This window comes from Ranitomeya imitator, chromosome 3 (genome assembly GCF_032444005.1).
Source record: "Ranitomeya imitator isolate aRanImi1 chromosome 3, aRanImi1.pri, whole genome shotgun sequence".
NCBI classification, from domain to species: domain Eukaryota; kingdom Metazoa; phylum Chordata; class Amphibia; order Anura; family Dendrobatidae; genus Ranitomeya; species Ranitomeya imitator.
This window is the reverse complement of record NC_091284.1, coordinates 783,517,322-783,661,500: the sequence shown is the minus strand read 5'-3', so window position 1 is coordinate 783,661,500 and position 144,179 is coordinate 783,517,322.

Here is a 144,179-nt window from a genome sequence, read left to right as displayed (position 1 = left end):
AAGTTCATTCTCTGTCCTCCGTAGTACATGCCTGCACAAGACAAGATTGCACTGTGCAGGCGTGTACTATGGAGGACAGAGAATGAACTTCAATCCAATATTGCAGCCAGCATGCAGCCAGCGGGTAAGGAAAGGGTGAATCAAAAACCCCCAAACCCCGCCTCCATGGCTGAAGATTGTTCCCTCCAAATCCAGGTGACAGTGTCCCTTTAAAAAAAAAAATGTTTTCTCCAAATTCAGCACAAAATGTCACTTTTACTGATCAGTCTCACAATAATTCAACCTCTTCATAACAAGCATTTTAGTACTTAGTACCTTGGAGACTTTGAGTTATGGTTGGGGGTCATTGTCTTGTTGGAAGGTTCAATTACCCCCACGTTTTAGCTTCCTTTCAGAAGGCAAAACATTTCCTCCTAGGATGCAAGGTTACTTGATTGGATCCGATTTGCCCTTGGGGCAATCAGGGTTCCAGTGCCAGAGGAAGGAAAACAGCTCCTGAGCATCACCAAGTCACCACCGTGATTCTCTGTAGGCAGGGCCGAGACAAGGTATTTTGGTGCCCTGGGCAGATGAAGCCACCCCACCCCAAAGCAAAGGAATGGGTCAAACACTAAGGCAACAGGACCCCTAATGAACTTCACCCCTTCCCCTCCAATGAGTTAGACAACAAGCTCTGATGACCTCTTCTACTAGAATTGTTACATTTTTTACAAAAAATGTCAGCAAAAGTAAAAAAGCGGTGTACTTTAGGCATGTGGTTTAGCAGGGAGTCCAATTTCAAAGTTAGATACAGAATCAATAATTTTTTGTCTATCATTTACACAATACAGAGGATTAAATAGTGATATCGCCCTCCCTATCCCTCTGTTAGCTTTATGTCATCTACCCACCATTTCATTTTTTGTCATTTTTGTGACGGGATTAAATCTTGTTGAAAGAATTTAAAAAAAATGAAAAATGTACGCTTATTTTTAATTTAATGACGTTTATTTATTCAAACATAAGATGTAGATGCATAAACACAAAAAAGATAATACAATTATCATTAGAGATGAGCGGATCTGACAAAATATGGATCTGTCAAATCACACAGATTTTTTTCAGGGAAATTCGATTTGTAGAGAGGTCATTCTTTGCTAATTGAATGTTCCCTATTGTGCTCAGGGGTCTCTTCAGACCTCAGAGCACAATAAATGTCAGATATATACATATATATAAAAAAATCATACTTCCCTCACTGTTCACCTTTCCGGCCGTCCCCTCTGCTTTGTGCCTGCTGCCCAGTCATCCGCCCCTGTGCCATGCCACATCTTCTTACCGTTGTGCAGCCTATGCACTTCTGGTCGCGGGCAGGTCCCAGTGTTCATTTTGCACGTTCAGTGAACTTGGGGTCTTGCATGCCTAATCTCGAGTGAACACTGTGCCAGAGATTTTGGGAGGCTGAGAACTAGGTATGGAACAGCTGGGACCTGAAAAAGTTTAAGAAGAATAAACATACCCATCTTACTGCTAGGGATAAGAGAACCTGAACTGTAAAATTCGGGGCTCGTACCAGACACCTAGTGTCCGGTACCGAACCCTAAACACGGACTTTTAATTGGAAGTCCGGTTTACTGTTCGTATTCGAATGCCTATTAAAGTTTGTTGAGAGGCTGCTGCGCAGCCAATCAACAAGCTTTTAGGCTGTGACTAGAGATGGACAAACCCAAATGTTAAAGTCCGAGGTCCGTACTTGACACTTAGTGTCCGCTCACAGACACTGAACATGGACTTTTCCCAGATGTCCAAGTTACTGTTCGGGTTCGACAGCATGAACAAAGCTTGTTGAAGACATGGGGTCCCGTCTATTTTTGATAAGCAGTGCAGGCTAAAGCCCCAGCTGTCAGCTTTATATTGTCTGGTTACCAAAATAAAGGGGTCCACAAGCCTTTTTTTTAAAAATGTTTAAATAATTTAGAAAAACAGTGTGGGTTTTCCCCTATTTTTGATAACCAGCCATGCTAGAGCTGACAGCTGGGGGCTGATATTCTAAGACTGGGAAGAGGCCATGGCTATTGGCCCTATCCAGCTTAAAATTAGCATCCAACAGCAGCCCCAGAAAAGGCTCATCCATTAGATCCACACATGGCTTGGAGGGTGTGTTATTTTAGCAATAGTGGATAGGTACACGTGTCCAGCCAGGGGACAATTTTGGAGGAGGAGGAACAGCCATGGTCACCGTAAGGTAGCTCTCAGAGCAGCTCATCGTCATCACTGGAGCATTCACTAACAGTATGTCTGGTACCATGAGCCCCCCTCGATCGCTGTAAGCCACCCTCTCATAGCACCTGCCTGTGCGACGATAGTCCAGAAATTTGAGATATTATTATCCCTTTTGCATCCTCCTCTGTTTCCACCTCTTCCCCTGGGGCCTTCACCTCCTCATCTCCTCATGCAGACTATTCAAAGTTTGCTCCAGTATGTAGATGACCTGAATAGTGATGCTGATGACAGCCTCGTCTGTGCCAACCATCTCAGGAGCGTTTTGAAAACTGTGCAGAAGGGTGCAGCATTCATTCATGTGTTCCCTCTCATGTGTGCCCACTCCGCAAGTGTGATTTTTACCACATCCATACTGTGTTGGCCCAGGCTATGCAAAAGAATATACTGCACCAAGGCTTGTCGCTGCTGCCACAGTGGCAGCAACATGTACAGAGTGGAATTCCACCATGTTGGTACATCACAAAGCAAACAGTTAATTGGTAGGCAGAAAGACCACTGTAGAGATCTGTCGATGACCTGTGGGGTGCGATCAGTGGAAGTGAGCACACAGCGACCATGCTTTCTACAGCAGCGCATCTAGGCCAGGATAGTGGTGGAGAAATTGCTGTACCACAAGGTTGAGGATGTGAGCCACACAAGGCACGTGTGTTAGGTTGCCTTGCTTGTAGGGTCGCCACCAGGTTTGCACCGCTATCGCACAAGACCTTTCTTGGCTCAAGGTTCAGTGGAAACAGCTATTGCTCCAACTCAGCCTGGATCCCCAAGGTATATTAATTAATTAATTAATTTGAACACTGCGCAGTATGGAGGTGGAGGTGATTCTATCTGCACTGTTGGAATGCATGTTGGCTTAAGGGACAGGTTGAGGGAACAGGTGGAGGCCCTAGAGGAGGTGGAGGAGACAGAAGCAGTGGAGGAAGTGTTAGATAAATAGGTTCGTCCCTCAAGTCTTGGGGATTCAAAGACTTGTAGAGCAGCCCCTTAACCACCTGCCCCCATTGCCACCAGAGTCACAGAGTGCACAGTCAGTGAGATGTAACGCCCCTGCCCATGTTTGCTCGTCCAGGTGTCAGTGGTGAAATGCACCCTGGTAGACATAGATTTTATCAGGGAACAGGTGATGTTGTCAGTGACATGCTGGTGTAGTGCTGGCACAGCTTTCTTATAGAAGTAATGGCGACTGGACAACTGGTACTGGAGGTCTGCGATGGCCATCAACTTTCTGAAACCATCTGTATCCACCAGGCAGAAATGCAGCATTTCCATGGCCAAAAGATTGGAGATGGTGGAGTTCAAGCTCTTAGCTTTGGCATGTGTAAGAGGAAACATTATTTTACTTGACAACAACTGCGGGACCGAGGGCTGGCTACTATGCTGAGAGAGATGGAGTACAGAGAACAGGACTGTGAGTGAGGTGCAGGTGGAGATGTTATGGTGGATTAAGAAAGATGTGTTATACTAGGTGAAAAAGAAGCAGTCATGTCCACTTCCATAACAGCTTATGGGCTCTCACTCACCCCGACTGTAAGGGATATACAGTGGGGCAAAAAAGTATTTAGTCAGTCAGCAATAGTGCAAGTTCCACCACTTAAAAAGATGAGAGGCGTCTGTAATTTACATCATAGGTAGACCTCAACTATGGGAGACAAACTGAGAAAAAAAAATCCAGAAAATCACATTGTCTGTTTTTTTATCATTTTTTTTGCATATTATGGTGGAAAATAAATATTTGGTCAGAAAGAAACAATCAAGATTTCTGGCTCTCACAGACCTGTAACTTCTTCTTTAAGAGTCTCCTCTTTCCTCCACTCATTACCTGTAGTAATGGCACCTGTTTAAACTTGTTATCAGTATAAAAACACACCTGTGCACACCCTCAAACAGTCTGACTCCAAACTCCACTATGGTGAAGACCAAAGAGCTGTCAAAGGACACCAGAAACAAAATTGTAGCCCTGCACCAGGCTGGGAAGACTGAATCTGCAATAGCCAACCAGCTTGGAGTGAAGAAATCAACAGTGGGAGCAATAATTAGAAAATGGAAGACATACAAGTCCACTGATAATCTCCCTCGATCTGGAGCTCCACGCAAAATCCCACCCCGTGGGGTCAGAATGATCACAAGAACGGTGAGCAAAAATCCCAGAACCACGCGGGGGGACCTAGTGAATGAACTGCAGAGAGCTGGGACCAATGTAACAAGGCCTACCATGAGTAACACACTACGCCACCATGGACTCAGATCCTGCAGTGCCAGACGTGTCCCACTGCTTAAGCCAGTACATGTCCGGGCCCGTCTGAAGTTTGCTAGAGAGCATTTGGATGATCCAGAGGAGTTTTGGGAGAATGTCCTATGGTCTGATGAAACCAAACTGGAACTGTTTGGTAGAAACACAACTTGTCGTGTTTGGAGGAAAAAGAATACTGAGTTGCATCCATCAAACACCATACCTACTGTAAAGCATGGTGGTGGAAACATCATGCTTTGGGGCTGTTTCTCTGCAATGGGGCCAGGACGACTGATCTGGGTACATGAAAGAATGAATGGGGCCATGTATCGTGAGATTTTGAGTGCAAACCTCCTTCCATCAGCAAGGGCATTGAAGATGAAACGTGGCTGGGTCTTTCAACATGACAATGATCCAAAGCACACCGCCAGGGCAACGAAGGAGTGGCTTCGTAAGAAGCATTTCAAGGTCCTGGAGTGGCCTAGCCAGTCTCCAGATCTCAACCCTATAGAAAACCTTTGGAGGGAGTTGAAAGTCCGTGTTGCCAAGCGAAAAGCCAAAAACATCACTGCTCTAGAGGAGATCTGCATGGAGGAATGGGCCAACATACCAACAACAGTGTGTGGCAACCTTGTGAAGACTTACAGAAAACGTTTGACCTCTGTCATTGCCAACAAAGGATATATTACAAAGTATTGAGATGAAATTTTGTTTCTGACCAAATACTTATTTTCCACCATAATATGCAAATAAAATGTTAAAAAAACAGACAATGTGATTTTCTGGATTTTTTTTTCTCAGTTTGTCTCCCATAGTTGAGGTCTACCTATGATGTAAATTACAGACGCCTCTCATCTTTTTAAGTGGTGGAACTTGCACTATTGCTGACTGACTAAATACTTTTTTGCCCCACTGTACAAGTGGAGTTTTTGCGGCCGGAGACCTGTATAAGAAGACTTGGCATAGTGATGGAGTAGGAAGAAGTAGCAGATGGGGTTGATGGGACGGCCGGTGGTTTACAAGGCCCACTAGTCCGCATTTTAGCGCAGTGAGATCGCCACACTAGGGCATGTTGATCGCACATGTGCCGATTCATGTATGTAGTTGTCAAATTATTGCAATTTTTGCCTCTACTGAGTTTTTTTGGGCAAATTTGATAGTTAACATGTGTTGGGTCATCCTTTGTGTTTTCACACTCCTCACCCTGAGAGTCATCCTCCTCCTCTTCCTGCCCTGAATACACAGTACAGTCAATGTGCACCTCTGATATCTGAGTCTCATCAGGATCGTCTTCACCCTTGGTGGTTAACGTCTGGTGACAAGGGTCTGGATTCTGCTCTGACCCTATTTCATCCAAACCCGGATCCAACATGAAAAAAATTTGAGCATCGGTGCAGATGCTTTCCTCCTCTAGACTCTGTGATTCTTTGGAGCAGACCTCTGATGCTCATGGAATACAATGTGTGAACAACTCTGCACAATGGCCCACCTGTGGTTCCCCACAATCAATTGGGCATTTGGAAATTTGTGATGCAGAGAGAAATAAAGATGATTAGGGTGCCACCTCTGAGAATTGTACTGTGTGTGATGTTAACATGGTTGGAAGAGGATATTTGATGCAGCGCTTGCCATCCACTGGAGCACATTCTCTTTCTGAACCTCATCCACAAGGTGTACCTCTGTGAGGCTGCCAAAGAAAGGGAGTGGAGTAGCCCATCCAGTAACAGATGTCAGCAGTCTCTGGGTAGGACGAGACGGAGTTTGCTCAGTTGAGCTTTCATTAACATTAACACCTAACCCACGTACACGTCGAACACCAAGCCTATTCGCCCTTCCACCACGACTCGCTTTTTCCCACTCATGTTGTAAGTAATCTTCCCCTCTTGTAACCTGCTGTTTCACAACTTTAGGCCCACAGCTGTCAGTCACCTGTCACTAAATAAACAAACACTATTTATTTTCTTATATAGTGTGCATAAACAACACTGTTATACCTTATGATTTTTAAGTGGAAATATGACCTTCTGATCTGTCACTGAAACATACCTTTATCACAAATGATTTGGATTAGCTAATTGGGCCTCCAGGCTGCACGCCAATATTGGGCCTAACGATTTTTAAGTAGAAATCTGGCCTTCTGATTTGCCACTGAAACAGTTTTATAACAAACGATTTGGAGTCGTACATGGGGCCTCAGGAGGCTGCCACACAGTTTTTGGACGATCTAGTTAGATTCTGGAAGATAAATTTCACACAGGACAATATCCTAACTAGTTCACTGACAAGTTCACTTTCAGCACCAGTACTAGCGCAGGAGTGACCTCTCTGCACTGTGACACAGACAATGGTGCCAGCAAAACAAGATATCCGCTTTTAATATGACCAGGGACATGTGACTTCGGAGGCCAATCACAGAAGGCCTTGTGTCATGACGTTGTGGATGGTTTCTGCGCCCTGATTGGCTGCTGGAGTCAACACACATAAAGTTAAGGGGAAAAAAATAAGAGCGCGCCGCTCCTCTATCCCCTCCACACGCTCATCGAACCTCTCCACACCCCCTCCACTCATCAAACACGTCCCCCCATTCCCCCTCTCATCATACAGTACCACTATACTAGCCAAACTAATAACAAAAGCATTAGTGGAAACACGGTGATTTACCGAACTGTTACTGAATTTTAAGAACTTTGAGTAAAAATGTTTGTGAAAGCGAACACGAATCCGAATGTGCTACGTTTGTGCTGAATTTGAGATTGGTGAACGTTTTCCAAACATGTTCGCTCATCTCTACACCTGATGTACTCACAATAATAAGTGGGTGAAATGTGTCGAGGTGTCGGGCATAGCTATATCGATGCAGGGGATTCATCATCAGGTCCCAGTTTGTCGTAAGCAGCTATGAGTTAATGTTGGGATTCTAGACAGGCAGCTTTTAATCAATTATCAGCTGCTTTGCGACCTAGTTACTGTTCTGATTGGGAGCGAATGTGAGAGCAGTTCCATACTGACTGACCTACTAAGTGACAAATAATATGATGGTGTTATATGCATTGAGTTTTTCTGGTATCATGGGGCATAGTGCAATATAGATGATACAGTAGGCAAAGTGCAATACATTTCTAGTGATAGCTATAGGCTGGATAATGATACTTGGTAGCCTTATAGCATTAGGAATGCAAGCAATATTATACAAGAAACATGTTTGTATGCATGGTCAGATTTTATTGAAATTTGCTTAATGTCGGTATCCGTCTCTGATCTATTAGTAGAATTTTCAATAATAATGAATGATGAATAGTATGACACATATATCTACCGGTACTTTTTCTGATTCTCCAACTGCTACTGAACAATCACCTGAGAGCATAAGGGTATCACAGAAAGCCATACATATTTAGGATTTGAATTTCCACTCCTCCTTTTTGCCGGTCTAATCATTGAATAAGCAAACAGTCTCCATTTACAATCCAAAATTTTCAAAAGATGAACGAGACTATTTGTATTCGCATAATCCCTATGAACGAGAGTTTTTGGGGCACATCGTTCAGTCACTCTACTCCTTGACGTTACACATTTATGATAAACTAGACTGTGGCCCGATTCTAACGCATCGGGTATTCTAGAATATGCATGTCCCCGTAGTATATGGACAATGATGATTCCAGAATTCGCGGCACACTGTGCCCGTCGCTGATTGGTCGAGGCAACCTTTATGACATCATCGTCGCCATGGCAACCATTATGACATCTACGTCGATACTGTGCCCGTCGCCCAATCAGACGCGGGATTTCTACGTCCTTTATGACATCATCGTCGCTGTGCCCGTTGCTGATTGGTCGAGGCCTGGCGGCCTGGACCAATCAGAGAGCCGGGATTTCCAGGACAGACAGACAGACAGAAAGACAGACAGACAGAGACGGAAAAACCCTTAGACAATTATATATATAGATGATGGGTGGTTAGCGTTAGAACCTGGATGATTATTGGCCAGTCTAAATGGGTCTTAAGTGACCACTTGATATAAGATTGTTGATGATTTCTGTACATCATCACTTTCTGAGGACCCTTATATATTTGTTTTTGCAGAGACCGGTGTGCAAGTAATCTAGAACTTTTCTTACTAAACTGACATTGAGTTGATTTATTAAGCTTGTCATGTTAAACTAATCAGGTTGTTAGCTTTAGATGGTAGGGTGTAAATTGCTTCGGCTTATTATATGACTGAGTTGAGCTAAGTACGGTTTCAAGTGTCTTCTAGAAGCTGAGTCAACATGCCTCATAGTCTACTGTACAAGCTACTGTATATGAGCATGAGCATAAAGGTACCGTCACACTAGACGATATCGCTAGCGATCCGTGACGTTGCAGCGTCCTCGCTAGCGATATCGTCCAGTGTGACAGGCAGCAGCGATCAGGCCCCTGCTGTGCTGTCGCTGGTCGGGGAAGAAAGTCCAGAACTTTATTTGGTCGCTGGACTCCCCGTAGACATCGCTGAATCGGCGTGTGTGACACCAATTCAGCGATGTCTTCGCTGGTAACCAGGGTAAACATCGGGTAACTAAGCGCAGGGCCGCGCTTAGTAACCCGATGTTTACCCTGGTTACCATCGTTAAAGTAAAAAAAACAACCGCTACATACTTACCTACCGCTGTCTGTCCTCGGCGCTCTGCTTCTCTGGTGTGGCTGTGAGCACATCGGCCGGAAAGCAGAGCGGTGACGTCACCGCTCTGCTTTCCGGCTGCCCGGCGCTCACAGCCAGACCAGAGAAGCAGAGCGCCGAGGACAGACAGCGGTAGGTAAGTATGTAGCGTTTGTTTTTTTACTTTTTAGGATGGTAACCAGGGTAAACATCGGGTTACTAAGCGCGGCCCTGCGCTTAGTTACCCGATGTTTACCCTGGTTACCAGCATCGTTGGTCGCTGGAGAGCGGTCTGTGTGACAGCTCTCCAGCGACCAAACAGCGACGCTGCAGCGATCCGGATCGTTGTCGGTATCGCTGCAGCGTCGCTTAGTGTGACGGTACCTTTAGGAGATAGAATAAAGGTACCGTCACACTCAGCGACGCTGCAGCGATACCGACAACGATCCGGATCGCTGCAGCGTCGCTGTTTGGTCGCTGGAGAGCTGTCACACAGACAGCTCTCCAGCGACCAACGATGCTGGTAACCAGGGTGTACTGGCTGTGCGCTGACCGACGCTCACAGCCAGTACAGGAGGAGTGCAGAGCACAGCGCTGGAGGACAGACGGCTGTAGGTAAGTATGTAGTGTTTGTTTTTTTTTACTTTTAGGATGGTAACCAGGGTAAACATCGGGTTACTAAGCGCGGCCCTGCGCTTAGTTACCCGATGTTTACCCTGGTTACCAGTGAAGACATCGCTGAATCGGTGTCACACACGCCGATTCAGCGATGTCTGCGGGGAGTCCAGCGACCAAATAAAGTTCTGGACTTTCTTCCCCGACCAGCGACAGCACAGCAGGGGCCTGATTGCTGCTGCCTGTCACACTGGACGATATCGCTAGCAAGGACGCTGCAACGTCACGGATCGCTAGCGATATCGTCTAGTGTGACGGTACCTTAAGGCTGAAGTCTGGAGGATTAAATTGGCCATGCATGTCAAGAAACTGTTAGCTAAATGATAGCTATTCCTCCCGACACCTCTGCTGGCGGCTTATCTCCTCTGAGGATGAAAGGATTGGGCATTGAAAATCAATATTCCGGAATTTGCCTTGCTCCGGCTTCTTCTGTCATAGAGTCAGGAGGCCATTGACACTAAAAAAACCACAGTACAGAACGTGTGTCTGGGACCAAATTTCATGCCCTCCCCGTTTATATATAGTACATGCTTATACACATTAGGTACACATATGCACATTACAGATATATTGTACATAAAATTCACACATACATTACACATATTTACAGGTCACACGCATGTACAAGTGAATATAAAATACACATATACGTATTATGCTTTCATACACACATTACTCACACGTGCACATTGTGCATGCATGTACACAAGGCTCCGACAAAGTGTAGGAGTACAGTTGTGTGAAAAGTGTTTACCCCCTTCCTGATTTCCTATTCTTTTGCATGTTTGTCACACTTAAATCTATCAGATCACCAAACAAATGTAAATATTAGATACAGATAACAGAAGTAATCACAAAATGCAGTTTTTAATTGAAGATCTTTATTATTAAGGGAAAAAGAAATCCAAACCTACAGGGCACTGTGTGAAAAAGTGATTGCCCCTAAACCTAATAACTGGCTGGGTCACCCTTATCAGCAACAACTGAAATGAAGTGTTTGATTGTGATAACTGGCAATGAGACAATCCCAGTCATGGGGAAGAATCATGCCCAGTTTCCCGAATGACGTACAGTCACAGCGTGACATCAACTGTGCAACTCGTTTAGCTCCATAGGGGCTCAAAAAAGGAAGGGAGCCCAAATAGAGAGCTGATCCATTAAAATCTTATTATTTTTTTCTATACTTTGTGATGTGGATCATCTAACACGTTGTTAGGGTTGGCGGATTGCACTAAATAAAATAAATAATAAGGGCAATCAAAACCCGGGGTGCACCATGCAGAGATGATAAACTGCTACTAGTGAGCAATAACGAAACAGACAGCGAGCGATTGCCTGGACACGCTGTGTTAACGCCACTCAGTGTGAACGGAACACTAAGCAGCAAACTCCGTTACTCCACAGAGAGGTACTGAACAAATGTACACTGTGTGCTGTGCCCTGTTAAACGTCACATGGAAAACACATGGTAAGAGCTTGCAACTGAGCTGTGTCAGTCGCACACAGAGATGAAAGAGATGACCCCTGACTAGGGTTTGTTTGCTCTGAAACTCTACTGTGCTATCCGCACACATGCAGGTAACAGATGCTAAGCAAAGCGGCTAATTGCCCCCACTGACGCTAGCTGCCTGCCTACAAGTACAGTCCCAAGGCTAGACAGACACAACACACATGCAGACAGAGTGGTAGAGTCTTCACTCGCATAGCCACACATAAATGATACTAGCGCCCACGCGTGGGCCACTGAGAGCTTTTTAAACCCTAGCCTCCACCCCGAACACTCACGCCCCCAGCCAGCCGTGACATCGCCTGCGGGCCTATCCGGAGCCACCAAATCACCAGAGAAGTGAACGTCTGACCACAAATAGGAAGACGCCACCTCACGGACATGCTCAGTAAGGTGACTTCTAGACTTAGACGCCAGAGCATCAGGTCACCGCAGCCTATCGCTGGTTACCAAAGACTTGGCTGGAGAACCAGCAGTAACCAAACAAACACCACGAGCCTAAGCAAGATGCTGGGACTGACGTCAATGCTCAGCAGCATCCGCAGCAGCTGAACCTGAATGGGAGACCACAGAGGCAGATAAGGCTTGGGATCTATCCCGTGCAGCGGGAGATTCCCGACGCCTAACACACGTGTCTCTATATATTTCATTCTCAAGACTTTTTGTAGCTTCATGTCTTTGTCAGAGGGCAAACTTACAAAATCAGCAAGGAATCAAATACTTATTTCCCCGACTGTATGTATATGAATAATTCAAATACTGTAAGTGTGTGCAATGTGCATATGCTTGGTTAGGATGAGGTATTCCAGGAGTAGTCTCAGAAGATTGGAGAAGGGCAAATGTTGCCCCTATCTTCAAAAAAGGAAAGAAGATGGAGCCAGGAAATTTCAGGACAGTGAGCCTTACTTCCATACCAGGAAAGATCTTTGAACATTTATTAAACAGCGGGTATGTAATTGGAGCTATTTTACACTGGACTTTGTCTGTCGGCTGTTCAGCGGTGTCCTTTCAGAAGTGCACAAAACTGTGTTTGACTGCACCTTTATACACGCCTAAAAAGATGGACACCACTGGATTATAGGTCAGACGGCATCCACAGTGCTGCCTCATTATATGGAATTTTCCGCTGGTTGTTCCGTCTGAATCACATATTTCAGAGATCTGCAATCTGCGCATAAATCCTTAGAACAACACCTTTGCCTGCTACTGGCAATAGCTCAGACACTAAAATGCTGCCCAGTGAGATTCTGAATAAGGGATTTTTTTACATACAGTTGTGGCCAAAATTATTGACACCCCTGCAATTCTGTCAGATAATACTCAGTTTCTTCCTGAAAATGATTGCAAACACAAATTCTTTGGTATTATTATCTTTATTTAATTTGTCTTAAATGAAAAAGCACAAAAGAGAATGAAGCAAAAAGCAAAACATTGATCATTTCACACAAAACTCCAAAAATGGGCCAGACAAAAGTATTGGCACCCTCAGCCTAATACTTGGTTGCACAACCTTTAGCCAAAATAACTGCGACCAACCGCTTCCGGTAACCATCAGTGAGTTTCTTACAATGCTCTGCTGGAATTTTAGATCATTCTTCTTTGGCAAACTGCTCCAGGTCCCTGATATTTGAAGGGTGCCTTCTCCAAACTGCCATTTTTAGACCTCTCCACAGGTGTTCTATAGGATTCAGGTCTGGACTCATTGCTGGCCACCTTAGAAGTCTCCAGTGCTTTCTCTCAAACCATTTTCTAGTGCTTTTTGAAGTGTGTTTTGGGTCATTGTCCTGCTGGAAGACCCATGACCTCTGAGGGAGACTCAGCTTTCTCACACTGGGCCCTACATTATGCTGCAAAATTTGTTGCTAGTCTTCAGACTTCATAATGCCATGCACACAGTCAAGCAGTCCAGTGCCAGAGGCAGCAAAGCAACCCCAAAACATCAGGGAACCTCCGCCATGTTTGACTGTAGGGACCGTGTTCTTTTCTTTGAATGCCTCTTTTTTTCTCCTTTAAACTCTATGTTGATGCCTTTGCCCAAAAAGCTCTACTATTGTCTCATCTGACCAGAGAACATTCTTCCAAAACATTTTAGGCTTTTTCCGGTAAGTTTTGGCAAACTCCAGCCTGGCTTTTTTATGTCTCAGGGTAAGAAGTGGGGTCTTCCTGGGTCTCCTACCTTACAGTCCCTTTTCATTCAGACGCCGACGGATAGTACGGGTTGACACTGTTGTACCCTCGGACTGCAGGGCAGCTTGAACTTGTTTGGATGTTAGTCAAGGTTCTTTATCCAACATCCGCACAATCATGCGTTGAAATCTCTTGTCAAGTTTTTTTTTCTGTCCACATCTAGGAAGGTTAGCCACAGCGCCATGGGCTTTAAACTTCTTGATGACACTGTGCACGGTAGACACAGGAACATTCAGGTCTTTGGAGATGGACTTGTAGCCTTGAGATTGCTCATGCTTCCTCACAATTTGGTTTCTCAAGTCCTCAGACAGTTCTTTGGTCTTCTTTCTTTTCTCCATGCTCAATGTGGTACACACAAGGACACAGGACAGAGGTCGAGTCAACTTTAATCCATGTCAACTGGCTGCAAGTGTGATTTAGTTATTGCCAACACCTGTTAGGTGCCACAGGTAAGTTACAGGTGTTGTTAATTACACAAATTAGAGAAGCATCACATGATTTTTCGAACAGTGCCAATACTTTTGTCCACCCCTTTTTTATGTTTGGTGTGGAATTATATCCAATATGGCTTTAGGACAATTCTTTTTGTGTTTTTTCATTTAAGACAAATTAAATGAAGATAATAATCCCAAAGAATGTGTGTTTTCAATCATTTTCAGGAAGAAACTGAGTATTATCTGACAGAATTGCAGGGGTGTCAATACTTTTGGCCGCAACTGTAGGGTGTATCTCCTATGCTATGACTATCATGTGGTGTAACATACACTCAGCATTAATCTGTTGAAATTCAGAACTTTGTAAATGGTGTTAAACATAGACTGGTATGTGACCTAGCAATAACTCTGCAAATAGCACTCATCCCATTTATCATAATATAATCGTACATAATGATATGATGCTACATAATAACCATCAGGAAACAGGGTATACCGTGAAGATTGGTAGAGCAGCTTAGTATACATTTTTTGTAAAAAACGTATCAACCAAATACCCTGTTTTTTACATCTTTTACTAGCACTTGCGGATTACTGCAACATTTTTTCAAACTGAGTGTTTTTGGTTTTACTATTCTCTTTTGTGTCTTCAGGTTTCTTGGTGGTGTGTGAACATGATCATACAGACTTGTTCACTGTGCAAGTAGCCCATGTGTTCCTGTTTCCATAATTGTTCTCTTGTGTCTACAAGACTGGGGAGTTCCACCACTCCTCTTGGGCTATCTGCACAAAAGCTGTTCTACCATGTATGCACACATGGATTTTTCCTCTCTGAACCCTGTTCACACAGGTTATATACAGATGATCAGGTTTTTAAATACATCAGATAGGGATTGCATACATTAGTTAGGACTGCTCTGATAAGGGTATACCGTGAAGATTGGTAGAGCAGCTTAGTATACATTTTTTGCAAAAAACGTATCAACCAAATACCCTGTTTTTTACATCTTTTACTAGCACTTGCGGATTACTGCAACATTTTTTCAAACTGAGTGTTTTTGGTTTTACCATTCTCTTTTGTGTCTTCAGGTTTCTTGGTGGTGTGTGAACATGTTCCTACAGACTTGTTCACTGTGCAAGTAGCCCATGTGTTCCTGTTTCCATAATTGTTCTCTTGTGTCTACAAGACTGGGGAGTTCCACCACTCCTCTTGGGCTATCTGCACAAAAGCTGTTCTACCCTGTATGCACACATGGATTTTTCCTCTCTGAACCCTGTTCACACAAGTTATATACAGATGATCAGGTTTTTAAATACATCAGATAGGGATTGCATACATTAGTTAGGACTGCTCTGATAAGGGTATACCGTGAAGATTGGTAGAGCAGCTTAGTATACATTTTTTGCAAAAAACTTATCAACCAAATACCCTGTTTTTTACATCTTTTACTAGCACTTGCGGATTACTGCAACATTTTTTCAAACTGAGTGTTTTTGGTTTTACTATTCTCTTTTGTGTCTTCAGGTTTCTTGGTGGTGTGTGAACATGATCATACAGACTTGTTCACTGTGCAAGTAGCCCATGTGTTCCTGTTTGCATAATTGTTCTCTTGTGTCTACAAGACTGGGGAGTTCCACCACTCCTCTTGGGCTATCTGCACAAAAGCTGTTCTACCATGTATGCACACATGGATTTTTCCTCTCTGAACCCTGTTCACACAGGTTATATACAGATGATCAGGTTTTTAAATACATCAGATAGGGATTGCATACATTAGTTAGGACTGCTCTGATAAGGGTATACCGTGAAGATTGGTAGAGCAGCTTAGTATACATTTTTTGCAAAAAACGTATCAACCAAATACCCTGTTTTTTACATCTTTTACTAGCACTTGCGGATTACTGCAACATTTTTTCAAACTGAGTGTTTTTGGTTTTACTATTCTCTTTTGTGTCTTCATAATAACCATCAGTATAATCTTTGTGTCAGGAGATGGACGTATTGCCCTCCTTTCCCCCTTTAAAGGGATCCTGTCAGCTGTTTTTGCAGATATTAGCTGCGGTCACTGCCTTTCAGGGCTTATCTACTGCACTCTATAATGCTGCAGATAAGCCCCATCTGACCTGCAAGAGAATAAAAATAAGTTTTATTACACTCACCTGGGGGGTGCAGCCCGGTCCGATGGATGTCTTAGGTCTGGGACCGGCGCCTCCCATCTTTTTGCTCTGCCGCTCTCCTGCTTTTTCATTGCTAACTGGCATTACACTACTGCGCAGGCATACTTATCTGCCCTGTTGAGGGCAGAGCAAAGTACTGCAGTGTGCAGGCGCCGGGAAAGGTCAAAGAGGCCCAGCGCCTGCGCACTGCAGTACTTTGCTCTGCCCTCAACAGGGCAGATAAGTATGCCTGCGCAGGAGTGCAACTGACGGATAGCGATGCAGAAGCAGGAGGGCGACGTCGCAAGAAGATAGGAGGCACCGGACCCAGACCATCGACACCCATCGGACCGGACCGCCCCCTGGGTGAGTATAATAAAACTTATTTTTGTTATTTTTCAGGTTGGACTGGGGGCTTATCTACAGCATTATAGAATGCTGTAGATAAGCCCTAAAAGGGAGTGGCCACATCTTATAGCGGCCAAAACTGCTGTCAGGTTCCCTTTAAGAAAAGGTGTGTTGTTATATTGTGTAATGTCAATTGTGCTATGCATTAATGGTGTTGATAATGCGTGTTATTTAAAAGTAGGGGAAGAGAAAGAGATAGTTTCCTGTCAGAGACCCAAAAAGGGCCCAGAACGCATAGAAGGAAGACCAATGGTCTGATGTGAGCAATGCCGCATGACATAGGTGCCCCTAACTAGAAGGGAGACCGGGATGGAGGATAGAGAGATCCTAGCGGACAGTAAGAGAGAAGTGACCAAAAGAACTGAATGATCAATCGGAGACAAGTCATGGGTCAGAATTCCTATCAGTTTGGCAAAGAGTTTATAACTCAGAGTGGTAACAAGCCAAAGCTGGACAGAGTGCGTAAGACGAAGAGAGTGCCCCAGGTGGGAGTTCCGGAGCGTCAGAGACAGAAAAAATAAGTACTAGCCATACTGGCAGTATAATTCCCTAGAGGGGAAAGAACAGGTGGAACCATGGGTTGAGTATAGGACTCTTACAAACTGGACTATAGTACCTAGGTGGGCTGCGGTGAAGTAGAAAAGAACGTTGAACATAGAGGATAAGCGAGTAAAGAGGATGGAATTAAAATAGTGTGTGGAAAATGCTGTGTATTGTAAAGGAAATGTTCATCAAGTTGTGCCCGCTATCTACTGTATATAAGGCCCCTCAAGTTATTGTTGAGTAAAAAGTTTATTTTTGACTGGTGTTATCCCTCATTGAAGTGTTCAACATCTGATCCTGGTCAACCAACATCATCGGTTACAAGTGGCCTGCAAGGGCGTAGCGCCCCCACATCACAAGTTCACACACCCAGCCACAACCCCCATCTTCATGTAACATGCCAAGGCTACCACCCCGTGCCTCTTCATTGCAACAGGGTCAATGGTAAACCAGACCAAACAATAAAGTACATATATAAGGGTCTGTTACAAACCCCCAAATATAACAGAAAGCATGGAAAGTCTACTTCTAAAGCAGATAGATGAAGCTGCAACCCATAATGAGGTCCTGGTTATGGGGGACTTTAACTACCCGGATATTAACTGGGAAACAGAAACCTGTGAAACCCATAAAGGCAACAGGTTTCTGCTAATAACCAAGAAAAATTATCTTTCACAATTGGTGCAGAATCCAACCAGAGGAGCAGCACTTTTAGACCTAATACTATCTAATAGACCTGACAGAATAACAAATCTGCAGGTGGTCGGGCATTTAGGAAATAGCGACCACAATATTGTGCAGTTTCACCTGTCTTTCACTAAGGGGACTTGTCAGGGAGTCACAAAAACATTGAACTTTAGGAAGGCAAAGTTTGAACAGCTTAGAGATGCCCTTAATCTGGTAGACTGGGACAATATCCTCAGAAATAAGAATACAGATAATAAATGGGAAATGTTTAAGAACATCCTAAATAGGCAGTGTAAGCGGTTTATACCTTGTGGGAATAAAAGGACTAGAAATAGGAAAAACCCAATGTGGCTAAACAAAGAAGTAAGACAGGCAATTAACAGTAAAAAGAAAGCATTTGCACTACTAAAGCAGGATGGCACCATTGAAGCTCTAAAAAACTATAGGGAGAAAAATACTTTATCTAAAAAACTAATTAAAGCTGCCAAAAAGGAAACAGAGAAGCACATTGCTAAGGAGAGTAAAACTAATCCCAAACTGTTCTTCAACTATATCAATAGTAAAAGAATAAAAACTGAAAATGTAGGCCCCTTAAAAAATAGTGAGGAAAGAATGGTTGTAGATGACGAGGAAAAAGCTAACATATTAAACACCTTCTTCTCCACGGTATTCACGGTGGAAAATGAAATGCTAGGTGAAATCCCAAGAAACAATGAAAACCCTATATTAAGGGTCACCAATCTAACCCAAGAAGAGGTGCGAAACCGGCTAAATAAGATTAAAATAGATAAATCTCCGGGTCCGGATGGCATACACCCACGAGTACTAAGAGAACTAAGTAATGTAATAGATAAACCATTATTTCTTATTTTTAGTGACTCTATAGCGACAGGGTCTGTTCCGCAGGACTGGCGCATAGCAAATGTGGTGCCAATATTCAAAAAGGGCTCTAAAAGTGAACCTGGAAATTATAGGCCAGTAAGTCTAACCTCTATTGTTGGTAAAATATTTGAAGGGTTTCTGAGGGATGTTATTCTGGATTATCTCAATGAGAATAACTGTTTAACTCCATATCAGCATGGGTTTATGAGAAATCGCTCCTGTCAAACCAATCTAATCAGTTTTTATGAAGAGGTAAGCTATAGGCTGGACCAAGGTGAGTCATTGGACGTGGTATATCTCGATTTTTCCAAAGCGTTTGATACCGTGCCGCACAAGAGGTTGGTACACAAAATGAGAATGCTTGGTCTGGGGGAAAATGTGTGTAAATGGGTTAGTACCTGGCTTAGTGATAGAAAGCAGAGGGTGGTTATAAATGGTATAGTCTCTAACTGGGTCGCTGTGACCAGTGGGGTACCGCAGGGGTCAGTATTGGGACCTGTTCTCTTCAACATATTCATTAATGATCTGGTAGAAGGTTTACACAGTAAAATATCGATATTTGCAGATGATACAAAACTATGTAAAGCAGTTAATACAAGAGAAGATAGTATTCTGCTACAGATGGATCTGGATAAGTTGGAAACTTGGGCTGAAAGGTGGCAGATGAGGTTTAACAATGATAAATGTAAGGTTATACACATGGGAAGAGGGAATCAATATCACCATTACACACTGAACGGAAAACCACTGGGTAAATCTGACAGGGAGAAGGACTTGGGGATCCTAGTTAATGATAAACTTACCTGGAGCAGCCAGTGCCAGGCAGCAGCTGCCAAGGCAAACAGGATCATGGGGTGCATTAAAAGAGGTCTGGATACACATGATGAGAGCATTATACTGCCTCTGTACAAATCCCTAGTTAGACCGCACATGGAGTACTGTGTCCAGTTTTGGGCACCGGTGCTCAGGAAGGATATAATGGAACTAGAGAGAGTACAAAGGAGGGCAACAAAATTAATAAAGGGGATGGGAGAACTACAATACCCAGATAGATTAGCGAAATTAGGATTATTTAGTCTAGAAAAAAGACGACTGAGGGGCGATCTAATAACCATGTATAAGTATATAAGGGGACAATACAAATATCTCGCTGAGGATCTGTTTATACCAAGGAAGGTGACGGGCACAAGGGGTCATTCTTTGCGTCTGGAGGAGAGAAGGTTTTTCCACCAACATAGAAGAGGATTCTTTACTGTTAGGGCAGTGAGAATCTGGAATTGCTTGCCTGAGGAGGTGGTGATGGCGAACTCAGTCGAGGGGTTCAAGAGAGGCCTGGATGTCTTCCTGGAGCAGAACAATATTGTATCATACAATTATTAGGTTCTGTAGAAGGACGTAGATCTGGGTATTTATTATGATGGAATATAGGCTGAACTGGATGGACAAATGTCTTTTTTCGGCCTTACTAACTATGTTACTATGTTACTATGTTACTATGTAAGTTCAAGACAACAGTGGGGTCAATTGTTGAGATGGCAGACTACTTTTTAACCCCCTTACATGTGCACTGGAACATTAAAAAAGGTGGTTGTAATGGGAAATATAGCCTTTAAAGACCAAGAAATGCCCTTTTAACAGGTAAAATCATTATCCCACCAAGTGTAATTAGATTTAGGGTATATCCTCTTGGCGATATCCAGCGTACATTTATGCCGGATGTCCACACTTACTGTATGAAGTGGTCATAGGCGATATATAGCTAGCACTAAAGAGTGATTGCTTTAATTAGAGTAGTTTAACCTCTTAGATGTCACTGTAAATCGTGACAGCGGCATTTAGAAGGCCCCCTATATGCCATGCTAATAATGTTATGATGGCAGTGGCTGTGGATCGCTCCCAGACACAGGGCCACAGGTTACTCGGTACCAGTCCTTTCTGTCTCAGTTCTGGGGCTGTCATGGTGGCTGGACCCGGTCCGTGACCCTGCTAAGGGGCGTCCGATAAAAGGTGATAGGAGTCTGTCAAGGTTTCGTGACGCCACCTGTGATGTTCGGTCAGGATGACCGATGCTGCTTTGGGCCCGCTGGGGGTGATGGAATGGCAGCTAGATGGTATACCTTCCCACAGGTGAAGTATGTCCCCAGGGCTTCCCAGTGATGTAGATGGCGATGGTGTGAGGTGCAGACAATAACGAGGACACAAGGTTGCAGTCTCTTTACCTCTTTACTGGAGACTTCAGGACCCGCAATCCAGAACACAGTTAACAGGGCTGTCTGAGACCAGCCGGTCCGATGGCACATCCAGAGTTCCCCTCACAGGTGGAAATCGTTGCCTACCAATAGCGCCTGTGTGTTGTAGTGCTACCCAAGGATTCGGATTCCTGGACCACGGTGTGAATTACTTGTACGATGGACTCCTCGCCAGAGACGGACTACACCTCAACAAACCTGGGAAACACACATTCGCCAGAAGACTCGCTACACTCATCAGGAGGGCGTTAAACTAGAAGAAGAGGGGACGGGAAGAAAAACATTAGACTCGAACAAAGACGACCCAGGAAAACATACTCAGAAGGGAGGTAAGAACATTTCTAAAACAATCCACAGTGAGGAGATTGGAACAAAACAAAATCCTCTAAACTGCATGCTCGCAAACGCCAGAAGCCTGACAAACAAGATGGAAGAACTAGAAGCAGAAATATCTACAGGTAACTTTGACATAGTGGGAATAACCGAGACATGGTTAGATGAAAGCTATGACTGGGCAGTTAACTTACAGGGTTACAGTCTGTTTAGAAAGGATCGTAAAAATCGGAGAGGAGGAGGGGTTTGTCTCTATGTAAAGTCTTGTCTAAAGTCCACTTTAAGGGAGGATATTAGCGAAGGGAATGAGGATGTCGAGTCCATATGGGTTGAAATTCATGGAGGGAAAAATGGTAACAAAATTCTCATTGGGGTCTGTTACAAACCCCCAAATATAACAGAAACCATGGAAAGTCTACTTCTAAAGCAGATAGATGAAGCTGCAACCCATAATGAGGTCCTGGTTATGGGGGACTTTAACTACCCGGATATTAACTGGGAAACAGAAACCTGTGAAACCCATAAAGGCAACAGGTTTCTGCTAATAACCAAGAAAAATTATCTTTCACAATTGGTGCAGAATCCAACCAGAGGAGCAGCACTTTTAGACCTAATACTATCTAATAGACCTGACAGAATAACAAATCTGCAGGTGGTTGGGCATTTAGGAAATAGCGACCACAATATTGTGCAGTTTCACCTGTCTTTCACTAGGGGGACTTGTCAGGGAGTCACAAAAACATTGAACTTTAGGAAGGCAAAGTTTGAACAGCTTAGAGATGCCCTTAATCTGGTAGACTGGGACAATATCCTCAGAAATGAGAATACAGATAATAAATGGGAAATGTTTAAGAACATCCTAAATAGGCAGTGTAAGCGGTTTATACCTTGTGGGAATAAAAGGACTAGAAATAGGAAAAACCCAATGTGGCTAAACAAAGAAGTAAGGCAGGCAATTAACAGTAAAAAGAAAGCATTTGCACTACTAAAGCAGGATGGCACCACTGAAGCTCTAAAAAACTATAGGGAGAAAAATACTTTATCTAAAAAACTAATTAAAGCTGCCAAAAAGGAAACAGAGAAGCACATTGCTAAGGAGAGTAAAACTAATCCCAAACTGTTCTTCAACTATATCAATAGTAAAAGAATAAAAACTGAAAATGTAGGCCCCTTAAAAAATAGTGAGGAAAGAATGGTTGTAGATGACGAGGAAAAAGCTAACATATTAAACACCTTCTTCTCCACGGTATTCACGGTGGAAAATGAAATGCTAGGTGAAATCCCAAGAAACAATGAAAACCCTATATTAAGAGTCACCAATCTAAACCAAGAAGAGGTGCGAAACCGGCTAAATAAGATTAAAATAGATAAATCTCCAGGTCCGGATGGCATACACCCACGAGTACTAAGAGAACTAAGTAATGTAATAGATAAACCATTATTTCTTATTTTTAGTGACTCTATAGCGACAGGGTCTGTTCCGCAGGACTGGCGCATAGCAAATGTGGTGCCAATATTCAAAAAGGGCTCTAAAAGTGAACCTGGAAATTATAGGCCAGTAAGTCTAACCTCCATTGTTGGTAAAATATTTGAAGGGTTTCTGAGGGATGTTATTCTGGATTATCTCAATGAGAATAACTGTTTAACTCCATATCAGCATGGGTTTATGAGAAATCGCTCCTGTCAAACCAATCTAATCAGTTTTTATGAAGAGGTAAGCTATAGACTGGACCACGGTGAGTCATTGGACGTGGTATATCTCGATTTTTCCAAAGCGTTTGATACCGTGCCGCACAAGAGGTTGGTACACAAAATGAGAATGCTTGGTCTGGGGGAAAATGTGTGTAAATGGGTTAGTAACTGGCTTAGTGATAGAAAGCAGAGGGTGGTTATAAATGGTATAGTCTCTAACTGGGTCGCTGTGACCAGTGGGGTACCGCAGGGGTCAGTATTGGGACCTGTTCTCTTCAACATATTCATTAATGATCTGGTAGAAGGTTTACACAGTAAAATATCGATATTTGCAGATGATACAAAACTATGTAAAGCAGTTAATACAAGAGAAGATAGTATTCTGCTACAGATGGATCTGGATAAGTTGGAAACTTGGGCTGAAAGGTGGCAGATGAGGTTTAACAATGATAAATGTAAGGTTATACACATGGGAAGAGGGAATCAATATCACCATTACACACTGAACGGGAAACCACTGGGTAAATCTGACAGGGAGAAGGACTTGGGGATCCTAGTTAATGATAAACTTACCTGGAGCAGCCAGTGCCAGGCAGCAGCTGCCAAGGCAAACAGGATCATGGGGTGCATTAAAAGAGGTCTGGATACACATGATGAGAGCATTATACTGCCTCTGTACAAATCCCTAGTTAGACCGCACATGGAGTACTGTGTCCAGTTTTGGGCACCGGTGCTCAGGAAGGATATAATGGAACTAGAGAGAGTACAAAGGAGGGCAACAAAATTAATAAAGGGGATGGGAGAACTACAATACCCAGATAGATTAGCGAAATTAGGATTATTTAGTCTAGAAAAAAGACGACTGAGGGGCGATCTAATAACCATGTATAAGTATATAAGGGGACAATACAAATATCTCGCTGAGGATCTGTTTATACCAAGGAAGGTGACGGGCACAAGGGGGCATTCTTTGCGTCTGGAGGAGAGAAGGTTTTTCCACCAACATAGAAGAGGATTCTTTACTGTTAGGGCAGTGAGAATCTGGAATTGCTTGCCTGAGGAGGTGGTGATGGCGAACTCAGTCGAGGGGTTCAAGAGAGGCCTGGATGTCTTCCTGGAGCAGAACAATATTGTATCATACAATTATTAGGTTCTGTAGAAGGACGTAGATCTGGGGATTTATTATGATGGAATATAGGCTGAACTGGATGGACAAATGTCTTTTTTCGGCCTTACTAACTATGTTACTATGTTACTATGTTACCCTGCTGAGCATTCGGTATAGTCCTCACAACTTCTGTTCTAGTTCATTCGTTCGTTCTTTTTAGTTCTTTCTCTTTCTTTCTATTTCGTTCCAGATGTTACTAGTTTCTCATCCCCCAGGTATGTTATGGCTAGGACGCACCCGTATGACGGGAAAGCTCGGAGCTCTTCCGGGACCCTAGAGACGCCCCTCTCCACATGTTGTCCACTATAACAGAAAGCATGGAAAGTCTACTTCTAAAGCAGATAGATGAAGCTGCAACCCATAATGAGGTCCTGGTTATGGGGGACTTTAACTACCCGGATATTAACTGGGAAACAGAAACCTGTGAAACCCATAAAGGCAACAGGTTTCTGCTAATAACCAAGAAAAATTATCTTTCACAATTGGTGCAGAATCCAACCAGAGGAGCAGCACTTTTAGACCTAATACTATCTAATAGACCTGACAGAATAACAAATCTGCAGGTGGTTGGGCATTTAGGAAATAGCGACCACAATATTGTGCAGTTTCACTTGTCTTTCACTAGGGGGACTTGTCAGGGAGTCACAAAAACATTGAACTTTAGGAAGGCAAAGTTTGAACAGCTTAGAGATGCCCTTAATCTGGTAGACTGGGACAATATCCTCAGAAATGAGAATACAGATAATAAATGGGAAATGTTTAAGAACATCCTAAATAGGCACTGTAAGCGGTTTATACCTTGTGGGAATAAAAGGACTAGAAATAGGAAAAACCCAATGTGGCTAAACAAAGAAGTAAGACAGGCAATTAACAGTAAAAAGAAAGCATTTGCACTACTAAAGCAGGATGGCACCATTGAAGCTCTAAAAAACTATAGGGAGAAAAATACTTTATCTAAAAAACTAATTAAAGCTGCCAAAAAGGAAACAGAGAAGCACATTGCTAAGGAGAGTAAAACTAATCCCAAACTGTTCTTCAACTATATCAATAGTAAAAGAATAAAAACTGAAAATGTAGGCCCCTTAAAAAATAGTGAGGAAAGAATGGTTGTAGATGACGAGGAAAAAGCTAACATATTAAACACCTTCTTCTCCACGGTATTCACGGTGGAAAATGAAATGCTAGGTGAAATCCCAAGAAACAATGAAAACCCTATATTAAGGGTCACCAATCTAACCCAAGAAGAGGTGCGAAACCGGCTAAATAAGATTAAAATAGATAAATCTCCGGGTCCGGATGGCATACACCCACCAGTACTAAGAGAACTAAGTAATGTAATAGATAAACCATTATTTCTTATTTTTAGTGACTCTATAGCGACAGGGTCTGTTCCGCAGGACTGGCGCATAGCAAATGTGGTGCCAATATTCAAAAAGGGCTCTAAAAGTGAACCTGGAAATTATAGGCCAGTAAGTCTAACCTCTATTGTTGGTAAAATATTTGAAGGGTTTCTGAGGGATGTTATTCTGGATTATCTCAATGAGAATAACTGTTTAACTCCATATCAGCATGGGTTTATGAGAAATCGCTCCTGTCAAACCAATCTAATCAGTTTTTATGAAGAGGTAAGCTATAGACTGGACCAAGGTGAGTCATTGGACGTGGTATATCTCGATTTTTCCAAAGCGTTTGATACCGTGCCGCACAAGAGGTTGGTACACAAAATGAGAATGCTTGGTCTGGGGGAAAATGTGTGTAAATGGGTTAGTAACTGGCTTAGTGATAGAAAGCAGAGGGTGGTTATAAATGGTATAGTCTCTAACTGGGTCGCTGTGACCAGTGGGGTACCGCAGGGGTCAGTATTGGGACCTGTTCTCTTCAACATATTCATTAATGATCTGGTAGAAGGTTTACACAGTAAAATATCGATATTTGCAGATGATACAAAACTATGTAAAGCAGTTAATACAAGAGAAGATAGTATTCTGCTACAGATGGATCTGGATAAGTTGGAAACTTGGGCTGAAAGGTGGCAGATGAGGTTTAACAATGATAAATGTAAGGTTATACACATGGGAAGAGGGAATCAATATCACCATTACACACTGAACGGGAAACCACTGGGTAAATCTGACAGGGAGAAGGACTTGGGGATCCTAGTTAATGATAAACTTACCTGGAGCAGCCAGTGCCAGGCAGCAGCTGCCAAGGCAAACAGGATCATGGGGTGCATTAAAAGAGGTCTGGATACACATGATGAGAGCATTATACTGCCTCTGTACAAATCCCTAGTTAGACCGCACATGGAGTACTGTGTCCAGTTTTGGGCACCGGTGCTCAGGAAGGATATAATGGAACTAGAGAGAGTACAAAGGAGGGCAACAAAATTAATAAAGGGGATGGGAGAACTACAATACCCAGATAGATTAGCGAAATTAGGATTATTTAGTCTAGAAAAAAGACGACTGAGGGGCGATCTAATAACCATGTATAAGTATATAAGGGGACAATACAAATATCTCGCTGAGGATCTGTTTATACCAAGGAAGGTGACGGGCACAAGGGGGCATTCTTTGCGTCTGGAGGAGAGAAGGTTTTTCCACCAACATAGAAGAGGATTCTTTACTGTTAGGGCAGTGAGAATCTGGAATTGCTTGCCTGAGGAGGTGGTGATGGCGAACTCAGTCGAGGGGTTCAAGAGAGGCCTGGATGTCTTCCTGGAGCAGAACAATATTGTATCATACAATTATTAGGTTCTGTAGAAGGACGTAGATCTGGGTATTTATTATGATGGAATATAGGCTGAACTGGATGGACAAATGTCTTTTTTCGGCCTTACTAACTATGTTACTATGTTACTATGTCTTCGTAGGAAATTTAAGGTAGACAGCCAACCTATAATTAACTGTCCTGCGGAGTTTGAAGTAAGGCATAGAGTCAGTTACTTCCTTGGTGTTCCGGCCACCGGCTACGCGCCTCAGTAGGATGTTGCCGTTCTCGGGGCACGACTCCTACTGGCTCTCCTTTGTGCTTGATCTCGTTTCTCACTGTTCCACAATATCCTTCGCTTCATGTCTCTTTCTTAGGATACCGCCGCAAGGTAGTGCAGGCGCGATTCCGTAACGTTCTGTTCTGTTCGCTAGGTACCTGCCAGGTTCCCACGCCTGACAGGCACCCCCCTGAATCTTCTCCCTGCAACACCCCCTGCCACGGGATGTTGCCTGAATCCAACCCAGTCAGCTTCTGACTAACTTCCTATCCAAACCCTAGTTTTACCAGTGGGAGGAGTGGCCCAATAAATAAAGCCTTTTTCTCCCCCTAGTGGCCGGAGTGTGAAGTGTAATGTGTGCTGGTGATACCTGGTCAGTAGAATTCCTTCAGTGCCATCAGACGTACCATCACTCCCCTTAGCGGCAGAGTGTCATACTGTAATGACCAGATCTCTGGGGCGCTGCACTCCCCCCCGGCTAAATCCAGTACTCCTGGACTGGGAAGAAGAACAACAATACAGGTCAGCAAAAGACATACAAAATTTTGGAATGCTTGGAACAAGTAAATATAACAAGGCTTCCCTTTATGGGAGGTGAGGACACTTGAACGTTACAAACAAAACAAGGTTAAATATTTTTAAATAACATTTTGACTATAAATAACTTCTGGTACCCTGCCGGGTATTCTACTAAGGGCAAATTCTGAACAATAATTTACCTTTTCCTTTAAGGGCGTATAAGCTGAACCCACTAAAGGCCTACTATAAAGTACTATAAGACAAACTCAACTTTTTCTTTTCTTTCTAGCTTCACCAATGCAGGACCGCCTAGCTCCTTGGCTGGGCCTACTGTCATTGTCTTTCTATCAGCAACCAACTATCGTTCTACGGTTCTCAGGAGGACTCTCTCTCTAACCCCTACGGGTTCACTTCCAATCTTTCCTGTCCTCAATCTCTAGTAACATTACCAAACTTTTCTGAATCACAACATTATTTACATTTCAACTTTTCTTAAGGCAACATTATAACTTAGTGCAACATGTGAACATTCCCTTTAAGAGGGAACCAAGTCTCTCTGAGGTAGTGCAGATTCTCTCTGTCTGCAAGTCTAATGAAAGTAAGAACTTCTGCGTCATGTCCAAAAGGATTAACCCTAGATGGGTTCAAGTAGCAAAATAGCAGGAAACAGTTAACTATGTACATGTTCGGGGTTTCGAGGTTTAGTGCTGTAACTCAGGGGGTAGAACCGGTCGAGGTAGCCCAGTCGGATACTGGCGGCTACCAGGTGCCACATAGGGGGCTCCCTCACTCCAGAGGGGGGTCTGATGGCTTTGCATATCTCTTTTCTCATCCGATGCGGTATCAATGTCACTAATCGGTTTTTCAGGTATAATCTGGGTTCGAATGTCAATTTTGGTAGTAGGTTCAATAGCGGCAATAATGCCCACTGTGGTAGTAGTATTAGGATTTGTCAGTTCAGAGTTAGTCTTAGTCATGGCGGCAGGTGGCGCTGCTACGGGGCCTACCATTAGGTCTCATGTCACTGGGGCAGGGTCGTTCTTCATACCTGCTTCAGATGCGGTCCCTCCGGTGCCGGCCTGCCCCGTCTCCGCTGGGATCTGGAACGCTGACTGCGGGGCCTTGCGCTGTGGCGTTGTCATCTCTGTTTGCAGTATCTCGCTTTCCGGCAGGGCCTTGCTTTCTGGCTTCGGAGCGCTGGAACTTCTTTCTTGCTCCGGACCAGACGAGGCTGCCGACAGACGTCTGGTGAGGCCCCCGATGACGATCTTCTTCCACCCGGCCTCAGTGCTCAGCTGCGTCCGCCGGAGTGGATCGCTGAGCTCGTCCACTCCAGCCTGCAGGAAGTCGGGGCCAACAGGTGACGCCTGGCCGCGGCATCTCTCTGGGTAGCTGGGGGAGTCCTCGGCTCCGACCCCACGCTCTGATCCCGGGCGGCTGGCCATGGCGTCCTCCACGTGGGTCACTTCCTGGTCCCCTTCCCGCTCTCTCCTTCATGGGCGGTTCCGTTTTCTCTGTCCCTGCCCTCCATTGAGAATCAGGAGGCGGATCTCGGCCGCTGACGGACACAACCTCAAAGTACAGAAATATTAAGACTCGGCGGCCATTATCTTTCGCGCTCTTCAGCTTGCTCACGCCCACTTCCATGACCTTCTTCTTCTCCTGCGCTCCTCGTGGCGCTGTAATGGCGGTGGTTTTGGTGGGAATCTTGCGGCAGATAGCGATACACAGTCTTTGCAATAAGTCACAGTTCAAACACGTTTTAATCACAGTTCCAAGGCACACATGACCTGATCCTTCTGGCTTAAGTACAATCCTGTTTGTGACGCCAAGTTAGATCGCCCCAGACACAGGGCCACAGGTTACTCGGTACCGGTCCTTTCTGTCTCAGTTCTGGGGTTGTCACGGTGGCTGGACCCGGTCCGTGACCCTGCTAAGGGGCGTCCGATAAAAGGTGATAGGAGTCTGTCAAGGTTTCGTGATGCCACCTGTGGTGTTCGGTCAGGATGACCGACGCTGCTTTGGGCCCGCTGGGGGTGATGGAATGGCAGCTAGATGGCATACCTTCCCACAGGTGAAGTATGTCCCCAGGGCTTCCCAGTGATGTAGATGGCGATGGTGTGAGGTGCAGACAATAACGAGGACACAAGGTTGCAGTCTCTTTACCTCTTTACTGAAATCTTCAGGATCCACAATCCAGAGCACAGTTAACAGGGCTGTCTGAGACCGGCCGGTCCGATGGCACATCCAGAGTTCCCCTCACAGATGGAAATCATTGCCTACCAATAGCGCCTGTGTGTTGTAGTGCTACCCTGCTGAGCATTCGGTATAGTCCTCACAACTTCTGTTCTAGTTCGATCGTTCGTTCTTTCTAGTTCTTTCTCTTTCTTTCTATTTCGTTCCAGATGTTACTAGTTTCTTGTCCCCCAGGTATGTTATGGCTAGGATGCACCCGTATGACGGGAAGGCTCGGAGCTCTTTCGGGACCCTAGAGACGCCCCTCTCCACGCGTTGCCCCCTATGTCTTCGTAGGAAATTTAAGGTAGACAGCCAACCTATAATTAACTGTCCTGCGGAGTTTGAAGTAAGGCATAGAGTCAGTTACTTCCTCGGTGTTCCGGCCGCCGGCTATGCGCCTCAGTAGGATGTTGCCGTTCTCGGGGCACGACTCCTACTGGCTCTCCTTTGTGCTTGATCTCGTTTCTCGCTGTTCCACAATATCCTTCGCTTCGTGTCTCTTTCTTAGGATACCGCCGCAAGGTAGTGCAGGCGCAGTTCTGTAACATTCTGTTCTGTTCGCTAGGTACCTGCCAGGTTCCCACCCCTGACAGGCACCCCCCTGAATCTTCTCCCTGCAACACCCCCTGCCACGGGATGTTGCCTGAATCCAACCCAGTCAGCTTCTGACTAACTTCCTATCCAAACCCTAGTTTTACCAGTGGGAGGAGTGGCCCAATAAATAAAGCCTTTTTCTCCCCCTAGTGGCTGGAGTGTGAAGTGTAATGTGTGCTGGTTATACCTGGTCAGTAGAATTCCTTCAGTGCCATCAGACGTACCATCACTCCCCTTAGCGGCAGAGTGTCATACTGCAACGACCAGATCTCTGGGGCGCTGCAGCTGCACTTTGTAGGAGACCTGTAAATATACAACCCCTGGCAAAAATTATGGAGTCACCGGCCTTGGAGGATGTTCATTCAGTTGTTTAATTTTGTTTGTTTGTTTTTCATGATTCCATAATTTTTTTCACACATAATTGAGTCAGTCCATAATTTTTTCCCTCTTTTTGTTCTAAAAAAGTAACAAATACTGACTACAACATTTTTTGTTCTTGATTTCTTTTAGTGTTTATTAAAGCCAGAAAGTTGTCATTTGAAATGACTTTAGTTTTGTGCCATGTCTGTGATCTGCTTTTTTGTACAAAATTAAACAACTGAATGAGCATCCTCCAAGGCCGGTGATTCCATAATTTTTGCCAGGGGTTGTAGAACACACCGCAATACTGCATGAGCGATCAAGCAATCATAGATTCAAGTCCCATATTCAGGATAATAATAAATGTAAAACACATAAAAAATGTTTTAAAAATATAAAACCATCCTCAAACACATTTTTTAACATTGAAATTGAAACACGAAGGAAAAGGAAAGGAAAATGATGAAATTATGCAAATCCACAGACTGATAGACATGTTAATCATACGCAAATGCTGAAAAAATAGAAACAACATTTTTAAAACACCTTTATTTATGAGTATGAGTATTTACATGTTAACATGTGGTTGTATCCTGAGGAAGAAGTGGGTCAATTTCGAAACACGTTGATCAATAATCCGCAATCTATACAGTCTGTGCAGGTACGGACTGGGGCTGAAATTCAGCCCTGGCATTTGAAATCACACAGGCCCATGGGGTCCCCGTCCCCATGTACCAGATGGAATATATTACTAATATTACCATGGATGAAGGAAAGCAAGATTTACCAAGAAAAATTATCTTTCACAATTGGTGCAGAATCCAACCAGAGGAGCAGCACTTTTAGACCTAATACTATCTAATAGACCTGACAGAATAACAAATCTGCAGGTGGTTGGGCATTTAGGAAATAGCGACCACAATATTGTGCAGTTTCACCTGTCTTTCACTAGGGGGACTTGTCAGGGAGTCACAAAAACATTGAACTTTAGGAAGGCAAAGTTTGAACAGCTTAGAGATGCCCTTAATCTGGTAGACTGGGACAATATCCTCAGAAATGAGAATACAGATAATAAATGGGAAATGTTTAAGAACATCCTAAATAGGCAGTGTAAGCGGTTTATACCTTGTGGGAATAAAAGGACTAGAAATAGGAAAAACCCAATGTGGCTAAACAAAGAAGTAAGACAGGCAATTAACAGTAAAAAGAAAGCATTTGCACTACTAAAGCAGGATGGCACCATTGAAGCTCTAAAAAACTATAGGGAGAAAAATACTTTATCTAAAAAACTAATTAAAGCTGCCAAAAAGGAAACAGAGAAGCACATTGCTAAGGAGAGTAAAACTAATCCCAAACTGTTCTTCAACTATATCAATAGTAAAAGAATAAAAACTGAAAATGTAGGCCCCTTAAAAAATAGTGAGGAAAGAATGGTTGTAGATGACGAGGAAAAAGCTAACATATTAAACACCTTCTTCTCCACGGTATTCACGGTGGAAAATGAAATGCTAGGTGAAATCCCAAGAAACAATGAAAACCCTATATTAAGGGTCACCAATCTAACCCAAGAAGAGGTGCGAAACCGGCTAAATAAGATTAAAATAGATAAATCTCCGGGTCCGGATGGCATACACCCACGAGTACTAAGAGAACTAAGTAATGTAATAGATAAACCATTATTTCTTATTTTTAGTGACTCTATAGCGACAGGGTCTGTTCCGCAGGACTGGCGCATAGCAAATGTGGTGCCAATATTCAAAAAGGGCTCTAAAAGTGAACCTGGAAATTATAGGCCAGTAAGTCTAACCTCTATTGTTGGTAAAATATTTGAAGGGTTTCTGAGGGATGTTATTCTGGATTATCTCAATGAGAATAACTGTTTAACTCCATATCAGCATGGGTTTATGAGAAATCGCTCCTGTCAAACCAATCTAATCAGTTTTTATGAAGAGGTAAGCTATAGACTGGACCACGGTGAGTCATTGGACGTGGTATATCTCGATTTTTCCAAAGCGTTTGATACCGTGCCGCACAAGAGGTTGGTACACAAAATGAGAATGCTTGGTCTGGGGGAAAATGTGTGTAAATGGGTTAGTAACTGGCTTAGTGATAGAAAGCAGAGGGTGGTTATAAATGGTATAGTCTCTAACTGGGTCGCTGTGACCAGTGGGGTACCGCAGGGGTCAGTATTGGGACCTGTTCTCTTCAACATATTCATTAATGATCTGGTAGAAGGTTTACACAGTAAAATATCGATATTTGCAGATGATACAAAACTATGTAAAGCAGTTAATACAAGAGAAGATAGTATTCTGCTACAGATGGATCTGGATAAGTTGGAAACTTGGGCTGAAAGGTGGCAGATGAGGTTTAACAATGATAAATGTAAGGTTATACACATGGGAAGAGGGAATCAATATCACCATTACACACTGAACGGGAAACCACTGGGTAAATCTGACAGGGAGAAGGACTTGGGGATCCTAGTTAATGATAAACTTACCTGGAGCAGCCAGTGCCAGGCAGCAGCTGCCAAGGCAAACAGGATCATGGGGTGCATTAAAAGAGGTCTGGATACACATGATGAGAGCATTATACTGCCTCTGTACAAATCCCTAGTTAGACCGCACATGGAGTACTGTGTCCAGTTTTGGGCACCGGTGCTCAGGAAGGATATAATGGAACTAGAGAGAGTACAAAGGAGGGCAACAAAATTAATAAAGGGGATGGGAGAACTACAATACCCAGATAGATTAGCGAAATTAGGATTATTTAGTCTAGAAAAAAGACGACTGAGGGGCGATCTAATAACCATGTATAAGTATATAAGGGGACAATACAAATATCTCGCTGAGGATCTGTTTATACCAAGGAAGGTGACGGGCACAAGGGGGCATTCTTTGCGTCTGGAGGAGAGAAGGTTTTTCCACCAACATAGAAGAGGATTCTTTACTGTTAGGGCAGTGAGAATCTGGAATTGCTTGCCTGAGGAGGTGGTGATGGCGAACTCAGTCGAGGGGTTCAAGAGAGGCCTGGATGTCTTCCTGGAGCAGAACAATATTGTATCATACAATTATTAGGTTCTGTAGAAGGACGTAGATCTGGGTATTTATTATGATGGAATATAGGCTGAACTGGATGGACAAATGTCTTTTTTCGGCCTTACTAACTATGTTACTATGTTACTATGTTACTACCAGACCAATATTTCTATTGATAACTGTGGCCTGCTGGTGTAAGTCAGCAACTTTGTTCTCCGTCACAACTCTTAACAGTATGGGTGTCTTGAGGACACCTATTCTGTTAACAATGTAGCAGACAAGGCAGCCCACAGCCAGACAGGCCCTTCTGGCATTTGCCAGAATTGCCAGATGGCCAGTCCGGCCCTGAGTCTGTGTATACTCGACATAAGGGTATACGTGACTCCTGTGAGTTAAAGGCTGTGCGCAAACGTTGCAGATTTTATTGCGGATCCGCAGCGTTTTTTTCCACGCGGAATTGCATCAAATCCGCAATGTAGTGCACAACCAATGTAAGTCTATGGGAACCGCACACTTGATGTGCACATACTGCGGAAAAATCCGCACAGAAACGCAGCATTTTATTTTCCGTAGCATGTCACTTCTTTTGTGCGGATAAGCAGCGTTTCTGCACCCATTGATTTCCATTGTGTCAGGCCAATCTGCAGCAAAACCGCAGGTGTAAAAACCATATGAAGATTTGCTGTGGATTTGGTGCAGTTTTGGGTGTCAAAAACGCTGCAGAGGGAAGTGATGTCATGAGTCAGGAGGAAGTGTGTGGGCGGAGTGTAGAGAAAATGGAGTCGTACCGTCGCATGGGGATGGATGTCTGGCATCTGGTTGAGTTGGTAAATATTGTGTCTGTCTGTGTGTCAGTCTGTGTGTCTGTTGTGACTGATTGTAGTCATTCATCGGATGGTACCATTGCTCCCATCCAGATATGATGATGGGAGAGTTGTCCCATCATCAGGCGAATGACTACAATGGGTTAAAAACACAAACACATTACATACATTAACATACAGTACATACAACATAGAATATGTAGTACATACTCACCAGATACGCCTTATCCCCGAAGCCCTCCCTTGATCATCTGTAAAAATTAAAATAAAAATCCGGGTCCGCCGTAATCCAACATAGACTGTCCCACGACGTCCTCCGGTGATACACTGCAAGAGTTAGTCGCTCCTGCAGTGTATCGCAGCTGTCCGGTACTTTCCCGGAATTCAATGAACTCTGGGATCTCACTTTACGGCACTTGACCTGCGTGAGAAAATTTCTCACCCAGCAGTGCCCTAAAGTGAGAATCCCGGAGTTCATTGAACTCCGGTAAACTCTTGCACATGTGCAGTCACACTGCAGGAGCTTTAGCTCCTGTCAGTGTGTTTTGGAAGCCGTGGAGAGCAGTCACATCTCCTGATGTGACTGTTCTCCATGGCAGATATTTATTGTACTGCGTCAGAAAAGGTGGTATACTGTTGGTTTATTATTTTATGTATGGAATGGTAAAATTCATAATATTAAAATAATTCGCTCTGTGTCTGTGTTTTTTTTCTACTATAGGATTTATAATGGATAGGTGTCTTATTGATGCCTCTCCATTATTAACCCGGCTTAATGTCACTTTACAATAGCAAGGTGACATTAACCCCTTATTACCCCATATCCCACTGCTACAGAGGAGTGGGAAGAAAGAGGCTAAGCACCAGATTTGGCCCATCTTACAGATGCGCCAAATCTGGGGCGGCTGTTGTGAGTTCGGTTTTTGGGCTCCCTCTGGTGGTTACTGATGGTACTGGTTGACTTGTGTTCTTTGCGGTCTCTGGTCTCCACCTGTTCCATCAGGTTATGGGAGTTTCCTATTTAACCTGGCTTTTTTGTCATTTCCTCGCCGGCTATCAATGTAATCAGCGTGTCTTTTTACCTCTGCTCCCTGCGTCTGTTATCTTCAGGACAAGCTAAGTTTTGATTTTCCTGTTCCACGTTTTGCTTAATTTTTGTCTTGTCCAGCTTGCAGATATGTGATTCCTTGCTGCTGGTTGCTCTAGTGGGCTGAAATTACTCCTCATGTTCCATGAGTTGGCACATGAGTTCAAGTAATTTCAGGATGGTTTTTTGAAGGGTTTTTCGCTGACCGCGCAGTTCACTTTTGTATCCTCTGCTATCTAGCTTTAGCGGGCCTCATTTTTGCTGATTCTATTTTCATAACTACGTATGTGCTTTCCTCTCATTTCACCGTTATTACATGTGGGGGGCTGCTATTTCTGTGGGGTGTTTCTCTGGAGGCAAGTGAGGTCTGTGTTTCTTCTGATAGGGGAAGTTAATCCTTCGGCTGGCGCGATACGTCTAGGAATCATCGTAGGCACGTTCCCCGGCTACTGCTAGTTGTGTGTTTAGGTTCAGGATCGCGGTCAGCTCAGGTTCCATCTCCCTAGAGCTTGTTTTGTTTTTGTGCTTGTCCTTTTGTGATCCCTTGCCATTGGGATCATGACAGTATAGCCGGCCTAAAGAAAAAAAATTGGTCATCGTTTTGGCTGAAGTAGGAGGAAAAGTAGTCTGAGGAAGTTTTTTTTTTTTTTCCCTCCTCAGTGTTTGCTGCCTAGCCTTAATTGCAGCTTGGCTGCTTTTTTCCTCCTCTTAATCCTTGAATGGCTCTGACCTCAGCTGTTTATCATGGACGTCCAGAGTTTGGCTTCCAGCCTGAATAATCTTGCTGCTAAGGTTCAAAATATACAAGATTTTGTTGTACATACGCCTATGTCTGAACCTAGAATTCCTATCCCAGAGTTTTTTTCTGGAGATAGATCTAGTTTTCTGAATTTTAGGAACAATTGCAAGTTGTTTCTTTCCTTGAAATCTTGCTCCTCTGGAGACCCTGCTCAGCAGGTCAAGATTGTTATATCTTTCCTGCGGGGTGACCCTCAGAATTGGGCATTTGCATTGGCACCAGGGGATCCTGCGTTGCTCAATGTGGATGCGTTTTTTCTGGCATTGGGTTTGCTCTATGAGGAACCTAACCTAGAGATTCAGGCTGAAAAAGCTTTATTGCACTCTCTCAGGGGCAAGATGAAGCAGAAATATATTGTCAGAAATTTCGGAAATGGTCGGTGCTTACTCAGTGGAATGAGTGCGCTCTGGCTGCAAAATTCAGAGATGGCCTTTCTGAGGCCATTAAAGATGTTATGGTGGGGTTCCCGGCGCCTACAGGTCTGAATGAGTCCATGACTATGGCTATTCAGATCGATCGGCGTTTACGGGAGCGCAAACCTGTGCACCATTTGGCGGTGTCTTCTGAACAGGCACCTGAGATAATGCAATGTGATAGAATTCAGTCCAGAAGTGAACGGCAAAATTATAGGCGGAAAAATGGATTGTGTTTTTATTGTGGTGATTCAGCTCATGTTATATCAGCATGCTCTAAACGCACAAAAAAGGTTGATAAGTCTGTTGCCATTGGTACTTTACAGTCTAAGTTCATTCTGTCTGTGACGCTGATTTGTTCATTATCATCCATTTCCGTCGATGCCTATGTGGATTCAGGTGCTGCCCTGAGTCTTATGGATTGGTCATTTGCCAATCGCTGTGGGTTTAGTCTGGAATCTCTGGAAGTTCCTATTCCTTTGAAAGGAATTGACTCTACACCTTTGGCTATGAATAAACCTCAGTACTGGACACAAGTGACCATGCGTATGACTCCCGTTCATCAGGAGGTGATTCGCTTCCTGGTACTGTATAATTTACATGATGTCTTAGTGCTTGGTCTGCCATGGTTACAAACTCATAACCCAGTTCTGGACTGGAAAACAATGTCTGTGTTAAGCTGGGGATGTCAGGGGGTTCATGATGATGCATCTCCGATTTCTATCGCTTCATCTACTCCTTCTGAGGTTCCGGTATTTCTGTCTGATTATCGGGAGGTTTTTGAGGAGCCTAAGCTCAGTTCGCTTCCTCCTCACAGGGATTGCGATTGTGCTATAGATTTGATTCCTGGCAGTAAATTCCCTAAAGGTCGTTTGTTCAATCTGTCAGTGCCAGAGCATACTGCTATGCGGAATTATGTTAAGGAGTCCTTGGAAAAGGGACATATCCGTCCATCTTCGTCCCCTTTGGGAGCAGGTTTTTTTTTTGTGGCCAAAAAAGATGGTTCCTTGAGGCCTTGCATAGATTATCGTCTTTTGAATAAGATTACAGTCAAATATCAGTATCCTTTGCCATTGTTGACTGATTTGTTCGCTCGCATTAAGGGGGCTAAATGGTTCACTAAGATTGATCTTCGGGGTGCGTATAATCTTGTGCGGATAAGGCAGGGTGATGAGTGGAAAACCGCATTTAATACGCCTGAGGGCCATTTCGAGTATTTGGTGATGCCTTTTGGACTTTCTAATGCTCCTTCTGTCTTCCAGTCTTTTATGCACGATATTTTCCGTGAATATCTGGATAAATTTATTATCGTGTATTTGGATGATGTTTTGGTTTTTTCTGATGACTGGGAGTCTCATGTTCAGCAAGTCAGGAAGGTGTTTCAGGTTCTGCGGGCCAATTCTTTGTTTGTAAAAGGTTCTAAATGTCTCTTTGGAGTCCAGAAGATTTCTTTTTTGGGGTATATTTTTTCCCCTTCTACTATTGAGATGGATCCCGTCAAGGTTCAGGCTATTTGTGACTGGACGCAGCCTACATCTCTTAAGAGTCTACAGAAGTTCTTAGGCTTTGCTAATTTTTATCATCGCTTCATAACTAATTTTTCTAGTGTTGTTAAGCCTTTGACGGATTTGACTAAAAAGGGTGCTGATGTTACTGATTGGTCTCCTGCGGCTGTGGAGGCCTTTCAGGAACTTAAGCGCCGGTTTTCTTCGGCTCCTGTGTTGCGTCAGCCAGATACGTCGTTTCCTTTTCAGGTTGAGGTTGATGCTTCCGAGATCGGAGCGGGGGCGGTTTTGTCACAGAGAAGCTCCGATGGCTCAGTGATGAAGCCATGTGCGTTCTTTTCTAGAAAATTTTCGCCCGCTGAACGGAATTATGATGTTGGTAATCGGGAGCTTTTGGCCATGAAGTGGGCATTTGAGGAGTGGCGTCATTGGCTTGAGGGTGCTAGACATCGTGTGGTGGTCTTGACTGATCACAAAAATCTGATGTACCTTGAGTCTGCCAAGCGTCTGAATCCTAGACAGGCTCGTTGGTCACTGTTTTTCTCCCGTTTCAATTTTGTGGTTTCGTACCTGCCAGGTTCAAAGAATGTGAAGGCGGATGCTCTTTCTAGGAGTTTTGTGCCTGACTCCCCTGGAAATTCGGAGCCCACTGGTATCCTTAGGGATGGGGTGATTTTGTCGGCTGTCTCCCCAGACTTGCGACGTGCTTTGCAGGAGTTTCAGGCGGATAAACCTGATCGTTGTCCGCCGGAAAGACTGTTTGTTCCGGATAATTGGACCAGTAGAGTCATCTCCGAGGTCCATTCTTCTGTGTTGGCAGGTCATCCTGGAATATTTGGTACTAGAGACTTGGTGGCCAGGTCTTTTTGGTGGCCTTCCTTGTCGAGGGATGTGCGTTCTTTCGTGCAGTCTTGTGGAGTTTGCGCTCGGGCTAAGCCTTGCTGTTCTCGGGCCAGTGGATTGTTGTCTCCTTTGCCTATCCCGAAGAGACCTTGGACGCACATTTCCATGGACTTTATTTCGGATCTCCCTGTCTCTCAAAAAATGTCCGTCATATGGGTTGTGTGTGACCGCTTTTCTAAGATGGTTCATCTGGTACCCTTGCCTAAGTTACCTTCCTCCTCTGAGTTGGTCCCTTTGTTTTTTCAAAACGTGGTCCGTTTGCATGGCATTCCGGAGAACATCGTTTCTGACAGGGGATCCCAGTTTGTGTCTAGATTTTGGCGGACGTTCTGTGCTAAGATGGGCATTGATTTGTCCTTTTCGTCTGCATTCCATCCCCAGACGAATGGCCAGACGGAACGAACTAATCAGACTTTAGAAACTTATTTAAGGTGTTTTGTTTCTGCTGATCAAGATGACTTGGTTTCCTTTTTGCCGCTTGCCCAGTTTGCCCTTAATAATCGGGCTAGTTCTGCTACCTTGGTTTCTCCTTTCTTTTGTAATTCGGGGTTTCATCCTCGTTTTTCCTCTGGTCAGGTGGAGCCTTCTGATTGTCCTGGAGTGGACATGGTGGTGGATAGGTTGCATCGGATTTGGAGTCATGTGGTGGACAATTTGAAGTTGTCCCAGGAGAGGGCTCAGCAGTTTGCTAATCGCCGTCGCCGCGTGGGTCCTCGACTTCTTGTTGGGGACTTGGTGTGGTTGTCTTCTCGTTTTGTTCCTATGAAGGTCTCTTCTCCTAAGTTCAAGCCTCGGTTCATCGGTCCCTATAGGATCTTGGAAATTCTTAACCCTGTGTCGTTTCGTTTGGATGTCCCGGCATCGTTTGCTATTCATAATGTGTTCCATCGGTCGTTGTTGCGGAAGTATGAGGTACCTGTTGTTCCTTCGCTTGAGCCTCCTGCTCCGGTGCTGGTGGAGGGTGAATTGGAGTATGTTGTGGAGAAGATCTTGGATTCTCGTGTTTCCAGACGGAAACTCCAGTATTTGGTCAAGTGGAAGGGTTATGGTCAGGAGGATAATTCTTGGGTGATTGCCAAATGCCGATTTGGTTCGTGCTTTTCATAGGGCTCATCCTGGTCGCCCTGGTGGTTCTCGTGAGGGTTCGGTGACCCCTCCTCAAGGGGGGAGTACTGTTGTGAGTTCGGTTTTTGGGCTCCCTCTGGTGGTTACTGATGGTACTGGGTGACTTGTGTTCTCTGCGGTCTCTGGTCTCCACCTGTTCCATCAGGTTATGGGAGTTTCCTATTTAACCTGGCTTTTTTGTCATTTCCTCGCCGGCTATCAATGTAATCAGCGTGTCTTTTTACCTCTGCTCCCTGCGTCTGTTATCTTCAGGACAAGCTAAGTTTTGATTTTCCTGTTCCACGTTTTGCTTAATTTTTGTCTTGTCCAGCTTGCAGATATGTGATTCCTTGCTGCTGGTTGCTCTAGTGGGCTGAAATTACTCCTCATGTTCCATGAGTTGGCACATGAGTTCAAGTAATTTCAGGATGGTTTTTTGAAGGGTTTTTCGCTGACCGCGCAGTTCACTTTTGTATCCTCTGCTATCTAGCTTTAGCGGGCCTCATTTTTGCTGATTCTATTTTCATAACTACGTATGTGCTTTCCTCTCATTTCACCGTTATTACATGTGGGGGGCTGCTATTTCTGTGGGGTGTTTCTCTGGAGGCAAGTGAGGTCTGTGTTTCTTCTGATAGGGGAAGTTAATCCTTCGGCTGGCGCGAGACGTCTAGGAATCATCGTAGGCACGTTCCCCGGCTACTGCTAGTTGTGTGTTTAGGTTCAGGATCGCGGTCAGCTCAGGTTCCATCTCCCTAGAGCTTGTTTTGTTTTTGTGCTTGTCCTTTTGTGATCCCTTGCCATTGGGATCATGACAGGCGGCTGTGTGCTGGTATTTGTAGCCAGGGGGGCCAATATCCATGGCCCCTCTCTAGGCTAGGGATCCCACATCATTTTTTAGGGGGTCCCCATATTTTAATAGCCATAAAAGGCTACACAGACAGCTGCAGGCTGATATTCATAGCCTGGGAAGATTAACCCCTTTCCAGGCTACAAAATATGAGCACGCAGTCGCTGGCTTTTCCTTTCTGGACGTGAAAATTGGGCGTGAGCCCACGCCATTTTTTTTACGGTTTGTAATGGATAGGTATCTTATTGACTCCTCTCCATAATTAACCTGGCTTAATGTCACCTTGCAATAGCAATAGCTGCACTTTTTCTTGGGTGTCTGGGGACCGATGTTTTGAGCCAGGGGGTTTGCCAAAACCATGCTCTCTTTATTGGCTTATGTCTGCCCTCACTCATCTATCGCTCTCTCTTTATGTATACATATGTATCTAAAATATATACAGTACAGAGTAGAAGTTTGGACACACCTTCTCATTTAAAGATTTTTCTGCATTTTCATGACTATGAAAATTGTAAGCAATAAATTACTTGGCACTCAGGAGATAGTTATGCAATTTGAGAAGTTCATTTATTCAGTGCATCCAGTTCAAAATTAAACGTTTTCGGTCTAATCACAAGACCTTCATCAGAAACAGTTTTGAATACTGAAACACATATGCAAAAGAACAAAAAAGAAGTTTTTTAGACAAAATACAAGATGCACAGTACAATTATATGCGTATAGTACATTCTGCTCATCAAAAAAGAAAAACTACATCACATGTTAAGTGGCGAACAACAATGGTGGCGGTCTAGGTGGATCCAACCTGGTGTGCCGTGAGGCGTGGGTCTCGTTCAGGAGATGCTAAGGACCGTGAACGTGTAAAGGAAAACTGTTGTGAAGTGACCGGACCGAGTCTAGCCGAAGGACTAATAAAATGAAAACCGACTGACCACCCCAAAAGGATACAGAGACTGAGGTGACCTCCCAAGACGCGGGGTCTTATGGCTAAGGTGCAGGGTGAGCTGCCTAAAACATAAAAACAGATATATGAATACATACAATCCTATTAAACAATACCTGGAAGCCACAAGAAATATAAATGTGTCAGCCCTCAAGGTATTGTTTAGGACCTTGGGGGACATATTACCCCAGTTACATGCATTGCACTCTGTGGTTATACCCACACATCTAGATACAGGCTCCTGGTGGTCACACATGGGGCGGTTCTCTCTTATGGCATGTTTAATAGGATTTTATGCCCAGTCGCTCTGTACCATATCTACACTACGGCATTATTGTATGTATTCATATATCTGTTTTTATGTTTTAGGCAGCTCACCCTGCACCTTAGCCATAAGACCCCGCGTCTTGGGAGGTCACCTCAGTCTCTGTATCCTTTTGGGGTGGTCAGTCGGTTTTCATTTTATTAGTCCTTCGGCTAGACTCGGTCCGGTCACTTCACAACAGTTTTCCTTTACACGTTCACGGTCCTTAGCATCTCCTGAACGAGACCCACGCCTCACGGCACACCAGGTTGGATCCACCTAGACCGCCACCATTGTTGTTCGCCACTTAACATGTGATGTAGTTTTTCTTTTTTGATGAGCAGAATGTACTATACGCATATAATTGTACTGTGCATCTTGTATTTTGTCTAAAAAACTTCTTTTTTGTTCTTTTGCATATGTGTTTCAGTATTCAAAACTGTTTCTGATGAAGGTCTTGTGATTAGACCGAAAACGTTTAATTTTGAACTGGATGCACTGAATAAATGAACTTCTCAAATTGCATAACTATCTCCTGAGTGCCAAGTAATTTATTGCTTATATTTGACGGGTTGGATACCTAACTTGTGCACCACCAAGAAGCCCTGAGTGCCGTGTCCTCTATTGCTATATGAAAATTGTAAATTCACACTGAAGGCATCAAAACTATGAATTAACACATGTGGAATTATATGCTTAACAAAAAAGTGTGAAACAACTGAAAATATATCTTATATTCTAGGTTCTTCAAAGTAGCCACCTTTTGCTTTGATGACTGCTTTGCACACTCTTGGCATTCTCTTGATGAGCATCAAGAGTTAGTCACCGGAAATGGTCTTCCAACAATCTTGAAGGAGTTCCCAGAGATGCTTAGCACTTGTTGGCCCTTTTGCCTTAACTCTGCGGTACAGCTCACCCCAAACCATCTCGATTGGGTTCAGGTCTGGTGACTGTGGAGGCCAGGTCATCTGGCGTAGCACCCCATCGCTCTCTTTCTTGGTCAGATAGCCCTTACACAGCCTGGGGGGGGGGGGTGTTTGGGGTCATTGTCCTGTTGAAAAATAAACTAAACGCAAACTGGATGGAATACCAAGCTGCTGCCAGATGCTGTGGTAGCCATGTTGGTTCAGTATACCTTCAATTTTGAATAAATCCCCAACAGTGTCACCAGCAAAGCACCCCCACACCATCACACCTCCTCCTCCATGCTTCACAGTGGGAACCAGGCATATAGAGTCCATCCGTTCACCTTTTCTGCGCCGCACAAAGCCAAGGTGGTTGGTCATCAGACCAAAGCACAGATTCCCACTGGTCTAATGTCCATTCCTTGTGTTCTTTACCCCAAACAAGTCTCTTCTGCTTGTTTCCTGTCCTTAGCAGTGGTTTCCTAGCAGCTATTTTACCATGAAGGCCTGCTGCACAAAGTCTCCTCTTAACAGTTGTTGTAGAGATGTGTCTGCTGCTAGAACTCTGTGTGGCATTGACCTGGTCTCTAACCTGAGCTGCTGTTAACTTGCGATTTCTGAGGCTGGTTACTCGGATAAACTTATCCTCAGAAGTAGAGGTGACTCTTGGTCTTCCTTTCCTGTGAGCCAGTTTCTTTGTAGCACTTGATGGTTTTTGCAACTGCACTTGCGGATACTTTCAAAGTTTTCCCAATTTTTCCGGACTCACTGACCTTCATTTCTTAAAGTAATGATGGCCATTTGTTTTTCTTTACTTAGCTGCTTTTTTCTTGCCATAATACAAATTCTAACAGTCTATTCAGTAGGACTATCAGCTGTGTATCCACCAGACTTCTGCTCAACACAACTGATGGTCCCAACCCCATTTATAAGGCAAGAAATCCCACTTATTAAACCTGACAGGGCACACCTGTGAAGTGAAAACCATTTCCGATGACTACCTCTTGAAGCTCATCAAGAGAATGCCAAGACTGTGCAAAGCAGTCATCAAAGCAAAAGGTGGCTACTTTGAAGAACCTAGAATATAAGACATATTTTCAGTTGTTTCACACTTTTTTGTTGTTAATTCATAGTTTTGATGCCTTCAGTGTGAATTTACAATTTTTTTTAGTATTGAAAATACAGAAAAATCTTTAAATGAGAAGGTGTGTCCAAACTTTTTGTCTGTACTGTATATACAGTATGTTATATATCTATATATAACATATATAGATGTGTATATAGATAATTTTTAAAAAAAAAAATTAAATTTCTGTCTGTTAACCTAATAAATATGAATATGTTATTTAATTACATATTGGTATACATTCTAGATAAGGGACATGCCAGCCATCTGGAACCCGGCCGATGAGACCTACAAAGCAAATATGCCAGGGATATCTGCTGATCGAGAATATTCCAGGACCTATATTCCGATTTTCATGGCTACAATAGTGCCCTGCAGCAGAAAATTAGTAATTACTTTTCTACGGACTTTAAACATTACTACTATTCATTTTAAAATGGAATGTAAGGATTAGGGTTGAGCGACTTTTATTTTTATAGACAAAAAAACCCTGTTTGGGAGAGAAGAACAGACAAATCGCGGCGCCCTAAGTGCGTAAACACAATATTATAGTCTTTAAAGGGTGCACAATTTTATGCACTCACCTGATAAAAGACTAAAATGGCTTTAGATCGTGTATCCTCCAAATTCCCTCTGAGATACTTTTCAATATACAGGGCTTGCAGCTTGCCTCGGGTGGATCCAAGTGAGAGAGCCAGAGTAAGGCTCACACAGGATGAGTAGTTCAAGAAAAGCACATCCAGCCCATGAATGGCAGCGCTTCCCAGGACTCACATTCAAAGATGATATTTCATATTTTTTTATTTCATAACTTAAAATAGAAGAGATACTATATTTTTTTATTTCATAACTTAAAATAGAAGAGATAGGGTATCTCTTCTATTTTAAGTTATGAAATAAAAAAATATGAAATATCATCTTTGAATGTGAGTCCTGGGAAGCGCTGCCATTCATGGGCTGGATGTGCTTTTCTTGAACTTTTATTTTTATAGGGTCGAGTCGGGTTTCACGAAACCCGACTTTCTCAAAAGTAGGGTCGAGTGAAATCGGCCGATTCTATAGAAAAGTCAGGGTCGGGGTCGGCCGAAACACGAAACCCAATGCAGTGCAATTGGATACTAATGGTTCCCAGGGTCTGAAGGAGAGGAAACTCTCCTTCAGGCCCTGGGATCCATATTAATGTGTAAAATAAAGAATAAAAAAAGGATATACTCACCCTCGGACGCGCCCTGGTTCTAGCCGGCAGCCTTCCTTCCTAAGAATGAGCAAGTGAAGGACCTTCGATGACGTCGCGGCTTGTGATTGGTCGTATAACCGCTCATGTGACCACTCATGCGACCAATCACAAGCCGCGACGTCACAGCAGGTCCTTCACTCGCTCATTCTTAGGAGGGGAGACTGCCGGTTAGAACCAGGGCGCGTCCGAGGGTGAGTATATCAATATTTTTTATTTTTATTCTTTAAAATAGGGATATATTCACCCTCGGACGGCCCTGGTTCTAACCGGCAGCCTTCCTTCCTAAGAATTAGCAAGTGAAGGACCATCGATGACGTCACGGCTTGTGATTGGTCGCGTGACCGCTCCTGTGACCGCTCACACGACCAATCACAAGCCGCGACGTCACCGCAGGTCCTTCACTCGCTCATTCTTAGGAGGGGAGACTGCCGGTTAGAACCAGGGCGCGTCCGAGGGTGAGTATATCAATATTTTTTATTTTTATTCTTTATTTTACACATGAATATGGATCCCGATACCGATTCCCGATATCGCAAAAATATCGTAACTCGGTATCGGAATTCCGATACCCGATAAGAAGATCGCCGACCTCATGGCCGACCCCACACAGGGATCGGGTCGGGTTTCATGAAACCCGACTTTGCCAAAAGTCGGCGACTTCTGAAAATGACCGATCCGTTTCGCTCAACCCTAGTAAGGATCATAGTGGTTTTTTTTAATTTTTAGATAAAGATGTAAAACAGCGATGGAGGTCGGTGCAAAATCGTTTCCACAAAATACACAACAACCTTGGGAAGAGTGGCCAAAGCTAACTTTAGTCTTTATGACGATTTGAGTTTTTTGGTCACCAGCAGGACTTTGAGGAGGTTATTTGTTATAAATAATTTGAATGTAGTAATGATGAATATAAATTGAGTTAAGACTGAAGACTTCTTTTTGTTTATTTTCACAGCACTGAAGGAAATATTTCTGCACCTGAGCCCGCAGATGACGCCAGCCAAGAGACAGCAGGAACAGCTGATTTGGCAGTTGATGGCTCTTCATTCTTCGGACCTGCCTCTCAATCTTCCTCTCATCTAATTCTGCTTCTGCGCCCCAAACTGATGGCACCCCAACCACACAAAGAGCTGTCATTCCGGTGGCATTAACCCCCCCCCCCCCATAAAAAAAAGAAATCCCAAAAAAATGATGAGACAACTAAGAGGGTAAATGACACCATAGAAACCATCAACAAGTCAATCATGGAAGATTATCTGGATTTGTTCGGCTCTAGTATATCCAACAAGGCTTGGTTAATGTCATCGGATAGGCATCAATAGACCTGGCACCTCGCCACATCTTATGCGGGATGATATCTGACCAAATCACCAAGACCTTCGGAAACATGGCCCATAACCTCAACATATCAAATTTGATGTCCTTGATCAACTCTCTACAAGGCCGTTTGCCCAAATCATTCCCCCTAAATGTAAAAAGACCACCTCAGGTGCCCTATCTAACCAAACAAAATGGTGAAATTCAGGCAACAGTTGTTTCCAAACCATTCCCCTTTTACCGATCCAACGTAGAGTTACTGACTCCCGAGGAAAACCTAATTGCCGCCCATCCGGACGAACCGCTGCTCTCAACGCCGCCCAGATCATGAACGACTGCCCCATTATCCAAACGAACATCCAATCATTCTCTGAAACAAAGAAAATGACAACAAATATTTAAGAAACTACAACACAACGCAAGCTATTATCATTACACTAGTGTCGGATGAACGTACGAGCGAAACCTTGCAGATTCCCAATGTCCAATCCTCCTATCCATCTCGTCATCCAGACACATTCTGGCTACCTTCATTGCTGCCCCAATCCTGAAAGAATGCCCACTATAATCCGCCGCCGGAATACCACCTGATTCCAAACAATTACTACAACAAAACCAGAGCACATGTTTTGAAGAGAAAGGAGGGGACTAACTAACACACAATAGTGGTGAGAGACCCCAAGCCTGCAACAGAGGCTACCCACTCCATACTAGTGATGAAACCAAGGAGAACAAAAGGAGTATAATGGGTATGCAAATTTATTAAATATACAAGGTGTGAATACACGTATGGTAAGAACAATACATAACTAGAGTATGAAAAGGACTAAAGTACACAGTGCATAAGGATGGAACAGAAACAAGTATCCCACCGGTGTGCAGAGCCCAAAAGATTATCCACCTGTCAGATAACATCAACAGGCTGTTAAGGTGCAGAGCTGAAAGCAGCCACTAAGAAAGTGAATATGATAAAGTGACACATGGTCACTCATGTAAAACATGTTACGCTTACCGCAGGTGAAGTGGGCTGGCAGGCACACCGGACTGGAACCGGGATATAGAGACCCCCGACGCGCGTTTCGCTTAGAAGATCAGTTGCTTTATCAAGGGGATGTATGTGAGAGTGCCGAAAAGGACCTTAAAATAGGCGGGCCCTGAGCATGTGATTCCAAACAATGTCTAAATACCTTGATAAATTGAAATCGAGACAAGAAGGAGCAGTCCTCATGAACTAACAATGGTTCATTCAAAATGCCACCCCTATTTATGTAATTCTTAACACAGACCACCGGACATAACAGGGAATCTTCCACGCCTAATAACACCACTTTGCACCCCTTGCCAAACACATCAGTTTTGGAAGCCCGAATCAACACAACCACCTTATCGTTGCAAACATCCACGTTCTCTCTCAGCAAAACTCCTTTCTTACACCTAGAAGGGTTAATCAACTCTCCCAGCCAGAGAGCCCCAAAGAAGACCAGCAAAAAGGCCGCCTTAAACAAATCCACCTCCCAATCTGAAAAACATATCACAGGTAACTGATACCCGATAGTTAATAACACTTCATAAGAAACGGGACGCCTGCCATCTACCACCTTCCAGCCTTTTCTCCAGCCCCCTACCACTTGACAAACCAAGAAAGATTTTGTTTAATCTCCGAGACCTCTGACCTTAAAACTAAAAGACAGGCCCACCAAAAACTTATTCAACTTTGCTACTGACCACCCTGCTTCCCAGTAGTGACCCAAAAACAACAATAATCTGCATTCATCCTCTATCACTTTCCCCCCAGTTGCCCCCCACGATTCCCACAAACTCCAAGCCTGACCATATTTCTACCTAGACAGGTTCCATAACTCCGCTGGACACTCCAATCCCGCTGCCTCCGCTTGTGGTGCCAACTCCCGAAAACAATGCCACTGAATTTGGAAAAGAATGTCAACAATGGGATTAGGCACCACCAGCCTAACCTCAGACACAATCCATAAGTTAAATTTAAGACCCACACTCGTATTGTATTTCCATGTTGAATTCTATGTTTTTAGCCTTATGTTTATCTTGATTGAGAGGTACTTTGCCTTAATTTGCAAATTGGAACGCTAAAATAGTTACCGTCTTTAATAATGGGCTTCTGTAATACCGGAAAGAGGGAGGTAATTCCTTGTACCTATGTTTGCATGTTAATATACTAATGTTGAAAATGTTTAATTGTAAATGTTTAATAAAAACAGTTTGGAAAAAAAAAAAAAATTTAAGACCCAAGAAAACCAAGTGTTTCAATACCTTCACCACAGCTGGCGTTGCTGCCAACAACGTGTTTATGGCTGTCACCACCCCCACATGCTCACAGGGAAAACAAATCATTTTATTCTTTACCTTTTCACCCCACATCGACAACGCCACTACCCTTGGAAACAATTGCAGTAATATCCAATTTGCTATCAAACCCTGCTCCTTCCAATCTCAAGGCCATTCCGCCGCCAGCCAGCTCCCTTGAAAAAATAACCCAACACCACGCTCCTCGACGATACCAACCATGAGACCCAAGGTTTCCGCGTACCCTACCAGCTGGATCCAAAGAGATCTGCCTTTGTACTCTTCTAGAAAAACTGCCCACACCTTCAAATCCTCCCGCAGTTCCTTCTTCAATCTGATAAAGTGCACAGGAGATTTTACCCCCACCGCCGCCAAAGATAACCGCCGACAAAAGGCTCGCCCCATCGGCATGATTCTGCAAGCAAAATTCAGTTTACCTAACAACGACTGTAAATCACGTAAGGTTATTTTCCTTTTACTGCATTCTCTAACCACCTCTTCCATCAAATCTATTATCTTGTCCGCTGCACTCCATTGCCACGGTGTCAATTTCAATTCCCAAAAAACTCAACACTGTTTCCGGTCTCACTGTCTTTTCCGCCGCTAACGGAACCCCAAATCGTTTGGCCACATTTTCCATTGTATGTAAAAACACTGAACAATCAGCTGCCTCAGCAGGACCAATAAACAAAAAGTCATCTAGGTATTGAATGCACAAACTCAAACTGGACATGTTCTTAACAACCCATTCCAAAAAAGTGCTAACGTCTCAAAATAAGCACAAGAAAGCGAGGAACCCATAGGAAGACAACGATCAACAAAGAACCCTCTGTCCCAAAAACAGCCCAACAAGTACAAAAGCTCTCAGGTTGAACCAGCAATAAGCGGAAAGCCACCTCGATATCCATTTTTGCTAGCCACGCCCCTCTTTTGCACAACTGAACCCACTCCATAACCGTATCAAACGACGTGTACAGTACTTAACACAATTGGGGGTCAATCCTATCATTTACTGCGGAGCCCTTTGGAAAAGATAAATGATGGATCAACCTGTATTTATTAGGCTCTTTCCTTGGGGCCACCCCAAGTGGTGACACCCTCAAATTATTGAGGGGAGGCGTTGCAAATGGGCTCGCCATTCTACCCAATGCTACTTCTTTGCATAACTTAATCGAGACAACTTCTGGAAATTGCAATGCTGACTTTAAAAACTTTTTGCTCAACAAATGGGATTTTGAAACCTTCCTTAAAACCGTCACTCAGCAAAACCACTGCCGCTGCATCAGGATACCTATTTAGAAAACCCTCCATCCCGTCCCACCGCACTGCAGTCACCCCTTTTTTCAACTGAATCTTCTTCTTTTTTGTCTATTTCCTTTGAAACACTTTGCTGCACCGTGCATACCCCCACCGGCTGAACATTCATGTTTAAATTTACATTTGTTCCTGAATTTGCATGTCCCTTTATTGAAGGAAAAACACAGTCCTTTTTGCATTGCCACCGAGTATCCCGACTGCCCTGAACTCCCGATGCCCCCATGAAAAGGCTGACCACTTTGACCTAACCTGGACGGGACCATCACCCTCATCCACAACGCTATATCTTTGTGACCCCAGCAAATATGCGGCCGGACCGCTTTTTGTTGACAAAACTGTTCGTCATACCTTAACCAACCCTGTCCACCGTATACCCTGTAAGCCTCACCTATTAATAATAATAATAATAATAATTTTTTATTTATATAGCGCCAACATATTCCGCAGCGCTTTACAAATTTTAGAGGGGACTTGTACAGACAATAGACATTACAGCATAACAGAAATACAGTTCAAAACAGATACCAGGAGGAATAAGGGCCCTGCTCACAAGCTTACAGACTATGAGGAAAAGGGGAGACACGAGAGGTGTCTTGCGCCTAGATAGCAAAAAGGCCTGAGGAATTTTCGGAGGCCTTCTCCCCAAGAACACTGGCTAAAATAGCAAAAGCTTGCAACCAATTTGAAAAGGTTCTCAGTATTAACTGATACCTCCTCTACTCCTCATCCTCTTTTGTAGAATTATCTCTCCTAGCCCTGTCTAAATTAAAGCGCTCCAGAGGCAATAAAGAAAATATTTCGACATAATCTCCCTTCCATATTTTTCCTTCATTTCTTGTTTTAAATCGGCCCCGAAAGGACCATCAAAACACACGTACACCTTTCCCTTAGCCATGTCATTCAAATGAATCGCATCCTCCTTTTCTTTTTCCTCAGTTGAGCCCAGAACTAGACCCACATTCCCTGATATATCCACTAGCGTGATAGCTCTGGATGCCCCGCCACTGTCTACTGAAGAATCGGAGATGCCCACCCCTATCCCAGAGATACCACAAACACCAAAAACTTCGGATGAACCCCCATATCCTGAAATTGCCCCAGAATTCCTTAACCACGCAGCTGACGGTAATGCCCCCTTGTGTAGCCCGGACCCCCACAAACCCGCTAATTCTACCAGGCCCCTGAGGGTCAAACCCATACCCCCACCAACTCCCCCAGAAAAAACATCCTGACTCCTAGTTTCAGGGGAAGCTAAGCAAGGGTTAAAAGGCAAAGGATAATTACTCTCACCTAGCTGCCTGGGCGCTGTGAACCCAGCAGCCAAAGATCTGGCATCCTGTTGAAGTTGTCCAGCACTGTCCTGGACAGGTCCTTCAATGAATCTGAAGCACTTGCGTTTTCTTGCTCCCCAGACTGCCAGTCACTGTAAGGCGCAAAAGCGACTAACTGTGCTGCGAGCCTCGGAGCTGATGTGGATGGTGCATTGGGAACAGAGCCAGCATCCTGCTGCGCTGCCCATATGAAGTCACTGGGCTAATTTCCAACGATATGTCCCCTGGCCTGAAGGCCGAAGCTGCAAAGATCTGGCATCCTGTTGAAGTTGTCCAGCCCTGTCCTGGACAGGTCCTTCAATGAATCTGAAGCACTTGCGTTTTCTTGCTCCCCAGACTGGCAGTCACTGTAAGGCGCAAAAGCGACTAACTGTGCTGCGACCCTCGGAGCTGATGTGGATGGTGCATTGGGAACAGAGCCAGCATCCTGCTGCCCATATGAAGTCGCTGGGCTCATTTCCAACGATATGTCCCCTGGCCTGAAGGCCGAAGCTGCTGGCTGCTGCCTGTATGTACCTGCTGGTAACTGCCCCGTGCTCTCCAGCGGTCCTTTTCTGCGGTGGCCAGTGACGCTCTGCGCTACTTCGGGCAGCACGCTGTTATCAGGGCCGGCCAGCTACTGCCCGCATTGTTCCCAGCGCTAAGGGGCTGCCAGATATGGCCTACGCTGTTATGAACTGGTGATTCAGAAACACAATGGACCTGGTGGTTAAGAGCACACAAAGTGACCTGATAGTTACTAATTACATAGGACGAGCTCTGAGACGTGGGAACTCTGCTGACCGCAATCCCTAATCCTATCACACCACACTAGAGGTAGCCGTGGAGCGCTCCTGACCAGACCTAGGCGCCTCGGGCACAGCCTGAGTAACTAGCTAGCCCGGAAGATAGAAAAATAAGCCTACCTTGCCTCAGAGAAATTCACCAAAGGAAAAGGCAGCCCCCCACATATAATGACTGTGAGTAAAGATGAAAATACAAACACAGAGATGAAATAGGTTTTAGCAAAGTGAGGCCCGACTTACTGAATAGACCGAGGATAGTAAAGATAGCTTTGCGGTCAGCACAAAAACCTACAAACAACCACGCAGAGGGCGCAAAAAGACCCTCCGTACCGACTAACGGCACGGAGGTGCTCCCTCTGCGTCCCAGAGCTTCCAGCAAGCAAGAAAAACCAATATAGCAAGCTGGACAGAAAAAATAGCAAACAAAAGTAACACAAGCAGAACTTAGCTTATGCAGGTCAGACAGGCCACAAGACGATCCAGGAGAGAGCAAGACCAATACTGGAACATTGACAGGAGGCAATGAACAAATAACTAGGTGGAGTTAAATATAGCAGCACCTAACGACTTAACCTCGTCACCTGAGGAAGGAAACTCAGAAGCCGCAGCCCCACTCACATCCACCAGAGGAAGCTCATAGACAGAACCAGCCGAAGTACCACTCATGACCACAGGAGGGAGCTCGACCACAGAATTCACAACAGTACCCCCCCTTGAGGAGGGGTCACCGAACCCTCACCAGAGCCCCCAGGCCGACCAGGATGAGCCAAATGAAAGGCACGAACCAGATCGGCAGCATGAACATCAGAGGCAAAGACCCAGGAATTATCTTCCTGACCATAACCCTTCCACTTAACCAGGTACTGGAGTTTCCGTCTCGAAATATGAGAATCCAAAATCTTCTCCACTATATACTCCAACTCCCCCTCAACCAAAACCGGGGCAGGAGGATCAACGGATGGAACCACAGGTGCCACGTATCTCCGCAACAATGACCTATGGAATACATTATGGATGGAAAAAGAAGCTGGAAGGGTCAAACGAAAAGACACAGGATTAAGAACCTCAGAAATCCTATACGGATCAATGAAACGAGGCTTAAACTTAGGAGAGGAAACTTTCATAGGAATATAACGAGACGACAACCAAACCAAATCCCCAACACGAAGTCGGGGACCCACACAGCGCCTGCGGTTAGCGAAACGTTGAGCCTTCTCCTGGGACAATGTCAAATTGTCCACTACATGAGTCCAAATCTGCTGCAACCTATCCACGACAGTATCCACACCAGGACAGTCCGAAGACTCAACCTGCCCTGAAGAGAAACGAGGATGGAAACCAGAATTGCAGAAAAACGGCGAAACCAAAGTAGCCGAGCTGGCCCGAATATTAAGGGCGAACTCAGCCAAAGGCAAAAAGGACACCCAATCATCCTGATCAGCAGAAACAAAACATCTCAGATATGTTTCCAAGGTCTGATTGGTTCGTTCAGTTTGGCCATTTGTCTGAGGATGGAAAGCCGAGCAAAAAGACAAATCAATGCCCATCTTAGCACAAAAGGCTCGCCAAAACCTCGAAACAAACTGGGAACCTCTGTCAGAAACGATGTTCTCCGGAATGCCATGTAAACGAACCACATGCTGGAAAAACAATGGCACCAAATCAGAGGAGGAAGGCAATTTAGACAAGGGTACCAAATGGACCATCTTAGAGAAGCGATCACAAACCACCCAAATGACCGACATCTTTTGAGAGACGGGGAGATCCGAAATAAAATTCATAGAGATATGTGTCCAGGGCCTCTTCGGGACTGGCAAGGGCAAAAGCAACCCACTGGCACGAGAACAGCAGGGCTTAGCCCGAGCACAAATCCCACAGGACTGCACAAACGAACGCACATCCCGCGACAGAGACGGCCACCAAAAGGATCTAGCCACCAAATCTCTGGTACCAAAGATTCCAGGATGACCAGCCAACACCGAACAATGAACCTCAGAGATAACTCTACTCGTCCATTTATCAGGGACAAACAGTTTCTCCGCTGGGCAACGGTCAGGTCTATTAGCCTGAAATTTTTGCAGCACCCGCCGCAAATCAGGGGAGATGGCAGACAAAATTACCCCCTCTTTGAGAATACCCGCCGGCTCAGGCAAACCCGGAGAGTCGGGCACAAAACTCCTAGACAGGGCATCCGCCTTCACATTCTTAGAGCCCGGAAGGTACGAAACCACAAAGTCAAAACGGGAGAAAAACAGCGACCAACGAGCCTTTCTAGGATTCAACCGTTTGGCAGACTCGAGATAAGTCAAGTTCTTGTGATCAGTCAAGACCACCACGCGATGCTTAGCTCCTTCAAGCCAATGACGCCACTCCTCGAATGCCCACTTCATGGCCAACAACTCTCGATTGCCAACATCATAATTGCGCTCAGCAGGCGAAAACTTCCTGGAAAAGAAGGCACATGGTTTCATCACCGAGCCATCAGAACTTCTTTGCGACAAAACAGCCCCTGCTCCAATCTCAGAAGCATCAACCTCGACCTGGAACGGGAGCGAAACATCTGGCTGGCACAACACAGGGGCAGAAGAAAAACGACGCTTCAACTCCTGAAAAGCTTCTACAGCAGCAGAAGACCAATTGACCACATCAGCACCCTTCTTGGTTAAATCAGTCAACGGTTTAGCAATACTAGAAAAATTATTGATGAAGCGACGATAAAAATTAGCAAAGCCCAGAAACTTTTGCAGACTCTTCAGAGATGTCGGCTGAGTCCAATCATAAATGGCCTGAACTTTAACAGGGTCCATCTCGATAGTAGAAGGGGAAAAAACGAAACCCAAAAATGAAACCTTCTGAACACCAAAGAGACACTTTGGCCCCTTCACAAACAAAGAATTCGCACGCAGGACCTGGAACACCATTCTAACCTGCTTCACGTGAGACTCCCAATCATCCGAGAAGACCAAAATATCATCCAAGTATACAATCAGGAATTTATCCAGGTACTCTCGGAAGATGTCATGCATAAAGGACTGAAATACTGATGGAGCATTGGAAAGCCCGAATGGCATAACCAGGTACTCAAAATGGCCCTCGGGCGTATTAAATGCTGTTTTCCATTCATCGCCCTGTTTAATACACACAAGATTATACGCACCACGAAGATCTATCTTGGTGAACCAACTAGCCCCCTTAATCCGAGCAAACAAATCAGACAGCAGCGGCAAGGGGTACTGAAATTTGACTGTGATTTTATTTAGAAGGCGGTAATCAATACAAGGTCTCAACGAACCATCCTTCTTGGCCACAAAAAAGAACCCTGCTCCCAATGGCAACGACGACGGGCGAATATGACGCAGGAATCAAATCGATAGCACAATTGCAATCCCTATGCGGAGGTAGGGCACTGGACTTGGGCTCATCAAATACATCCCGGTAATCCGACAAGAACTCTGGGACCTCAGAAGGGGTGGATGATGAGATAGACAGAACTGGAACATCACCATGTACCCCCTGACAACCCCAGCTGGACACAGACATAGATTTCCAATCCAATACTGGGTTATGGACTTGTAGCCATGGCAACCCCAACACGACCTCCTGATGCGCAGGAGCCATGCACATGGTCAGTTGGGTCCAGTACTGAGGCTTATTCTTGGCCAAAGGCGTAGCATCAATTCCTCTCAATGGAATAGGATACTGCAAGGGCTCCAAGAAAAACCCACAGCGCCTAGCAAACTCCAAGTCCATCAAATTCAGGGCAGCGCCTGAATCCACAAATGCCATGACAGAATAGGATGACAAAGAGCAGATCAAAGTAACGGACAAAAGAAATTTCGACTGTACCGTACCAATGGTGGCAGACCTAGTGAACCGCTTAGTGCGCTTAGGACAATCGGAGATAGCATGAGTGGAATCACCACAATAAAAACACAGCCCATTCCGACGTCTGTGTTCTTGCCGTTCAGCTCTGGTCAAAGTCCTATCACATTGCATAGGCTCAGGTTTATGCTCAGATAATACCGCCAAATGGTGCATATTTTTACGCTGTTGTGAATTCTGTGGCTGAATTCACTCCTGTGGTCACAAGTGGTACTGCAGCTTCTGAGCTTCCTCCCTCAGGTGTTCTGGTGAGCTCGTTAACTGCTTCATTACTTAACTCCGCCTGATGCTGCTATCCTTGCTCCTTGTCAATGTTTCAGTGTTGGATCTGAGCTTCTCCTGATTGTTCCTGTGACCTGCTGCTCTGTATAGCTAAGTGCTTTTTGCTTTTTTGTTGCTTTTTTTCTGTCCAGCTTGTCTTTTGTTTTGCTGGAAGCTCTGAGACGCAAAGGGTGTACCGCCGTGCCGTTAGTTCGGCACGGTGGGTTTTTTTTGCCCCCTTTGCGTGGTTTTGCTTTAGGGTTTTTTGTAGACTGCATAGTTCGCTTTACTGTCCTCGCTCTGTCCTAGAATATCGGGCCCCACTTTGCTGAATCTATTTCATCCCTGCGTTTTGTCTTTTCATCTTACTCACAGTCATTATATGTGGGGGGCTGCCTTTTCCTTTGGGGAATTTCTCTGGGGCAAGTCAGGCCTATTTTTCTATCTTCAGGCTAGCTAGTTTCTTAGGCTGTGCCGAGTTGCCTAGGTAGTTGTTAGGCGCAATCCACAGCCGCTTTTAGTTGTGTTTAGGATAGGATCAGGTGTGCAGTCTACAGAGTTTTCACGTCTCAGAGCTCGTTCTTGTATTTTTGGGTATTTGTCAGATCACTGTGTGCGCTCTGATCGCTAAGCACACTGTGTTTCTGGATTGCCTTTATAACACCTGTCATTAGCAAACATAACAGTACAAGGAGCCAAACTAATGATTCTCAATAGAGGGAAAGAAAAAGTTCTGACATCATTTTTTTTTTTCTCAGCTCTGTGTTCACTTTTTTTTTTTCCCCTAGACATTTGGGTGATTCTGGACACAGGTGTGGACATGGATATTCAGGGTCTGTGCTCTTCAATGGATAATCTCGTTATAAATGTACAAAAAATTCAAGATACTATTGATCAGAAATCTATGTTAGAACCAAGAATTCCTATTCCTGATTTGTTTTTTGGAGATAGAACTAAGTTTCTAAGTTTCAAAAATAATTGTAAGCTATTTCTGGCCTTGAAACCTCATTCTTCTGGTAATCCTATTCAACAGGTTTTGATTATTATTTCTTTTTTGCGCGGCGACCCTCAAGACTGGGCATTTTCTCTTGCGCCAGGAGACCCTGCAATGAGTAGTGTCGATGCGTTTTTCCTGGCGCTCGGATTGCTGTACGATGAGCCTAATTCAGTGGATCAGGCTGAGAAAAATTTGCTGGCTTTTGTGCCAGGGTCAGGATGATATAGAAGTATATTGTCAGAAATTTAGGAAATGGTCAGTACTCACTCAGTGGAATGAATCTGCGCTGGCAGCTTTGTTCAGAAAGGGTCTCTCTGAGGCTCTTAAGGATGTCATGGTGGGATTTCCTATGCCTGCTGGTTTGAATGAGTCTTTGTCTTTGGCCATTCAGATCGGTCGACGCTTGCGCGAGCGTAAATCTGTGCACCATTTGGCGGTACTGCCTGAGGTTAAACCTGAGCCTATGCAGTGCGATAGGACTATGACTAGAGTTGAACGGCAGGAATACAGACGTCTGAATGGTCTGTGTTTCTACTGTGGTGATTCCACTCATGCTATTTCTGATTGTCCTAAGCGCACTAAGCGGTCCGCTAGGTCTGCCGTCATTGGTACTGTACAGTCCAAATTCCTTCTGTCCATTACCTTGATATGCTCTTTGTCGTCGTTTTCTGTCATGGCGTTTGTGGATTCGGGCGCTGCCCTGAATCTGATGGATTTGGATTATGCTAAACGTTGTGGGTTTTTCTTGGAGCCTTTGCGGTGTCCTATTCCATTGAGAGGAATTGATGCTACACCTTTGGCCAAGAATAAACCTCAATACTGGGCCCAGCTGACCATGTGCATGGCTCCTGCACATCAGGAAGTTATTCGCTTTCTGGTGTTGCATAATCTGCATGATGTGGTCGTGTTGGGGTTGCCATGGCTACAAACCCATAATCCAGTATTGGATTGGAATTCCATGTCGGTATCCAGCTGGGGTTGTCAGGGGGTACATGGTGATGTTCCATTTTTGTCGATTTCGTCATCCACCCCTTCTGAGGTCCCAGAGTTCTTGTCTGATTATCAGGATGTATTTGAAGAGCCCAAGTCCGATGCTCTACCTCCGCATAGGGATTGTGATTGTGCTATCAATTTGATTCCTGGTAGTAAATTCCCTAAAGGTCGATTATTTAATTTATCCGTGCCCGAACACGCCGCTATGCGCAGTTATGTGAAGGAATCCCTGGAGAAGGGACATATTCGCCCATCGTCATCACCACTGGGAGCAGGGTTCTTCTTTGTAGCCAAGAAGGATGGTTCGCTGAGACCGTGTATTGATTACCGCCTTCTTAATAAGATCACTGTTAAATTTCAGTATCCCTTGCCATTGTTATCTGACTTGTTTGCTCGGATTAAGGGGGCTAGTTGGTTCACTAAGATAGATCTTCGTGGTGCGTATAATCTGGTGAGAATCAGGCAAGGAGATGAATGGAAAACTGCATTCAATACGCCCGAGGGTCATTTTGAGTATCTAGTGATGCCGTTCGGACTTGCCAATGCTCCATCTGTGTTTCAGTCTTTTATGCATGACATCTTCCGTGAGTATCTGGATAAATTCCTGATTGTTTACTTGGATGACATTTTGATCTTCTCAGATGATTGGGAGTCTCATGTGAAGCAGGTCAGAATGGTTTTTCAGGTCCTGCGTGCTAACTCTTTGTTTGTGAAGGGATCAAAGTGTCTCTTCGGTGTGCAGAAAGTTTCATTTTTGGGGTTCATCTTTACCCCTTCTACTATCGAGATGGATCCAGTTAAGGTCCAAGCCATCCAGGATTGGATTCAGCCGACATCTCTGAAAAGTCTGCAAAAGTTCCTGGGCTTTGCTAATTTTTATCGTCGCTTCATCTGTAATTTTTCTAGCATTGCCAAACCATTGACCGATTTGACCAAGAAGGGTGCTGATTTGGTTAATTGGTCTTCTGCTGCTGTGGAAGCTTTTTAGGAGTTGAAGCGTCGTTTTTGTTCTGCCCCTGTGTTGTGTCAGCCAGATGTTTCTCTTCCGTTCCAGGTCGAGGTTGATGCTTCTGATATTGGAGCAGGGGCGATTTTGTCACAGAGAGGTTCTGATTGCTCAGTGATGAAACCGTGTGCTTTCTTTTCCAGGAAGTTTTCGCCCGCTGAGCGTAATTATGATGTGGGCAATCGACAGTTGCTGGCCATGAAGTGGGCATTTGAGGAGTGGCGTCATTGGCTTGAAGGAGCTAAGCATCGCGTGGTGGTATTGACTGATCATAAGAACTTGACTTATCTCGAGTCTGCCAAGCGCTTGAATCCTAGACAGGCCCGTTGGTCGTTATTTTTTGCCCGCTTCGACTTTGTGATTTCGTACCTTCCGGGCTCTAAAAATGTGAAGGCGGATGCTCTGTCTAGGAGTTTTGTGCCCGACTCTCCGGGTTTATCTGAGCCAGCGGGTATCCTCAAGGAAGGAGTCATTGTGTCTGCCATCTCCCCTGATTTGCGGCGGGTGCTGCAAAAATTTCAGGCGAATAAACCTGATCGTTGTCCAGCAGAGAAACTGTTCGTCCCTGATAGGTGGACTAATAAACTTATCTCTGAACTTCATTGTTCGGTGTTGGCTGGTCATCCTGGAATCTTTGGTACCAGAGAGTTAGTGGCTAGATCCTTCTGGTGGCCATCTCTGTCACGGGATGTACGTACTTTTGTGCAGTCCTGTGGGATTTGTGCTAGGGCTAAGCCCTGCTGTTCTCGTGCCAGTGGGTTGCTTTTGCCCTTGCCGGTCCCAAAGAGGCCTTGGACACATATTTCGATGGATTTCATTTCTGACCTTCCCGTTTCTCAAAAGATGTCAGTCATTTGGGTGGTCTGTGATCGCTTTTCTAAAATGGTCCATCTGGTGCCCTTGGCTAAATTGCCTTCCTCCTCTGATTTGGTACCTTTGTTCTTTCAGCATGTGGTTCGGTTGCATGGCATTCCTGAGAATATTGTTTCTGACAGAGGTTCCCAGTTTGTTTCAAGGTTTTGGCGAGCCTTTTGTGGTAGGATGGGCATTGACCTATCCTTTTCCTCGGCTTTCCATCCTCAGACTAATGGCCAGACCGAACGAACCAATCAGACCTTGGAAACATATCTGAGATGTTTTGTTTCTGCAGACCAGGATGATTGGGTGTCCTTTTTGCCGTTGGCTGAGTTCGCCCTTAATAATCGGGCCAGCTCCGCTACCTTGGTTTCTCCATTTTTTTGCAATTCTGGGTTCCATTCTCGTTTCTCTTCAGGACAGGTTGAGTCTTCGGACTGTCCTGGTGTGGATTCTGTGGTGGATAGGTTGCAGCAGATCTGGACTCAGGTAGTGGACAATTTGATCTTGTCCCAGGAGAAAGCTCAACTTTTCGCTAATCGCAGATGCCGTGTGGGTCCCCGACTTCGTGTTGGGGATCTGGTTTGGTTATCTTCTCGTCATATTCCTATGAAGGTTTCCTCTCCTAAATTTAAACCTCGTTTTATTGGTCCGTATAGGATTTCTGAGGTTCTCAATCCTGTGTCTTTTCGTTTTACCCTCCCAGACTCCTTTTCCATACATAATGTATTCCATAGGTCGTTGTTGCGGAGATACGTGGCACCTATGGTTCCATCTGTTGAGCCTCCTGCCCCGGTTTTGGTGGAGGGGGAATTGGAGTATATTGTGGAGAAGATTTTGGATTCTCGTGTTTCTAGACGGAAACTCCAGTATCTGGTTAAATGGAAGGGTTATGCTCAGGAAGATAATTCCTGGGTTTTTGCCTCTGATGTTCATGCTTCCGATCTTGTTCGTGCCTTTCATGCGGCTCATCCTGGTCGGCCTGGGGGCTCTGGTGAGGGTTCGGTGACCCCTCCTCAAGGGGGGGGTACTGTTGTGAATTCTGTGGCTGAATTCACTCCTGTGGTCACAAGTGGTACTGCAGCTTCTGAGCTTCCTCCCTCAGGTGTTCTGGTGAGCTCGTTAACTGCTTCATTACTTAACTCCGCCTGATGCTGCTATCCTTGCTCCTTGTCAATGTTTCAGTGTTGGATCTGAGCTTCTCCTGATTGTTCCTGTGACCTGCTGCTCTGTATAGCTAAGTGCTTTTTGCTTTTTTGTTGCTTTTTTTCTGTCCAGCTTGTCTTTTGTTTTGCTGGAAGCTCTGAGACGCAAAGGGTGTACCGCCGTGCCGTTAGTTCGGCACGGTGGGTTTTTTTTGCCCCCTTTGCGTGGTTTTGCTTTAGGGTTTTTTGTAGACTGCATAGTTCGCTTTACTGTCCTCGCTCTGTCCTAGAATATCGGGCCCCACTTTGCTGAATCTATTTCATCCCTGCGTTTTGTCTTTTCATCTTACTCACAGTCATTATATGTGGGGGGCTGCCTTTTCCTTTGGGGAATTTCTCTGGGGCAAGTCAGGCCTATTTTTCTATCTTCAGGCTAGCTAGTTTCTTAGGCTGTGCCGAGTTGCCTAGGTAGTTGTTAGGCGCAATCCACAGCCGCTTTTAGTTGTGTTTAGGATAGGATCAGGTGTGCAGTCTACAGAGTTTCCACGTCTCAGAGCTCGTTCTTGTATTTTTGGGTATTTGTCAGATCACTGTGTGCGCTCTGATCGCTAAGCACACTGTGTTTCTGGATTGCCTTTATAACACCTGTCATTAGCAAACATAACAGTAAGCGTCGATCGATCTGAATGGCCAAAGACATAGACTCATTCAGACCAGCAGGCATAGGAAATCCCACCATGACATCCTTAAGGGCTTCAGAGAGACCCTTTCTGAAAATTGCTGCCAGCGCACATTCATTCCATTGAGTGAGCACAGACCGCTTCCTAAACTTCTGACAATATATCTCTACCTCATCCTGACCCTGACACAGAGCCAGCAAATTTTTCTCTGCCTGATCCACCGAATTAGGTTCATCATACAGCAATCCGAGCGCCAGAAAAAACGCATCAATATCGCATAATGCAGGATCTCCTGGCGCAAGGGAAAATGCCCAGTCTTGAGGGTCGCCACGTAATAAAGAAATAATGATCTTAACTTGTTGAACTGGGTCACCAGAGGAGCGGGATTTCAAAGCCAGAAACAGTTTACAATTATTTTTGAAATTCAGAAACTTAGCTCTATCTCCAGAAAATAAGTCAGGAATAGGAATTCTAGATTCTAACATAGATTTCTGAACCACAATGTCTTGAATATTTTGTACTCTTGCAGTGAGATGATCCACACAAGAAAACAGACCTTTAATGTCCATCACTACACCTGTGTCCTGAACCACCCAAATGTCTAGGGGAAAAGGAAGACAAAACACAGTGCAGAGAAAAAAAAATGGTCTCAGAACTTCTCTTTTCCTTCTATTGAGAAGCATTAGTACTTTGGGCCTCCAGTACTGTTATGAACTGGTGATTCAGAAACACAATGGACCTGGTGGTTAAGAGCACACAAAGTGACCTGATAGTTACTAATTACATAGGACGAGCTCTGAGACGTGGGAACTCTGCTGACCGCAATCCCTAATCCTATCACACCACACTAGAGGTAGCCGTGGAGCGCTCCTGACCAGACATAGGCGCCTCGGGCACAGCCTGAGAAACTAGCTAGCCCTGAAGATAGAAAAATAAGCCTACCTTGCCTCAGAGAAATTCCCCAAAGGAAAAGGCAGCCCCCCACATATAATGACTGTGAGTAAAGATGAAAATACAAACACAGAGATGAAATAGGTTTTAGCAAAGTGAGGCCCGACTTACTGAATAGACTGAGGATAGTAAAGATAGCTTTGCAGTCAGCACAAAAACCTACAAACAACCACGCAGAGGGCGCAAAAAGACCCTCCGTACCGACTAACGGCACGGAGGTGCTCCCTCTGCGTCCCAGAGCTTCCAGCAAGCAAGAAAAACCAATATAGCAAGCTGGACAGAAAAAATAGCAAACAAAAGTAACACAAGCAGAACTTAGCTTATGCAGGGCAAACAGGCCACAAGACGATCCAGGAGAGAGCAAGACCAATACTGGAACATTGACTGGAGGCAAGGAACAAAGAACTAGGTGGAGTTAAATAGAGCAGCACCTAACGACTTAACCTCGTCACCTGAAGAAGGAAACTCAGAAGCCGCAGCCCCACTCACATCCACCAGAGGAAGCTCATAGACAGAACCAGCCGAAGTACCACTCATGACCACAGGAGGGAGCTCGACCACAGAATTCACAACACCACGCCTCCTAGACTCCTGGGGTCTCCCACGCTAAGCAGGCCCAGCCGCCATGCTGGCGCCTGCAGTTTCTGCACCTGCCATCCCTTGCCGTGTTCTCCTAGACAAAGAGGAGGCTGGCTCCTCCCCCTGTTGTAGGCCCCGCCGCTCTGTTGTATTCCCTCCCGGCAGTGCGACGCGAGGCCGATCGCCTAAGGCCTGTGTTTCTTACTGGAGGGTCCCCGGAGGGGCTCCTGTCTCAGCGTCGGACCCTTGGAGTGACATCGGGGCTCAAGCGCGCCGGAGGCCTAGTCACCCACGGCCGGTGCCCGCCTGAAGGAGCCTGGGAAGCTCCATCTCCTGTCCCCTGCAGCAAGCTGGTAACCGATGCCTGCAGCCACTCTGTACCCTGGGAGCCTGCTGCATCCCGCAGGCATTGAAGCAAGGCCTCGATCTCCATCATAAGAGGACCCCGCATCTTCCTTATCCACCAGGTGGGTGCTCAAAATGGTTGACCACATAAGATGGGTGCCCCCTCTTATACTGCCCCTCCCCTCTTAATCCAAACTCCACCTCCTCCACCATTTGAAACTAAACACTACCCCTCCCCTCTCATACCATTAACCCCAAAAACACTGCCCCTACCAAAAAAACACTGTCAGCTCACTAAATCCCACGTTACCCAGTCATGTCGGCCTCCCCTTAAAGGCCAGGGGCCCTTTACGGCCTCTCTGGATCTAATTACCACTCAACAGCAGGGTGGAAAATCCACACATTTTTCCAGAATACTCGGGGTGTCGCTAGTGCCAATGATCCGGGGCTCAGGCCCCGAACATCGCATTTAACTGTGTCGGCATCAACATGACGCCGACACAATTCAATCCCGTGATAGAGCAGGGAGACACCAGCTCCTTGCCATTGTCCTTGTCCATCTCCCTGTAAACCACAGACCTCAGCTTCTGATGAGACATCAGCATTCTCACGCAGGGCAGCGCAATGACGTTGATTCATTGTTCCGCTCTGCAGTCCAGAAAGAAAGATGGAGCCTGCGGTGCTGGGAATCAGGAGGAAGTGAGTATAAACTTTTTTATTTTTTATATGAATGGGCAGTGTGGGCCATCATACTATATCTGTGGTGGCCATCATACTTTATATATGAGGGCTAGGGCCATGACACTATATATGTGGGGGCTGGGGCCATCATATCATATATATGTAGAGGCCATCATACACACATGGTCAAAATTGTGTAAAATTGTTGGTACCCCTCTTTTAATGACAGAAAAATCCACAATGGTCACAGAAATAACTTGAATCTGACAAAAGTAATAATAAATAAAAGATCTATGAAGACGAAAAAATGAAAGTCAGACATTGCTTTTCAACCATGCTTCCACAGAATTAAAAAAAAAATACAACTCATGAAATAGGCCTGGACCGGAATAATGGTATCCCTGAAAATAATGTGACAAAACGGACATGTTAAATCAAGGTGTGTCCACTAACTAGCATCACAGGTATCTACAATCTTGGAATCAGTGAGTGGACCTGTATATAGGGCTACAGATACTCACTGTGCTGTTTGGTGACATGGTGTGTATCACACTCAACAAAGAGTTTTCTCAGGAGATTAGAAAGAAAATTATAGACAAACATGTTAAAGGAAAAAGTTATAAGACCATCTCCAAGCAGCTTGATATTCCTGTGACTACAGTTGCACATATTATTCAGAACTTTCTGACATTGGACGTACTATCCCGTCGAGGTGGGGTGGGCCCGTATGCCCACTGACGGGATAGTACATCATAGTCGATCAGCCGCGCTCATGGGGGGAGCGCGGCGGATCGCGGCCGGGTGTCAGCTGACTATCGCAGCTGACATCCGGCATTATGTGCCAGGAGCGGTCACGGACCACCCCCGGCACATTAACCCCTGGCACACTGCGATCAAACATGATCGCAGTGTTCCGGCGGTATAGGGAAGCATCACACAGGGAGGGGGCTCCCTGCGTGCTTCCCTGAGACCCTCGGAGCAACACGATGTGATCGCGTTGCTCCGAGGGTCCTTACCTCCTCCTTCCTGCAGCAGGCCCGGATCCAAGATGGCCGCGGCATCCGGGTCCTGTAGAGAGGTGGCTTCATAGCGCCTGCTCAGAGCAGGAACCGGGAAGCCTCCAGGAGCAAAGTGTCAGATCAGCGATCTTACACAATAACATGATGCCCCCCCTGGGGCAATGATATAGTGTAAAAAAAAAAATTATTCAGATGTGTAAAAAAAAATTAAAAAAAATTCCTACAAAAGAAAAAATTTTTGTTCCCATATAAATACATTTCTTTATCTAAGTGAAAAAACAACCAATAAAAGTACACATATTTAGTATCGCCGCGTCTGTAACGACCCCACCTATAAAACTGTCCCAATAGTTAACCCCTTCAGTGAACATTGTAAAAAAAAAAACAAGGCAAAAAACAACGCTTAATTATCATACTGCCGAACAAAAAGTGGAATAACACGCGATCAAAAAGACTGATATAAATAACCATGGTACCGCTGAAAACGTCATCTTGTCCCGCAAGAAAAGAGCTGCCATACAGCATCATCAGCAAAAAAAAAAAAAAGTTATAGTCCTCAGAATAAAGCGATGCCAAAATAATTATTTTCTCTATAAAATAGTTTTTATCGTATAAAAGCGCCAAAACATAAAAAAATGATATAAATGAGGTACCGCTGTAATCGTACTGACCCGAAGAATAAAACTGCTATATCCATTTTACCAAACACGGAACGGTATAAACGCCTTCCCCCCAAGAGAAATTCATGGATAGCTGGTTTTTGGTCATTCTGCCTCACAAAAATCATAATAAAAAGCGATCAAAAAATGTCACGTTCCCGAAAATATTACCAATAAAAACATCAACTCGTCCCGCAAAAAACCTCACCTCACATGACTCTGTGAACCAAAATATGGAAAAATTACAGCTCTCAAAATGTGGTAATGCAAAAAATATTCTTTGCAATAAAAAGCGTATTTTAGTGTGTGACGGCTGCCAATCATAAAAATCTGCTAGAAAACCCGCTATAAAAGTAAAACAAAGCCCCCTTCATCACCCCCTTAGTTAGGGAAAAATTTAAAAATTTAAAAAATGTATTTATTTCCATTTTCCCATCAGGGTTGGGGTTAGGGTTAGGGCTAGGGTTAGGACTAGGGTTAGGGCTAGGGTTAGAGCTAGGGTTAGGGCTAGGGTTAGGGTTAGGGCTATGGTTGGGGCTAGGGCTACAGTTAGGGTTGGGGCTAAAGTTACGGTTAGGGTTTGGATTACATTTACGGTTGAGAATAGGGTTAGAATTAGGGTTAGGGGTGTGTCAGGGTTAGGGGTGTGGTTAGGGTTACCGTTTGGATTAGGGTTAGGGATGTGTTTGGATTAGGGTTTCAGGTATAATTGGGGGGTTTCCACTGTTTAGGCACATCAGGGGCTCTCCAAACGTGACATGGCGTCCGATCTCATTTCCAGCCAATTCTGTGTTGAAAAAGTAAAACAGTGCTCCTTCCCTTCCGAGCTCTCCCGTGCGCCCAAACAGGGGTTTACTCCAACATATGGGGTATCAACGTACTCAGGACACATTGGACAACAACTTTTGGGGTCCAATTTCTCTTGTTACCCTTGGGAAAATACAAAACTGGGGCTAAAAAAAATTTTTGTGGATAAAAAAAAGATTTTTTATTTTCACGGCTCTGCGTTATAAACTGTAGTGAAACACTTGGGGGTTCAAAGTTCTCACAACACATATAGATAAGTTTCTTGGGGGTCTAGTTTCCAATAAGGGGTCACTTGTGGGGGGTTTCTACTGTTTAGGTACATTAGGGGCTCTGCAAACGCAATGTGACGTCTGCAGACCATTCCATCTAAGTCTGCATTCCAAATGGCGCTTCTTCCCTTCCAAGCTCCCCCATGCGCCCAAACGGTGGTTCCCCCCCACATATGGGGTATCAGCGTACCCACGACAAATTGGACAACAGCTTTTGCAGTCCAATTTCTCCTGTTACCCTTAGGAAAATGCAAAACTGGGGGCTAAAAAATAATTTTCATGGGAAAAAAAAGAATTTTTATTTTCACGGCTCTGCGTTATAAACTGTAGTGAAACACTTGTGGGTTCAAAGCACTCACAACACATCTAGATGAGTTCCTTAGGGGGTCTACTTTCCAAAATGGTGTCACTTGTGGGGGGTTTCAATGTTTAGGCACATCAGTGGCTCTCCAAACGCAACATGGCGTCCCATCTCAATTCCTGTCAATTTTGCATTGAAAAGTCAAATGGCGCTCCTTCCCTTCCGAGCTCTGCCATGCGCCCAAACAGTAGTTTACCACCACATATGGTGTATCACCGTACTCAGGACAAATTGTACAACAACTTTTGGGGTCCCATTTCTTCTCTTACCCTTGGGAAAATAAAAAATTGGGTGCAAAAAGATTATTTTTGTGAAAAATATGATTTTTTATATTTATGGCTCTGCATTATAAACTTCTGTGAATCACTTAATGGGTCTAAGTGCTCAACACACATCTAGAAATGTTCCTTAGGGGGTCTACTTTCCAAAATGGTGTCACTTGTGGGGGGTTTCAATGTTTAAGCACATCAGTGGCTCTCCAAACGCAACATGGCGTCCCATCTCAATTCCAGTCAATTTTGCATTGAAAAGTCAAATGGTGCTCCTTTGCTTCCGAGCTCAGCCATGCGCCCAAACAGTGGTTTACCCCCACATATGGGGTATCGGCGTATTCAGGACAAATTGTACAACAATTTTTGGGGTCCATTTTCTCCTGTTACCCTTGGTAAAATAAAACAAATTGGAGCTGAATTAAATTTTTTGTGAAGAAAAGTTAAATGTTCATTTTTATTTAAACATTCCAAAAATTCCTGTGAAACACTTGAAGGGTTAATAATCTTCTTGAATGTGGTTTTGAGCACCTTGACGGGTGTAGTTTTTAGAATGGTGTCACACTTGGTTATTTTCTATCATATAGACCCCTCAAAATGACTTCAAATGAGATGTGGTCCCTAAAAAAAAATGGTGTTGTAAAAATGAGAAATTGCGGGTCAACTTTTAACCCTTATAACTCCCTAAAAAAAAAATTTTGGTTCCAAAATTGTGCTGATGTAAAGTAGACATGTGGGAAATGTTACTTATTAAGTATTTTGTGTGACATATCTCTGTGATTTAATTGCATAAATATTCAAAGTGGGAAATTGCGAAATTTTCAACATTTTCGCCAAATTTCCATTTTTTTCACAAATAAACGCAGAAAATATCATAGAAATTTTACCACTTTCATGAAGTACTATTTGTCGCGAGAAAACTATGTCAGAATCACCGGGATTCGTTGAAGCGTTCCAGAGTTATAACCTCATAAAGGGACAGTGGTCAGAATGGTAAAAATTGGCCTGGTCATTAACGTGCAAACCACCCCTGGGGGTAAAGGGGTTAAGATCCATGGGACTGTAGCCAACCTCCCTGAACATGGCCACAGGAGGAAAATTGATGATAAATCAAAGAGACGGATAATAAGATTTTTAACAAAAGAGCCCAGAAAAACTGCCTAACAAATTAAAGGTGAACTTCAAGCTCAAGGAACAGATCGCACCATCCATCGTTGTATGAGCCAAAGTGGACTTCATGGGAGACAACCAAGGAGGACACCATTGTTGAAGAAAAATCATAAAAAAGCCAGATTGCAATTTGCCAAACTACATGTTGACAAGCCACAAAGCTTTTGGGAGAATGTTCTATGGACAGATGAGCCAAAAATGGAACTTTTTGGCAAGGCACATCAGTTCTATGCTCTATGTTCACAGATGGAAAAATGAAGCATATCAAGAAAAGAGTACTGTCCCTACTGTGAAACATGGAGGAGGCTCTGTTATGTTCTGGGGCTTATTTGCTTCATCTGGCACAGGGTGACTAGAATCTGTGCAGGGTACAATGAAATCTCAAGAATATCAAGGGATTCTAGAGAGAAATGTGCTGCCCAGTGTCAGAAAGCTTAGTCTCAGTCGCAGGTCATGGGTCTTGCAACAGGATAATGACCCAAAACACACAGCTAAAAACACCATAGAATGGCTAAGAGGAAAACATTGGACTATTTTGAAGTTGCCTTCTATGAGCCCTGACCTAAATCCTATAGAGCATCTTTGGAGAGAAATGAAACATGTCATCTGTAAAAGGCAACCTTCAAACATGAGATAACTGGAGCAGTTTTCTTGTGGAATGGGCCAAAATACCTGTCGAGAGGTTCAGGAGTCTCATTGACAGTTACAGGAATCGTTTGAATGCAGTGATTGCTTCAAAAGGTTGTGCAACAAAATATTAAAGGGGTTGTCCACTACTTTCAATTAACCCCCCAATGTATCCCCCCGGGGCCCCTAATGAATTTTGTAAATATCTTCTGTTGTCGCTTTTGCCTGTGAGCGGCGCCATGCCGGTGGCTGAGTCCGGGTCACGTGACCCCCAGGCTGCAGCCGCCGCTAATTTCCGCCTACGTCATGTCAATTTCCAGACTCTGGAAATTGACGTGACATCAACAGGAGGCGTGACCCTGCCTCCACTGACAGCGGTCACTCATCAAGAGTGACTGGGCTGTGGGCGGCGCTGGGGGGTTGCAGGGCTGTGCTGGGGGCAGGTGGGGCTAGGCTGGGATGTGCACGCTGTGCTGGGATGGGCGGGGCTGTGCTGGGATGTGTGGGCACAGGGTGGTCTGCATGGCTGCACCGGGATGTGCGGGAGCCAGGCAGTGCGGCTACGCCAGGATGTGCGGGCGCCAAGATGTGCGGGCGCCGGGTGGTGTGGCTGCGCTGGTATGTGCGGGCACCGGGAGGTGCTGGGGTCTGCGGGTGTGTGTGGTGGGTCCGCTGGCCGTGCTGGGGTCATTGGTGTGTGTCTCTGTGTGCAGGCATCATCCGACTTCTAGTCCCATCGGGCTATGCCTGCTACAGTGACAGTGAGTGACACATTAGCCAATGATGGGACAGTAGTAGTCCCATCATCCGGCTAATGTGTTGAATGTAAAAAAAAACCATACATACAGACATGCAACGTGGGACGTGTGACATGCAACATGTGACATGCGACATGCAGCATGCGACGTGCAACATGCGACATGCAACAACCAACATGCAACATGTGACATGCAGAGTGCAACATGCAACGTGCAACATGCGACATGCGGTGTGCAACATGCGACATGCAGCATGTGACATGCGACATGCAACATGCAATGTGCAACATGTGGCATGCAACATGCGACATATGACATGCAACGTGCAACATGCGACATGCAAAATGTGACGTGCAACATGTGACATGCACCATGTGACATGCAACATGCGACATGTGACATGCGACATGCAACATGCGACATGCAACATGTGACATGCATCATGCGACATGTGACATGCAGCATGCGACATGCAGCATGTGACATGCAACATGTGACATGCAACATGTGATATGCAACATGTGACGTGCAACATGAGACGTGCAACATGCGACATGCAGCATGCAACATGCAACATGTGACGTGCAGCATGTGACATGCAACATGTGACGTGCAACATACGACATCCAACATGCCACATACAGTACATACATACAGTACGTACATACAACATACATATAGACATACAGAACATATAACATAGAGTACATACTCATCATCACTTGTCACTTTGATCTCCGAAGCAAGTGTCACCTGTAAAAAATATTAAAATAACAAACAAACAATATACTCCCTGATCCGCAGAAATCCAATTAAAACGAGTGTCTCTCCCATGGAGAGCAGCAGCATCAGCTGATGTGACCGCTCTCCAGGGGCTCCAAGAATACAATGATGGAAGGTATCCTTCCACAATGTATTCCCCACAATGTATTCCTACGCCCCTGTGAGAAAATAGTCCCTAGTCTCACTTCTGGCACTGCTGTGTGAGAAAGTTCCCACGCAGCAATGGCTGCGTATAAATAAAGTGAGACCAGTGAACTAAGGTAACCTCTCAGTGATGCACTGCAGGAGCCATTGTCTCCTGTCAGTGTGCCACTGGAGGGTCTATAGAGCAGTGACATCACCCGATGTCACTGTTCTATAGGGGAAATCGTCGTGGGACACTCATTATTAATTGGACTATGGCGGAAAGTAAGTATACGGTTTATTATTTTTAACCCTGCTGTTCTGTTCGCATTTGCTATACACTTGTACTGTTCTCGGGTCAATATGACCCGACCTATTAATTCTTGATTTTTAGCTACTCTAAGTGTTTTATTTGAATACTTTTTTCATTATTATACTGTATGTGAACATGGTTAATCATAAACAAATGAAAAATTTAAATTTAAACTTAATAATTTATTTTTTTTCATGAAAAGGTTACGCAGGCTTTTTACAATTATCTTTGATTGTTGGAATTCTGCACACAAATAACAAAGAATATTTACATACTATTACTAAAACATGAAATTTAATTTTTTTAAAACAATATTTATAAATCAACAAATGAAAAATCATAAAAACTTCAACCTTTTTAGAAAGAAAAAAGAAAAACTGAACATGTTCATGCGTTTTTACACTGAACACAATAATAAGACACATGTCCTTTACTCAGATATTTTGAACATCCAGCATATGGCAGATTAGTGTTATTGTCACAGGAAGATGGACAGAAGCTCCATCTCTTCCTTTTTTTGCTTGTAGCTGTGCTGGTGGTAGCTCTGCTGGTGGAGGCCGTGCTGCTGGTAGCTGTGCTGGTGGAGGCCGTGCTGCTGGTAGCTGTGCTGGTGGAGGCCGTGGATGTGGAGTCTCTTTCTTGAGCATGCTGGACACTTTTTACAATGGCTGTTGCTCCTTCGCTTCTGGGGGTCACTTTTCTGCTCTCAGTATATGGCCTAACCAGGGATTTGCCCAATTCCTCAAGAAATAATCTTTTATGCAGCTTATTCGGGTTCCAATCGGGGTCGATTTCTCTCTATAAGACAAATGCATTGTATGCAGAAACGTCCAGTATGTTATAAAATAAAATCATTGGCCACCGATTGGTTTTGCGTTTGCATGTATATGTTGATATTGCTCAGTCTTCTCTATCACTTACGGCATTGTCATGATGCATTGTGCTCATTAGAATTAATTAGTTTGGAAAAGAAAAGAATAGTTGTAAAGATATGTATTCACAGCGTCAGTCAATAGACATTTTAGAAACATTTTTATCCAAGTTTTGAAAAAAAAAGAATTCCTGTAAATATGTGTATTCACAGCTCAGTGCTCTCTCAGTGCTCTCTCTCTCATAGATTCCAGTGTCTCTTTCACAGGACTTAGCTTCAGGGTGTAAAGGTACCATCACGCTAAGCGACGCTGCAGCGATACCGACAACGATGTCGATCGCTGCAGTGTTGCTGTTTGGTTGCTGGAGAGCTGTCACACAAACAGCTCTTCAGCGACCAACGATCCCGAAGTCCCCGGGTAACCAGGGTAAACATCGGGTTACTAAGCGCAGAGCCGCGCTTAGTAACCCGATGTTTACCCTGGTTACCAGCGTAAACGTAAAAAAAACAAACACTACATACTTACCTTCCGTGTCTGTCCTCCGGCGCTCTGCTTTCTGTTATGTAGGCAATCCAGTAACACAGTGTGCCAGTAACCAGAGCACATACAGTGATCTGACAATAACCCAAAAACAATAGAACGAGCTCTGAGACGTGGAATCTCTGTAGACCGCAATACCTGAACCTATCCTAAACACAACTAAAGGCAGCTGTGGATTGCGCCTGACACTACCTATGCAACTCGGCACAGCCTGAGGAACCGACTAGCCCGAAGATAGAAATACAAGCCTGACTTGCCTCAGAGAAATACCCCAAAGGAAAAGGCAGCCCCCCACATATAATGGCTGTTAGCAAGATGAAAAGACAAAACGTAGGGATGAAATAGATTCAGCAAAGTGAGGCCCGATATTCTAGACAGAGCGAGGATAGCAAAGAGAACTTTGCAGTCTACAAAAAACCCTAAAGCAAAAAACCACGCAAAGGGGGCAAAAAGACCCACCGTGCCGAACTAACGGCACGGCGGTACACCCTTTGCGTCTCAGAGCCTCCAGCAAAAACAAATAGACAAGCTGGACAGAAAAAACAGCAACAAAAGCAAAGAAGCACTTATCTAAGCAGAGCAGCAGGCCACAGGAAAGATCCAGAAGCTCAAATCCAACACTGGAACATTGACAAGGAGCAAGGAAGACAGAATCAGGTGAAGTTAAATAACAAGGCAGCCAACGAGCTCACCAGAACACCTGAGGGAGGAAGCCCAGAAGGTGCAGTACCACTTGTGACCACAGGAGTGAATTCAGCCACAGAATTCACAACAGTACCCCCCCCCCTTGAGGAGGGGTCACCGAACCCTCAGCAGAGCCCCCAGGCCGACCAGGATGAGCCACATGAAAGGCACGAACAAGATCTGGAGCATGGACATCAGAGGCAAAAACCCAGGAATTATCTTCCTGAGCATAACCCTTCCATTTAACCAGATACTGGAGTTTCCGTCTAGAGACACGAGAATCCAAAATTTTCTCCACAATATACTCCAATTCCCCCTCCACCAAAACAGGGGCAGGAGGCTCAACAGATGGAACCATAGGTGCCACGTATCTCCGCAACAACGACCTATGGAATACATTATGTATGGAAAAGGAGTCCGGGAGGGTCAGACGAAAGGACACAGGATTGAGAATCTCAGAAATCCTATACGGACCAATAAAACGAGGTTTAAATTTAGGAGAGGAAACCTTCATAGGAATATGACGAGAAGATAACCAAACCAGATCCCCAACACGAAGTCGGGGACCCACACGGCGTCTGCGATTAGCGAAAAGTTGAGCCTTCTCCTGGGACAAGGTCAAATTGTCCACTACCTGAGTCCAGATCTGCTGCAACCTGTCCACCACAGAATCCACACCAGGACAGTCCGAAGACTCAACCTGTCCTGAAGAGAAACGAGGATGGAACCCAGAATTGCAGAAAAATGGAGAGACCAAGGTAGCCGAGCTGGCCCGATTATTAAGGGCGAACTCAGCCAACGGCAAAAAGGACACCCAATCATCCTGGTCTGCAGAAACAAAACATCTCAGATATGTTTCCAAGGTCTGATTGGTTCGTTCGGTCTGGCCATTAGTCTGAGGATGGAAAGCCGAGGAAAAAGATAGGTCAATGCCCATCCTACCACAAAAGGCTCGCCAGAACCTTGAAACAAACTGGGAACCTCTGTCAGAAACAATATTCTCAGGAATGCCATGCAAACGAACCACATGCTGGAAGAACAAAGGCACCAAATCAGAGGAGGAAGGCAATTTAACCAAGGGCACCAGATGGACCATTTTAGAAAAGCGATCACAGACCACCCAAATGACTGACATCTTTTGAGAAATGGGAAGGTCAGAAATGAAATCCATCGAAATATGTGTCCAAGGCCTCTTCGGGACCGGCAAGGGCAAAAGCAACCCACTGGCACGTGAACAGCAGGGCTTAGCCCTAGCACAAATCCCACAGGACTGCACAAAAGTACGTACATCCCGTGACAGAGATGGCCACCAGAAGGATCTAGCCACTAACTCTCTGGTACCAAAGATTCCTGGATGACCAGCCAACACCGAACAATGAAGTTCAGAGATAACTTTACTAGTCCACCTATCAGGGACGAACAGTTTCTCGGCCGGACAACGATCAGGTTTATTAGCCTGAAATTTTTGCAACACTCGCCGCAAATCAGGGGAGATGGCAGACACAATGACTCCTTCCTTGAGGATACTCGCCGGCTCAGATAAACCCGGAGAGTCGGGCACAAAACTCCTAGACAGAGCATCCGCCTTCACATTTTTAGAGCCCGGAAGGTACGAAATCACAAAATCGAAGTGAGCAAAAAATAACGACCAACGGGCCTGTCTAGGATTCAAGCGCTTGGCAGACTCGAGATAAGTAAGGTTCTTATGATCAGTCAATACCACCACGCGATGCTTAGCTCCTTCAAGCCAATGACGCCACTCCTCGAATGCCCACTTCATGGCCAGCAACTCTCGGTTGCCCACATCATAATTACGCTCAGCAGCAAAAAACTTCCTGGAAAAGAAAGCACATGGTTTCAACACTGAGCAACCAGAACCTCTCTGTGACAAAACCGCCCCTGCTCCAATCTCAGAAGCATCAACCTCGACCTGGAACGGAAGAGAAACATCTGGTTGACACAACACAGGGGCAGAACAAAAACGACGCTTCAACTCCTGAAAAGCTTCCACGGCAGCAGAAGACCAATTAACCAAATCAGCACCCTTCTTGGTCAAATCGGTCAATGGTTTGGCAATGCTAGAAAAATTACAGATGAAGCGACGATAAAAATTAGCAAAGCCCAGGAACTTTTGCAGACTTTTCAGAGATGACTTTTGCAGACTTTTCAGAGATGTCGGCTGAGTCCAATCCTGGATGGCTTGGACCTTAACCGGATCCATCTCGATAGTAGAAGGGGAAAAGATGAACCCCAAAAATGAAACTTTCTGCACACCGAAGAGACACTTTGATCCCTTCACGAACAAAGAATTAGCACGCAGGACCTGGAAAACCATTCTGACCTGCTTCACATGAGACTCCCAATCATCTGAGAAGATCAAAATGTCATCCAAGTAAACAATCAGGAATTTATCCAGATACTCACGGAAGATGTCATGCATAAAAGACTGAAAAACAGATGGAGCATTGGCAAGTCCGAACGGCATCACTAGATACTCAAAATGACCCTCGGGCGTATTAAATGCCGTTTTCCATTCATCTCCTTGCCTGATTCTCACCAGATTATACGCACCACGAAGATCTATCTTAGTGAACCAACTAGCCCCCTTAATCCGAGCAAACAAGTCAGATAACAATGGCAAGGGATACTGAAACTTAACAGTGATCTTATTAAGAAGGCGGTAATCAATACACGGTCTCAGCGAACCATCCTTCTTGGCTTCAAAAAAGAACCCTGCTCCCAGTGGTGATGACGATGGGCGAATATGTCCCTTCTCCAGGGATTGATTCACATAACTGTGCATAGCGGTGTGTTCAGGCACGGATAAATTAAATAAACGACCTTTAGGGAATTTACTACCAGGAATCAAATTGATAGCACAATCACAATCCCTATGCGGAGGTAGGGCATCGGACTTGGGCTCTTCAAATACATCCTGATAATCAGACAAGAACTCTGGGACCTCAGAAGGAGTGGATGACGAAATAGACAAAAATGGAACATCACCATGTACCCCCTGACAACCCCAGCTGGATACCGACATAGAGTTCCAATCCAATACTGGATTATGGGTTTGTAGCCATGGCAACCCCAACACGACCACATCATGCAGATTATGTAGCACCAGAAAGCGAATAACTTCCTGATGTGCAGGAGCCATGCACATGGTCAGCTGGGTCCAGTACTGAGGTTTATTCTTGGCCAAAGGTGTAGCATCAATTCCTCTCAACGGAATAGGACACCGCAAAGGCTCCAAGAAAAACCCACAACGTTTAGCATAATCCAAATCCATCAGATTCAGGGCAGCGCCTGAATCCACAAACGCCATGACAGAATACGATGACAAAGAGCATAGCAAGGTAATGGACAGAAGGAATTTGGACTGTACAGTACCAATGACGGCAGACCTATCGAACCGCTTAGTGCGCTTAGGACAATCAGAAATAGCATGAGTGGAATCACCACAGTAGAAACACAGCCCATTCAGACGTCTGTGTTCTTGCCGTTCAACTCTGGTCATAGTCCTATCGCACTGCATAGGCTCAGGTTTAATCTCAGACAATACCGCCAGATGGTGCACAGATTTACGCTCGCGCAAGCGACGACCGATCTGAATGGCCAAAGACATAGACTCATTCAAACCAGCAGTCATAGGAAAACCCACCATGACATCCTTAAGAGCCTCAGAGAGACCCTTTCTGAACAAAGCTGCCAGCGCAGATTCATTCCACAGAGTGAGTACTGACCACTAGGGTTGAGCGAAACGGGTCGTTCATTTTCAAAAGTCGCCGACTTTTGGCAAAGTCGGGTTTCATGAAACCCGATCCGACCCCTGTGCGGGGTCGGCCATGCGGTACGCGACTTTCGCGCCAAAGTCGCGTTTCAATGACGCGAAAAGCGCCATTTCTCAGCCAATGAAGGTAAACGCAGAGTGTGGGCAGCGTGATGACATAGGTCCTGGTCCCCACCATCTTAGAGAAGGGCATTGCAGTGATTGGCTTGCTGTCTGCGGCATCACAGGGGCTATAAAGGGGAGTTCCCGCCGACCGCCATGTTACTGCTGCTGATCTGAGCTTAGGGAGAGGTTGCTGCCGCTTTGTCAGAAGCAGGGATAGCGTTAGGCAGGGTCCATTAACCACCAAACCGCTTGTGCTGTAGCGATTTCCACTGCCCAACACCACCTTCGGTGTGCAGGGACAGTGGAAGCTACATTTTTTTTTTTTTCCCTCAGCGCTGTAGCTCATTGGGCTGCCCTAGAAGGCTCCCTGATAGCTGCATTGCTGTGTGTACGCCGCTGTGCAAACCAACTGCTTTTTTCAAAGCACAAATCCTCTTGTTCCTTCCTTTCTGCACAGCTATCTTTTTGGTTTGTCCACACTTTTTATTTAATTTGTGCATCAGTCCACTCCTTATTGCTGCCTGCCATACCTGGCTGAGATTACTGCAGGGAGATAGTAATTGAAGGACACTCCCTGTTTTTTTTTTTTTTTTTGTGGGAGATTAAGATTGACATTTCTGCTAGAGTGCCATCGCTGTCTGTGTCATCTCTCACTCAGTGGGCCATAGAAAGCCTATTATTTTTTTTGCTTGATTTGGGTTATAAAATCTACCTGAAAAAATCACTACATCAATCAGTGGGAGAAAAATATTGGCCTCAGGGCTTGTGTGCCACTCTTGACTCCTGTGTGCATCATCACTCACTCAGTGGGCCATAGAAAGCCTATTTATTTTTTTGCTTGATTTTGGTTCTAAAATCTACCTGAAAAAATCACTACATCAATCAGTGGGAGAAAAATATTGGCCTCAGGGCTTGTGTGCCACTCCTGATTCCTGTGTGCATCATCACTCACTCAGTGGGCCATAGAAAGCCCATTTTTTTTTTTTTTTTGCTTTATTTGGGTTCTAAATTCTACCTGAAAAAATCAATAAATCAATCAGTGGGAGATTAATATTGGCCTTTGGGCTTGTGTGCCAGTCCTAAGCGTGCCATCTCTCTCTCTCAGATAGTGGGCCATAGAAAGCCTATTTATTTATTTATTTTTTTAATGGGTTTATAAATTTTCCCTGGAAAAAAAAAAAAAAAGTGGGAGATTAATATTGGCCTCTGGGCTTGTGTGCCAGTCCTGAGCGTGCCATCTCTCTCACAAATAGTGGGCCATAGAAAGCCTATTTATTTATTTTTTTTTGGTTTTATAAATTCTCCCTTAAAAAAAAAGGGAGATTAATATTGGCCTTTGGGCTTGTGTGCCAGTCCTAAGCGTGCCATCTCTCTCTCTCAGATAGTGGGCCATAGAAAGCCTATTTATTTATTTTTTTTTTAATGGGTTTATAAATTTTCCCTGGAAAAAAAAAAAAAGTGGGAGATTAATATTGGCCTCTGGGCTTGTGTGCCAGTCCTGAGCGTGCCATCTCTCTCACAAATAGTGGGCCATAGAAAGCCTATTTATTTATTTTTTTTTGGTTTTATAAATTCTCCCTTAAAAAAAAAGGGAGATTAATATTGGCCTTTGGGCTTGTGTGCCAGTCCTAAGCGTGCCATCTCTCTCTGTCTCTCAGATAGTGGGCCATAGAAAGCCTATTAATTATTTTTTTTATTGGGTTTATAAATTTTCCCTGGAACAAAAAAAAAAAAGTGGGAGATAAATATTGGCCTCTGGGCTTGTGTGCCACTCCTGACTCCTGTGTGCGTCATCTCTCACTCAGTGGGCCATAGAAAGCCTTTTTTTGTTTTATTTCTTTTCTAAATTCTCCCTGAAAAAATCATTTTATTTTCTTTGGTTTCTAAATTCTTCCTGAAAAAATCATTTTATTCTACTTTTTTTTTTCCTAAAGTCTCCCTGAAAAAAAAACAAAAAAAAAACAAATCAGTGGGAGATTAATATTGCCCTTTCTGCTTGTGTGCTAGTCTTGACTCCTGGGTGTGCCATCTCTCTCTCTCTCTCTCCAATTGTGGGCCATAGAAAGCCTATTATTTTTTTAGCTTGATTTGGGTTCCAAAATCTACCTGAAAAAATCACTACATCAATCAGTGGGAGATAAATATTGGCCTCTGGGCTTGTGTGCCACTCCTGACTCCTGTGTGCGTCATCTCTCACTCAGTGGGCCATAGAAAGCCTTTTTTTGTTTTATTTCTTTTCTAAATTCTCCCTGAAAAAATCATTTTATTTTCTTTGGTTTCTAAATTCTTCCTGAAAAAATCATTTTATTCTATTTTTTTTTTCCTAAAGTCTCCCTGAAAAAAAAAAAAAAAAAAACAAATCAGTGGGAGATTAATATTGCCCTATCTGCTTGTGTGCCAGTCTTGACTCCTGGGTGTGCCATCTCTCTCTCTCTCTCCAATTGTGGGCCATAGAAAGCCTATTATTTTTTTAGCTTGATTTGGGTTCCAAAATCTACCTGAAAAAATCACTACATCAATCAGTGGGAGATAAATATTGGCCTCTGGGCTTGTGTGCCACTCCTGACTCCTGTGTGCGTCATCTCTCACTCAGTGGGCCATAGAAAGCCTTTTTTTGTTTTATTTCTTTTCTAAATTCTCCCTGAAAAAATCATTTTATTTTATTTGGTTTCTAAATTCTTCCTGAAAAAATCATTTTATTCTATTTTTTTTTCCTAAAGTCTCCCTGAAAAAAAAACAAAAAAAAACAAATCAGTGGGAGATTAATATTGCCCTTTCTGCTTGTGTGCCATTCTTGACTCCTGGGTGTGCCATCTCTCTCTCTCTCCAATTGTGGGCCATAGAAGGACTATTATTTTTTTAGCTTGATTTGGGTTCCAAAATCTACCTGAAAAAATCACTACATCAATCAGTGGGAGATAAATATTGGCCTCTGGGCTTGTGTGCCACTCCTGACTCCTGTGTGCGTCATCTCTCACTCAGTGGGCCATAGAAAGCCTTTTTTTGTTTTATTTCTTTTCTAAATTCTCCCTGAAAAAATCATTTTATTTTCTTTGGTTTCTAAATTCTTCCTGAAAAAATCATTTTATTCTATTTTTTTTTTCCTAAAGTCTCCCTGAAAAAAAACAAAAAAAAAACAACAAATCAGTGGGAGATTAATATTGCCCTTTCTGCTTGTGTGCCAGTCTTGACTCCTGGGTGTGCCATCTCTCTCTCTCCAATTGTGGGCCATAGAAAGCCTATTATTTTTTTAGCTTGATTTGGGTTCCAAAATCTACCTGAAAAAATCACTACATCAATCAGTGGGAGATAAATATTGGCCTCTGGGCTTGTGTGCCACTCCTGACTCCTGTGTGCGTCATCTCTCACTCAGTGGGCCATAGAAAGCCTTTTTTTGTTTTATTTGTTTTCTAAATTCTCCCTGAAAAAATCATTTTATTTTATTTGGTTTCTAAATTCTTCCTGAAAAAATCATTTTATTCTATTTTTTTTTTCCTAAAGTCTCCCTGAAAAAAAACAAAAAAAAAACAACAAATCAGTGGGAGATTAATATTGCCCTTTCTGCTTGTGTGCCAGTCTTGACTCCTGGGTGTGCCATCTCTCTCTCTCCAATTGTGGGCCATAGAAAGCCTATTATTTTTTTAGCTTGATTTGGGTTCCAAAATCTACCTGAAAAAATCACTACATCAATCAGTGGGAGATAAATATTGGCCTCTGGGCTTGTGTGCCACTCCTGACTCCTGTGTGCGTCATCTCTCACTCAGTGGGCCATAGAAAGCCTTTTTTTGTTTTATTTGTTTTCTAAATTCTCCCTGAAAAAATCATTTTATTTTATTTGGTTTCTAAATTCTTCCTGAAAAAATCATTTTATTCTATTTTTTTTTTTCCTAAAGTCTCCCTGAAAAAAAAAAAAAAAAAACAAATCAGTGGGAGATTAATATTGCCCTTTCTGCTTGTGTGCCAGTCTTGACTCCTGGGTGTGCCATCTCTCTCTCTCTCTCCAATTGTGGGCCATAGAAAGCCTATTATTTTTTTAGCTTGATTTGGGTTCCAAAATCTACCTGAAAAAATCACTACATCAATCAGTGGGAGATAAATATTGGCCTCTGGGCTTGTGTGCCACTCCTGACTCCTGTGTGCGTCATCTCTCACTCAGTGGGCCATAGAAAGCCTTTTTTTGTTTTATTTCTTTTCTAAATTCTCCCTGAAAAAATCATTTTATTTTCTTTGGTTTCTAAATTCTTCCTGAAAAAATCATTTTATTCTATTTTTTTTTCCTAAAGTCTCCGTTAAAAAACAAAAAAAATCAAATCAGTGGGAGATTAATATTTACATTTGTGCTTCAGTGACAGTCCTGCGTGTGTGGCATCTCTCTCATTTGTTGCCACCAACAACAGAGTGTGTAACATTGTGCCTGATTTTCGTTGTGGTCTCACTCACCTGTAAAGGGGTAGCTAAATCATACTGAAGTTATAGCTTACCGTGTAATTTGTGTGACAGCAACAAATACCGTTAGTTTGTTTACGTTTTTAAAACAATGAGGAAGTATGGTGGAAGAGGTCGTGGCCGGGGGCGTTCATTGTCAGCTGGTAATGAGGGTAGTGGTAGTGGTGGAGCATCAGCTGGTCGTGGGAAAAAAATATTGCACCTAAGTCTGGAGCTGTGGAGCCAGGTTCGTCATCTGGCTACACAAGGCCTCGAACGCTCCCTTTTCTGGGAGTAGGAAAACCGCTTTTAAAGCCGGAGCAGCAAGAGCAAGTTTTGGCTTATCTTGCTGACTCAGCCTCTAGCTCTTTTGCCTCCTCTCGTGAAACTGGTAAATGTCAAAGCAGCGCGTCGTTAGTGGATGTTCACGGTCAGGGACAAGTCGCTTCCTTGTCCTCTTCAGCAAAAACAACAACAGAGAAGAATGCAGCAGGCGACACAACGGGTTACTCCATGGAGCTCTTTACACATACCGTCCCTGGCTTAGAAAGTGAAGCAGTTAACAGTCCATGCCCATTACAAGTTGAATCTGACATGGAGTGCACTGATGCACAGCCACAGCCAGACTACTATGCTGGTCCTTTGACTCAGACCACAACATTGCCCTCGCAGGGTGCTGATCAAGAATCAGACCCTGATGAGACTATGTTGCCCCATCACGAACGCTATACCACCGACCGACACGGTGACACAGACGAAGTTGCACACGAGCTACAAGAAGAGGTAATAGATGACCCAGTTCTTGACCCCGATTGGCAGCCATTGGGGGAACAGGGTGCAGGCGGCAGCAGTTCTGAAGCGGAGGAGGAGGGGCCGCAGCAGGCATCAACATCGCAACAGGTTCCATCTGCCGGGCTCGTATCTTGCCCAAAACGCGTGGCAAAGCCAAAACCTGTTGGAGGACAGCGTGGCCATCCGGTTAAAGCTCAGTCTGCAATGCCTGAAAAGGTATCCGATGCTAGAAAGAGTGCAGTCTGGCATTTTTTTTAAACAACATCCAATTGATCAGCGCAAAGTCATCTGTCAAAAATGTTCAACTACCTTAAGCAGAGGACAGAATCTGAAAAGTCTCAATACAAGTTGCATGCATAGACATTTAACCACCATGCATTTGCAAGCCTGGACTAACTACCAAACGTCCCTTAAGGTTGTAGCACCCTCGGCCAATGAAGCTAGTCAGCAACGCAACATCCCTTCCGGCAGTGTAGGGCCACCATTTTCCGCACCACCTGCAGTATCTGTGCAGGTTTCTTTGCCAGGCCAAAGCAGTCAGGGTCAGGGAATCACCAGTTTCGTAGTAGGAAACACTGCATCTAGGGCACCGGTGGCAACAATACCATCTCCCACCGTCTCTCAGTCTGCCATGTCCACCGGCACCCCCGCTAGTTCCACGATCTCCAGCTCTCCAGTCCAGCTCACCCTACATGAGACTATGGTTAGAAAAAGGAAGTACTTAGCCTCGCATCCGCGTACACAGGGTTTGAACGCACACATAGCTAGACTAATCTCGTTAGAGATGATGCCCTACCAGTTAGTTGAAAGCGAAGCTTTCAAAGCCCTGATGGACTACGCTGTACCACGCTACGAGCTACCCAGTCGACACTTTTTTTCCAGAAAAGCCATCCCAGCCCTCCACCAGCATGTTAAACAGCGCATCGTCCATGCACTCAGGCAATCTGTGAGCACAAAGGTGCACCTGACAACAGATGCATGGACCAGTAGGCATGGCCAGGGACGTTACGTGTCCATCACGGCACACTGGGTAAATGTGGTGGATGCAGGGTCCACAGGGGACAGCAAGTTTGGGACAGTTCTGCCTAGCCCACGGTCTAGGAAACAATTGGCTGTAGCCGTTCGCACCCCCTCCTCCACCTCTTCGTCCTCCTGCAGAAGCGAGAGCTCGTCCACAGACCGCAGTCGCACAACCACTCCATCCGCAGCTGCCACTGTTGCACACCAGGTCTCCCATTATGGGGCAGCTACTGGCAAACGTCAGCAGGCTGTATTGGCTATGAAGTGTTTGGGCGACAACAGACACACCGCGGAAGTTCTGTCCGAGTTCTTGCAGAAAGAAACGCAGTCGTGGCTGGGCACTGTAGATCTTGAGGCAGGCAAGGTAGTGAGTGATAACGGAAGGAATTTCATGGCTGCCATCTCCCTTTCCCAACTGAAACACATTCCTTGCCTGGCTCACACCTTAAACCTGGTGGTGCAGTGCTTCCTGAAAAGTTATCCGGGGTTATCCGACCTGCTCCTCAAAGTGCGTGGACTTTGCTCACATATCCGCCGTTCGCCCGTGCAACAAGGTCGAACTCAACACTGCACATGCTTCAGAGACTGTGTGAACAGAGGCGGGCTGTTATGTTTTTGTGGGAGGATACACATACACGGGCAGGCAGTAGGATGGCAGACATGGAGTTGTCAGGTGTGCAGTGGTCGAAGATTCAAGACATGTGCCAAGTCCTTCAGTGTTTTGAGGAATGCACACGGCTGGTTAGTGCAGACAACGCCATAATAAGCATGAGCATCCCCCTAATGCGTCTGCTGATGCAAAGTTTGACGCACATAAAGGATCAGGCGTCTGCAGCTGAGGAAGAGGAAAGCCTTGATGACAGTCAGCCATTGTCTGGCCAGGGCAGTGTACAGGACGAGGTAGCGGGCGAAGAGGAGGAGGAGGACGAGGAGGATGATGGGGATGATTATATTTTTAATGAGGAAGTTTTTCCGGGGCCACTGGAAATTGGTGGCGCGGCAAGGCCGGGTTCTGGTTTTTTGAGGGACACAAGTGACGTGGATTTGCCTGAAACTGCCCCTCAACCAAGCACAACTGCAGATTTGAGAACTGGAACTTTGGCCCACATGGCGGATTATGCCTTACGTATCCTCAAAAGGGACACACGCATAACTAAAATGATGAATGATGACGATTACTGGTTGGCCTGCCTCCTTGATCCTCGCTATAAAGGCAAATTGCAAAATATAATGCCACATGAGAACTTGGAACTAATATTAGCAACCAAACAATCAACTCTTGTTGACCGTTTGCTTCTGGCATTCCCTGCACACAGCGCCCGTGATCGTTCTCACACGAGCTGCAGGGGCCAGCAGACCAGAGGAGTTAGAGGGGCAGAAATCAGAAGTGGCGTTGGCCAGAGGGGTTTTCTGACCAGGTTGTGGAGTGATTTTGCTATGACCGCAGACAGGACAGGTACTGCAGCATCAATTCAAAGTGACAGGAGACAACATTTGTCCAGTATGGTTACAAACTATTTTTCATCCCTTATCGATGTTCTCCCTCAACCGTCATTCCCATTTGATTACTGGGCATCAAAATTAGACACCTGGCCAGAATTGGCAGAATATGCATTGCAGGAGCTTGCTTGCCCGGCAGCTAGTGTCCTATCAGAAAGAGTATTCAGTGCTGCAGGTTCAATACTAACAGAAAAAAGGACTCGTCTGGCTACCCAAAATGTAGATGATCTAACCTTCATTAAAATGAACCACAACTGGATTTCGAAATCTTTTGCCCCACCTTGCCCGGCTGACACCTAGCTTTCCTATGAAAAGGTCTTGCCTGTGGACTATTCTGAATGCCTTTTCCAATCTCGTAATTTTCTGCACCTGATTGTCCAGCATACGACATGTTTACACCTCACTAAATGGCCAAACTCCCCACACGGGGCCGTGGTATCGACACTTGGCGACAGCACCCGTGAGAGTGCAGTTTGTCTGAAGAGGTGGGTGAGCCCGCTTTTGGTCGACGGCACTGCCACTGGGTCCCTCCTAGTACAATAAAGTGTCTCTGGCGGTGGTGGTGCGCACCCAACGTCAGACACACCGTTGTAATATGAGGGGCCCTGGGCCTGTACCGCCGGCCACAAGACAGTTTCCCCCCACCCCAGCTCAAACAGTGCTCTACCACTTGCAAAATTATCTCACAGCTCCACCAATGTTTAGTTTATGCGCTGACATCCTTCAATGCCTGCCACTGACAATACCATTGTATTGACATTTTTGTTATGTTAGGCCTTCGATGCCTGTCTGTGGTCACTCCTTCCACTAGGCCTCCACTGACCACACCACTGCTGCCCGTGTACCCCTGTAACCAATTTAAAATTGCCTACAGCCATGTGTTATTATTTTAGGCCTTCGATGCCTGTCTGCGGTCACTCCTTCCACTAGGCCTCCACTGACCACACCACTGCTGCCCGTGTACCCCTGGAACCAATTTAAAATTGCCTACAGCCATGTGTTATTATTTTAGGCCTTCGATGCCTGTCTGCGGTCACTCCTTCCACTAGGCCTCCACTGACCACACCACTGCTGCCCGTGTACCCCTGGAACCAATTTAAAATTGCCTACAGCCATGTGTTATTATTTTAGGCCTTCGATGCCTGTCTGCGGTCACTCCTTCCACTAGGCCTCCACTGACCACACCACTGCTGCCCGTGTACCCCTGGAACCAATTTAAAATTGCCTACAGCCATGTGTTATTATTTTAGGCCTTCGATGCCTGTCTGCGGTCACTCCTTCCACTAGGCCTCCACTGACCACACCACTGCTGCCCGTGTACCCCTGTAACCAATTTAAAATTGCCTACAGCCATGTGTTATTATTTTAGGCCTTCGATGCCTGTCTGCGGTGACTCCTTCCACTAGGCCTCCACTGACCACACCACTGCTGCCCGTGTACCCCTGGAACCAATTTAAAATTGCCTACAGCCATGTGTTATTATTTTAGGCCTTCGATGCCTGTCTGCGGTCACTCCTTCCACTAGGCCTCCACTGACCACACCACTGCTGCCCGTGTACCCCTGGAACCAATTTAAAATTGCCTACAGCCATGTGTTATTATTTTAGGCCTTCGATGCCTGTCTGCGGTCACTCCTTCCACTAGGCCTCCACTGACCACACCACTGCTGCCCGTGTACCCCTGGAACCAACATCAGAAAATATAAAAATAAGTATTTTGCTTATAAAAAAGAAAATACTGGAGAGATATCAAATGCAGACATTTTAACATTAAAAACAAACACATACAACAAAAATCTGGTACAGTACTAAAAATGGCCACCAGCTACAATAACTTTCTCCTGCAAGTAGTTAACTGAAAGGTTTTTTCAATTTTAAATACAGATATGGCATCCACCGAGTGTTGTCCTGTCGCGTCTTCTTTATATTATTGCCAAGAAGATGCAAAACAATGAAAATAATAAAATCATTATTTACCAAAAAAATAGAGTAAGTCAAAACCACATTGCAAATAAACATTCATTACAAATAAAGAAGCAGGGCGCGTCCGAGGGTGAGTATATACCTAATAAGAATATAATCACCCTCGGACGCGCCCTGCTTCTTTCCGACAGCCTTCCTTCCTAAGAATCAGCCCTTCCGTGGTGTAGAGAGAGGGTTTGTTACACTCCAAGGTGTTCCCCAGGTTGCCTTTCCTGAGCTTCGATCTTCCGGCTCTCGTTTAGTAGTCGTTGGAAACTACGCTGCATTAGGCCTACAAATTGGGTATGGGGTGTAGAGAGATGGTGTGTTACACTCCAAGGTGTTCCCCAGGTTTCCTCTCCATTGCTTCGATCTTCGGGCTCTCGTTTAGTAGTTGTTGGAAACTACGCTGCATTAGGCCTACAAATTGGGTATGGGGTGTAGAGAGATGGTGTGTTACACTCCAAGGTGTTCCCCAGGTTTCCTCTCCATTGCTTCGATCTTCCGGCTCTCGTTTAGTAGTTGTTGGAAACTACGCTGCATTGGGCCTACAAATTGGGTATGGGGTGTAGAGAGATGGTGTGTTCCACTCCAAGGTGTTCTCCAGGTTGCCTTTCCTGAGCTTCGATCTTCCGGCTCTCGTTTAGTAGTTGTTGGAAACTACGCTGCATTAGGCCTACAAATTGGGTATGGGGTGTAGAGAGATGGTGTGTTCCACTGTAGAGAGATGGTGTGTTGCACTCCAAGGTGTTCCCCAGGTTTCCTCGCCAATGCTTCGATCATCATGCTCTCGTTTAGTAGTTGTTGGAAACTACGCTGCATTAGGCCTACAAATTGGGTATGGGGTGTAGAGAGATGGTGTGTTACACTCCAAGGTGTTCCCCAGGTTTCCTCTCCATTGCTTCGATCTTCCGGCTCTCGTTTAGTAGTTGTTGGAAACTACGCTGCATTAGGCCTACAAATTGGGTATGGGGTGTAGAGAGATGGTGTGTTACACTCCAAGGTGTTCCCCAGGTTTCCTCTCCATTGCTTCGATCTTCCGGCTCTCGTTTAGTAGTTGTTGGAAACTACGCTGCATTAGGCCTACAAATTGGGTATGGGGTGTAGAGAGATGGTGTGTTACACTCCAAGGTGTTCCCCAGGTTTCCTCTCCATTGCTTCGATCTTCCGGCTCTCGTTTAGTAGTTGTTGGAAACTACGCTGCATTAGGCCTACAAATTGGGTATGGGGTGTAGAGAGATGGTGTGTTACACTCCAAGGTGTTCCCCAGGTTTCCTCTCCATTGCTTCGATCTTCCGGCTCTCGTTTAGTAGTTGTTGGAAACTACGCTGCATTAGGCCTACAAATTGGGTATGGGATGTAGAGAGATGGTGTGTTCCACTGTAGAGAGATGGTGTGTTCCACTCCAAGGTGTTCCCCAGGTTTCCTCTCCATTGCTTCGATCTTCCGGCTCTCGTTTAGTAGTTGTTGGAAACTACGCTGCATTAGGCCTACAAATTGGGTATGGGGTGTAGAGAGATGGTGTGTTACACTCCAAGGTGTTCCCCAGGTTTCCTCTCCATTGCTTCGATCTTCCGGCTCTCGTTTAGTAGTTGTTGGAAACTACGCTGCATTAGGCCTACAAATTGGGTATGGGGTGTAGAGAGATGGTGTGTTACACTCCAAGGTGTTCCCCAGGTTTCCTCTCCATTGCTTCGATCTTCCGGCTCTCGTTTAGTAGTTGTTGGAAACTACGCTGCATTAGGCCTACAAATTGGGTATGGGGTGTAGAGAGATGGTGTGTTACACTCCAAGGTGTTCCCCAGGTTTCCTCTCCATTGCTTCGATCTTCCGGCTCTCGTTTAGTAGTTGTTGGAAACTACGCTGCATTAGGCCTACAAATTGGGTATGGGATGTAGAGAGATGGTGTGTTCCACTGTAGAGAGATGGTGTGTTCCACTCCAAGGTGTTCCCCAGGTTTCCTCGCCAATGCTTCGATCATCATGCTCTCGTTTAGTAGTTGTTGGAAACTACGCTGCATTAGACCTACAAATTGGGTATGGGGTGTAGAGAGATGGTGTGTTCCACTCCAAGGTGTTCTCCAGGTTGCCTTTCCTGAACTTCTATCTTCAGGCTCTCATTAAATTGTGGTTAAACGGAACAACTGCATTTGGCGTACTAGTTGGTTTGGGGCCTACTATCGGTGTCTGCCGCTCCTTGCTGTTCTCCTGGTTTCCTGTCCTGAAATTCCGTTTTCAGGCGCTCGTAAAGTAGTTGTTAATGTTAGACTGCATTTGGCCTACTAGTTGGGTTGGGGCCTACTATCGGTGTCTGCCACTCCTTGCTGTTCTCCTCCACTGAACAAAGCTGTGCCGCCTGTTTACTACTGTTGCCAATTTTGAACTGCATTTCGACTACTTACTGATTTGGGCCTACTCTCTGTGTCAGCCTCTCATTCCAGTTGTCCTCCACTGCAATGCCCCCTGATTAGTCCTGTGTTGCCAATTTTGAACTGCATTTAGCCCACTTTATTCTTTGGGCCTATATCTGTGTTTCCTCCTCATCCTGCCCATTGCCCAGCCAGTGATAGATGAGTCTGCTGGTACATTGACCCATAACGCAACATTTCCCGTGCACGCTACACTGCAAGATTGTGACCCTGCTGAAAGTCAGGTCCCCCTTCCCGCATACCATACCACCTTACACGGGGACAAACAGGAAGGTGCAGATGAAAGTGCAGGTTCCTTCATCAGGTGGGGGGAGGAATACTAGTTGGCGACGTCACTGGCACAGGGCCTCTCATGGTACGCAAAAGTGTTGCTGCCGGTGGGAGGCGCCCCCGCCGTGCAAACACACCGCTGTACTTTGAGGGGCCCTGTGCCAGTGCCAATGCCAACGAGTGGGCCCCCCCTGCTTGCTCAGGTTCACAGCACTTGCAAAGTTGAAATACTTACCTCTCCCTGCTCCACTGCCGTGACGTGGTCCAGATTTCCTGGGCCCACTAATTACTTGAACCAGCCCTACCCACCACAACTTTAGCCAAATGACCCCCAATTTCAAATGCCTTCCAATTATTATAAGGTAAATTACGCTTGACAAGCTTCATTAAGAAGAATGGATGGTTTTGACATTAAAATGGGCATTCTAGGTGTTTTCCTGGCCCCCACTCACTGCCGACTATGCTGCCCCATTGACTTGCATTGGGTTTCGTGTTTCGGTCGATCCCGACTTTACGTCATAATCGGCCGATTTCACTCGACCCGACTTTTGAGATAGTCGGGTTTCGCGAAACCCGGCTCGACTCTAAAAAGGTCAAGGTCGCTCAACTCTACTGACCACTTCCTAAATTTCTGACAATATACTTCTATATCATCCTGACCCTGGCACAAAGCCAGCAAATTTTTCTCAGCCTGATCCACTGAATTAGGCTCATCGTACAGCAATCCGAGCGCCAGGAAAAACGCATCGACACCACTCAATGCAGGGTCTCCTGGCGCAAGAGAAAATGCCCAGTCCTGAGGGTCGCCGCGCAAAAAAGAAATAATAATCAAAACCTGTTGAACTGAATTACCAGAAGAATGAGGTTTCAAGGCCAGAAATAGCTTACAATTATTTTTGAAGCTCAGAAACTTAGTTCTATCACCAAAAAACAAATCAGGAATAGGAATTCTTGGTTCTAGCATAGATTTCTGATCAATTGTATCTTGAATCTTTTGTACATTTATAACGAGATTATCCATTGAAGAGCACAGAGCCTGAATATCCATGTCCACAGCTGTGTCCTGAAGCACCCTAATGTCTAGGGGAAAAAAAGACTGAACACAGAGCTGAGAAAAAAAAATGATGTCAAAACTTCTTTTTTCCCTCTATTGAGAATCATTAGTAAGGCTCCTTGTACTGTTATGTAGGCAATCCAGTAACACAGTGTGCCAGTAATCAGAGCACATACAGTGATCTGACAATAACCCAAAAACAATAGAACGAGCTCTGAGACGTGGAATTTCTGTAGACCGCAATACCTGAACCTATCCTAAACACAACTAAAGGCAGCTGTGGATTGCGCCTGACACTACCTATGCAACTCAGCACAGCCTGAGGAACCGACTAGCCCGAAGATAGAAATACAAGCCTGACTTGCCTCAGAGAAATACCCCAAAGGAAAAGGCAGCCCCCCACATATAATGGCTGTTAGCAAGATGAAAAGACAAAACGTAGGGATGAAATAGATTCAGCAAAGTGAGGCCCGATATTCTAGACAGAGCGAGGATAGCAAAGAGAACTTTGCAGTCTACAAAAAACCCTAAAGCAAAAAACCACGCAAAGGGGGCAAAAAGACCCACCGTGCCGAACTAACGGCACGGCGGTACACCCTTTGCATCTCAGAGCCTCCAGCAAAAACAAATAGACAAGCTGGACAGAAAAAACAGCAACAAAAGCAAAGAAGCACTTATCTAAGCAGAGCAGCAGGCCACAGGAAAGATCCAGAAGCTCAGATCCAACACTGGAACATTGACAAGGAGCAAGGAAGACAGAATCAGGTGGAGTTAAATAACAAGGCAGCCAACGAGCTCACCAGAACACCTGAGGGAGGAAGCCCAGAAGGTGCAGTACCACTTGTGACCACAGGAGTGAATTCAGCCACAGAATTCACAACAGCTTTCCTCTGCACTGTCAGCGCCGGCCAGCCGGAAAGCAGAGAGGTGACGTCACCGCTGTGCTTTCCGGCTGGCCGGCGCTCACAGCCAGTGCAGGGAAGCAGAGCGCCGGGGACAGACACGGAAGGTAAGTATGTAGTGTTTGTTTTTTTAACGTTTACTCTGGTAACCAGGGTAAACATCGGGTTACTAAGGATGGCCCTGCGCTTAGTAACCCGATGTTTACCCTGGTTACCAGTGAAGACATCGCTGGATCGGCGTCACAGACGCCGATTCAGCGATGTCTGCGGGAGGTCCAGCGACAAAATAAAGTGCTGGACTTTCCCCTGCGACCAACGATCTCCCAGCAGGGGCCTGATCGTTGGTCACTGTCACACATAACGATTTCCTTAACGATATCGTTGCTACGTCACAAAAAGCCTTAAGTCAAATGACTGGTGTCCAATTTATAAGACAACAGTGTCTTCTCTCACAAACTGAAAATGCATTTGATTAAATAAATACTTGATTACTGATGACAGTGAAACCCCCAGCCTTTGAATGATAGACAACCAGTCTCCTCTCTCACAAACAGCAAATGGATAATACTAGATAATTACTTGTTTACTGATAAGAACAGTGAAACCACCACCATTTTGAGATGAAGTACACTTAAATAAACTGCTGTCAGAAATAATCAGACCCGTAGAACAGTATAAAATGCTATCGGGTCATATTGACCCGAACAGTACAAGTGTAACAATCAGCGTGTAGCAAAAAGAAACAACAAAAAAAATATATAGAGAGCTCCACAAATGAGGAGAAGTCAAGATACCACTAGTTTCAAATCCTCATATAAAAAAATCTACAGGGTCTCAAAAATCATTTCGGGTCATATTGACCCAAACAGTACAGCAGTGTTAATTTTTTGCAAGCGATCGAGTAAGGTAAGTATGGTTAAATTAAGAATATTAAAATACCTTTTTTCTGGCTGTGTCTAATTTTTTAACCCTTTCACTACTCTAGGATTAATCCTTACAATAGCAAGGTGACATTAACCCCTTATTACCCCATATCCCACCGCTACTCCGGAGTGGGAAGAGAGAAGCTAAGTGCCGGAATTGGCATATCTTACAGATGCGCCATTTCTGGGGCGGTTGTGGGCTCGTATTTGTAGCCGGGGGGGTGGGGGTGCAATATTCATGGCCCCTCTCTGAGCTATGAATATCAGCCCGCAGCTGTCTGTGCAGCGCCCCAGAGATCTGGTCGTTGCAGTAGTGTCGCTCTGCCACTAAGGGGAGTGATGGTATGTCTGATGGCACTAAAGGAATTCTCCTGACCAGGTATCACCAAGCACACATTACACTTCACACTCCGGCCACTAGGGGGAGCAAGAGGCTTATTTATTGGGCCACTACTCACATTGGTAAAACTAGGGGTCGGACAGGAAGTTAGGCAGAACGAAGCCTGGGAGAGTTCCAGGGAGGACCTGTCAGACCTGGGAAATCTGGCAGGTACCTAGCGAAAAGGACAGATGGTTACGGGACCGCGCCTGCACTACCTTGCGGCGATACCCTAAGAAAGAGACAAGAAAGGAAGGATATTGTGGAGCAGTGTAAACGAGATCAGCACAAAGGAGATCCAGTAGGAGTCGTGCCGAGAGAGAGAGAAGCAACATCTTACTGAGGCACATAGTCGGTGGCCGGAGCACCGAAGAAGTAACAGTCTCCACGCATTACTTCAAACAGCGGCAGGACAGTTAATTACAGGTTGGCTGTCTACCATACAACACCTAAGAAGGACATAGGAGGCAACGTGGGAGAGGGGCGACACTAGGGTTCCAGAATACCTCCAGGAATACCTGTCCTAAAGGTGCGTCCTAGCCATAACATACCTGGGGGGACGAAGAAGAGAAAGATCTAAAACGGACGAGAACAGCAGTTGTGAGGACTATCCTGAATGCTCAGCAGGGAAGCACTACAACACACAGGCGCTAGTGGGTAGACACTGATTTTCACCTGCAAAGGGAACCCTGGATGTGCCTTCGGACCGGCCGGTCTCAGAGAGCCCTGGTGAAAGTGCCCCGGATTGAGGATCCTGAAACCTTCAGTAAAAGGTAAAGAAACTGAACTCTGTGTCCTCGTTATTCCTCACACTCCGCACCACCATCTTTATTGGACGCCCCTTAGCAGGGTCACGACCGGGTCCAGCCACCGTGACAGCCGCAGAACTGAAGGAGAAGGGACCGGTACCGAGTGACTTGTGGCCCTGTGTCTGGGGGCGCTCCAACTTGGCGTCACGAACAGGATTGTACTTAAGCCTGAGGAATCGGGTCATGTGTGCCTTGGAACTGTGATTGAACTGTGACTTATTGCTAAGACTGTGTACAGCTATTTGCCGCCAAAAATCCGCCATTGCCGCGCCGCGTGGAGCACGAAGGGAGGAGTCATAGCTTCGTGGGTGGAGCCGGCTGGAAAAGCGCGCGGAGCGGAAGACGCGGTGAGGCGCCGACCCCGGAAGGAGAACCCCGACTGATTAGCAAGGGGGAGGAACGGCCATGTCGGACCCCGGAGGAGCGGAGGCGGCGGCCACAGCTGCAGACTCGGGAGCACTTCCGGATTCCGCGGTAAGTGCAGCCACAAACCCAGTATTACCGCTAGAGGCCGCGGGGCTTACCGCTTCCACCAACCAGCCAGATGGTGCCGCCGCTACAGCAGCCATAATGCCCTTCTCTATGCCGTACCTACCAGGGGCCGCCTGGCTCCCGCGATACTTTGGAGAAGCTCATACGTTAACTGACTTTAAAGAAGGGATTTGTAGCCTGCTTGAGTTTTATCCCTCAGAAGGTTCATATGATAATCGGCCAACTCTTTGGAGCGGCATTGAGGGAAGTAAAGTCCTGGCCCGCTGCGGACAAGAAAACTGCGCAACAATTATTTGCCAAGCTTAAAGCCACCTTTGATACCCGCACCGCTACGGAAATTAAATTGACGTTCTATGGGTGCAAGCAGTGGCCGCAGGATAGCTTACGGGACTATGCCCTTAATCTGCAGGAGGCGCTGCGGGCCATCAAGCAAAGTGACCCAAGCAGCATGCAAGATGAAGATAAACTCCAGAAAGAGCGGTTCATCGAAGGGCTCCTGTGCAGTAATCAAAGGGCCCAGCTACACTTCCTGGCCATGCAGAATCCAGACCTGACCTTCGCGCAATTCAAAGATAAAGCTATCCAGGCGCTACCGGAGCGGCAGCCCAGCCGTGCCACACTTCCCAGGCGGCAAGCCCTCACATACCACCAGGAGGTGGCCCCGGACGCACCTGTCTCCGCCGAGGCCGATGCCCAGATCCTGGACGACGACTCCCCTGCAGGACTGCATCTCCAAGTACAGGAACTGACCAGGAGCGTTGCTGCCCTAGCCCGGACCGTCCAGTCCCTACAGGAGGCCCCCAAGGCGAAGATCCAGCTGGCTTCCAGACCGGAGGATGTCCCCTGGCAACAACCAAGGAGGGTTCCATCAACCACGGGCAGAGACGACGATCGTTTTCATCAGGATGGACGACCTATCTGCCGCCGTTGCCACCAGGTGGGCCACCTGGCAAGGTACTGTCAGTTAAACGAGCAACCCCTGGGGCCAAGGGCCAACCCCCAGGAGTAGAACGCCCAGGCCAGCAAAATTGGAGAGCCAAATACATTGGGGGGCGTCCTGTTCTCCCTATCGTGATCGACGGTATTCCCATGAACGCTTTGCTGGACACCGGCTCCCAGGTGACAACTGTGCCCTACATCCTTTATAAACGTTATTGGGAGGACACTGACATCACCCGTGCCCCTGATGATGATTTCACCATAATAGCTAGCAATGGTCAGCCACTGCCGCAAGTGGGATACAAAGAGGTCACTATTAAGGTGGGGCGGGTAGAATTGGAGGCCCAAGGAATTGTCATTGTTGATATTGACCGGCGTGAACGTAACCCCATGATGACCATCGGTACTAATGTTATAGAAAATTGTCTTGCAGAAGTTATTGTTTTGTTGCAGCAAGTAGCAGAGACAGCTGGTCACAGTGAACAACGTGCCTTACAGAAAGAAATCAGAGCCCTAATGCGGAGACAGCAAGTGGAGTTGACTGGCGGTGAAATTGGCCGGGTCACAGTGAGTGATTCGAACCCCATTGCAATACCCCCCAGGAGTGAAATGTTAATATGGTGTCGGGCAGCCATAGGTCTCGGGGGTAAAGACTATCAGGCCCTGGTAGAACCCGTGTATTCAGAGAATAGGCCTACCATCCTGACGGCCAGAGGGGTGGTTGATGTCCGCAAGGGGAGGGTGCCGTTACGTGTTCTTAACTGCGGGGAGGAGGAAGTCCACCTCACTAAATATGTCACACTTGCCAAGCTGTTTACTGTTAATAATAGCGTGATACAGGCACCCGGGCCCTTGGCTCCGTCCAGGTCGGCGGAGGACAACGGCTCTGCAGAACAATCAAAAGATTGGTGCCAAGAATTACATGTGGGCACTGATGCTACTCCATCTCACCAGATACAGGGGGCATACAGGGTGGTTCACGAGTATGAGCGGGTATTCAGCAAACACCTCCTTGATTTCGGGCGGGTAAAAGGGATTCAACATCACATCCCCACAGGAGACCACCCGCCCGTAAAAGAAAGATACCGTCCTGTACTCCCAGCTCATTATCAGTGTGCCAAGGACATGTTGCGAGAGATGAAGGAGGCTGGGGTAGTGAGAGACAGCTGTAGCACCTGGGCAGCTCCATTAGTCCTCGTTAGAAAGAAGGATGGCACCATGAGGATGTGTGTGGATTATAGGCAATTAAACCGCATTACACATAAGGACGCATACCCCCTACCTAGGATAGAGGAGTCCTTGGCTTCGTTAAAGTCTGCTAATTACTTTTCTACTTTAGATCTCACCAGTGGGTATTGGCAGGTTCCCGTGGCAGAGGCGGACAAAGAAAAGACAGCCTTCACAACGCCGATGGGTCTCTGCGAGTTCAACTACATGCATTTCGGATTGTGCAACGCCCCGGGGACGTTCCAGAGGATGATGGAGTGCTGTTTGGGACACAAGAACTTTGAGACCGTGCTGCTGTATCTGGACGATGTCATTGTCTTCTCTAAGACCTATGAAGACCATCTGAAGCACCTGGCCGAGGTCTTTGAAGCGCTGTCCAACTTTGGCTTAAAGGTGGAACCGTCCAAGTGCCATCTGCTCAAACCCAAAGTACAGTACCTGGGCCATGTGGTGAGTGCCGAAGGAGTGGCCCCAGACCCCGACAAGGTCACGGTGATCAGGGACTGGTCGCAGCCCAGTAACATTCACGAGGTCCGGCAGTTCCTCGGGTTGGTGGGTTACTACCGAAGGTTTATCAAGGACTTCACCAAGAAGGCCGCGCCGTTGCAAGACCTGTTGGTGGGCCAGCCCAAGAAACCCAAGGGTAAGAATACCCCGCTGGATTGGAACGACGGACTGGAAGGGTCGTTCACTTGCTTGACATCTGCATTAATGGGAGAGGAAGTACTAGCCTACCCGGAATACGACCAACCATTCGTATTGTACACGGACGCCAGCAACGTGGGGCTGGGAGCGGTGCTGTCCCAGGTCCAGAAGGGCAAGGAACGAGTAATCGCCTATGCCAGCAGGAAGCTTCGCCCCACTGAAGGGAACCCAGACAACTACAGTTCCTTTAAGCTGGAGTTCCTCGCAGTCGTTTGGGCCGTGACGGAGAGGTTCAAGCACTATCTGGCCTCAGCGAAATTCACCGTCTTCATGGATAATAATCCACTTACGCACTTGGATACAGCGAAACTCCGCGCCTTGGAGCAACGGTGGATGGCCCGGTTGTCTAATTACGATTTTACCATCAAGTACCGGGCGGGGCACAAGAATGCGAATGCTGATGCATTGTCCCGAATGCCTCACCTACCCGAAACGGAGGAAGACCCAGAAGCATTTGAAGAAGTGGAACTGCCCGCTTTCCATCGTCCCAAGGCAACTCAGTGTTCCCATCAGGTGGAGAACAGGCGCAGAAACAAACAGGGCACCTCGTTGAATCCCCTGCCCCACCACGGGTGGACAGAGAATCAGGATGGTGACCCTGCGGTCCATCGGGTGAAGGAGCTCCTGACACAGGCAGGTTTGCATCCTGGCCCGGATGATCCACCGGAGACATTACAGTTGTGGAAGGAGAGGGGCAGGCTGTATCTTCACGATGGCAAGCTGTGCCGAAGGAACATCGACCCTCGCACTCACGAATTAGTGTGGCAGATTGTGGTCCCAAGACAAGATGTGCCCATGGTCCTGGGAGCATACCACGATGGGGCAGGACACTTCGGATGGAGAAAGCTAGAGAGGCTACTCCGTGGGAGGTTCTACTGGGTCAGCATGAAGAAGGCTATCGAGAGTCGAGAGTGTGGCCCCTGTGGCCTATGCCGGAAGGATCGTGACAGCCAACAGGCTCCCCTGCAGCCCATCTGTTATGAAGGCAATCCAGTAACACAGTGTGCCAGCAATCAGAGCACATACAGTGATCTGACAATAACCCAAAAACAATAGAACGAGCTCTGAGACGTGGAATCTCTGTAGACCGCAATACCTGAACCTATCCTAAACACAACTAAAGGCAGCTGTGGATTGCGCCTGTCACTACCTATGCAACTTGGCACAGCCTGAGGAGCTGACTAGCCTGAAGATAGAAAAACAAGCCTGACTTGCCTCAGAGAAATTCCCCAAAGGAAAAGGCAGCCCCCCACATATAATGACTGTTAGCAAGATGAAAAGACAAAACGTAGGGATGAAATAGATTCAGCAAAGTGAGGCCCGATATTCTAGATAGAGCGAGGATAGCAAAGAGAACTTTGCAGTCTACAAAAAACCCTAAAGCAAAAAACCACGCAAAGGGGGCAAAAAGACCCACCGTGCCGAACTAACGGCACGGCGGTACACCCTTTGCGTCTCAGAGCTTCCAGCAAAAACGAATAGACAAGCTGGACAGAAAAAACAGCAACAAAAGCAAAAGCATTTATCTAAGCAGAGCAGCAGGCCACAGGAAAGATCCAGAAGCTCAGATCCAACACTGGAACATAGACAAGGAGCAAGGAAGACAGAATCAGGTGGAGTTAAATAACAAGGCAGCCAACGAGCTCACCAGAACACCTGAGGGAGGAAGCCCAGAAGCTGCAGTACCACTTGTGACCACAGGAGTGAATTCAGCCACAGAATTCACAACAGTACCCCCCCCTTGAGGAGGGGTCACCGAACCCTCACCAGAGCCCCCAGGCCGACCAGGATGAGCCACATGAAAGGCACAAACAAGATCTGGAGCATGGACATCAGAGGCAAAAACCCAGGAAATATCTTCCTGAGCATAACCCTTCCATTTAACCAGATACTGGAGTTTCCGTCTAGAGACATGAGAATCCAAAATTTTCTCCACAATATACTCCAATTCCCCCTCCACCAAAACAGGGGCAGGAGGCTCAACAGATGGAACCATAGGTGCCATGTATCTCCGCAACAACGACCTATGGAATACATTATGTATGGAAAAGGAGTCCGGGAGGGTCAGACGAAAGGACACAGGATTGAGAATCTCAGAAATCCTATACGGACCAATAAAACGAGGTTTAAATTTAGGAGAGGAAACCTTCATAGGAATATGACGAGAAGATAACCAAACCAGATCCCCAACACGAAGTCGGGGACCCACACGGCGTCTGCGATTAGCGAAAAGTTGAGCCTTCTCCTGGGACAAGGTCAAATTGTCCACTACCTGAGTCCAGATCTGCTGCAACCTGTCCACCACAGAATCCACACCAGGACAGTCCGAAGACTCAACCTGTCCTGAAGAGAAACGAGGATGGAACCCAGAATTGCAGAAAAATGGAGAGACCAAGGTAGCCGAGCTGGCCCGATTATTAAGGGCGAACTCAGCCAACGGCAAAAAGAACACCCAATCATCCTGGTCAGCAGAAACAAAACATCTCAGATATGTTTCCAAGGTCTGATTGGTTCGTTCGGTCTGGCCATTAGTCTGAGGATGGAAAGCCGAGGAAAAAGATAGGTCAATGCCCATCCTACCACAAAAGGCTCGCCAGAACCTTGAAACAAACTGGGAACCTCTGTCAGAAACAATATTCTCAGGAATGCCATGCAAACGAACCACATGCTGGAAGAACAAAGGCACCAAATCAGAGGAGGAAGGCAATTTAACCAAGGGCACCAGATGGACCATTTTAGAAAAGCGATCACAGACCACCCAAATGACTGACATCTTTTGAGAAACGGGAAGGTCAGAAATGAAATCCATCGAAATATGTGTCCAAGGCCTCTTCGGGACCGGCAAGGGCAAAAGCAACCCACTGGCACGTGAACAGCAGGGCTTAGCCCTAGCACAAATCCCACAGGACTGCACAAAAGTACGTACATCCCGTGACAGAGATGGCCACCAGAAGGATCTAGCCACTAACTCTCTGGTACCAAAGATTCCTGGATGACCAGCCAACACCGAACAATGAAGTTCAGAGATAACTTTACTAGTCCACCTATCAGGGACGAACAGTTTCTCGGCCGGACAACGATCAGGTTTATTAGCCTGAAATTTTTGCAATACTCGCCGCAAATCAGGGGAGATGGCAGACACAATGACTCCTTCCTTGAGGATACTCGCCGGCTCAGATAAACCCGGAGAGTCGGGCACAAAACTCCTAGACAGAGCATCCGCCTTCACATTTTTAGAGCCCGGAAGGTACGAAATCACAAAATCGAAGTGAGCAAAAAATAACGACCAACGGGCCTGTCTAGGATTCAAGCGCTTGGCAGACTCAAGATAAGTAAGGTTCTTATGATCAGTCAATACCACCACGCGATGCTTAGCTCCTTCAAGCCAATGACGCCACTCCTCGAATGCCCACTTCATGGCCAGCAACTCTCGGTTGCCCACATCATAATTACGCTCAGCAGCAGAAAACTTCCTGGAAAAGAAAGCACATGGTTTCAACACTGAGCAACCAGAACCTCTCTGTGACAAAACCGCCCCTGCTCCAATCTCAGAAGCATCAACCTCGACCTGGAACGGAAGAGAAACATCTGGTTGACACAACACAGGGGCAGAACAAAAACGACGCTTCAACTCCTGAAAAGCTTCCACGGCAGCAGAAGACCAATTAACCAAATCAGCACCCTTCTTGGTCAAATCGGTCAATGGTTTGGCAATGCTAGAAAAATTACAGATGAAGCGACGATAAAAATTAGCAAAGCCCAGGAACTTTTGCAGACTTTTCAGAGATGTCGGCTGAGTCCAATCCTGAATGGCTTGGACCTTAACCGGATCCATCTCGATAGTAGAAGGGGAAAAGATGAACCCCAAAAATGAAACTTTCTGCACACCGAAGAGACACTTTGATCCCTTCACGAACAAAGAATTAGCACGCAGGACCTGGAAAACCATTCTGACCTGCTTCACATGAGACTCCCAATCATCTGAGAAGATCAAAATGTCATCCAAGTAAACAATCAGGAATTTATCCAGATACTCACGGAAGATGTCATGCATAAAAGACTGAAAAACAGATGGAGCATTGGCAAGTCCGAACGGCATCACTAGATACTCAAAATGACCCTCGGGCGTATTAAATGCCGTTTTCCATTCATCTCCTTGCCTGATTCTCACCAGATTATACGCACCACGAAGATCTATCTTAGTGAACCAACTAGCCCCCTTAATCCGAGCAAACAAGTCAGATAACAATGGCAAGGGATACTGAAACTTAACAGTGATCTTATTAAGAAGGCGGTAATCAATACACGGTCTCAGCGAACCATCCTTCTTGGCTACAAAAAAGAACCCTGCTCCCAGTGGTGATGACGATGGGCGAATATGTCCCTTCTCCAGGGATTCCTTCACATAACTGCGCATAGCGGTGTGTTCAGGCACGGATAAATTAAATAAACGACCTTTAGGGAATTTACTACCAGGAATCAAATTGATAGCACAATCACAATCCCTATGCGGAGGTAGGGCATCGGACTTGGGCTCATCAAATACATCCTGATAATCAGACAAGAACTCTGGGACCTCAGAAGGAGTGGATGATGAAATAGACAAAAATGGAACATCACCATGTACCCCCTGACAACCCCAGCTGGATACCGACATAGAGTTCCAATCCAATACTGGAATATGGGTTTGTAGCCATGGCAACCCCAACACGACCACATCATGCAGATTATGTAGCACCAGAGAGCGAATAACTTCCTGATGTGCAGGAGCCATGCACATGGTCAGCTGGGTCCAGTACTGAGGTTTATTCTTGGCCAAAGGTGTAGCATCAATTCCTCTCAACGGAATAGGACACCGCAAAGGCTCCAAGAAAAACCCACAACGTTTAGCATAATCCAAATCCATCAGATTCAGGGCAAACGCCATGACAGAATACGATGACAAAGAGCATATCAAGGTAATGGACAGAAGGAATTTGGACTGTACAGTACCAATGACGGCAGACCTATCGAACCGCTTAGTGCGCTTAGGACAATCAGAAATAGCATGAGTGGAATCACCACAGTAGAAACACAGCCCATTCAGACGTCTGTGTTCTTGCCGTTCAACTCTGGTCATAGTCCTATCGCACTGCATAGGCTCAGGTTTAATCTCAGACAATACCGCCAGATGGTGCACAGATTTACGCTCGCGCAAGCGACGACCGATCTGAATGGCCAAAGACATAGACTCATTCAAACCAGCAGTCATAGGAAAACCCACCATGACATCCTTAAGAGCCTCAGAGAGACCCTTTCTGAACAAAGCTGCGAGCGCACCTTCATTCCATTGAGTGAGTACGGACCACTTTCTAAATTTCTGACAATATACCTCTATCTCATCCTGACCCTGACACAGAGCCAGCAAATTTTTCTCAGCCTGATCCACTGAATTAGGCTCATCGTACAGCAATCCGAGCGCCAGGAAAAACGCATCGACACCACTCAATGCAGGGTCTCCTGGCGCAAGAGAAAATGCCCAGTCCTGAGGGTCGCCGCGCAAAAAAGAAATAATAATCAAAACCTGTTGAACTGAATTACCAGAAGAATGAGGTTTTAAGGCCAGAAATAGCTTACAATTATTTTTGAAGCTCAGAAACTTAGTTCTATCACCAAAAAACAAATCAGGAATAGGAATTCTTGGTTCTAGCATAGATTTCTGATCAATTGTATCTTGAATCTTTTGTACATTTATAACGAGATTATCCATTGAAGAGCACAGAGCCTGAATATCCATGTCCACAGCTGTGTCCTGAAGCACCCTAATGTCTAGGGGAAAAAAAAAGACTGAACACAGAGCTGAGAAAAAAAAATGATGTCAGAACTTCTTTTTTCCCTCTATTGAGAATCATTAGTTTGGCTCCTTGTACTGTTATGAAGGCAATCCAGTAACACAGTGTGCCAGCAATCAGAGCACATACAGTGATCTGACAATAACCCAAAAACAATAGAACGAGCTCTGAGACGTGGAATCTCTGTAGACCGCAATACCTGAACCTATCCTAAACACAACTAAAGGCAGCTGTGGATTGCGCCTGTCACTACCTATGCAACTCGGCATAGCCTGAGGAGCTGACTAGCCTGAAGATAGAAAAACAAGCCTGACTTGCCTCAGAGAAATTCCCCAAAGGAAAAGGCAGCCCCCCACATATAATGACTGTTAGCAAGATGAAAAGACAAAACGTAGGGATGAAATAGATTCAGCAAAGTGAGGCCCGATATTCTAGATAGAGCGAGGATAGCAAAGAGAACTTTGCAGTCTACAAAAAACCCTAAAGCAAAAAACCACGCAAAGGGGGCAAAAAGACCCACCGTGCCGAACTAACGGCACGGCGGTACACCCTTTGCGTCTCAGAGCTTCCAGCAAAAACGAATAGACAAGCTGGACAGAAAAAACAGCAACAAAAGCAAAAAGCACTTATCTAAGCAGAGCAGCAGGCCACAGGAAAGATCCAGAAGCTCAGATCCAACACTGGAACATAGACAAGGAGCAAGGAAGACAGAATCAGGTGGAGTTAAATAACAAGGCAGCCAACGAGCTCACCAGAACACCTGAGGGAGGAAGCCCAGAAGCTGCAGTACCACTTGTGACCACAGGAGTGAATTCAGCCACAGAATTCACAACACCCATCATCACCAAACGACCGCTCGAGTTGGTCGCACTGGATCACGTAAAGCTAACACCTAGCCAGTCAGGGTATATCTATGCTCTCACCATGGTGGACCACTATTCCAGGTTCCTGGTTGTCGTACCAGTCAAAGATCTGACGGCTAGGACGGCTGCCAAAACCTTCCAGCAGTACTTCTGTCGACCCCATGGGTACCCAAAGAAGGTGTTGACCAATCAGGGACCGGCATTTGAAGCGGAGGTGTTCCAGGAGTTCTGCAATTTGTACGGGTGTAAGAAGGTCAGAACCACGCTGTACCATCCGCAGACCAACGGGATGTGTGAAAAGATGAATCAAGTGGTGATCGACTTACTGAAAACCTTACCTGTAGAGGAGCGGAACTTGTGGCCTACAAAGTTACCAGACTTGGTGGACATGTACAACCACATTCCGGTGAATTCCACCAACTGCACCCCAGCGTACCTGATGCAAGGAAGGTCTAGCAAGTTACCCGTCGATCTGGACATGGGGGTTCTGACCCCCGAAGAGATATCACCAGATGCGGATTGGGATACCGAGAGACAGCAGAGGTACCGCAAAGTACAGGAATCTGTGGAAAAGAGTCTCGCTCAGGCCAGAAGCAAGAGAGGGACTACAACCAGCGTGCTCCCGCGGCTCCATTGGCACCTGGTGAGCAAGTACTCAAAAGAAAGAGGAGACTACACAAGCTGGATGATCAATGGGAAGCGGAACCGTATACCGTTCTCCCCTCCGACTTCGACAATGCAAAGGTATGTCTCATCAGTAAGGACGGAGGAGAGACCTCAGCGGCCATATCCAGAGACCACCTGAAAATATGCCCGGATAAGCTGAAAGATGGGGAAGCAGATCCCAGGATTCCTCTGCCTGTGGAAGAAGAGAAGATGATACACACTGTTCTTGGCGATTTTCTCCAGTCCTGGACTCAAATAAATCAGGCCATTGTGGTATCTGTCCTAACGTTCCGTCAACCGAGACTGCCAGAACTAAATGTGGTGCCAGGGCAGCTGGACCCGCCAGCACAGCCGACCACACCAGAAGATGCGATGCCAACGGTCGAACCAGCAGGTCCTCCCTCTGTCATCAGTGACTCTGCCATGCCCACCACTAATAGTGGTAGCACTGAGGACGCAAGTATGCCAGTGCTGCCCAGAATCACTAGAAGTGTAGCTAGAAGACAGTGCACTACACTAGCGACAGCAAGCGTAGCGGGTCCTGTCAGGCCAGTAGCAACTCCTGCGCTGCGGAGGTCCACGCGTAGCACCCAGAATCAGACTCCACTTTGTTGTAGACCTTGGCGATATTAACGATAGTTGTTATTTGGTTGAAAATGCTTGTGTAAATATTTGTATTATAGGTTAAAAATGGACAATGGTGTGATGGACAGTGAATTACTCCAAAACTTTACAGGGGCCCCTTTGTTTACCCGGGGTCCCTGCTATTCTATGGTTACACCTACAGAACTGGGAGTCATGGACTATGCATGACCAATCTTTTGCAACGTTCAAGCGTCCTTACCTTCCATAACGGAAAGCACTGTTATGTTTATTTGTTCATAGAATATATATAAGAATTTTTGTGTGTTTTCTATTAACATGTATTGTTGTTATTCTTTTCCCAGTCCGGGAGTACTGGATTTAACCGGGGGGGAGTTGTTGTGAATTCTGTGGCAGAGCTCCCTCCTGTGGTCACAAGTGATACTTCGGCTGATTCTCTCTGTGAGTTTCCGTTGGTGGAGGAGAGTGGTACTGCGGCTTCTGAGTTTCCTTCCTCGGGTGATGTTGTGAAGTCGTTAGCTGCTGCTCTATTTAACTCCACCTAGTGCTTTGATCCTGGCCTCCAGTCTATGTTCTAGTATTGGACCTGTTTCCTCCTGGATCGTTCCTGTGGCCTGCTGCTCTGCATAGCTAAGTTCCGCTTTTGCTATTTTGTTTGCTGTTTTTTTCTGTCCAGCTTGCTTATTTGTTTTTTCTTGCTTGCTGGAAGCTCTGGGATGCAGAGGGTGTACCTCCGTGCCGTTAGTTCGGTACGGAGGGTCTTTTTGCCCCCTTTGCGTGGTTGTTTGTAGGGTTTTGTGTTGACTGCAAAGTTACCTTTCCTATCCTCGCTCTGTTCAGAAAGTCGGGCCTCACTTTGCTAAATCTATTTCATCTCTACGTTTGTCTTTTCATCTTAACTCACAGTCATTATATGTGGGGGCTGCCTTTTCCTTTGGGGTATTTCTCTGAGGCAAGGTAGGCTTATTTTCTATCTTCAGGCTAGCTAGTTTCTCAGGCTGTGCCGAGTTGCATAGGGAGCGTTAGGCGCAATCCACGGCTGCCTCTAGTGTGGTTGGAGAGGATTAGGGATTGCGGTCAGCAGAGTTCCCACGTCTAAGAGCTCGTTCTATGTTTTTGGGTTATTGTCAGGTCACTGTATGTGCTCTGACTTCTATGTCCATTGTGGTACTGAATTACCAGATCATAACAGTACTGGAGGCCTAAAGTACTAATGATTCTCAATAGAGGGAAAAAAGAAGTTCTGAGACCATTTTTTTTTTCTCTGCACTGTATTTTGCCTTTTTTTTCCCCTAGACATTTGGGTGGTTCAGGACACAGGTGTAGCGATGGACATTAAAGGTCTGTCTTCATGTGTGGATCAGCTCACGGCAAGAGTACAAAATATTCAAGACTTTGTGGTTCAGAATTCTATGTTAGAACCAAGAATTCCTATTCCTGATTTGTTTTTTGGAGATAGAACTAAATTTCTGAGTTTCAAAAATAATTGTAAACTATTTCTGGCTTTGAAGCCTCGCTCCTCTGGTGACCCAGTTCAACAAGTTAGGATCATTATTTCTTTTTTACGTGGCGACCCTCAGGACTGGGCATTTTCTCTTGCATCAGGAGATCCTGCATTAAGTAATATCGATGCGTTTTTCCTGGCGCTCGGATTGCTGTACGATGAACCTAATTCAGTGGATCAGGCAGAGAAAAATTTGCTGGCTCTGTGTCAGGGTCAGGATGAGATAGAGGTATATTGTCAGAAATTTAGAAAGTGGTCCGTACTCACTCAATGGAATGAAGGTGCGCTCGCAGCTATTTTCAGAAAGGGTCTCTCTGAAGCCCTTAAAGATGTCATGGTGGGATTTCCTATGCCTGCTGGTCTGAATGAGTCTATGTCTTTGGCCATTCAGATCGGTCGACGCTTGCGTGAGCGTAAATCTGTGCACCATTTGGCGGTATTATCTGAGCATAAACCTGAGCCTATGCAGTGCGATAGGACTTTGACCAGAGTTGAACGGCAAGAACACAGACGTCTGAATGGGCTGTGTTTCTACTGTGGTGATTCCACTCATGCTATCTCTGATTGTCCTAAGCGCACTAAGCGGTTCGCTAGGTCTGCCATCATTGGTACGGTACAGTCAAAATTTATTTTGTCCGTTACCTTGATCTGCTCTTTGTCATCTTATTCTGTCATGGCATTTGTGGATTCAGGCGCTGCCCTGAATTTGATGGACTTGGAGTATGCTAGGCGTTGTGGGTTTTTCTTGGAGCCCTTGCAGTGTCCTATTCCATTGAGAGGAATTGATGCTACGCCTTTGGCCAAGAATAAGCCTCAGTACTGGACCCAGCTGACCATGTGCATGGCTCCTGCACATCACGAGGTTATTCGCTTTCTGGTGTTGCATAATCTGCATGATGTGGTCGTGTTGGGGTTGCCATGGCTACAAGTCCATAATCCAGTATTAGATTGGAAATCCATGTCTGTGTCCAGCTGGGGTTGTCAGGGGGTACATGGTGATGTCCCACTTCTGTCTATTTCGTCATCCACCCCTTCTGAGGTTCCAGAGTTCTTGTCTGATTACCGGGATGTATTTGATGAGCCCAAGTCCGATACCCTACCTCCGCATAGGGATTGTGATTGTGCTATCGATTTGATTCCTGGTAGTAAATTCCCAAAGGGTCGACTGTTTAATTTATCTGTGCCTGAGCACGCCGCTATGCGGAGTTACGTGAAGGAGTCCTTGGAGAAGGGGCATATTCGCCCGTCATCGTCGGCATTAGGAGCAGGGTTCTTTTTTGTGGCCAAGAAGGATGGTTCGCTGAGACCTTGTATAGATTACCGCCTTCTAAATAAGATCACGGTTAAATTTCAGTACCCCTTGCCGTTGTTATCTGATTTGTTTGCTCGGATTAAGGGGGCTAGTTGGTTCACCAAGATAGATCTTCGTGGTGCGTATAATCTTGTGCGTATTAAGCGAGGCGATGAATGGAAAACTGCATTTAATACGCCCGAGGGCCATTTTGAGTATCTTGTAATGCCATTCGGACTTGCCAATGCTCCATCAGTGTTTCAGTCCTTTATGCATGACATCTTCCGAGAGTACCTGGATAAATTTCTGATTGTGTACTTGGATGACATTTTGATCTTCTCGGATGATTGGGAGTCTCATGTGAAGCAGGTCAGAACGGTGTTTCAGGTCCTGCGTGCTAATTCTTTGTTTGTGAAGGGATCAAAGTGTCTCTTTGGTGTTCAGAAGGTTTCATTTTTGGGGTTCATCTTTTCCCCTTCTACTATCGAGATGGATCCTGTTAAGGTCCAAGCCATCCATGATTGGACTCAGCCGACATCTCTGAAAAATCTGCAAAAGTTCCTGGGCTTTGCTAATTTTTATCGTCGCTTCATCTGCAATTTTTCTAGTATTGCTAAACCATTGACTGATTTGACCAAGAAGGGTGCTGATGTGGTCAATTGGTCTTCTGCTGCTGTGGAAGCTTTTCAGGAGTTGAAGCGTCGTTTTTCTTCTGCCCCTGTGTTGTGTCAACCAGATGTTTCGCTTCCATTCCAGGTCGATGTTGATGCTTCTGAGATTGGAGCAGGGGCTGTTTTGTCGCAGAGAAGTTCTGATTGCTCGGTGATGAAACCATGCGCCTTCTTTTCCAGGAAGTTTTCGCCTGCTGAGCGAAATTATGATGTTGGCAATCGAGAGTTGCTGGCCATGAAGTGGGCATTCGAGGAGTGGCGTCATTGGCTTGAAGGAGCTAAGCATCGCGTGGTGGTCTTGACTGATCATAAGAACTTGACTTATCTCGAGTCTGCCAAGCGGTTGAATCCTAGACAGGCTCGTTGGTCGCTGTTTTTTGCCCGTTTTGATTTTGTGATTTCATACCTTCCGGGCTCTAAAAATGTGAAGGCAGATGCTCTGTCTAGGAGTTTTGTGCCCGACTCTCCGGGTTTATCTGAGCCGGCGGGTATTCTCAAAGAGGGAGTAATTGTGTCTGCCATCTCCCCTGATTTGCGGCGGGTGCTGCAAAAATTTCAGGCTAATAAACCTGATCGTTGCCCAGCGGAGAAACTGTTTGTCCCTGATAGGTGGACGAATAAAGTTATCTCTGAGGTTCATTGTTCGGTGTTGGCTGGTCATCCTGGAATCTTTGGTACCATAGAGTTGGTGGCTAGATCCTTTTTGGTGGCCATCTCTGTCGCGGGATGTGCGTTCTTTTGTGCAGTCCTGTGGGATTTGTGCTCGGGCTAAGCCCTGCTGTTCTCGTGCCAGTGGGTTGCTTTTGCCCTTGCCGGTCCCGAAGAGGCCTTGGACACATATCTCTATGGATTTTATTTCAGATCTTCCTGTCTCTCAAAAAATGTCAGTCATTTGGGTGGTTTGTGATCGCTTCTCTAAGATGGTCCATTTGGTACCCTTGTCTAAATTACCTTCCTCCTCTGATTTGGTGCCATTGTTCTTCCAGCATGTGGTTCGTTTACATGGCATTCCAGAGACTATCGTTTCTGACAGAGGTTCCCAGTTTGTTTCGAGGTTTTGGCGAGCCTTTTGTGCTAGGATGGGCATTGACTTGTCTTTTTCCTCGGCTTTCCATCCTCAGACTAATGGCCAGACCGAACGAACCAATCAGACCTTGGAAACATATCTGAGATGCTTTGTTTCTGCTGATCAGGATGACTAGGTGTGCTTTTTGCCTTTGGCTGAGTTCGCCCTTAATAATCGGGCCAGCTCGGCTACCTTGGTTTCGCCGTTTTTCTGCAACTCTGGGTTCCATCCTCGTTTCTCTTCAGGGCAGGTTGAGTCTTCGGACTGTCCTGGTGTGGATACTGTGGTGGACAGGTTGCGGCAGATTTGGACTCATGTAGTGGACAATTTGACCTTGTCCCAGGAGAAGGCTCAACGTTTCGCTAATCGCAGACGCTGTGTGGGTCCCCGACTTCGTGTTGGGGATTTGGTTTGGTTATCTTCTCGTCATATTCCTATGAAGGTTTCCTCTCCTAAGTTTAAACCTCGTTTCATTGGTCCGTATAGGATTTCTGAGGTTCTTAATCCTGTGTCTTTTTGTCTGACCCTTCCAGATTCTTTTTCCATTCATAACGTATTCCATAGGTCATTGTTGCGGAGATACGTGGTACCTATGGTTCCATCTGTTGATCCTCCTGCCCCGGTTTTGGTGGAGGGGGAGTTGGAGTATATTGTGGAGAAGATTTTGGATTCTCGTGTTTCAAGACGGAAACTCCAGTATCTGGTTAAGTGGAAGGGTTATGCTCAGGAAGATAATTCCTGGGTCTTTGCCTCTGATGTCCATGCTCCCGATCTTGTTCGTGCCTTTCATATGGCTCATCCTGGTCGTCCTGGGGGCTCTGGTGAGGGTTCGGTGACCCCTCCTCAAGGGGGGGGTACTGTTGTGAATTCTGTGGCAGAGCTCCCTCCTGTGGTCACAAGTGGTAGTTCGGCTGATTCTCTCTGTGAGCTTCCGTTGGTGGAGGAGAGTGGTACTGCGGCTTCTGAGTTTCCTTCCTCAGGTGATGTGGTGAAGTCGTTAGCTGCTGCTCTATTTAACTCCACCTAGTGCTTTGATCCTGGCCTCCAGTCTATGTTCTAGTATTGGACCTGTTTCCTCCTGGATCGTTCCTGTGGCCTGCTGCTCTGCATAGCTAAGTTCCGCTTTTGCTATTTTGTTTGCTGTTTTTTTCTGTCCAGCTTGCTTATTTGTTTTTTCTTGCTTGCTGGAAGCTCTGGGACGCAGAGGGTGTACCTCCGTGCCGTTAGTTCGGTACGGAGGGTCTTTTTGCCCCCTTTGCGTGGTTGTTTGTAGGGTTTTGTGTTGACCGCAAACTTACCTTTCCTATCCTCGCTCTGTTCAGAAAGTCGGGCCTCACTTTGCTAAATCTATTTCATCTCTACGTTTGTCTTTTCATCTTAACTCACAGTCATAATATGTGGGGGCTGCCTTTTCCTTTGGGGTATTTCTCTGAGGCAAGGTAGGCTTATTTTCTATCTTCAGGCTAGCTAGTTTCTCAGGCTGTGCCGAGTTGCATAGGGAGCATTAGACGCAATCCACGGCTGCCTCTAGTGTGGTTGGAGAGGATTAGGGATTGCGGTCAGCAGAGTTCCCATGTCTCAGAGCTCGTTCTATGTTTTTGGGTTATTGTCAGGTCACTGTATGTGCTCTGACTTCTATGTCCATTGTGGTACTGAATTACCATATCATAACAGGGAGTGCAGCGCCCCAGAGATCTGGTCGTTGCAGTAGTGTCGCTCTGCCACTAAGGGGAGTGATGGTACGTCTGATGGCACTAAAGGAATTCTCCTGACCAGGTATCACCAAGCACACATTACTCTTCACACTCCGGCCACTGGGGGGAGCAAAAGGCTTATTTATTGGGCCACTTCTCACATTGGTAAAACTAGGGGTCGGACAGGAAGTTAGGCAGAACGAAGCCTGGGAGAGTTCCAGGGAGGACCTGTCAGACCTGGGAAATCTGGCAGGTACCTAGCGAAAAGGACAGATGGTTACGGGACCGCGCCTGCATTACCTTGCGGCGATACCCTAAGAAAGAGACAAGAAAGGAAGGATATTGTGGAGCAGTGTAACGAGATCAGCACAAAGGAGATCCAGTAGGAGTCGTGCCGAGAGAGAGAGGCAACATCTTACTGAGGCGCATAGTCGGTGGCCGGAGCACTGAAGAAGTAACAGTCTCCACGTATTACTTCAAACAGCGGCAGGACAGTTAATTACAGGTTGGCTGTCTACCATACAACACCTAAGAAGGACATAGGAGGCAACGTGGGAGAGGGGCGACACTAGGGTTCCAGAATACCTCCAGGCCTACCTGTCCTAAAGGTGCGTCCCAGCCATAACATACCTGGGGGGACGGAGAAGAGAAAGATCTAAAACGGATGAGAACAGCAGTTGTGAGGACTATCCTGAATGCTCAGCAGGGAAGCACTACAACACACAGGCGCTAGTGGGTAGACACTGATTTTCACCTGCAAAGGGAACCCTGGATGTGCCTTCGGACCGGCCGGTCTCAGACAGCCCTGGTGAAAGTGCCCCGGATTGAGGATCCTGAAACCTTCAGTAAAAAGGTAAAGAAACTGAACTCTGTGTCCTCGTTATTCCTCACACTCCGCACCACCATCTTTATTGGACGCCCCTTAGCAGGGTCACGACCGGGTCCAGCCACCGTGACAGCCGCAGAACTGAAGGAGAAGGGACCGGTACCGAGCGACTTGTGGCCCTGTGTCTGGGGGCGCTCCAACTGCATAGCCTTTCTGGCTGTAAAATATTGGGGGACCCCACGTCATTTTTTTTAGGGGGTCCCCCTACTTTACTAGCCAGTAACGGCTACGCAGACAGCTGCGGGCTGATATTCATAGCCTAGAGAGGGGCTATGGGTATTAACCCTGTTATGATCCGGTGACCCTGGAGCCGCATGAATAACTTTCACTGGAGTAGGTGGTAACTGTACTGACCACAATCCTGATCTGACACCGCAACTAGAAGTAGCCGTGGGGTGTGCCTAACAAACCCTAGACACCTCGTCACAGCCAGAGAACTAAATACCCCTACAGATGGAAATAGGAATACTATCTTGCCTCAGAGCAGAACCCCAAAGGATAGGCAGCCCCCCACGAATATTGACTGTGAGTAGGAGAGGAAAGACACACGTAGGCAGAAAACAGGATTTAGCAAAAGAGGCCACTCTAGCTAAAATAGGAAAGGATAGGACAGAGTTCTATGCGGTCAGTATTAAAACCCTTCCAAAAATATCCACAGCAGATTATACAAAAAATTCCTCCATCTAACTAAAGATGTGGAACGTATATCTGCAACTCCAGAGAATCCTACACACAGAGCAGAAATACAATCAAAAATCCAGCACACAGCATGTGTGCCATAGAAAAAAAACAGACACTTATCTTTGCTGAATTGGCAGCTAAGCAGGAGAAACCAGACAGAGGTCCAACACCTCCCAAGAACCATTGACAACTGGAAGGACTAATGAATCCTGCAAACCTAAATACCCCCGTCAGAATTGCAATCAGCAGAAACACCTGACCATGATTGCAGCCCTGGGACAACTGCATTACCACCTACAACCGCCGGAGGGAGCCCAAAAGCAGAATTCACAACAGTACCCCCCCTTGAGGAGGAGTCACCGAACCCTCACCAGAGCCCCCAGGCCGATCAGGACGAGCCAGATGAAAGGCACGAACCAAATCAGCGGCATGGACATCAGAGGCAAAAACCCAATAATTATCCTCTTGGCCATAACCCTTCCATTTGACAAGGTACTGAAGCCTCCTCCTTGAAAAACGGGAATCCAAAATCTTCTCAACAACATATTCCAACTCCCCATCAACCAACACAGGGGCCGGAGGATCAACAGAGGGAACAACGGGCTCCACATATTTCCGTAATAAAGATCTATGGAAGACATTATGGATCGCAAAAGAGGCCGGAAGCACCAGTCGAAAAGACACCGGATTAATAATCTCAGAAATCCTGTAAGGACCAATAAACCGAGGCTTAAACTTAGGAGAAGAAACCTTCATAGGAACATGATGGGAAGACAACCAGACCAGATCCTCAACCCGAAGCAGGGAACCAACACACCGACGACGGTTAGCAAAACGTTGAGCCTCCTCCTGAGACAAAACCAAATTGTCTACCACATGAGCCCAAATCTGCTGCAACCTGTCAACCACAGAATCCACACCAGGACAGTCAGAAGGCTCAACCTGTCCAGAAGAAAAACAAGGATGAAAACCAAAATTACAAAAAAAAGGCGAAACCAAAGTAGCCGAACTAGCCTGATTATTAAGGGAAAACTCATCCAATGGCAAAAAAGCCACCCAATCCTGATCAGCAGACACAAAGCATCTCAAATAGGTCTCCAAGGTCTGATTAGTTCACTCAGTCTGGCCATTTGTCTGAGGATGAAATGCAGAAGAAAAAGACAAATCAATGCCCAGTCTAGCACAAAAGGCCTGCCAAAACCTAGAAACAAACTGGGAACCTCTGTCGGACACAATATTCTCCGGAATACCATGCAAACGTACCACATGCTGAAAAAACAACGGAACCAAATCAGAAGAAGAAGGCAATTTAGGCAAAGGCACCAAATGAACCATGTTCAAAATCGGTCACAGACAACCCAGATAACCGACATTCTTTGGGAAACAGGAAGATCGGAAATAAAATCCATAGAAATATGTGTCCAGGGCCTCTCGGGGACCGGTAATGGCAAAAGAAACCCACTAGCGTGGGAACAGCAAGGCTTAGCCTGTGCACAAATCCCACAGGACTGCACAAAAGAACGCACATCCCGCGACAAAGAAGGCCACCAAAAGGACCTACCAACCAAATCTCTGGTACCAAAAATCCCAGGATGGCCAGCCAACACAGAACAATGAACCTCAGAAATCACTTTACTAGTCCATCTATCAGGAACAAACAGTTTCCCCACAGGACAGCGGTCAGGTTTATTAGCCTGAAATTCCAGAAGAACCTGTCGTAAATCAGGGGAGATGGCAGAAAGAATCACCCCTTCCTTCAGAATGCCGACCGGCTCAAGAACCCCAGGGGAATCAGGAAAAAAACTCCTAGAGAGGGCATCCGCCTTAACATTCTTAGTACCAGGAATGTACGAGACCACAAAATCAAAACGGGAGAAAAACAGGGACCATCGAGCCTGTCTAGGATTCAGCCGTTTGGCAGACTCGAGGTAAATCAGATTCTTATGATCGGTCAGGACCACAATACGGTGCTTGGCCCCCTCAAGCCAATGTCGCCACTCCTCAAATGCCCACTTCATAGCCAACAACTCCCAATTGCCGACATCATAATTGTGTTCCGCAGGTGAAAACTTCCGAGAAAAGAAGGCACACGGTTTCATCAAGGAACCATCAGAATTCCTCTGAGACAAAACGGCCCCTGCCCCAATCTCAGACGCGTCAACCTCAACCTGAAATGGAAGGGAAACATCTGGCTGACGCAACACAGGGGCAGAAGTAAATCGGCGTTTAAGCTCCTGAAAGGCAGAAACAGCCGCGGAGGACCAATTCGTCACATCAGCGCCTTTCTTTGTCAAATCGGTCACCACACTGGAGAAGTTGGCAATGAAACGACGATAAAAATTAGCAAAGCCCAAGAATTTCTGAAGGCTCTTCACAGATGTGGGCTGAATCCAATCATGAATGGCCTGAACCTTAACCGGATCCATTTCTATAGATGAGGGAGAAAATATGAAACCCAAAAAAAGAAACCTTCTGCACTCCAAAGAGGCACTTTGACCCCTTCACAAATAAAGCATTATTACGGAGGATCTGAAATACCATCCTGACCTGTTTCACATGAGACTCCCAATCATTGGAAAAAATCAAAATATCATCCAAATATACAACCATGAATTTATCAAGATAACTCTGAAAGATATCATGCATGAAGGATTGGAACACAGATGGGGCATTAGAGAGTCCGAATGGCATCACAAGGTATTCAAAATGGCCTTCGGGCGCATTAAATGCAGTTTTCCATTCGTCACCCTGCTTAATACGAATAAGTTTATATGCCCCTCGAAGGTCAATCTTAGTAAACCAGCTAGCCCCCTTAATCCTAGCAAACAAATCCCACACTCATCAGGAGGGCGTTAAACTAGAAGAAGAGGGGACGGGAAGAAAAACATTAGACTTGAACAAAGAAGACCCAGGAAAACATACTCAGAAGGGAGGTAAGAACATTTCTAAAACAATCCACAGCAAGGAGATTGGAACAAAACAAAATTCTCTAAACTGCATGCTCGCAAACGCCAGAAGCCTGACAAACAAGATAGAAGAACTAGAAGCAGAAATATCTACAGGTAACTTTGACATAGTGGGAATAACCGAGACATGGTTAGATGAAAGCTATGACTGGGCAGTTAACTTACAGGGTTACAGTCTGTTTAGAAAGGATCGTAAAAATCGGAGAGGAGGAGGGGTTTGTCTCTATGTAAAGTCTTGTCTAAAGTCTACTTTAAGGGAGGATATTAGCGAAGGAAATGAGGATGTCGAGTCCATATGGGTCGAAATTCATGGAGGGAAAAATGGTAACAAAATTCTCATTGGGGTCTGTTACAAACCCCCAAATATAACAGAAACCATGGAAAGTCTACTTCTAAAGCAGATAGATGAAGCTGCAACCCATAATGAGGTCCTGGTTATGGGGGACTTTAACTACCCGGATATTAACTGGGAAACAGAAACCTGTGAAACCCATAAAGGCAACAGGTTTCTGCTAATAACCAAGAAAAATTATCTTTCACAATTGGTGCAGAATCCAACCAGAGGAGCAGCACTTTTAGACCTAATACTATCTAATAGACCTGACAGAATAACAAATCTGCAGGTGGTTGGGCATCTAGGAAATAGCGACCACAATATTGTACAGTTCCACCTGTCTTTCACTAGGGGGACTTGTCAGGGAGTCACAAAAACACTGAACTTTAGGAAGGCAAAGTTTGACCAGCTTAGAGATGCCCTTAATCTGGTAGACTGGGACAATATCCTCAGAAATAAGAATACAGATAATAAATGGGAAATGTTTAAGAACATCCTAAATAGGCAGTGTAAGCGGTTTATACCTTGTGGGAATAAAAGGACTAGAAATAGGAAAAACCCAATGTGGCTAAACAAAGAAGTAAGACAGGCAATTAACAGTAAAAAGAAAGCATTTGCACTACTAAAGCAGGATGGCACCATTGAAGCTCTAAAAAACTATAGGGAGAAAAATACTTTATCTAAAAAACTAATTAAAGCTGCCAAAAAGGAAACAGAGAAGCACATTGCTAAGGAGAGTAAAACTAATCCCAAACTGTTCTTCAACTATATCAATAGTAAAAGAATAAAAACTGAAAATGTAGGCCCCTTAAAAAATAGTGAGGAAAGAATGGTTGTAGATGACGAGAAAAAAGCTAACATATTAAACACCTTCTTCTCCACGGTATTCACGGTGGAAAATGAAATGCTACGTGAAATCCCAAGAAACAATGAAAACCCTATATTAAGGGTCACCAATCTAACCCAAGAAGAGGTGCGAAACCGGCTAAATAAGATTAAAATAGATAAATCTCCGGGTCCGGATGGCATACACCCACGAGTACTAAGAGAACTAAGTAATGTAATAGATAAACCATTATTTCTTATTTTTAGGGACTATAGCAACAGGGTCTGTTCCGCAGGACTGGCGCATAGCAAATGTGGTGCCAATATTCAAAAAGGGCTCTAAAAGTGAACCTGGAAATTATAGGCCAGTAAGTCTAACCTCTATTGTTGGTAAAATATTTGAAGGGTTTCTGAGGGATGTTATTCTGGATTATCTCAATGAGAATAACTGTTTAACTCCATATCAGCATGGGTTTATGAGAAATCGCTCCTGTCAAACCAATCTAATCAGTTTTTATGAAGAGGTAAGCTATAGGCTGGACCACGGTGAGTCATTGGACGTGGTATATCTCGATTTTTCCAAAGCGTTTGATACCGTGCCGCACAAGAGGTTGGTACACAAAATGAGAATGCTTGGTCTGGGGGAAAATGTGTGTAAATGGCTAAGTGATAGAAAGCAGAGGGTGGTTATAAATGGTATAGTCTCTAACTGGGTCGCTGTGACCAGTGGGGTACCGCAGGGGTCAGTATTGGGACCTGTTCTCTTCAACATATTCATTAATGATCTGGTAGAAGGTTTACACAGTAAAATATCGATATTTGCAGATGACACAAAACTATGTAAAGCAGTTAATACAAGAGAAGATAGTATTCTGCTACAGATGGATCTGGATAAGTTGGAAACTTGGGCTGAAAGGTGGCAGATGAGGTTTAACAATGATAAATGTAAGATTATACACATGGGAAGAAGGAATCAATATCACCATTACACACTGAATGGGAAACCACTGGGTAAATCTGACAGGGAGAAGGACTTGGGGATCCTAGTTAATGATAAACTTACCTGGAGCAGCCAGTGCCAGGCAGCAGCTGCCAAGGCAAACAGGATCATGGGGTGCAGTAAAAGAGGTCTGGATACACATGATGAGAGCATTATACTGCCTCTGTACAAATCCCTAGTTAGACCGCACATGGAGTACTGTGTCCAGTTTTGGGCACCGGTGCTCAGGAAGGATATAATGGAACTAGAGAGAGTACAAAGGAGGGCAACAAAATTAATAAAGGGGATGGGAGAACTACAATACCCAGATAGATTAGCGAAATTAGGATTATTTAGTCTAGAAAAAAGACGACTAAGGGGCGATCTAATAACCATGTATAAGTATATAAGGGGACAATACAAATATCTCGCTGAGGATCTGTTTATACCAAGGAAGGTGACGGGCACAAGGGGGCATTCTTTGCGTCTGGAGGAGAGAAGGTTTTTCCACCAACATAGAAGAGGATGTTTTACTGTTAGGGCAGTGAGAATCTGGAATTGCTTGCCTGAGGAGGTGGTGATGGCGAACTCAGTCGAGGGGTTCAAAAGAGGCCTGGATGTCTTCCTGGAGCAGAACAATATCGTATCATACAATTATTAGGTTCTGTAGAAGGACGTAGATCAGGGGATTCATTATGATGGAATATAGGCTGAACTGGATGGACAAATGTCTTTTTTCAGCCTTACTAACTATGTTACTATGTTAAATCAGTAAGCAAAGGCAAAGGGTATTAAAATTTGACCATGATCTTATTCAAGAGGCGATAATCAATACAGGGTCTCAAGGAGCCATCCTTCTTGGCAACAAAAAAGAACCCCGCTCCCAACGGTGAAGAAGATGGCCGAATATGCCCCTTCTCCAAAGACTCCTTAATATAGCTCCGCATGGCGGCATGTTCTGGCACAGACAGGTTGAAAAGTCGGCCCTTAGGGAACTTAAAACCTGGAATCAAGTCAATAGCACAATCACAGTCCCTATGCGGGGGAAGGGAACTGGATTTGGGCTCACCGAATACATCCTGGAAGTCTGACAAAAACTCAGGAATTTCAGAAGAGGGGGAAGAGGAAATTGACATCAAAGGAACATGATCATGAACCCCCTGACAACCCCAACTAGTCACAGACATGGATTTCCAATCTAACACCGGATTATGTAGCTGCAACCATGGAAAACCCAGCACAATATCATCATGCAAATTATGCAACACCAGAAAGCGACAATCTTCCTGATAGGCTGGCGCCATGCGCATGGTCAGCTGTGTGCAAAACTGAGGTTTATTTTTAGCCAATGGTGTAGCATCAATGCCCCTTAAAGGAATAGGGTTCTGCAAAGGCTGCAAGGGAAAACCACAACGTCTGGCAAATTCTAAGTCCATTAAGTTCAGAGCGGCGCCTGAATCCACAAATGCCATGACAGAAAATTATGATAATGAGCAGATCAAGGTCACAGATAACAGAAATTTAGGTTGTATAGTACTGATGTTAACAGAACTAGCGATTCTCTTTGTACGCTTAGGGCAATCAAAAACAACATGAGCAGAATCGTCGCAGCAAAAACACAACCCACTCTGACGCCTGAATCCTCAACGTTCAGCTCTAGACAAAATCCTATCACACTGCATAGGCTCAGGGCTCCGCTCAGAGGACAATGCCACAGTGTGCACAACTCTGCGCTCGCGCAAGCGCCGATCAATCTGAATGGCCAGAGACATAGAATCACTCAGACGAGCAGGCGTGGGGAGACCCACCATAACATCTTTAACGGATTCAGAAAGACCCTTTCTGAAAATTGCCGCCAAGGCATCCTCATTCCATTTAGTCAGTATAGACCATTTTCTAAATTTCTGGCAATACGATTCTGCCGCTTCTTGACCTTGACACAGGCCAACAAGATTTTCTCAGCCTGATCCACAGAATTAGGCTCATCATACAACAAACCCAATGCCTGAAAAAAAGAATCGACATTAAGCAAAGCAGGATTGCCAGTTTCCAGGGAAAATGCCCAATCCTGTGGGTCACCACGCAGCAGAGATATGATGATTTTAACCTGCTGAATAGGATCACCAGAAGACCGGGGTCTTAATGCAAAAAACTGTTTACAGTTATTTTTGAAACTCAAAAATTTGGATCTGTCACCAAAGAATAAATCAGGAGTGGGAATCTTAGGTTTAAGGCAGGAGTCTGAACAATATAATCTGAAATACCCTGTACCCTAGCAGCAAGCTGATCCACCCGAGAAACTAACTCCTGAACATTCATGTTAATACTAGATTCCGTAGCCACCAAGAGATTAAGAGGGAGGATAATACAAAACAGGCTAAGGAAAAAAATGGCTCAAAAGCTTCCCTCCCTTCTTCTGAGATGCAATTAACTCATTGTTGGCCAGTTGTAATGTTATGTTCTGGTGGCCTAGGAGCAGCTTGAGACGGACTCTGGAGAAGGTGGTCCCTGTACTGACCGCAAACCCTGAACCTAGCAGCACAACTAGAAGTAGCCGTGGGGGGTACCTAACACTCCCTAGACCCCTCGGCACATCCTAAGATCTAACTTCCCCTAAAGACAGAAACAGGAAACCTATCTTGCCTAAGAGAAAATCCCCAAAGGATAGATAGCCCCCCACAAATATTGACTGTGAGAGGAGAGGGAAATAACATACGCAGATATGAAATCAGATTTTAGCATAGGAGGCCTTACTAGCTAAAAAGAAAGAATAGAACAGAGTACTATGCGGTCAGTATTAAAACACTAGAAAATATCCACCACAGAAAATACAAATCACCACATCTGACTAAAGACATGGAGGGTATATCTGCATCTCCAGAGACACAGCTTGGCTGCAAAAAATCCTTCACAGACAAAGCTGAACAAGACAAAAACATGAATATGCACAGAACTATAAGGTCCACAGCAGGTGGACAGCAAAAACAAAGCCAGGACTTATCTTTGTAGAAAAGCACAGCAAACTGGAGAGACCAGCAGGAAGTGAATCCTCCAAAAACAATGGACAACTGGCAGGGACTAAAGAGTCCTGCAAAGCTATATACCCCAGTCAGTTTTGCAATTAGTAGATACACCTGCCCAATCCTGCAGTCCAGGCACAACTGCATTACCCTCTACAACCACCGGAGGGAGCCCAAAAGCTGAATTCACAACAGGACCGGCAATGGCAAAGGCAACCCACTAGCACGGGAACAACAAGGCTTGGCCCGCGCACAAGTCCCACAGGACTGCACAAAAGAACGCACATCACGCGACAAAGGAGGCCACCAAAAGGACCTACCAACCAAGTCTCTGGTACCAAAAATGCCAGGATGACCAGCCAACACGGAACAGTGAACCTCAGAAATCACTCTACTAGTCCATCTGTCAGCCTGAAATTCCTGAAGAACCCGTCGTAAATCAGGGGAAATGGCAGAAAGGACCACTTCTTCTTTCAGAATACCGACCGGTTCCAAGACCTCAGGAGAATCAGGCAAAAAACTCCTAGAGACAGCATCAGCCTTAATGTTCTTAGAACCCGGAAGGTACTAGACCACGAAATCAAAACGGGAAAAAAACAAGGAACATCGAGCCTGTCTAGGATTCAGCCGTTTGGCAGACTCGAGGTAAATCAGATTCTTATGATCGGTCAAGACCACAATACGATGCTTAGCTCCCTCAAGCCAATGTCGCCACTCCTCAAACGCCCACTTCATAGCCAACAACTCCCGATTGCCGACATCATAATTGAGTTCAGCAGGCGAAAACTTACGGGAAAAGAAGGCACACGGTTTCATTAAGGAACCAACAGGATCCCTCTGGGACAAAACGGCCCCTGCCCCAATCTTAGAAGCGTCAACCTCAACCTGAAATGGAAGAGAAACATCCGATTGGCGCAACACCGGAGCAGAAGTAAAACGATGTTTAAGCTCCTGAAAGGCAGAGACAGCCGCAGAGGACCAATTCGCCACATCAGCGCCTTTCTTCGTCAAATCGGTCAAGGGTTTAACCACGCTGGAAAAATTAGCAAAGAAACGGCGATAAAAATTAGCAAAACCCAAAAATTTCTGAAGGCTCTTCACGGATGTGGGCTGAATCCAATCATGAATGGCCTGAACCTTAACCGGATCCATCTCTATAGACGAGGGAGAAAAAAATGAAGCCCAAAAAAGAAACTTTCTGCACCCCAAAGAGACACTTAGACCCTTTCACAAACAGGGCATTGTCACGAAGGATCTGAAATACCATCCTGACCTGTTCCACATGAGACTCCTAATCATCGGAAAAAATCAAAATATCGTCCAAATATACAATCAAGAACTTATCAATATAAGTCCGGAAGATATCATGCATGAAGGACTGAAAAACAGATGGAGCATTAGTGAGCCCGAATGGCATCACAAGGTATTCAAAATGGCCTTCGGGCATGTTAGACGCAGTTTTTCATTCATCACCCTGCTTAATATGAACAAGATTATATGCCCCCCGAAGGTCAATCTTCGTAAACCAACTAGCTCCCTTAATCCTAGCAAATAAATCGGTAAGCAAAGGTAAAGGGTATTGAAACTTGACCGACAGAGGCGATAATCAATACAGGGTCTCAAGGAGCCATCTTTTTTAGCAACAAAAAAGAATCCCGCTCCCAACGGTGAAGAAGATGGCCGAATATGCCCTTTCTCCAAAGACTCCTCAATATAGCTCCGCATGGCGGTATGTTCAGGCACAGACAGGTTGAAAAGTCGACCCTTAGGAAACTTACAGCCTGGAATCAAGTCAATTGCACAATCACAGTCCCTGTGCAGTGGAAGGAAACTGGACTTGGGCTCATCGAATACATCCTGAAAATCAGACAAAAACTCTGGAATTTCAGAAGAGGAAGAAGAGGAGATTGACATCAAAGGAACATCATTATGAACCCCCTGACAACCCCAACTAGTCACAGACATAGACTTCCAATCCAACACAGGATTATGTACCTTCAACCACGGAAAACCCAGCACGATAGCATCATGCAAATTATGCAACACCAGAAATCAACAATCCTCCTGATGGGCTGGCGCCATGCGCATGGTCACCTGTGTCCAAAACTGGGGCTTATTTTTAGCCTAGGGTGTAGCATCAATGTCCCTTAAAGGAATAGGGTTCTGTAAAGGCTGCAAGGGAAAACCACAACGCCTGGCAAACTCAAAGTCCATTAAGTTCAAGGCGGCGCCTGAATCCACAAACGCCATGACAGAAAATGATGACAATGAGCAGATCAAGGACACAGATAACAGAAATTTAGGTTGTACAGTGCTGATGGTAAATGAACTAGCAATCCTCTTTGTCCACTTAGGGCAGACTGAAATGACACGAGAAGCGTCGCCACAATAATAACACAACCTATTCTGACGTCTGAATCCTTGTCGCTCCGTTCCAGACAGAATCCTATCACACTGCATTGGCTCAGGAATATGCTCTGAGGACAACGCCTGTTGTGAATTCTGTTATCGAACTCCCTCCTGTGGTCATGAATGGTACTTCGGCGAGTTCTGTCCATGGACTCCCTCTGGTGGCTGTGAGTGGAGCTGCTGCTTCTGAGGTTCCTTCCACAGGTGACTTAATTTATTCTTTGGCTGGCTGCTCTATTTAACTCCTCTCAGATCGTTACTCCATGCCAGCTGTCAATGTTCTTGCACTGGTTCAGTTCGCTCTTCTTGGATCTTTCTGGTGACCTGTCTACTCCAGCAGAAGCTAAGTCCCTGCTAGTTAATTATTTGTTTATTGTTTTCTTGTCCAGCTTGCTATCATGATTTTGCCTTGCTAGCTGGAAGCTCTGGGATGCAGAGTGGCATCTCCGCACCGTGAGTCGGTGCGGAGGTCTTTTTGCACACTCTGCGTGGTCTTTTTGTAGTTTTTTTGTGCTGACCGCAAAGATACCTTTCCTATCCTCAGTCTGTTTAGTAAGTCTGGCCTCCTATGCTGAAACCTGTTTCACTTCTGTGTTTGCGACTTTCATCTTAACTCACAGTCAATATATGTGGGGGGCTGCCTTTTTCTTTGGGGAATTTCTCTGAGGCAAGGTAGGCTTTATTTTCTATCTCTAGGGCTAGTTAGCTCTTAGGCTGTGAAGAGGCATCTAGGCAGAGTTAGGTACGCTCCACGGCTATTTCTAGTGTGTGTGATAGGATTAGGGGTTGCGGTCAGCAGAGCTCCCACTTCCCAGAGCTTGTCCTTTGTTAGTTTAACCATCAGGTCGTTTCGGGTGCTCCTAACCACCAGGTCCATAACAGTACAGCTGGCCACAAGTGTTAATGCATCTCAATAGAGGGATAAGAGAAGTTCTGAGACCATTTTTTTTTCTCTGCAGTGTGTTTTGTCTTTCTTTTCCCCTAAACCTCTGGGTGGTTCAGGACACAGGTGTAGCTATGGACATTCAAGGTCTGTCCTCTTGTGTGGATCATCTCACTGCAAGGGTACAAAACATTCAAGATTTTGTGGTTCAGAATCCGATGTTAGAGCCTAGAATTCCAATTCCTGATTTGTTTTCTGGGGATAGATCTAAGTTCCTGAATTTCAAAAATAATTGTAAACTGTTTCTTGCTTTGAAACCCCGCTCCTCTGGTGACCCCGTTCAACAAGTAAAAATAATTATTTCTTTGTTGCGTGGCGACCCTCAAGACTGGGCATTTTCCCTTGCGCCAGGAGATCCTGCATTGCGTGATGTAGATGCGTTTTTTCTGGCGCTTGGATTGCTTTATGATGAACCAAATTCAGTGGATCAGGCAGAGAAAATCTTGCTGGCTTTGTGTCAGGGTCAGGATGAAGCGGAGGTATATTGTCAGAAGTTTAGAAAGTGGTCTGTGCTTACTCAGTGGAATGAGTGTGCCCTGGTGGCAATTTTCAGAAAGGGTATTTCTGAAGCCCTTAAGGATGTCATGGTGTGATTTCCCACGCCTGCTGGTCTGAATGAGTCTATGTCCTTGGCCATTCAGATCGATCGGCGCTTGCGTGAGCGCAAAGCTGTGCACCATTTGGCGGTGTTCTCTGAGCATATGCCTGAGCCTATGCAATGTGATAGGACTTTGACCAGAGCTGAATGGCAAGAACACAAACGTCGGAATGGGCTGTGTTTTTACTGTGGTGATTCCACTCATGCTATCTCCGATTGTCCTAAGCGCACTAAGCGGTTCGCTAGGTCTGCCACTATTGGTACGGTACAGTCTAAATTTCTTTTGTCTGTTACTCTGATTTGCTCTTTGTCGTCCTATTCTGTTATGGCATTTGTGGATTCAGGCGCTGCCCTGAATTTGATGGACTTGGAGTTTGCCAGGCGCTGTGGTTTTTTCTTGGAGCCCTTGCAGTATCCTATTCCATTGAAAGGAATTGATGCTATGCCTTTGGCCAAGAATAAGCCTCAGTACTGGACTCAATTGACCATGTGCATGGCTCCTGCACATCAGGAGGATATTTGCTTTTTGGTGTTGCATAATCTGCATGATGTGGTCGTTTTGGGGTTGCCATGGCTACAGGTCCATAATCCAGTATTGGATTGGAAATCTATGTCTGTGTCCAGCTGGGGTTGTCAAGGGGTACATGGTGATGTTCCATTGCTGTCAATTTCGCCTTCCACTCCTTCTGAAGTCCCTGAGTTTTTGTCGGATTACCGGGATGTATTTGATGAGCCCAAATCCAGTGCCCTACCTCCTCATAGGGATTGCGATTGTGCTATTAATTTGATTCCTGGTAGTAAGTTTCCTAAGGGCGGACTGTTCAATTTATCTGTGCCAGAGCACGCCGCTATGCGGAGTTATATAAAGGAATCCTTGGAGAAAGGTCATATTCGCCCGTCGTCATCACCGTTGGAAGCAGGGTTCTTTTTTGTGGCCAAGAAGGATGGTTCTTTGAGACCTTGTATTGATTACCGCCTTCTTAATAAGATCACATTCAAATTTCAGTACACTTTGCCGCTGCTGTCTGATTTGTTTGCTCGGATTAAGGGGGCTAGTTGGTTCACCAAGATAGATCTTCGAGGGGCGTATAATCTTGTGCGTATTAAACAGGGCGATGAATGGAAAACAGCATTTAATACGCCCGAGGTGTCATGATCCCAATGGCAGGGGATCACAAAAGGACAAGCACACAAAAAACAGAACAAGCTCTAGGGTGATGGAAACTGAGCTGACCGCGATCCTGAACCTAATTCACAACACTAGCAGTAGCCGGGGAACGTGCCTATGATGATTCTAGACGTCTCGCGCCAGCCGAAGGACTAGCTTCCCCTATTAGAAGAAACAAAGACCTCTCTTGCCTCCAGAGAAACACCCCACAGAAATAGCAGCCCCCCACATGTATTGACGGTGAAATGAGAGGAAAGCACATACGTAGTAATGAAAACAGATACAGCAAAATGAGGCCCGCTAAAACTAGATAGCAGAGGATACAAAAGTGAACTGCGCGGTCAGCGAAAAACCCTACAAAAACCCATCCTGAAATTACCTGAACTCATGTGCCAACTCATGGAACATGAGGAGTAATATCAGCCCACTAGAGCAACCAGCAACAAGGAATCACATAACTGCAAGCTGGACTAAAACAAAAATAAAGCAAAACGTGGAACAGGAAAATCAAAAACTTAGCTTGTCCTGATGATTACAGAAGCGGAAAGCAGAGGTAACAAGACACACTGATTACATTGATCGCCGGCGAGGAAATGACAAGAAAGCCAGGTTAAATAGGAAACTCCCATATCCTGATAGAACAGGTGGACACCAGAGACCGCAGAGAACACAAGTCACCCAGTACCATCTGTAACCACCAGAGGGAGCCCAAAAACAGAATCCACAACACCGAGGGTCATTTTGAGTACCTGGTTATGCCATTCGGCCTTTCTAATGCTCCATCTGTGTTTCAGTCCTTTATGCATGACATCTTCCGAAAGTACCTGGATAGATTCAAGATTGTATATTTGGATGATATTTTGGTCTTTTCGGATGATTGGGAGTCTCATGTGAAGCAGGTCAGAATGGTGTTCCAGGTCCTTCGCGCAAATTCCTTGTTTGTAAAGGGGTCAAAATGTCTCTTTGGAGTTCAGAAGGTTTCATTTTTGGGTTTCATTTTTTCTCCTTCTACTATCGAGATGGACCGTGTTAAAGTTCAGGCCATTTATGATTGGACTCAGCCAACATCTGTGAAGAGCCTGCAGAAGTTCCTGGGCTTTGCTAATTTTTACCGTCGCTTCATCGCTAATTTTTCTAGTGTTGCTAAACCGTTGACTGATTTGACCAAGAAAGGTGCTGATGTGGTCAATTGGTCCTCTGCGGCTGTAGAAGCTTTTCAGGAGTTGAAGCGTCGTTTTTCTTCTGCCCCTGTGTTGTGCCAGCCAGATGTTTCGCTCCCGTTTCAGGTCGAGGTTGATGCTTCTGAGATTGGAGCAGGGGCTGTTTTGTCGCAAAGAAGTTCTGATGGCTCGGTGATGAAACCATGTGCCTTCTTTTCTAGAAAGTTCTCGCCTGCTGAGCGCAATTATGATGTTGGCAATCGAGAGTTGTTGGCCATGAAGTGGGCATTCGAGGAGTGGCGAAATTGACTTGAAGGAGCCAAGCATCGCGTTGTGGTTTTGACGGATCACAAGAATTTGACTTATCTCGAGTCTGCCAAACGGTTGAATCCTAGACAGGCTCGATGGTCGCTGTTTTTCTCTCGTTTTGATTTTGTGGTTTTGTACCTTCCGGGCTCTAAGAATGTGAAGACTGATGCCCTGTCAAGGAGTTTTGTGCCTGACTCTCCGGGTGTTCCTGAGCCGGCGGGTATTCTCAAAGAGGGGGTAATTTTGTCTGCCATCTCCCCTGATTTGCGGCGGGTGCTGCAGAAGTTTCAGGCTGATAGACCTGACCGTTGTCCAGTGGAGAAACTGTTTGTCCCTGATAGATGGACTAGTAGAGTTATCTCTAAGGTTCATTGTTCGGTGTTGGCTGGTCATCCTGGAATCTTTGGTACCAGAGATTTGGTGGCTAGATCCTTTTGGTGGCCTTCTTTGTCACGGGATGTGCGTTCTTTTGTGCAGTCCTGTGGGACTTGTGCTCGGGCTAAGCCCTGCTGTTCTCGTGCCAGTGGGTTGCTTTTGCCCTTGCCGGTCCCGAAGAGGCCCTGGACACATATCTCTATGGATTTTATTTCGGATCTCCCTGTCTCTCAAAAGATGTCGGTCATTTGGGTGGTTTGTGATCGCTTCTCTAAGATGGTCCATTTGGTACCCTTGTCTAAATTGCCTTCCTCCTCTGATTTGGTGCCATTGTTTTTCCAGCATGTGGTTCGTTTGCATGGCATTCCGGAGAACATCGTCTCGGACAGAGGTTCCCAGTTTGTTTCGAGGTTTTGGCGGTCCTTTTGTGCTAAGATGGGCATTGATTTGTCTTTTTCTTTGGCTTTCCATCCTCAGACTAATGGCCAAACCGAACGAACTAATCAGACTTTTGAAACATATCTGAGATGCTTTGTTTCTGCTGATCAGGATGATTGGGTGTCCTTCTTGCCTTTGGCTGAGTTCGCCCTTAATAATCGGGCCAGCTCGGCTACTTTGGTTTCGCCTTTTTTCTGTAATTCTGGTTTCCATCCTCATTTCTCTTCAGGGCAGGTTGAGCCTTCGGACTGTCCTGGTGTGGATACTGTGGTGGACAGGTTGCAGCAGATTTGGGCTCATGTGGTGGACAATTTGACATTGTCCCAGGAGAAGGCTCAACGTTTCGCTAACCGCCGGCGCTGTGTTGGTCCCCGACTTCGTGTTGGGGATTTGGTTTGGTTGTCGTCTCATTATGTTCCTATGAAGGTTTCCTCTCCTAAGTTTAAGCCTCGTTTCATTGGTCCGTATAAGATTTCTGAAGTTCTCAATCCTGTGTCATTTCGTTTGGCCCTTCCAGCTTCTTTTGCCATCCATAATGTGTTCCATAGGTCATTATTGCGGAGATACGTGGCGCCTATGGTTCCCTCCGTTGATCCTCCTGCCCAGGTGTTGGTCGAGGGGGAGTTGGAGTATGTGGTGGAGAAAATTTTGGATTCTCGTATTTCGAGACAGAAACTCCAGTACCTGGTCAAGTGGAAGGGTTATGGTCAGGAAGATAATTCCTGGGTTTTTGCCTCTGATGTTCATGCTGCCGATCTAGTTCGTGCCTTTCATTTGGCTCGTCCTGATCGGCCTGGGGGCTCTGGTGAGGGTTCGGTAACCCCTCCTCAAGGGGGGGGTACTGTTGTGAATTCTGTTATCGAACTCCCTCCTGTGGCCATGAATGGTACTTCGGCGAGTTCTGTCCATGGACTCCCTCTGGTGGCTGTGAGTGGAGCTGCTGCTTCTGAGGTTCCTTCCACAGGTGACTTAGTTTATTCTTTGGCTGGCTGCTCTATTTAACTCCACTCAGATCGTTACTCCATGCCAGCTGTCAATGTTCTTGCACTGGTACAGTTCGCTCTTGGATCTTTCTGGTGACCTGTCTACTCCAGCAGAAGCTAAGTCCCTGCTAGTTAATTATTTGTTCATTGTTTTCTTGTCCAGCTTGCTATCATGATTTTGCCTTACTAGCTGGAAACTCTGGGATGCAGAGTGGCACCTCCGCACCGTGAGTCGGTGCGGAGGTCTTTTTGCACACTCTGCGTGGTCTTTTTGTAGTTTTTTGTGCTGACCGCAAAGATACCTTTCCTATCCTCTGTCTGTTTAGTAAGTCTGGCCTCCTTTGCTGAAACCTGTTTCATTTCTGTGTTTGTGACTTTCATCTTAACTCACAGTCAATATATGTGGGGGGCTGCCTTTTTCTTTGGGGAATTTCTCTGAGGCAAGGTAGGCTTTATTTTCTATCTCTAGGGCTAGTTAGCTCTTAGGCTGTGAAGAGGCGTCTAGGCAGAGTTAGGTACGCTCCACAGCTATTTCTGGTGTGTGTGATAGGATTAGGGGTTGCGGTCAGCAGAGCTCCCACTTCCCAGAGCTTGTCCTTTGTTAGTTTAACCATCAGGTCGTTTCGGGTGCTCCTAACCACCAGGTCCATAACAAACGCCACAGCGCGCACAGTTCTGTACTCCCGCAAGCGCCGATCAATCTGAATGGCAAGAGACACAGAATCACTCAGACCACCATAACATCTTTAACGGATTCAGAAAGACCCTTTCTAAAAATTGCCGCCAAAGCATCATCATTCCATTTAGTCAACACAGACCATTTTCTAAATTTCTGACAATACAATTCTGTCGCCTCTTGACCCTGAGACAGGGCCAACAAGGTCTTCTCCGCCTGATCCACAGAATTAGGTTCATCATATAATAATCCTAAAGCCTGAAAAAAGGAGTCTACATTAAGCAAAGCCGGATTCCCAGATTCCAGGGAAAATGCCCAATCCTGTGGATCACCACGCAGCAGGGAGATGACGATATTAACCCGCTGAATGGAATCACCAGAGGATCGAGGCCTCAGAGCAAAAAACAGTTTACAGTTGTTTTTAAAACTCAAAAATTTGGACCTGTCACCAAAAAACAAATCAGGAGTAGGAATCTTCGGCTCTAAAACAGGAGTTTGAACAATATAATCAGAAATACCCTGTATCCTAGTAGCAAGCTGGTCTACACGAGAAGCTAATTTCTGAACATTCATGTTTGCACAAGGCTCCTCAGCCACCCAGAGATAAAGAGGGAAGAGAAGACAAAGCAGACTGCAGAAAAAAAATTGCTCAACACCTTTCTTCCCTTCTTCTGAGATGCATTTAACTCATTATTGGCCAGTTGTACTGTTATGATCCGGTGACCTTGGAGCCGCATGAATAACTTTCACTGGAGTAGGTGGTAACTGTACTGACCGCAATCCTGATCTGACACCGCAACTAGAAGTAGCCGTGGGGTGTGCCTAACAAACCCTAGACACCTTGTCACAGCCGGAGAACTAAATACCCATATAGATGTTCCACATAGATGGACCACATCTGACTAAAGACATGGAGGGTATATCTGCATCTCCAGAGACACAGCTTGGCTGCAAAAAATCCTTCACAGACAAAGCTGAACAAGACAAAAACATGAATATGCACAGAACTATAAGGTCCACAGCAGGTGGACAGCAAAAACAAAGCCAGGACTTATCTTTGTAGAAAAGCACAGCAAACTGGAGAGACCAGCAGGAAGTGAATCCTCCAAAAACAATGGACAACTGGCAGGGACTAAAGAGTCCTGCAAAGCTATATACCCCAGTCAGTTTTGCAATTAGTAGATACACCTGCCCAATCCTGCAGTCCAGGCACAACTGCATTACCCTCTACAACCACCGGAGGGAGCCCAAAAGCTGAATTCACAACAGGACCGGCAATGGCAAAGGCAACCCACTAGCACGGGAACAACAAGGCTTGGCCCGCGCACAAGTCCCACAGGACTGCACAAAAGAACGCACATCACGCGACAAAGGAGGCCACCAAAAGGACCTACCAACCAAGTCTCTGGTACCAAAAATGCCAGGATGACCAGCCAACACGGAACAGTGAACCTCAGAAATCACTCTACTAGTCCATCTGTCAGCCTGAAATTCCTGAAGAACCCGTCGTAAATCAGGGGAAATGGCAGAAAGGACCACTTCTTCTTTCAGAATACCGACCGGTTCCAAGACCTCAGGAGAATCAGGCAAAAAACTCCTAGAGACGGCATCAGCCTTAATGTTCTTAGAACCCGGAAGGTACTAGACCACGAAATCAAAACGGGAAAAAAACAAGGAACATCGAGCCTGTCTAGGATTCAGCCGTTTGGCAGACTCGAGGTAAATCAGATTCTTATGATCGGTCAAGACCACAATACGATGCTTAGCTCCCTCAAGCCAATGTCGCCACTCCTCAAACGCCCACTTCATAGCCAACAACTCCCGATTGCCAACATCATAATTGAGTTCAGCAGGCGAAAACTTACGGGAAAAGAAGGCACACGGTTTCATTAAGGAACCAACAGGATCCCTCTGGGACAAAACGGCCCCTGCCCCAATCTTAGAAGCGTCAACCTCAACCTGAAATGGAAGAGAAACATCCGATTGGCGCAACACCGGAGCAGAAGTAAAACGACGTTTAAGCTCCTGAAAGGCAGAGACAGCCGCAGAGGACCAATTCGCCTTTCTTCGTCAAATCGGTCAAGGGTTTAACCACGCTGGAAAAATTAGCAATGAAACGGCGATAAAAATTAGCAAAACCCAAAAATTTCTGAAGGCTCTTCACGGATGTGGGCTGAATCCAATCATGAATGGCCTGAACCTTAACCGGATCCATCTCTATAGACGAGGGAGAAAAAAATGAAGCCCAAAAATGAAACTTTCTGCACCCCAAAGAGACACTTAGACCCTTTCACAAACAGGGCATTGTCACGAAGGATCTGAAATACCATCCTGACCTGTTCCACATGAGACTCCTAATCATCGGAAAAAATCAAAATATCGTCCAAATATACAATCAAGAACTTATCAATATAAGTCCGGAAGATATCATGCATGAAGGACTGAAAAACAGATGGAGCATTAGTGAGCCCGAATGGCATCACAAGGTATTCAAAATGGCCTTCGGGCATGTTAGACGCAGTTTTTCATTCATCACCCTGCTTAATATGAACAAGATTATATGCCCCCCGAAGGTCAATCTTCGTAAACCAGCTAGCTCCCTTAATCCTAGCAAATAAATCGGTAAGCAAAGGTAAAGGGTATTGAAACTTGACCGACAGAGGCGATAATCAATACAAGGTCTCAAGGAGCCATCTTTTTTAGCAACAAAAAAGAATCCCGCTCCCAACGGTGAAGAAGATGGCCGAATATGCCCTTTCTCCAAAGACTCCTCAATATAGCTCCGCATGGCGGTATGTTCAGGCACAGACAGGTTGAAAAGTCGACCCTTAGGAAACTTACAGCCTGGAATCAAGTCAACTGCACAATCACAGTCCCTGTGCAGTGGAAGGAAACTGGACTTGGGCTCATCGAATACATCCTGAAAATCAGACAAAAACTCTGGAATTTCAGAAGAGGAAGAAGAGGAGATTGACATCAAAGGAACATCATTATGAACCCCCTGACAACCCCAACTAGTCACAGACATAGACTTCCAATCCAACACAGGATTATGTACCTTCAACCACGGAAAACCCAGCACGATAGCATCATGCAAATTATGCAACACCAGAAATCAACAATCCTCCTGATGGGCTGGCGCCATGCGCATGGTCACCTGTGTCCAAAACTGGGGCTTATTTTTAGCCTAGGGTGTAGCATCAATGCCCCTTAAAGGAATAGGGTTCTGTAAAGGCTGCAAGGGAAAACCACAACGCCTGGCAAACTCAAAGTCCATTAAGTTCAAGGCGGCGCCTGAATCCACAAACGCCATGACAGAAAATGATGACAATGAGCAGATCAAGGACACAGATAACAGAAATTTAGGTTGTACAGTGCTGATGGTAAATGAACTAGCGATCCTCTTTGTCCACTTAGGGCAGACTGAAATGACACGAGAAGCGTCGCCACAATGATAACACAACCTATTCTGACGTCTGAATCCTTGTCGTTCCGTTCTAGACAGAATCCTATCACACTGCATTGGCTCAGGAATCTGCTCTGAGGACAACGCCTGTTGTGAATTCTGTTATCGAACTCCCTCCTGTGGTCATGAATGGTACTTCGGCGAGTTCTGTCCATGGACTCCCTCTGGTGGCTGTGAGTGGAGCTGCTGCTTCTGAGGTTCCTTCCACAGGTGACTTAGTTTATTCTTTGGCTGGCTGCTCTATTTAACTCCTCTCAGATCGTTACTCCATGCCAGCTGTCAATGTTCTTGAACTGGTTCAGTTCGCTCTTGGATCTTTCTGGTGACCTGTCTACTCCAGCAGAAGCTAAGTCCCTGCTAGTTAATTATTTGTTCATTGTTTTCTTGTCCAGCTTGCTATCATGATTTTGCCTTGCTAGCTGGAAGCTCTGGGATGCAGAGTGGCACCTCCGCACCGTGAGTCGGTGCGGAGGTCTTTTTGCACACTCTGCGTGGTCTTTTTGTAGTTTTTTGTGCTGACCGCAAAGATACCTTTCCTATCCTCAGTCTGTTTAGTAAGTCTGGCCTCCTTTGCTGAAACCTGTTTCATTTCTGTGTTTGCGACTTTCATCTTAACTCACAGTCAATATATGTGGGGGGCTGCCTTTTTCTTTGGGGAATTTCTCTGAGGCAAGGTAGGCTTTATTTTCTATCTCTAGGGCTAGTTAGCTCTTAGGCTGTGAAGAGGCATCTAGGCAGAGTTAGGTACGCTCCACGGCTATTTCTAGTGTGTGTGATAGGATTAGGGGTTGCGGTCAGCAGAGCTCCCACTTCCCAGAGCTTGTCCTTTGTTAGTTTAACCATCAGGTCGTTTCGGGTGCTCCTAACCACCAGGTCCATAACAGTACAGCTGGCCACAAGTGTTAATGCATCTCAATAGAGGGATAAGAGAAGTTCTGAGACCATTTTTTTTTCTCTGCAGTGTGTTTTGTCTTTCTTTTCCCCTAAACCTCTGGGTGGTTCAGGACACAGGTGTAGCTATGGACATTCAAGGTCTGTCCTCTTGTGTGGATCATCTCACTGCAAGGGTACAAAACATTCAAGATTTTGTGGTTCAGAATCCGATGTTAGAGCCTAGAATTCCAATTCCTGATTTGTTTTCTGGGGATAGATCTAAGTTCCTGAATTTCAAAAATAATTGTAAACTGTTTCTTGCTTTGAAACCCCGCTCCTCTGGTGACCCCGTTCAACAAGTAAAAATAATTATTTCTTTGTTGCGTGGCGACCCTCAAGACTGGGCATTTTCCCTTGCGCCAGGAGATCCTGCATTGCGTGATGTAGATGCGTTTTTTCTGGTGCTTGGATTGCTTTATGATGAACCAAATTCAGTGGATCAGGCAGAGAAAATCTTGCTGGCTTTGTGTCAGGGTCAGGATGAAGCGGAGGTATATTGTCAGAAGTTTAGAAAGTGGTCTGTGCTTACTCAGTGGAATGAGTGTGCCCTGGTGGCAATTTTCAGAAAGGGTCTTTCTGAAGCCCTTAAGGATGTCATGGTGGGATTTCCCACACCTGCTGGTCTGAATGAGTCTATGTCCTTGGCCATTCAGATCGATCGGCGCTTGCGTGAGCGCAAAGCTGTGCACCATTTGGCGGTGTTCTCTGAGCATATGCCTGAGCCTATGCAATGTGATAGGACTTTGACCAGAGCTGAACGGCAAGAACACAGACGTCGGAATGGGCTGTGTTTTTACTGTGGTGATTCCACTCATGCTATCTCCGATTGTCCTAAGCGCACTAAGCGGTTCGCTAGGTCTGCCACTGTTGGTACGGTACAGTCTAAATTTCTTTTGTCCGTTACTCTGATTTGCTCTTTGTCGTCCTATTCTGTTATGGCATTTGTGGATTCAGGCGCTGCCCTGAATTTGATGGACTTGGAGTTTGCCAGGCGCTGTGGTTTTTTCTTGGAGCCCTTGCAGTATCCTATTCCATTGAAAGGAATTGATGCTATGCCTTTGGCCAAGAATAAGCCTCAGTACTGGACTCAATTGACCATGTGCATGGCTCCTGCACATCAGGAGGATATTCGCTTTTTGGTGTTGCATAATCTGCATGATGTGGTCGTTTTGGGGTTGCCATGGCTACAGGTCCATAATCCAGTATTGGATTGGAAATCTATGTCTGTGTCCAGCTGGGGTTGTCAAGGGGTACATGATGATGTTCCATTGCTGTCAATTTCGCCTTCCACTCCTTCTGAAGTCCCTGAGTTTTTGTCGGATTACCGGGATGTATTTGATTAGCCCAAATCCAGTGCCCTACCTCCTCATAGGGATTGCGATTGTGCTATTAATTTGATTCCTGGTAGTAAGTTTCCTAAGGGCCGACTGTTCAATTTATCTGTGCCAGAGCACGCCGCTATGCGGAGTTATATAAAGGAATCCTTGGAGAAAGGTCATATTCGCCCGTCGTCATCATCGTTGGGAGCAGGGTTCTTTTTTGTGGCCAAGAAGGATGGTTCTTTGAGACCTTGTATTGATTACCGCTAGAGTTGAGCGACCTTGACCTTTTTAGAGTCGAGCCGGGTTTCGCGAAACCCGACTATCTCAAAAGTCGGGTCGAGTGAAATCGGCCGATTATGACGTAAAGTCGGGATCGACCGAAACACGAAACCCAATGCAAGTCAATGGGGCAGCATAGTCGGCAGTGAGTGGGGGCCAGGAAAACACCTAGAGTGCCCATTTTAATGTCAAAACCATCCATTCTTCTTAATGAAGCTTGTCAAGCGTAATTTACCTTATAATAATTGGAAGGCATTTGAAATTGGGGGTCATTTGGCTAAAGTTGTGGTGGGTAGGGCTGGTTCAAGTAATTAGTGGGCCCAGGAAATCTGGACCACGTCACGGCAGTGGAGCAGGGAGAGGTAAGTATTTCAACTTTGCAAGTGCTGTGAACCTGAGCAAGCAGGGGGGGCCCACTCGTTGGCATTGGCACTGGCACAGGGCCCCTCAAAGTACAACGGTGTGTTTGCACGGCGGGGGCGCCTCCCACCGGCAGCAACACTTTTGCGTACCATGAGAGGCCCTGTGCCAGTGACGTCGCCAACTAGTATTCCTCCCCCCACCTGATGAAGGAACCTGCACTTTCATCTGCACCTTCCTGTTTGTCCCCGTGTAAGGTGGTATGGTATGCGGGAAGGGGGACCTGACTTTCAGCAGGGTCACAATCTTGCAGTGTAGCGTGCACGGGAAATGTTGCGTTATGGGTCAATGTACCAGCAGACTCATCTATCACTGGCTGGGCAATGGGCAGGATGAGGAGGAAACACAGATATAGGCCCAAAGAATAAAGTGGGCTAAATGCAGTTCAAAATTGGTAACACAGGACTAATCAGGGGGCATTGCAGTGGAGGACAACTGGAATGAGAGGCTGACACAGAGAGTAGGCCCAAATCAGTAAGTAGTCGAAATGCAGTTCAAAATTGGCAACAGTAGTAAACAGGCGGCACAGCTTTGTTCAGTGGAGGAGAACAGCAAGGAGTGGCAGACACCGATAGTAGGCCCCAACCCAACTAGTAGGCCAAATGCAGTCTAACATTAACAACTACTTAACGAGCGCCTGAAAACGGAATTTCAGGACAGGAAACCAGGAGAAAAGCAAGGAGCGGCAGACACCGATAGTAGGCCCCAAACCAACTAGTACGCCAAATGCAGTTGTTCCGTTTAACCACAATTTAATGAGAGCCTGAAGATAGAAGTTCAGGAAAGGCAACCTGGAGAACACCTTGGAGTGGAACACACCATCTCTCTACACCCCATACCCAATTTGTAGGCCTAATGCAGCGTAGTTTCCAACAACTACTAAACGAGAGCATGATGATCGAAGCATTGGCGAGGAAACCTGGGGAACACCTTGGAGTGGAACACACCATCTCTCTACAGTGGAACACACCATCTCTCTACACCCCATACCCAATTTGTAGGCCTAATGCAGCGTAGTTTCCAACAACTACTAAACGAGAGCCGGAAGATCGAAGCAATGGAGAGGAAACCTGGGGAACACCTTGGAGTGTAACACACCATCTCTCTACACCCCATACCCAATTTGTAGGCCTAATGCAGCGTAGTTTCCAACAACTACTAAATGAGAGCCGGAAGATCGAAGCTCAGGAAAGGCAACCTGGAGAACACCTTGGAGTGGAACACACCATCTCTCTACACCCCATACCCAATTTGTAGGCCCAATGCAGCGTAGTTTCCAACAACTACTAAACGAGAGCCGGAAGATCGAAGCAATGGAGAGGAAACCTGGGGAACACCTTGGAGTGTAACACACCATCTCTCTACACCCCATACCCAATTTGTAGGCCTAATGCAGCGTAGTTTCCAACAACTACTAAACGAGAGCCGGAAGATCGAAGCAATGGAGAGGAAACCTGGGGAACACCTTGGAGTGTAACACACCATCTCTCTACACCCCATACCCAATTTGTAGGCCTAATGCAGCGTAGTTTCCAACAACTACTAAACGAGAGCCGGAAGATCGAAGCAATGGAGAGGAAACCTGGGGAACACCTTGGAGTGGAACACACCATCTCTCTACAGTGGAACACACCATCTCTCTACACCCCATACCCAATTTGTAGGCCTAATGCAGCGTAGTTTCCAACAACTACTAAACGAGAGCCGGAAGATCGAAGCTCAGGAAAGGCAACCTGGGGAACACCTTGGAGTGTAACAAACCCTCTCTCTACACCACGGAAGGGCTGATTCTTAGGAAGGAAGGCTGTCGGAAAGAAGCAGGGCGCGTCCGAGGGTGATTATATTCTTATTAGGTATATACTCACCCTCGGACGCGCCCTGCTTCTTTATTTGTAATGAATGTTTATTTGCAATGTGGTTTTGACTTACTCTATTTTTTTGGTAAATAATGATTTTATTATTTTCATTGTTTTGCATCTTCTTGGCAATAATATAAAGAAGACGCGACAGGACAACACTCGGTGGATGCCATATCTGTGTTTAAAATTGAAAAAACCTTTCAGTTAACTACTTGCAGGAGAAAGTTATTGTAGCTGGTGGCCATTTTTAGTACTGTACCAGATTTTTGTTGTATGTGTTTGTTTTTAATGTTAAAATGTCTGCATTTGATATCTCTCCAGTATTTTCTTTTTTATAAGCAAAATACTTATTTTTATATTTTCTGATGTTGGTTCCAGGGGTACACGGGCAGCAGTGGTGTGGTCAGTGGAGGCCTAGTGGAAGGAGTGACCGCAGACAGGCATCAAAGGCCTAAAATAATAACACATGGCTGTAAGCAATTTTAAATTGGTTACAGGGGTACACGGGCAGCAGTGGTGTGGTCAGTGGAGGCCTAGTGGAAGGAGTGACCGCAGACAGGCATCGAAGGCCTAAAATAATAACACATGGCTGTAGGCAATTTTAAATTGGTTCCAGGGGTACACGGGCAGCAGTGGTGTGGTCAGTGGAGGCCTAGTGGAAGGAGTCACCGCAGACAGGCATCGAAGGCCTAAAATAATAACACATGGCTGTAGGCAATTTTAAATTGGTTCCAAGGGGTACATGGTGATGTTCCATTGCTGTCAATTTCGCCTTCCACTCCTTCTGAAGTCCCTGAGTTTTTGTCGGATTACCGGGATGTATTTGATTAGCCCAAATCCAGTGCCCTACCTCCTCATAGGGATTGCGATTGTGCTATTAATTTGATTCCTGGTAGTAAGTTTCCTAAGGGCCGACTGTTCAATTTATCTGTGCCAGAGCACGCCGCTATGCGGAGTTATATAAAGGAATCCTTGGAGAAAGGTCATATTCGCCCGTCGTCATCACCGTTGGGAGCAGGGTTCTTTTTTGTGGCCAAGAAGGATGGTTCTTTGAGACCTTGTATTGATTACCGCTAGAGTTGAGCGACCTTGACCTTTTTAGAGTCGAGCCGGGTTTCGCGAAACCCGACTATCTCAAAAGTCGGGTCGAGTGAAATCGGCCGATTATGACGTAAAGTCGGGATCGACCGAAACACGAAACCCAATGCAAGTCAATGGGGCAGCATAGTCGGCAGTGAGTGGGGGCCAGGAAAACACCTAGAGTGCCCATTTTAATGTCAAAACCATCCATTCTTCTTAATGAAGCTTGTCAAGCGTAATTTACCTTATAATAATTGGAAGGCATTTGAAATTGGGGGTCATTTGGCTAAAGTTGTGGTGGGTAGGGCTGGTTCAAGTAATTAGTGGGCCCAGGAAATCTGGACCACGTCACGGCAGTGGAGCAGGGAGAGGTAAGTATTTCAACTTTGCAAGTGCTGTGAACCTGAGCAAGCAGGGGGGGCCCACTCGTTGGCATTGGCACTGGCACAGGGCCCCTCAAAGTACAACGGTGTGTTTGCACGGCGGGGGCGCCTCCCACCGGCAGCAACACTTTTGCGTACCATGAGAGGCCCTGTGCCAGTGACGTCGCCAACTAGTATTCCTCCCCCCACCTGATGAAGGAACCTGCACTTTCATCTGCACCTTCCTGTTTGTCCCCGTGTAAGGTGGTATGGTATGCGGGAAGGGGGACCTGACTTTCAGCAGGGTCACAATCTTGCAGTGTAGCGTGCACGGGAAATGTTGCGTTATGGGTCAATGTACCAGCAGACTCATCTATCACTGGCTGGGCAATGGGCAGGATGAGGAGGAAACACAGATATAGGCCCAAAGAATAAAGTGGGCTAAATGCAGTTCAAAATTGGTAACACAGGACTAATCAGGGGGCATTGCAGTGGAGGACAACTGGAATGAGAGGCTGACACAGAGAGTAGGCCCAAATCAGTAAGTAGTCGAAATGCAGTTCAAAATTGGCAACAGTAGTAAACAGGCGGCACAGCTTTGTTCAGTGGAGGAGAACAGCAAGGAGTGGCAGACACCGATAGTAGGCCCCAACCCAACTAGTAGGCCAAATGCAGTCTAACATTAACAACTACTTAACGAGCGCCTGAAAACGGAATTTCAGGACAGGAAACCAGGAGAAAAGCAAGGAGCGGCAGACACCGATAGTAGGCCCCAAACCAACTAGTACGCCAAATGCAGTTGTTCCGTTTAACCACAATTTAATGAGAGCCTGAAGATAGAAGTTCAGGAAAGGCAACCTGGAGAACACCTTGGAGTGGAACACACCATCTCTCTACACCCCATACCCAATTTGTAGGCCTAATGCAGCGTAGTTTCCAACAACTACTAAACGAGAGCATGATGATCGAAGCATTGGCGAGGAAACCTAGGGAACACCTTGGAGTGGAACACACCATCTCTCTACACCCCATACCCAATTTGTAGGCCTAATGCAGCGTAGTTTCCAACAACTACTAAACGAGAGCCGGAAGATCGAAGCAATGGAGAGGAAACCTGGGGAACACCTTGGAGTGTAACACACCATCTCTCTACACCCCATACCCAATTTGTAGGCCTAATGCAGCGTAGTTTCCAACAACTACTAAACGAGAGCCGGAAGATCGAAGCTCAGGAAAGGCAACCTGGAGAACACCTTGGAGTGGAACACACCATCTCTCTACACCCCATACCCAATTTGTAGGCCCAATGCAGCGTAGTTTCCAACAACTACTAAACGAGAGCCGGAAGATCGAAGCAATGGAGAGGAAACCTGGGGAACACCTTGGAGTGTAACACACCATCTCTCTACACCCCATACCCAATTTGTAGGCCTAATGCAGCGTAGTTTCCAACAACTACTAAACGAGAGCCGGAAGATCGAAGCAATGGAGAGGAAACCTGGGGAACACCTTGGAGTGGAACACACCATCTCTCTACAGTGGAACACACCATCTCTCTACACCCCATACCCAATTTGTAGGCCTAATGCAGCGTAGTTTCCAACAACTACTAAACGAGAGCCGGAAGATCGAAGCAATGGAGAGGAAACCTGGGGAACACCTTGGAGTGTAACACACCATCTCTCTACACCCCATACCCAATTTGTAGGCCTAATGCAGCATAGTTTCCAACAACTACTAAACGAGAGCCGGAAGATCGAAGCTCAGGAAAGGCAACCTGGAGAACACCTTGGAGTGGAACACACCATCTCTCTACACCCCATACCCAATTTGTAGGCCCAATGCAGCGTAGTTTCCAACAACTACTAAACGAGAGCCGGAAGATCGAAGCAATGGAGAGGAAACCTGGGGAACACCTTGGAGTGTAACACACCATCTCTCTACACCCCATACCCAATTTGTAGGCCTAATGCAGCGTAGTTTCCAACAACTACTAAACGAGAGCCGGAAGATCGAAGCAATGGAGAGGAAACCTGGGGAACACCTTGGAGTGGAACACACCATCTCTCTACAGTGGAACACACCATCTCTCTACACCCCATACCCAATTTGTAGGCCTAATGCAGCGTAGTTTCCAACAACTACTAAACGAGAGCCGGAAGATCGAAGCTCAGGAAAGGCAACCTGGGGAACACCTTGGAGTGGAACACACCATCTCTCTACACCCCATACCCAATTTGTAGGCCCAATGCAGCGTAGTTTCCAACAACTACTAAACGAGAGCCGGAAGATCGAAGCTCAGGAAAGGCAACCTGGGGAACACCTTGGAGTGTAACAAACCCTCTCTCTACACCACGGAAGGGCTGATTCTTAGGAAGGAAGGCTGTCGGAAAGAAGCAGGGCGCGTCCGAGGGTGATTATATTCTTATTAGGTATATACTCACCCTCGGACGCGCCCTGCTTCTTTATTTGTAATGAATGTTTATTTGCAATGTGGTTTTGACTTACTCTATTTTTTTGGTAAATAATGATTTTATTATTTTCATTGTTTTGCATCTTCTTGGCAATAATATAAAGAAGACGCGACAGGACAACACTCGGTGGATGCCATATCTGTGTTTAAAATTGAAAAAACCTTTCAGTTAACTACTTGCAGGAGAAAGTTATTGTAGCTGGTGGCCATTTTTAGTACTGTACCAGATTTTTGTTGTATGTGTTTGTTTTTAATGTTAAAATGTCTGCATTTGATATCTCTCCAGTATTTTCTTTTTTATAAGCAAAATACTTATTTTTATATTTTCTGATGTTGGTTCCAGGGGTACACGGGCAGCAGTGGTGTGGTCAGTGGAGGCCTAGTGGAAGGAGTGACCGCAGACAGGCATCGAAGGCCTAAAATAATAACACATGGCTGTAGGCAATTTTAAATTGGTTACAGGGGTACACGGGCAGCAGTGGTGTGGTCAGTGGAGGCCTAGTGGAAGGAGTGACCGCAGACAGGCATCGAAGGCCTAAAATAATAACACATGGCTGTAGGCAATTTTAAATTGGTTCCAGGGGTACACGGGCAGCAGTGGTGTGGTCAGTGGAGGCCTAGTGGAAGGAGTGACCGCAGACAGGCATCGAAGGCCTAAAATAATAACACATGGCTGTAGGCAATTTTAAATTGGTTCCAGGAGTACACGGGCAGCAGTGGTGTGGTCAGTGGAGGCCTAGTGGAAGGAGTGACCGCAGACAGGCATCGAAGGCCTAAAATAATAACACATGGCTGTAGGCAATTTTAAATTGGTTCCAGGGGTACACGGGCAGCAGTG